At 38.4% G+C, this 129559-nt stretch overlaps 1 protein-coding gene across 1 annotated transcript; it reads left to right on the forward strand.

Annotated features, from left to right (window-relative positions):
• Positions 1-27855: 27855 nt before the first annotated feature.
• Positions 27856-105885, forward strand: LOC146004205 (heme A synthase COX15). The gene is made up of 10 exons (XM_083142873.1): positions 27856-27990; positions 28826-28845; positions 53654-53726; positions 65635-65761; positions 73042-73174; positions 81336-81522; positions 86230-86482; positions 91670-91824; positions 100485-100598; positions 104921-105885. Exons 1-10 carry the CDS (start codon positions 27856-27858, stop codon positions 105059-105061), a joined length of 1338 nt encoding a protein of 445 aa, XP_082998999.1. The 3' UTR covers positions 105062-105885.
• The last annotated feature ends 23674 nt before the right edge of the window (positions 105886-129559 follow it).

Consider the following 129559-nt stretch of genomic DNA (forward strand, 5'->3'; position numbering starts at 1 on the left):
TGGTTGTCAATCCTCATTTGCCATCCTTTTCTCTCTTTCCCTTGGACACGTCACTGGAGATAAATGAGTAAGCATTTGATCATATTGGGAGACAAAACATTAGATGTTGAGAACGGAAGTGTTTTCAATGTGCATTAACTGTTTCGAGATCCAGCTGTATTTGAGAAGAGTTCCTTTGTTTCGTGCCGATATATGACAAGACTGCGGAAGCTGTGACAGACAATTTTGAACACTTGCGAGGGCTCAGGCCTGAATATGAACAATTTGGTGGGTTTCGGCTTCTAAGAGCTGCAAACATGGGAGGACGAGGCACATTAATGGTGTTCAGGCTCGAATCAGAGATAAATATTCGAGAACTGTCTGCGTTCAGTTCGCAGTCCACAGTTTGAATCTTGCGTTGTCGAGTAGATTATCCATCCCGTGCATGTGTAACAGTTTCGTAAAAACATTCAAAGACGCCGTAGATGTTTTGATGCTTGATGAGAAGAAATGGACAAACACACATACTCAGGTGGTTCCGGCACACAATGTTAATGCATGGAAACAGAGAAGTCGAGTGGTAAAAATCGTTCCGACTACTTGTCTACCAAGAGAAAGTAAACTTTCCTTGCACCCCCCCCCCCCCGTTTTGGAACCCAATCGCCACAACTGGCATTAAACATACAATTGTGAGGTTCTATCTATACCCCTTAAAAAGATGGTGTTCAGCCTCCCCCGAAAGGAATTCCTGGATACGTGCCTGCTCACAACGTTAACCACACGACTGCCTCGAAGAGAACAAAGGGCTAAGAGACTAATGCATCAGTCACGTCATTGCTTGCCAACCATTTCGTAATGCAAGGCAAAATAAATTTCCATCGGGTCCGTAGGAACCAGGTGTGCCGCTTAAAGGGTAGTAATTGTTTTCAACAATTTCGGTATCTAGTGCTAGTGTCATTTTCAGCACTTCGCCTACCAAGAGCAGCAACTCAGAAGAAGCTGAAAAAATGAAATGAAAATGAAGGTCAATTCTACAATCTAGTGATAAAAGAATTCATAAAGGACAGTAAATAGTAATAATAATAATAATAATAATAATAATAATGCTTGTTTCTATTTCTTGACGTATAAATGTGATCCAAATTAATTAATAATTTCAGTTTTAATTACATATTTAATGAATAAAAAAAATACAAAATTCTGGTGTAAAACTATATGTATGAATGCATCTTCTTTCAGTCCAAAAATGTTTCTCTCTCGTTTGAGGGATGGTTCAAATATATTTATTTATTTATTTTTTTATTTTTTTATTTCTTTCCTACAGAAAGGATGTTTAAGAGGTGATGAACTGATGATGATTCGAATTGAGAATGGGCAGTGAAAACGTAGTCGAAAGAAGGTGAAGTTGCAAAAAAAAAGCCGTTAAGACCTAAAAAAAGGCTAAAAAAGGACCAATAAGCCAAAAAACGCCGAAAAAGGCAAAAAAAAACAAATAAAACCGACCTTTTTCTGGCCTACAATGACCCAAAATGAAAATATATTATGTTGGGCCTCGTCTTCGGACACTAGCAAAAGAAAAGGATTTTTCCTCAACTTCCGAGCCCTAGTTATTACATACACATCGTCGCAGGCACGGGTGGGCCGAGGGTGGACGTCTTTTGCTAATTTTTGGCTCTTGTTTCTATGCGTGGGGCATTCCACGAAAAGTGATCCTACTCCATGAACAAAATTAATTAATATGGAAATTATTATTGTTTTTACTTGCATTAATGTTTAGATGTTTTTGAATGCATATAATTTACACATTTCACCAAGAAAAGTTACGGACTAACATCTGCAGCCTATATGCTTCACAGAGAAAAGAAGTGAAAATTTGCTACATTTTTAAAGCGTCACACACATAACGCACTTTTGTTAATGCATTCAGCCATACTCAAGTTTTTCTCATTTGTTAGCAGACACTACAAAGAACTTCGTAATTATATGAAATCAGTTCATTACGAATATCTTAATCCAATCTCATGTCTAGAAGAACCTTAAATTTTGTGTGTAAAATGTCACACACGTAATCCTGGAATGTCCCAGTGGTGATTCAGTGAAAGCATGCAAAAGTGAAACAGGAAACAGGTCATGCACCACTGAACAATTTGTGATTGGTAACCTAGGGTCGGAGAAGCCATCTTACCGAGATACCTTTCCTCTTCGCTGGATTTGATGGGAGGCTTTGTTCTCTGGCCTGCGAGCTGAGTGGTGCATCACCTATTTCCTGTTTCATCTTGCACATTTTCACTGAATCACCCTGTGTATGTAATTTACATATATATCCAGATGCTTCAGGAGCAGTACACTGAAATCCCCCGTACAGGATTTTCTTCCAAGATCATACTCTCTCCCGATAGAAAGTTATGTGACGTAAATGGTGTGATTGAGGACTTCGCTACCTAAAGGCGCAAGTTAAATTTTATGTAAGAGGTAAGCTAGATTCTCTTCATTGTATTTATGTTCTCTAAAGGAATTCATCAGTAAAGATTTTAGGTAACACATACGTGGTGTCGCGAACCACCGATGAAATATCACAGCATGTAGAGGACAACAATATGAACGATTTCCAACGTCCTCCAGTTGGACACCAGATGGATAATTGACGTCAACACGAACAGATTATGACGTATTTCAAAACATATGTACAAGTCTCAACAACAACTTTACCAGTCTAACTATAGTTGTCTGATAATCTGAACATTATTTGAAATAATAAACATTTTAAAAATCTTAACAATTTACAAATATATAAAACCTTAAATACTCAAGTTCGTTACAAATGTTACTTGATAGCGTTTTGTTTGTTGAGGTCTAATTTCGAACCCTCAGGAAACAGGATTTTTATCCTGTATGCTTGCAGTCACGCATCACATTCATGGATTCCACTAGCATTTCCTTTCTGCAGAAAAATGACAAAATCTTATACTCGACTCGACGGGCAGACAGGAAAGGATCGGTATCAGGATATGAATATCTCAGAATAAAACTTAAGAAGTCTCTAATGCGAAGGTATAAAATACGATAAGCAACGACGCATGAATTAAGCGAAAGGATAAATCAATGTTATCAGCTTATCTGCTAACATGATCTCCCTTCGATAGTGTAGACCTACTAACGTCTTTAATATGTTATCTGATCGAAAAAAAATGTCAATAAGATTGCATCACTAGTGTATAGCTACATACACACAGGATAAAATATTGTTTCTCGAGGGGTGGTAGGGCCGAGACAAGACCTGAACTAGAAAAATGTTAAGAAAATATGTTTGTCTTGATGTCTTGTGCACGCTGTGTAGGTAGCCTACTTTACGGGAAATCCTTGTGCTGAAAGGGGAGTGGGGTTGAGTTGTAGGCTATGTCTATTTATAGACAGATAGGTTAATCGGGACTCCGGCCCTTACCCAGAATTTTTTTGAGGGGATCTAGAAATTTTCTCTGGATGGACACAGCATGTGCTGTAATGCTGTAAGCATAAAGAAACATACACACAAAGATATATAGATGGGGATGTAGAGAAATTACAGGAGACATATTGATACTTACTATACTATGTCATGTTTCGTTGATTTCTGCATCTTCGTAGACAATATTCGAGTACTCCATATTATAATGTTTTACTCATTTCGATGCTACGATCCCGAAAGAACGTTTTGTAATCTACTTATATGTGTACAACCACGTGACAAATATTCGCAGTTGATTGATTTGCTTTATTTTACTTCGCTTTTGTGTCACATTTGTCTAATTCCGAAAATGGGGATGAGTGATGACATGATGAAATTGACGAATGGACACTCACAAGCATCCATGTCCAGGCCGGGACTCGAATCCGGGATCCCTGACTTCGTAGCGCGATATGCTAACCACAAAATATTCGCAATTGACACTGACATTTATTTCTGTCAGAGAGTGAAAAAATGTAGTACGATACGGATAGACTACATGAAACCTGTGATTGTACATCTCTTACAAAACTTTTTTTAATGCAAACAAATTATATAGCCCACGATAAGCAGCATATATGTGTGTGCGATGCATGGACGTCCGCAGGATTTTCTCCAGGGAGCGGCAAGGAAGGTATTTTTTTCCATGGGGCGGGGCAAACAAGGCACATTTCCACAAAAATAGTGTTGTTCCCTAAAAAACATTTCTTAAATTTGAATTTATGGTGTTCATGCAATAATTAACACATATTATTGTGGGTAAAATAAAATTATGTGTGTGAAATACATAATTTTTGGTTGACTTTCATTTTCCAGGGGGGGGGGCTACGGCCCCCCTTCCGGACGCCCATGGTGCGTAGATGAGGGTTCATACCCATTTCGCAACATCAAAGACATGCGTTTTCATCATTTAATTTCCATGACTTTTCCAGGTTTTGAACACTTTTTTAAAAAACAAAATTCTCACTCCTAGCCTGGTTTTCCTGATTTTTCCAAGCACTCCAGGATTTTCACATCACCCCCACTCACGACCGGATCAAGAAAGTGTGGGGCGTTACCCCCACACCCCCTATACGCCTTCATGGCATAGTGCTATGCACAGGGGAGCACTTTACCTTTTTTACCAGGATTTTCAAGTCATTAGGAACCCTGTAAATCAATTATCTGAAGGGAACGGTTAAGATAAGTGACTGCACCCTCCCAGTGTCTATGCAAGCTGGCAAAATATTGTTTCCATGACATATTTTCGCTTTTAGAATCTTATTCGACAATAAAAATAAAATGCCAGTGGCAACCAAGAAGCTACTAAATGGTGTTGCACACATATATGATTAAAAAATACCGATTTCAACGTCTCATAGCATCGAATTTTGTTCACCTTTATGTCCTCTACATACTGTGAAAATTGTCGGTGTTGTACAGTCACACCCTATTTATTTATGTTCAAGACAATTACAAGTAGAAAATAAGAAAAGTTGCAGTAAAATAAATTCCGATTAACAGAATCTCGTAAATTATATTGTACTTAATTTCTTGAGTGTTGGAAAAATAATAGTCCGTTAAAAAAAAGTACTTCAGGCAATTTTTTTACAAGAAAATCTAAGAAACCGTTCAATGATCAAGGGTTCCTATTTGTCTGTCGAGTGTCAAATAACAGTTTTTGACTCATAAAAAATTCAAAGCAATGTACAGAATGCCCTACCAGTAAGAATCTTTCTTTATAGCAAGTAGTGTCCGAGCCGAGACTAAAATAGCAAGGACGTCGATTAAAAGGAATGGACCGTTCCGACTAAATCAGGACGTCTGGTAGTCTTGCATAAATGTTTATAAAACCAAAATTACCAAATATTGCAGACTGCAGGATTCTGGAGCCTGCCTCTCTCCAGAAACAACCCATTCATTTGTGCAAGGACAAAATCGATTTTTTTTGCAAAATTTGAAAAATTATCGACGTTATTTTCGTAGGTTCATATGAAAGTATTTCAGAGCTCAAGGGGGGGGTTATGGCCCCCCCCTTGGGCACGGGACTGTCGGGACTACACATACAGTTTATAGTGGAATTCGGAGGGGTTACGTACATAGGCGTGCGCACGGGAGGGCAATTGCCCACCCTAATCACGGACCATTTCGGATTTTTTCCACGAAGGGACAAGCAAGATATTTTTCCATGGGGCATATTACCCCGATAATAGTGCTGCCCCCCTGCGCCCCCCATTACATAATAATTAATGTGTTGATATTCGTTTTCGAAGAGGGAGGTGTGGTCATCCTTCCAGACTTTCCATGCCCCTACATTATTATACCTTCACCTAGAAATTTAGTGTAGAGGAATCTTATCGCTGTTATTATAGGAGAAAATGAAGTATTTTCAAGCCCATGAAAGTTCAAAGCAACTACGGGGGAAGGGGTCAATTGCCCCCTCGACTTCAAATTTTATACAAATGAAAATACATTTCGTAAAATTTTCTTGCTCGCTTCGCTCGCAATTTCTGCCTTATTACAGTCTTGTCAACTTCATAGCCGTAGCTAGGGGGCGGCGGGAGTTGTCCCTGGACGCTGAACAAACTGAATGAGAAAAATTGTAAAAGAGAATGCCATGCCCTCCCGTAGAAATTTTTGCGCCCAATGAAATCAATGCTGTTTTCAATTTGCAATTTGCTTTGCTCGCAATTTCTTTTCTATAATGCATTCTAAATTACCAGAGAGAACTAACAACAACTAAGTGCTTCAAACAGCTGCTGTTATGACAGTTTGGTTTCGAGGAAAAGGCGCGCGCACATTTCAGATACCATTTATATCATTTTTGCTGTTGGTTTTTATGGGGCAGATGAATTGAATATGTATCGTATTTAAATAATATGTTATTTATATATAATATATATACACATACACAAATACCCATCAATGCAATAAAACTAAATCAGTGAGATAAAATGAGGTTTTTTTCCCGACTGAACTTTCAAGGCTTTTGCCCCCCAATAATCAGATGGTCTGCGCGCGCCTGCTTGGTAGTCATCCCTCATTTTGCCCACTATCCCTACATTTGACATTTTTTTAGGAATACTGGGCCAAAGGGGGGGGGGTGTTATAACCCTCACCAACCCCCCTTGGGCACGCCACTGGATTCGCGGGTATCCAACCCGAGGCCAGTTCATTACAAAGCAACAGCGTTGCCACTGCCCCATCGAGAAGGTACGAAAGGGTAGGGGGTTAATAATTACGTTATTTACTTATTATTATTTAATATAAGGGTCTCGCGGGTATAATTCGCACAAGGCCTCTACACGCTAAAATTACATAAAATCTTTGAAATAAGCTGGGTGGTTTACAAAAGGTTGGGGTGGGAAGCAAGTCACCAATGTAATGACCAAGGACTGGTCTGCATGTAAACGAAATCGGTCAATGTTGTTTCCAGTATTCGAATTAAAGAAAATGCTGACGGGGGATATTTCAGAACTATCGACCAGTGGCGGCAACTGGGGTAGTTACCCACCTTTTTTGGGCCATCCCAAATAATAATAGAATACACATTCAGAGGGGGAATTCATTTCCTGGTTGGGAAGGAAAATATAAATGTAGAGCCGGGGATGAAAAAGTAGAAAGGGGAAATTTCCTGGCTTCCCCCCTTCAATTTGAACACTGGTTATTTCAAAATGATGTGTTACGCGTGATATGCTGTACCACCATATTTTTCAAAATTCTTTCGAGGCTCAATAAACAAAACTCACAGCAATTTTAGGACTTGTTTGGGATGTAATTTTGCGACTTGCTTGGGAAATAATTTTGCTATAAAACTTTTATGAAATGCGTAGTTAAAAAGCGAATGGTCAGAGATTTATCCACACACTCCCAACACCGTCCTAACGCCCCCCAAAATTTCGTCAAGACCCCTAAAATTTCCCCCAAACTCCCAATTATGGCCATTTTGGCTCGAAATCTACCTTTGCACCTCCTAAATTTGCACTTACACCCCCCAAATGGGAAATTCTGGATAAAAACCTGCGAGTGATGGGGCAAATATTACAAACTTTCTGATCACCGAAAGGCACATTGGAGGACAGGTTTGTTGCTGCACATGAGTCATTCTCGTATTGGTTTTTGAAGCAAGTGGTAAATATATTAAATATTTTCACCAACTACGTAGAAGGCGATTTTATTCGGTTTTCTTTTGTTTTCTTATCTTATCTGATACTGATAAAGACAATGGGATGAGTGGCATATGTTGCCAGGTTTCTAAAATAAATGTTTATTGTTTGCAGCGATAGGAAGAAAGGTGCCTTCCGATGGCATAGCCGTCGCTTTGTAATCAAGGGGTCTCGGGTTCGATACCCAATGTACATCGTTAGGTTCGTATCCCACTTTAAACTGTAGGTCTAGTCCGGACTAGCCTGTCTGTGCATAATGTGGACTTGAAAAACTAACGTTAATTTCAAAAGGAAGAAATGTTAGTGTTTAATGAATGGGTTTGTATTTTAAAATGAAATGTGGGTGGAGGACTTTGCTTGCCAGGCATACTCTTTCCAATATATCGTCTACTGTCCCTGCTATATACATATTATCACGGAGCTCCATTTCTGGCCAAACGTCTTTTCCACAAATAATACCCTCCCCCGTGGCAGAGTGGTTTGCACATCGCGCTACGGCGCCAGTGGTTCCGGGTTCGAATCCTGGCCTGGGCCTGGATGTTTATGAGTGTCCATTTATCAATTTCATCATATCATCACTCATCCCCATCTTAGCAAATTAGCCAAAAGTGGCACAAGAAGCGAAGTAAAATAAATCAAATCAATCTATCAATCAGTCACTTTCCCACAAATAATATTTACCATCATCGCCAGGCAGACACGTATCTAGAAATATATTTCCGAGGAGGGGTCTGAACCAAGTGCCTCAGAAATAAAATAATATAATAAATGTTTAAATTAAAATAAATATTAATTAAAATATATAAATGTATTAATATTGTATTTTTACTATTACATGAATACGTAAAAATGCGGTATAAGTATATATTTATTATCTAACTTGCGTGTACTTAAAATTGCCAAAATTTATACAAAAAATGAAATTAAAGTCAAATAGTTAAAGAATTGGATATTTAATAATTAATGATAAAAGATCCAAGTAACGAAAAGTAAAGGTCCTGAAAAGGCATGAGCTTAATCTCCGCCACAAATAAATAAGAGACAAATAAATAAATAAATTAGTAGTAGTGTGCATAAATCTATATGTTCCCAATATAATAAGCCTTGCCTTCCAAGTTCAGATAAAATAAATACACAATTATAGTATAACAAATGCTAAGAAGTACATTTTCATTATTTTATTTTAGTACTTGGTAAGTCTCTTTCGAGGGGTCCGAACTCCCTGGAACCCCCCTAAATACGTCCTTGATGATATGGTACAGGAGAATAGCTACGATAGCTAGATTGTATGTACACACACCACAATTCCCCAACAAAATGCACCAGTTGTAAAAATGTAACGTGCAATACGCCAGATTCTGCCCTGCCCACATATTTCAGTGCGTGCTTTTATAACGCAGAGAGAAGTTCCCTTGTTCCTCGGCCTGCCGTTTCAACGAAGGATAAAAGCTGCTCCCAGCTGCTTCAAGCATAAAGCGCAGGTCCGGCTACGTGACTGACGCTCACTGCTTTGTTTACAAACATTGAATACCCCACGACGTGACAACGCCGCAGCGGTCTGAAAGGCACCTTCAGCCTCAAGTATCAGCTGTTATGCAGTGTTGCCAAACGTACCCAGATTCGTGTTGTCAAACATAAAAATCAGGTGACGTAATTTACCAGGACATGAACGCAAGCGATCTGTGAGTGTTTCTGCGTAACGAGGAAGTAAAAAAAGCTTGTAAATTATAAATTTCATGTGATTGAACTGAATGTATTATAACGAAAGACAGGTGTTGAAGATGCACGTAGCCAGGGGGAGGCTTGAAAACCCCCTCCCTACAAATATCTAATTTAAATAGTGCATAGTGGTAATTAATGTTACTTCCTTAGCATGATTAAACACATTGTATAATAAGTTTTAATATACTGAGAAATTCATCTTCATAGCTTCTAAAGCCCTCCATACTTTTTCGCCTTTACATGGAGACTGCGACCCCCGAAATAAAATTCTGGCTACGGGCCTGGTTTTGAAGAATCCCGCACTTCTCGTATCGTAACAAATTATTTCCATGTCAACATTCCGATTCAACATATAAATTGTGGATAGTTTCATTTGTAACTATTAATTAATCAGAGAGAACTGTTATTGTTCATGGAAAACAAAGGTTCGATTCGGTCAGGTTTTACAGCTGTGCACTGATAGATGCCCATAGACAGATCTCTCCAGATTGCATTCACAGGCCCTTTCTTTTGATGGCTACGACGCCAGGGGTCCCGAGTTCGAATCCAGGCCTGGGTATGGATGTTTGTGAGTGTCCATTCGTCAATTTCATCATATCATCACTCATCCCCATCTTCGCAAAGTAGTCAAAAGTGGCACAAAATGCGAAGTAAAATAAAGCAAACCAACCACAACTTCCTTTTGATGGAAATTTGATTGCATGTAAACCAGAACTGACACTAGGGGGAGGGGGGCAATAGGTGCGCTCGCCCCAGGCCCTCTCGGCATAACATGACGCATTATTTTTTTTAAAATTATAATTGAGAAAATATATTTACAATGCAGGATTTACGTTTCGAGCTTAAAATAATGAAAATAAGTCAAGGTATCTGTACTATTTATTTATTTATTTATTTATAGAATAAAACAAGTATATGTTTGTGAAAAGATGTTGAACTTTTCCAGCGTCTTAGGTGAAACTGAAAGGTACTACACGAATTTCGGTTATGGGATTTGTTGTAGGGCTGTGTGTTCCAGACCCGCACCTTCATGGGGCAAGTTCTGGATTAAAAGATTGCTCGGAAATCGATGATGCTATGGTTCGATCATTAATTTTATTTTGGTTTGTGCAGGGGGCAATATATATATATTTTAATTGTTTAACTATACTACAACCACCAAGGACGTATTTAGGGGGGATCCAAGGGGTCTGGACACCTTCAGAAAGACTTAGTAAGTACAATAAATAACTAATGAAATAATAAAATATCTAAAAGTAAATATTGAAAATATACTTGTTGTTTAATGTAGGGTTATTCATTTCCGCCAAATTCATTGGAAGGCAAGGCATATACAGTATTGTGATAATACGACTTTGAATGACAATACCAAAGAAGGTTTATGCGAGATTTATTACTACTTTCAACGTAACATTCATAAAATATCACCACGAACTTTACTTTTCGTCAACTGGATCTAACATCCTTTTTTTATATTATAAATATTCAATTCTTTATCTATTTGACATTAATTTCCTTGCCAGGGCAGTTTCCTTTTTCAAATTTTGCTTAACTACACGTAAGCTAGAAAATGACATGTGCTGTTATATCACTATTCTTATATCGTCCTTTTACCTATTCATGGAATAAAAACATATTAACTAATTTGTATATTTTAATTAATACTATTTCAATTAATTTAATATAATTATAATTATTTTAGTTTAAACATTATTATTATTATTATTATTATTATTATTATTTTCAGACACTTGGTACTGATCACCCCCCCCCCCCCGAAACAGATTTCTAGATACGTGCCTAACTACCACTACTATTATTCCTATTATTATATTGTTGTTATCTCTATTATTATTATTATTATTATTATTATTCCTATTATTAGTAGTTTTGCATTTTGAATTTGTATTCTGGGTTATTTAACACCGCTTTTCTTCTTCTGCATGCTAATCGCCAGGGCCAGATTTGAAGCGTCTGCTCTCTCAGGCCACAGTAAAAGTTGTCCTCTCCATCCTGAGAGCACACATTAAACAATGTAATCTGATGGTGCTGAAAGATTGGGATTGCCGATATGCTACATTATTGGGATTAACACGAATTAAAAATTTTTGCAACAATATCCAGTTGTCCCCAACTGTTAACTAGGATAATTTCTCTGTTCCGTAAGTTTTAATTTATATGGATTTCTACTCAATCGCATTTACCTCATATCAGCAGCCTATTATGCATTCCCTGCCTCTTGCCACGTTGTCTAGGATATGAACGGCGTCTTTGCTTCCTAAACTATTTTCGACCTTTGTCTTCTCTCTTCTTCCTGGCTTCTCTATTTCTTGCTCTTTCGCTTCACTATATCTTTCTCTCTCTCCCTTTCGCTTCTTTGATTCCCTTCCTTTCTCTCATTGTTTACTGCTTTCACCTCTCTCTTTCCCTAACTTTTCTTCTTATGATGACAATGACATGCAAACATGATGTCAATAAATGTTCACAAACGATCATGCATTCATGTAGTTACACGCACAGACCAGGCCCGTAGCCAGGCAGGGGCCAGGGGGGAAGCCCCTGGCACTGAGGTCAGCCCCCTTGACATAAGGTAAAACGATTTTGTGTAATTTGTTTGCAGTGAAGAGTAAAAATGTAGACAGCAGATATTATTTTGCTCGCAACTTTGATGAAGGTTAATTCTGGGAGCATAAACAGCAGCTATTACATTCGTTCATCTTATTTATAAGAACAAGTCTAAGTAGCGGTAAGTATTTAGTATTCTCTAGACTTCAGAAACTTCCTTCACAAGGGAGCTTCTTTATCTATACCCTTTGTTGCCCCTGTTGCAACCTCCCATTTATACAGAAATCTGCTACTTTTGTGTCATCTGCAAATTCCCTCCGCATCTGCGTCAAAGGTTAACAGCTCCCAAGTTTTGGGAACGAAGGGGAGTTTTATTGTTTCGGGCGGGGAGTGGAATGTATGCTAGGCTAGGCACTATGATTGAATATTGTCCATCTTTTCTTGGGTGATATAAATATCTGCATCATCAAACGTTGTATGGAGTGTGTAGTAAAGGATGATTTCAGTATCAGACAATTAACACTTCAAGCGATATTTTAAAAGATATAGAGAAAATGTAGTATTTGTGTGATATTCCTAAACTTTCTTTATGTAACTTAATGAACCCCTCCCCACACACATAATTTACCTTCATTTAATACTGTTAAACTTTTGAAAAATTGACTTGATGTACAAAGCCCCCCTGATAACCCGTGAGCACCCCCCTGGAGATCAATTCTGGCTACGGGCCTGGCACAGACGCACACTTCTTTTGTTTTTATTCTCACCCCGCCAGACGTTTTAATGTAACTGCCCCTCAGGGGCCACGAAACACCGGAAGACAGTAATGGATTTTCGCTGCAGGTAGATTATAGTGACGTGTGAGGTCCAAAGCTGATGGTTTCGTGTAGTTGCACGTCTGCAACAATCAGTTTCATTTTATTATTGACTGTTCAATGTAAAGTCTTGGATCAGATGAGTAGTAGCGGAAGTACTTTCAAACACAACATAAAGTGCATGAATGATGTGAAAGAGCTTGATGATCTCCTTGTGATACAACATAATTCATTGACTTCCAGTTATTCTGATAGTGTACGGCTTGTTTCATGTATAGTCACCGGCAGTAAAAGTGGGACACCTAGACCCTTAAATACTGCCATCCAAATCATTAATTAATCATTAATATTAATTTGTTACAGAGTGAAGAATGTATTTCACAGTATCTATTTTATTAGTTATTTTGTACTATTCGTCTCCAGGATTTATAAAAAACAAACACATCTTTAATCATAACACAGAGAATTGCTATGCATACACCCATACGCTAAAATTACGCATTTTATATTCGTATATCTAGTCACTATACTAGCATAACTGGGGGACCCTATACTCGTGTAGTCTGCCCCGGGGTCCCCACGAGTTTCGTTACGCCCCTGCTGCCCCTACAATATTTTCTCCCCCCCCCCCCTCGCGTCACTTTACCCTAGCGCCGTCACTGCGTGTCCTTCTCTGTTAGGACCAAAAGGACGAATCAGATGAAAGAACAAACACAATAATTCATCAAATGTGGGTACAAGAGCAGAATTAGACTGTGTAATGATGATTGTTTTAGATTTCTCTATCTTAGAAGTCCTAAAGTACACGGCGGAAACATACAGATTATCCTTGTATGGCCGTATACAGAAATATGAGTGGGGTTCAATTTAACAACCCAAGAATGACACAATTTTAATAGTTTATGTAGTTTAATTCTAGGGGCAGGAACATCTTTTTTCATCATGTTTTCTTTTTAAAAATACCGAAGTTAAATTAAAAGTAAAAATTATATTGTTACACACACACTTACAATCCAGGCATACATGTGTGTGTGTGTGTGTGTGTAACAATATTATTTTTACATTTAACTTCGGTATTTTTAAAAAGAAAACCATCCTTTGTGTGTGTGTGTGTGATATTAATATAACTTTCATAACCTTTTCAATGAATGTGCTGCTTTGACCAGTTTTAAGATATTGTTTCTTTGATTATACAGTTAGTGCTGCAACTGACATAGTTTTTTTTTGTATTGCATTTGGGTAATTTGACGTCGCCTGTATACCTCTGTAGATTAAATACAACAAATTAATGAAATTGCTAAAAAAAATGCCCAATGAAATATTTATGGCTTGAACCTTAGACCTTGGCCTTCGTCGCACTATCTAGCCACTCTGCCACGGATGTCGGAGCAACTTCGGTCGATTGGACAATATAAGCAATAATAGCAGTCAAATGAAGATACGTAGTTTGACGTCAATGGCTGAACCGAGCCCCCAACTGAGTCTTTTGCGTAGTCAATTCGAGGATATATAATAATTGAACCCTTCCGAGAAGAAAAAGAATAACAGCATCTCTTCCGATCGGCATGGATTTGTTGAAATGCGTTCAATCAATGTCGACGCCAGGATCTGGAATGTAGGTTGCGGAAAGGTTGCTGTGCTGTGTTCATTACAAGAGGTGCGACGTGTATTTCATCAAAAGAACATAGCCATTTATGTATTTATTTAGCCACATTCACACTATTATTATTCATAGCACGAGCAGAACAGTAGAATTATATGCTATATTGCTGTCTTTATCACTTTAAAATAACCATAAATCAAATTAATTGGTGTGACTCAGTTGTTAGCATATGCAGATGATGTAGACTTATTAGGGGATGATAAAAATACAATTAAGAATAATGCTAAAATATTTTTCAAAACTGCTAAAGAGATAGGTTTGGAAGTTAACAAAGATAAAACTAAATATATGCTTACAGGTCGAAACCAAGTGTTAGGTAATAATCAAAATCTAATTATTGATAACAACTCGTTTGAACCAGTTTCCAAATTCAAATACTTAGGAGTAATATTAACAAATGAAAATTATATTAAAGAGGAAATAAAAAGTAGGCTCAATTCAGGAAATGCATGTTACTTCTCTCTTCATAAACTTCTGTCTTCTCGTTTAATATCTAAGAAACTAAAAGTTAAAATATACAAAACAGTAATTTTGTCTGTAGTATTGTATCCCATGGGTGTGAAACTTGGTCCCTTACATTGAAAGAGGAACATAAATTGAGAGTATTTGAAAATAAGATCCTTAGGAAAATATTTGGACCTAAAAGGGATGAGGAGACAGGTGAGTGGAGAAGGTTACATAATTTAGAACTACATAATTTGTATTCATGTCCAGATGTTATTTGAATAATTAAATCAAGAAGACTTAGGTGGGCAGGCCATGTGGCAAGAATGTGAGAGGAAAGAGGAGTTCACAGGATTCTTGTTGGGAAACCTGATGGTAAGAGACCTGTAGGAAGGCCAAGACGAAGATGGAGGGACAACGTTGAGATGGACCTATAGGAAATCGGTAACGATGGAAAAGAGTATTTAGATCTTGCTCAAGATAGGGACAGATGGAAGGCCTGTGTTGCTGCAGCCATGAATCTTTGGGTTTAAGAAGGCTAGACAGTTAGTTAGTTATAAATCAAATTAAATTATCTATGGTTTTGCAGTACGGTTACACCTAAAAGCTTCTACAATATTTATTTTTATATTAGGTATGACAATGACGAATATGGATCAATCCATACCAAGTGGTCCAGCACTGGTTGCTCGATCATTTTTTTTTTAAATATTTTTTTTGTTGTTGTAACCGCTATGTAAGGGTGGTTCAAAACACAATTATTTTTCTAAAACTTGACTTCGCGACAATTTTTGTTTCATGGCTTGTGGTATTTTTGGCCCTTGCAGACAGTTGCGAAAATTATGATAATTCAGATAAGAAAAATGATAGAAAGCTGAGGTAAAAACATTGTTTTCAGTATATTTCAAGCTACAATTTATGTTCTGTACCTTTTTTTGGCCATCTCTAAAGCAAATGGCTGAAATTCAGGGCCAAAACTGATATTTAATTTTGAACAAAAATCAAAGTTTAGTTTTTTTAAAAGTAGGGAAGTAATGTAATATCAGAGCTATAGTTTTTTTTAAAGTAGAAACATATACTCATATACATCCAGAGTTTTAGCAAAAAATACTCGAGCTCTGTTACTGCCTCTATAAGTTATAGCTCTGAAAATGTTAGTTTTCCAATTTTCCAAAATTTGGGCCCTGATACCTCTGATATTTGATATTTACAGCATAAAGAGTACTATATGAGAGGTACCTGTAAAGAAAAAAAAATCGAGATTAATATTCCATAGATAACAAAGTTACTAATAATATTTTACTTTTAATGAACTAATATGCAATTAAAATTATTGTATTTTTTAAATATTTATTAACTATACGAAAGGCATAGTGAACCTGTTAGTAGCTATTATCAATGAAACGGTGTATTTCTTGAGGATTTGGGGGCTGGCATAAAGTGCACATGCCCCACCCTTAAATTTTACGCCTATGACAGTGCCCGTTTTAGCAGGGTTCAAAAGATTCCGATATAAGTATATTTTCCCATAATATAATGGGAACACTTGTAGTTGGCCTGTGTGATAGAGCGGTCAGCGTTACAGAGCCAGAGGTTCTAGTTTCGAACCCTGATTAAGGAATGCATGTATCATTGTCCAGCATGTATTTCATACGTTCATCTTCAGTCCAAGATGTAGGAGAGCAAATAAACGGAACATAACAGAATATAAGAAGTAAAACCATGAAATGGTTTCATTGCTGACAGCGAAAAATATTGAGTGATTTTCGTTACGCATTCATATCCGAGAAGTGACTGGCTCAAAACTTATTGAACAAGATTTTCATTCTGCAATTTATTAATATTATTGAAATATTATTATTATTATTATTGAAAACCCGCGATTCTTTCTACAACTTGAATTTAGAATCATAAATAAAAGTAATAGAGATTGTGTTGCACAATACAGTGATGTAGGTTCAGCGCTTGAAATGGAAATTGCTAGCTGAGAGGATGTTTGGTCAAGGTTGGCCTATTGGGGAGGGGAGGGGTTTTTCGATGGTCTAACATGGTGACGGTGAGATACTTCGGGGGTATGTTTTGCGAAAATTTTGATAGCTTGGGCACAAGGACGTATTTTGGGGGTCCAGGGGGTCCGGAGCCCCCGAAAGACTTACCAAGTACAAAAATTAAATAATGAAAATATACTTGTTTAGCATTTATTGTATGGTTATAATTTCCTTTGAACTTATTGGAAGGCAAGGATTGTATTGGCACCACACGGCTTTGACGGACTTTACATTACTTGATTGATTGATTGATTTAGTTTATTTTACTTCGCGTTTTGTGCCTTTTGGCTAATTTGCGAAGAATGAGTGATGAAATTGGTGAATGGACATTCACAAACAACCAAGGGACCCTTGGCGTCGCAGCGCGATGTGCTAACCACTCGGCCACAGGGTCGGGCGGTTTACATTACTATTTATGGTAATATGCATAAAATATTAATCATGAACTTTACTTTCCTCCAACTGAACCTAACATACTTTTTTATTCAATGCATATTCAATTCTTCACCCATTGACATTAATTTTGTTTTTCCATGGCACTTGTTTTTTATACAAATTATGCCGATATTAACTACAGAAGCTAGATAATGAATACGTGCTGTTATATCTCTATTCTTATTCGGTCTTTTACCTATTCATGTAATAATAATAATATAATATTAATTAATGTATATATTTTAATTTGTCTTAATTAAATGTAATATAATTATTGTAATTTAAACAATGTTGTTATTATTATTTTTCCTGAGACGTTTGGGTCGGATGCCCCCCCACCGAAATTTATTTGTAGACGCGTGCCTGCTTAGGAATATCATATTGTTTACATAAACTGGTATAGGCCTATGTTGTAGATAAAGTTTTCGGAAGGGACCACAAGTTCAAAAGTTATTTAAATTCACTTCTATTAAGTTAAGATGTGCTGAATGTTCAATTTCTTTTCATAAGATAATTTTTGTACTCCCGCCCATCACTCTACCCCTTTATGAAAATGATCTGTCGGAGCTGTTATCGATATAATTTTACGCATTTTATGCATCAAGATGTTTATTATGAGTTTACGCTGAGCACATAGACTATTCTAGGTAATATCTGTATTTCCTCCGAATTATAAATGACAAGGGAAGAATCTGAAGAAACTAACTTGCAGAATATTGTCATCTCCTCACCTATAAACAATATGTGGCCAGGTCTTAAATCAATTTCATAACGTTCGTATTTACTTCTCAAGTTTACACGGTCTCCTCCAGTACGATACAATACTAGCAGTCAGACCGAGTCAGCAGTCAGCTTGCGTTATCGCCGTTGTAAAATGTGGCAACGTCCGAAAGGAAATCGTTACTTGGAGCATTCCATTTATGTGGGGTGGGGGAGGACAGAGTCGCTCAGTCCAGGCAAGGTTTTTTTAACTTTTGACCTTGAAAGCAGCTGAGACAACAATCGCATGTCAGCTGTGTCTTTCTGTGAGACACATTTAAATATTGCGTTTCCACGTCATACAGTGAAGAGGCTAATTTGTACAAGTAGACTGACAACAACAATTACTAATCACTTTAGCGTGTTTCTTCGAATCAAAAGAAAGTGTTCATATTGAAGGGGTAGACAGATAATTCTCCATACCATAGCCGTATATAGGGGGGGGGTATTTAATCGGTTCAACCCCACCTAATGGTTTGGTAAATATTCTGCACTAATTGTGTAATAAAATTTTAAAATTCCAAGATTTGTCCAAAGTGAAAAACTTTTGACAGAACTTTTAATATCACACGCGCTCACACACGAATGGGTATTTATTTTAAATAACAAAGTTAAAACAATATTGCTGTGGTTAATGCAATTAAAATTTTTATTGGTTATAATTTAAAGTTGTTTATTAATAATAAATAAATAGTAGTAATTAAACAATAACTATTAAAATTTTACCGTCCTTGCACTACAATAAGTTGATTGATTTGTTTCTTTTACTTTGCTTTTCTGCCACTTTTGGCTAATCGCGAAGATCGAGGATGAGCGATGATATATTGAATTTCATGAAGGAATAGTCACAGGTCACAGTCACAATGCTAACAAAGAACACCATGCCCAGGCCGGGGTTCGAACCCGGGATCTCCAGCGTCGTAGCGCTCTGTGCTAACCACTCTTTTTTTTTTTTTAAAAAAAAAGGAAATACTCCCTACATGGAGGTATCCCCCAACATTCACACTTTTTCTCACTTTTACGCTTGTCAATTCTTACATTTTCTCATTATCTGGACAAACACAAATACCCATGTCTTACCCGGGACTCGAACCCGGGACCCCTGGCGTTGTAGCGCGCTCTGCAAACCACTCCGCCACGGAGGTCGACATTCCGCCACCGAGGTCGACTACAATAAGTTAAACCTCAACCAATATTTCTGTGTGTATACGGCCATGCTCCGCTCCATACTCTACGTTTCTGTATATGTCCTATTTATATTTTTATTATTTAGTTTTCTGCATTTCTTTAGCTAGTCGCAACGGATGAGAATGAACTATGGTTAGATCAGAGGCGCAACCACAAATTTTTGTCTTGGGGGGCAAGTACCAGGATAAACATGCCAATAATAATAATAATAATAATGTTTAAATTAAATGATTATAGCTAATTGTATTTAAAATATTCAAATTATTTAATATTATATTTTCATTACATGAATAAGTAAAAGACGGTATATAATTTAGTCCCTGGCCATAAGACCCGCAGAAATTTTGAGGTGGGCGAGTTTTCTCTTTTGATCCTGTTAGGACATGCCTAAAGAAAGGAAAAGTCTTGGATAGACATTTGGCATACCGGGCCCAGGTTTTGTAGGGGCCCATAAATTCAAGATGGGTGCACCAACAAAATAAATCTATCATAACTCCTTTAATATTGGTTTTCGATAATTTTGCATACAGATATATTTTGTTTAGAATTAAAAACTGAACAAAAAATATTCTTACAGGTTTTTTTTTCATATCTTGCACTGTTATGTAGATATATCCAGTGAAAGAAATCCATACCCTTTTCTGGAAGGATTCTAAGCAATATTTTATATTGCCAGCTCCTGGCTATAAGACCCGCAGAAATTTTTGATGTGGACGAGTTTTCTCTTTCGATCCTGTTAGGAAATGCCTAAAGAAAGGAAAAAAATCTTGGGTAGACATCTGGCATACCAAGCCTAAGATTTCTAGGGGCCCATAAATTCAAAATGTCCACCGCTTCACCACGCACGAACAAATGAAATCAATCATAACTCCTTTAAAATTGTTTTTTGACGATTTTGCATAGATACATATTTTGTTCAGAATTAAAAACGGAACACAAAATATTCTTACAGTTTTTTCCATATCTTGCACTATTATGGATGTATATCCAGTGAAAGAATTCCGTACCCTTTTCTGCAAGTGGTTGCGCCACTGGGTTAGATGAAATTAATTTGTGAAGAGACGCCTGCCCCCGCGCCCAAGCAGGGATTAGAACCTGTATTCCTTGTCAGAGTTGAGGAACAGTGTGCGAATTACCAGGAGGGGGGAGGGCATTCCAGGGATTTCCCACCACAAAAGAATTACCCCGGCAAAAGAAAATTACTTTTAACCCCGCCAGATATGTTTTTATCCCCATCAAATAAAATGGAATTGTAAGTTTATATACCACTTTTTAACTCTGTAACAAACACAACTAAAAAAATCATTCGGTCAAGTCATCAAAGATTTCCCTGCCTAAAAGTATGCAGCCTTGTTCATTCTGTAACTGGCCAACCTCACCGAGCCCCACTAAGTTTCCATGGCATTATATGTACTGTACATGTATTATAGCGTTCACAAGAAACATGTAGGTAGGTTAGAACTTGGCAATTGAAATTTAGTCAAGTTTTCGATGTTGCTTTTTGAATAACTCTTTTATAAGTTTGGGTTTTCTTAGAATGTAATTTCTACTAATTGTTTCTAAAGTACGTGTAAATGTTATCAAAAGATTTAATGACCTATGTTAAAACCAATATTCTAAGGTACTTAGAACCGCAAGGCAATGGTTTAGTTTACTGACTAGTTTGCATACCGCCCCCCCCCAAAAAAAAACCTACCTCCAGAACCGCGGTGGGCGTCTGACTGCCACGTGGGAGACCCAGGTTCGATTCCCGGGTTGGGTGATCTAAGGTTGGAATTTTTACGGCCTTGTCTCCACATAAAAGCGGCTCTGGGGCCCACCCAGCCTGAAATTAACGGGTACCTGGGGGCAAGTCTGGGTGGGGGTAAAGGCGACCGGAGCGTGGTGCTGATCACATCACCTCCAAAATGGCCGAGATCGAGAATGTGTGGGGCCCACAGGCCCGTAGCTAGAATTGATCTCCAGGAGAGCTTACGGGTTATCAGGGGGGGCTTTGTAAACCAAGTCCATTTTTTTTAAAAAAAAGAACTATTAAATTAAGGTAAATTATGTGTGTGTATGGGGGGAGGTCATTAAGTTATAAAAAATATATAAATATACAAATACTACATTTTTCTACATCTTTTAAAACATCTCTTGAAGTGTTAATTGACTGATACTGAAATCATTCCTTACACGCCCCATACTACTTTATATGATTCAGATATTTATATGACACAAAAAAAATACACAATATTCAATCACAGTGTCTACAGTACATTCCATCCCCGGCCGAAGCAATGGAACTCCACTTCGTTCCCAAAACTTGGGAGCAGTTGACCATTGATGCAGATGCGAAGGAAATTTGCATGATGACAGTCACAGATTTCTGTTTAAACGGGAAATCTCAACAGAGAAGGTACAGATAAGGAAGCTCCCCTACGAAACAACTTACAAAGTCTTAGATAATCTTCTAAATACTTGCAGCTACTTAGACTTCAGCTCACAAACAAGATGTTCTGTGGATTTTTCCTTAAAGTTGTGCTGTCTACATTTTCGCTCTTCACTGCAAACAAATTATAAAATAATTTTTCCTAATGTCAAGGGGGCTGATTGCACTGCTGGGGGGGCTGACGGCAGTTGAAGGGGAACTCAGCCCCGCCGGCCCCTGCCTGGCTACGGGCCTGGGTGCCCATGGAATGTCTGCCAAAAAAGTACATATTTCACACATAATTTCATTTCAGTCACAGTAAATTATGTGAATTATATGGGCGTTGAAGGAACATGATAAGGTACCTGAACTCAATATGGCTTACCTAAGGTTTGCGATTGTTTCCAATCATGTACAAAGTCACAAAGGTAAAACTAATCGCAAAATTCAAAAGAGGGAATATTTCTGGACACTTGCTGAAAATTGGAGCCAAGATAACATGGGTGCAGGGAACATTTTGTTAAAATGTTACGTTTAGGCCATATTGGGTACATATTTTCTTCGTTCACATCAAAATATGCAACAGAAATTGTAAAAAAAAGTGCCACAATATTGTTTCTATAGGTAGATAAAATATTTATACACTTTGCACAAAAAAATAAGATCGTTTAAAAACCAATAAATGTCAGACATGTCATAATTTGTTACCAGAAGACCATGGTTTACACACCACACTCTGGGCAAATGAAATGTCCTTTATCATCCTTAATGAGTTCCACACGCTCTACGTGAACATAAAAATAACAAATGTCACATTTGCGTATGTCCTTTACGATATATTTCTATGTAGGCCATATTGAGTCCACCTTACATTGTATTCTTTTTTCCTTCGTTATAACAGAGAGTACTTACAAAGTCTAAACTAAGTACATTGTTGTAAACTACAAATTATGATCTTTCAAAATATGGACTAGAGATATAAACACATATCACTTGCAAGATGTATGCAATATTTAGGGTTACCAGACGTCCGGATTTTCCCGGACATGTCCTACATTTTGAGCGTCACATAATATTAATTAGGAAAATAAGTAACAGAAAAAAGTCATGCAAATTACAAGTCTATGGACTGCGCTTCTAAACTCAATAGTGAAATTTATTTTGATTCAGTCATTGCACAAAAATAATAAAGTTTGTACTGCTATTAAACAAACGGGAAAACGGAATCAATTAATGAACAAAGTCTTGGGACCACTTTCTGATAACGTCACCGTTCAATGCCTGAGAATTTTTTGCCTGATGGAACAAGGTGTTGCCCATTCTTATTCAATATTCAATATAATTTGATTGTAAAGCAGGGACATAGAGAACAAAGTTATTCAGGGTATCTGCCAATCAAGTCATGGAAGTCAAGAAAAAGTAAAAAGTCAACAAGTAGGTCAAGAAGTCACTAAAAAGGCAATAAATTATTCTTGTGGCCAAGAATTTTTGCTATTGATTGGTTGATTTAGTTTATTTTACTTCACTTTTTTCTGTTCCATTGGCTACGCGAAGATGAGGATGAATGATGGTAAGATAAGATGGATGAATGGATAGTCATAAACATATAGGGACAACCGACTCAAACCCCACATAAGATTATACTGGCTGTGAGTCCAGACGCCAAAGCCTCGCTTGTCTGCCAAACACAGTTCAGGATGCATTAATACGAAATAGCAGATCTAATTCTCTTCTAAAATTCAGCTTCAGTTTTCATCTTAACTGGCCCTTTGGTAGGGATTTTCATTAAATAAATATTTATTTTCTTTAATTACTAATTTCCAATTTTACCTAAGTAGGATCGAAAAGTCCAAAAAAAGTCAAGATTTCTGCATGTATTATTTTGGTAGACACCCTGTTATTGAACTAAAAACTACCCAAGATGAAACCATTTTAAATTACAGTAATTGCTGAATATTTGTTTGCCATTATATGTCATAATTCAAATGTTGAGAGAGTACTTTCATTACCATCAGCACAACAGACTCAAGAGATAATTATTTTTTCATAAACTCTGTAAAATGTTTGCTATTGATCCCTATAATTTCAACGGGTTTGACTGTCCACTCTAACATCAATATATAGTTTGACTAAACCTGAAATTTTGATAAAAATTGTCTCCTCTGACAAGTACCACTTAAATGAACTTGTAAGAGGTGTATTGATTAGCATGATTGAAAGTTTTGAAATGTCGCATTTAAACATTCATTGGGAAATATTTTTTTTTTAACTGCAAAGTGTCATTTTTCAACTACTTCCTAACGTGTTCTATAGAAATATGTATTATTTGTTGAGAATGTGTTGCGTCCTACATTTTGACTTAATGTCCTACATTTTGGGGCAGCATGTCCTACATTTCCCTTACAGCGATCTGGTAACCCTAGCAATATTAGATCACGTAGAACACAATCACGAGGTCCAGCTATTTCGCTTATTTGTCTTCAAGTTACTGCACTATATGTACAGCCAACAGGTCCAATCACGTGATTCGGACAGTCTAAATGAAATACTAACGTCATCTGTTGAATTCACTATGTAAGTACTTGGAGACAGCTAGGCCATATTGGGTTCAGGTACCTTCATTTGAGACCGAAACAGAGGTTTTTCCAGAAGACATCACTATTATGGGGAAAAATATGCCTTTGCCCCACCCCTTGTAAAAAATTAGCTTGCTTACCCCTCCCTGGAAAAACCCTGCGGACGTCCATGGTGGGGCCCTGTCCCCATTTACCCTAAATGTGCCTTCATGTGCTATCCACCTTTACCTTACCCGAAATGAAATCACAAATACGCCATTGAATGGGCACCCCCTACCCCACCACCAATGCAAAAAGTTTGATTACGTAATGCAAGTAACGCATTACTTTTTCTTTACCAAAATTACATGAGTAGTTGTAGCGGCACTTTCTTACTTCTACTTTACTAAGGTTACCAACCAAGGTAAGTTCAGAATTCGAAGATTTATTTGCAAGAATGAAATATGTAGATAAATCACCGAAATATGTAAAAATGTGTAATTATGTTAAAATAACATTTTTCGTAGATTGCGGAAATTCTGTCAAGGTCACTAATTAAACTGCTTCCCTGCAGTTTCCATTCACCTGTTCTATTCTCTAGATGTGAGGCTATTTTTTTCCAAAAATTATCCCTCAGCACTACATCTTTGCAGCTTTGATGAGAGGGATCGCATAATTCCTGTTGATCTGCAACCAGTTCTATGAGTTTTGAATCATCCTCTTTGCTGAAACTCATTCTTCCCAGTCCCAGAAATAAACACAAGTTGCTCAATCGAGGAACACAAAAAAACCTACTGGAACGCAAGCGATCGCTGCAGGCTGACCGCTCTCAGAGGACTCGTTGCAGCAGCCGCACGCGCTCTCTAGCGTTCGACTCACAAACGAACCTACTTCTGGCGAATTCCATTTGAAGTGTATGCATGTGTGCAGCCAGGCACGTATCCGAGGGGGCTCAGGGGGCTCGAGCCCGCACCCCCCAAAATTTTTCGGTTTACATTAGATAAAATCAGGTTTTTGTGTGTGTGAAATAAAATAATGTGACGAAAAGTTAGACAGAAATAATTCAAGACTAAAATTGGTAAACGCTGTAAGTGCCACAATAATTCAAACACCGTTTTCCACGTTAAACTGTGAAATGTGCCATGCTTTATAATGTGGTAAACGTGAAATGTGGCTGGTAGCCCTCTAAGTAGTTCAAAGGACGTGTAAAGAGGTCACTAGTGTGCACGTTCTTACGTGCTGATGTGCGGAACGATGAGATTTCCCAACAATTTCGCTTTTGGCACTTACAACGTTTACCACTTTTCGTCCTCAATTATCGAGGTAACACGGAGATTGTTCTACAACCCTGTTATTGATAATAGCATGTATCCAAGGTGGGGATCAAAAGAGTCGACCCCCCCCCCCCAGGAAATCTTTCAGTTTACACTAGATAAATTAGGTTTTTGGCTTCTTGAATAATGTGACGATAATTTAAAGAGATAAATAATTATCGATGCGAGATGGAGATTGTTCTATAACCCTGTTATTGATAATAGCAGCTATCCAAGGTAGGTATCAGCCCCCCCCCCTTATGAAATGTTTTAGATTACACTAGAAAAAATTAGGTTTTTGGCTTCTTGAATAATGTGACGATAATTTAAGGAGACTAATTATCGAGGCAACATGGATAATTTTCTATAACCCTTTTATTGATAATATTGCAAGTTAACTTTTCTTGCACTTTCGGTGTTGTCGCAGCGTGCGCGATCATTGTGTAAAGATTTCCATCTTTTGGAAGCTGCACAACAAAGCTAGTGCCACGAGTAGGACGATTCGTTGCATTATTTATTCTCTGGGAAGCGAGAGAGGGAACGTTCTTGAATAGGAGGTGGAGTCGAACTACTGGCAATATTAACGAAACGTTTTATCTGTGGAGCATTCTAGAATATAATGAGGATATAAACATGGACGTCCGCAGGATTTTTTCCAGGGAGGGGCAAGGAATGTATTTTTTTTCCCAGGGGGTGGCAAACAAGACACATTTTCCGAAATAATTGTGTTGTTCCCTCAGAAAACATTGCTTAAATTTGAATTTATCATATTCATGCAATAATTAACACATATTATTGCGGCTGAAATGGAATTATATGTCAAAAATATATAATTTTTGGTTGACTTTCATTTTCCAGGATGGGGCACGGACCCCCCTTGCCCCCCCCCCTTCCGGACGACCATGGATATAAATATGCGGCTTCAATTTCCAGGTTGATCAGTACAACAGAATCGGTTAGTAATTCGAAAATGAAGCGGACTAGGGATAGTGAGTGACACAATTTCCCGTAAAGTACCGAAGTCTACTTCTGCTGTAGTTCTAGTTCGGGTCCAAAGCTGAAGATATTGATGGCAGTGGAACACCCGTAGCCTCAGTGTAGTGCTAGTTCGGGACAAGAGCCGAAGAGATGGAAGTTCTCTAAAGTGAATATTTCAGCAGTACCGGATACTGGAGCGGTGTATTAAAAAATAAATAAGCTACACAGATCAACTGTAAATCAAAGTTTTGAGTAAGGATTTATTCATTCCCGGGCCAAATTTTGTGTATGCAGTCCGAGACTTTCATGGAATATGAATCACTTTTATTTAAGCCAACTGGGTTCGACACACACTCAAACATTTACCTACCACAAAGGGACAGCTGGAAATTTTATGAATGTCGAGAAGAGAAAGCAAGAAGATGTTTCATATGTAGACATTTTAGAGGAAATTGTAGGCTCTAGCAGGACCCGAACTAGGGTCTCTGGCATGCCATTGCTCTACTGGCATGCACAGGATTTTCGAAAAGGCGGGGGTATACTTTTTTCGGTAGCCAATCCTCATTTTGCCATCTTATTCTACCTTTGACGTTCTTTTTTTAGGAATACTGTGTCAAAGGGATGTTATGACCCCTACCAACACTACCTTGAGCACGCCATTGGAGATAAATGAGTCAGCATTTTATCATATTGGGAGAAGGAAACTTTAGATATGTTGTGAACGAATGGTTTTTACTGTTTATTAATTTTTTCGCGGTCTAGCTGTGTTCAAGAAGACTCCCTTTGTTTCGTGCCGATTTATAACAAGACTGCTGAAGCTGTGACAGAGACAATTTTCAAAACTTGCGAGTGCTTAGGGCGGAATATGAACAAGAATCGTGCATAACGTTGTTTAAGAAATTTAAAATATTAACCCTCCCTTCTCTGTACATATATGAAATGTCATTATATGCGAGAAAAAATATTGCGCTGCGAAGTTCAATAGAACACACATATAACACCCGAAATAAACAGCTCTTAAAGCCTTACTTCACCAGGCTAACATTAATTAGTTCAAGAAGAATTCAAACAGATGGCAATTAAAATATTCAACCATTTACCAAATGATATAAAAGCAGAAAGTATGACAAGTTTCAAAAATAAATTAAAGAAACTATTAGTTAATAAGGAATATTATAGCGTTAGTGAATATCTAGATTGTAAATTATAGAAAAATTGTAATTATATATATTTTTTTATATGAACTGTACTGAACCCTCCAAATACCAATGTATATGGTTTACATGGAGTAATAAAATTGAAATTGAAATTGAAATTTGGTGGGTTTCGGCTTCTCTAAAAGAGCTGCAAACATGGGAGGACAAGACACAGCAGTGGTGTTCAGCCTTGAATCAGAGATAAATATTCGAGAGATGTCTGCGTCCACTTCGCAGCCCAGGGTTTCAATCTCGCAGTCGAGTGGATTGTCCATCCCGTGCGTGTGTACAGTAACAGCTTCATAAAGACACTCAGACACCATTAGATGTTTTGATGTCTGATGAGAAGAAACCGACAAACATGTTCCGATAAAAATGGCAGCCTTAAACGGTGACTACGATTTAAGGGACAGTTCCTCCCCATTTTCTTGCCTCCGCACTATGGCCTCTTCTTGCTCAGCAGTCTACCAAGAGAAAGTAAACTTTCCTTGACCTCCCCCCCCCGTTTTGGCACTAAAAGACCACCACTGGCCTTAAATATACACTTGTAATGTTCTATCTGTACCCCTTAAAAATATGTTGTTCCGCCTCCCCCGAAAGAAATTTCTGGATACGTGCCTGGTGTGCAGCGTCTGCACGCAGTCATCGCATGCGGATGCGACCATCACCGTGGACTATCGCACAAACGTAACCGCACATTTAGCAGTTCTATAGAATTACTCATTACTGGCAGAATGTAGTCTGTGTTGTGCTGTGCAAGATATATTCTGTGGCAAATACCCGGCTTGGTCTCACTTATCACACAACATATTGAGCTTCGTTTACTGACATTAGTCAGAAACAATTCCTTTTGTTGTTAGGCTAATCTTAGCATAAATACACTGAAGTTTCTTTGCGCGTCACATAAAAGGTATTATTTATGCTAAGAGAACTAAATATAAGAAGCTTAACATAACAACAAGAATATCCTTCCTGACGTCAGTAGACTAAGGGGCTCAATACGGTGTGCGATAAATGAGACTACAACTCAAATCAAGTGCAAGTGCAAAACTAAAAGCAACCACCTGAAAAAACGACGGTACAAGGATGGCCATGGTCAACATGTTGACTTTTCAGAGAATTGTAGGTCTGCATTCATCTTGCAAGGTAATAGCCATATCGGTACTACTTTACTATACCCGAGACACCTGGGAATGATTTCTTTCGCACTTTTTTACATTGTTAACGTACTATTCTGCATTCCAGAACACTTATTTAGGTGAAATAATTTAATTTGTTAGGAAAGTAATGTATATTTCTTACATTTACGAGTACTTACTGTTCTTGTTTATTTCCACACACAACATGGCGATAGCTTACCGTTGATCGTTCCTTGAGCCAGAAAAACCATCGACGTTAGCCCAAAAATTCACGATAGCCCCAAGAACCATCACGGGGACGAGGTATGCCTACTAGTTAGGTTAGGCCTGTTAGGTTTGGTTCCATTAGCACTCCTTTCGTTCAATTAAGCATATACGGACAATACGAGAGCGTATTCTGCTCTTATGCAGGAAGCAAATGGCGGCAGCAGCAATAGCACGTCGGAAATAGATTTTCGTACAAAACCACATGCAATTGCATTAAAATGAATCAAAATTACATTCCCGAACATCAACAACGCTACAGAAAATGATTTGCGTAAGTACTTTCTCCTGTAAATTTGAAGAAATCTGTCTCAGGTATAGTAAAGTGTTACCAAAAGACTATATTTTCAGTGTTTTTAGATATCCACACCATCCAAAAAGGAGTTCTTTTGGCATTTTATTACATGAAAGTACAAAATTATTCTAATGAAATAACTCAGTATCTTCATTTGCTTTCAAATTCGGCATACTCACTAATTTTTGACCTCGTAATCACGAATCTGCACTAAAAATTTGGCGGTCACGTCTAGAAATTGCGAAATAAGTGGGTCCGTGAACAGAGTAAACACCATTGATTTATGAAGAATACATATATTTTTTCCAATGATTAAGAGTTTCAAAACTATGTTTACGATCACCCTTAATTTTTACTATGCTTGCCTAACCTAACCTAACCTTACGTGAATGGAATGGTTCGTGGGGTAAACATATTTTTCAACTTTACGCAAGACGCCATTTTGGTAACAGTTCGTTATATCGGAGACACATTAAAAACGGATATTATGTGTTTCGCATGGTTCGTACTTACCAATTGTGTAATGCGGAACGTGTGGCTACTTTACGTCCTTATTGCCTTTTGGTGGTAACCGATGGGAGTTAACAAGACGGTAACAGTTTCATACATCAGAGACACATTTCTTCAATTTTACACAAGAAACTACTTACGGAAATGAGTTTCTCCAAGCTTTACAACATTCATTGAGGTACAATACCGGACCACTCTCCAATTTCTAAAAAATTTCGCCTACTTACTAATTTCGATGTCCTGATGACGTATCTGTAGTTCATATTTGGCGGTCACTTGTTAAAACTGTACATTTACGTGTACAACTTGTAAAATAACCTTGCGATTTACCACGGTGATTGTTCATACACAGCAATTCGGAACCATCTTTCTTTCGCAATTAATTACCTAATGGTCTTCCTTTACGCACAACAATCTTGTTGACGACACACGAGGAATGCCTACGAGGTTAGGTTAGGCCTGTTAGGTTAGGTTATATTAGCATAAATACAAAGAAAAATTAATATTTTAGCTAAGAGAACTATACCTTATCTTGCCTGTTGATTTCTTCATGTTGGGAAAATGGCGTCTTCCGTGGAGCTATTGTTGTTATGGTAGGGTTACGTTACGTTAAGAAAACATAGTTTATTTCATTTTTTTCTCGATTTCCATACTTGACCGCCAATTATTACATGCAGATTCGTGATTAGGAGTTCACAATTAGTGAGTAGGCGAAATTTCATAGAAATTGGAGAGTGGTCCGGTATTGTAAACTCGTTCCTTTTCTTTCATTGTGGAATATATTTAACTAGGAAATCATGTATTTTTCAAGATAAATATCTCGCCGACACACAATTGCCATTGCTTTCATTTGCTTTCCCTACGACACCCGGATGCTGCGTACTTTTGATTACGTAAGCCCGTCAGTGTTTCAACTCCCCCCTTTTTTTTTACTATGCTTGCCTAACTTAACCAAACCTAACCTAACCTTATCAGAAATGGTTCGTGGGGCTATCCGTGAATGGAAACACTGCATGCCCACTACGGTAGTCAAGATTTGCCTGCCATATTCTGTGTTATGGAAGCGAAAAAAGGAGACAAAGAAATTACTCTCTATGTGAAAAATTGTTTTTTTTTCGTGTAAAAAGCATAATGGCACCTTGATCTATGTTCCGCAATACACAATTGATAAGTACGAACCATGCGAAACACAAAATATCCGATTTATGAAACTGTTACCAACAACACTGCAGGGCTCGTCTTTGTGTCCGCGTTGTGAATGCGTGTGCTTTGCTCATTTGCGTTTAGCGTGGTGATTGCTTCTTTGCGTTCGCGGTGCGTTGTGCGTGTGTATGGTGCGTGAAGAAGAACAGGTTCCAAAAACTTGTACATAGTTTAAAATACGTTTATCCCCAGTAATAATTTAGTGCATCGTTCAAAACGGTGCTTGCAGACAGCCGGCATCTCTTCGGGTAAGTACCTTTTTCTTTTTACACTTTCTGTTCACGATAGCCCCACTAACCATTCACGTTAGCCCCACAAACCATGCACAGGTAGCCCCACGAACCATTCACGATAGCCCCACAAAAACAGTCACGGGGAAGAGGTATGTCAATGAGGTTAGGTTCAATTAGCACTTATTTCACCCCTAAATATGTGCTTCATCATCAAAAAATTTCCTCAGTACGTTGAAATACGCATATCCAGACAATATTGGTTTTTATCGATTTCCTCCTCCAGGTAATTTTTCCTCGCTTTGGGATTTACGTTGTTGAATTCCTTATACAATAAGCTTTCCAACGATATATGACATGTATTCCTTTGGAAAAGGACGTAAAGTAGAGTCTCACCAAACATAGTTCAAGGTGCCATTATGCTTTTTACGCGAAAATAAACACAATTTTTCACATACAGAGTGATTTTTTTTAATATTTCTTTTTTTGCTTCTGTAACACACAATATGGTGGGCACATTTTGACTCACCTTGTGGGTATACATTTTTTCCAACCTTCTTCACCGAAAAATACCTACTATCGTGTGTCACGTGTGAAAATTTTACTTTATGCATGGGTAGTTGACGGATAGCCCCACGAACCATTATGCGCGGTAGCTGACGGATGGCCCCACGAACCATTTCTGATAAGGTTTGGTTAGGTTAGGCAAGCATAGTGAAAAAAAAGGGTTTGGAAACACTGACAGGGGCTTACGTCATCAAACGTACGCAGCATGCAGTTCACGTAGCGAAAGCAATGGCAATTGTGTGTCGGTGAGATATTTCTCGTGAAAAATACATGACTTCCCGGTCTAATATATTCCACGATGAAAGAAAATACCTCGACGAACATTGGAAAGCTTGGAGAAACTCATTTCCATAAGTAGTTTCTTCTGTAAAAATGAAGAAATGTGTCTCCGATATAACAAACTGTTAACGCCATTTTCTTTCATGCAAATGAACGCTCCATGCAATGGGTCTCAATTATTGCACAACACTTGAGCAATGTTGTGTAATGACTACCGTAGCAAGACCGTTGTGCAGGAAGGAAAATGTACGACATGAGACACACCTTCGTAGTAAATTTTCAGTAAATTCTTTATAATAATGCAATCGCACTGGAAATGGCATTCCACAGAACCAAGACATCCTTTTTCTTTAATTGGGATTGATTTTTCTTTCTTATTACTTTTACCAAACTAAGTTAAATATAGTAGATGTTAAGGTGTCTCCTTGCTTTGATTTGATTTAATTTCTGTCATTTAGCATTACTTTCCTGCCATTTTTGACTTATCTTAACAATGAGGATAAGTGATGATGTGTTGAAATTGATGAAGGGATGCTCACAAAGCACTCTGACTGGGATTTGAACCCAGGACCCCTGGCATCATGGCACATTGTGTCACGGATTTCAGCTCTCCTTGCTTTAAACTTTTTTTTTACTTGGAATGCTTCAAACATCTGATCCTGTATTTTGACTTTACATGTACAATTATCTAATGTGATCCGATCCACTAATTTATTAGGGATACCTAACTCCTTTAAGGTATTATACAGGGTGTCATTTTAATGGCACCCAAGGATCACGGAAACGTATAGAGGACATCAAAACAAACAACTTTTTACAGTAACATTTTTCTCGTTGGAGCGTAGTTTCGGTGCTACAGTCGTTCAAAAAAAGCCCGTTTTGCCACCTGAATGCTGGCAACCACACACAACATTTGATTGCATTTGTGACGTCATATCCCGTCATGAAGCGATGCGTTCCAGGGTTCCCAGGAACACACATATTCTCTGAAAAATGACATAGCTACAATCAGCCACATTATGTACCGAGAAAACACGTTCTGTAACCTAACAGGAAGTAAACAAACGATACGAAAAATGGTAGAAAGAAAATAGAATGGTAAATTTCTCGTATCGGACAAACGGCTGAAATTTGCTACTTCATTTAATTTGAATATTCGTACTTATGTATTCTGCATTGAGAAACATTGCTGAAGGTGGCATTTCGCTTATTTCACGGAAATAAGCTCTATTTGCGACATATCGAGTAAGTTTTCTTCGTTTCTTTTTGCCTTCAGTAACACGAAAAATGGCGGTAACAGTTTCACTACTGTACTCGGCATGCAGTATTTCCACCCCACTGCACCCAAAAATACCTACGTAACCCCACAAACCAATGATGCATAGCCCCACGAACCATTCATACATAGCCCCACGAACCATTTCCGGTAAGGTTAGGTTAGGTAGGGTCACTATAGGTTACAATAGTGAAAAATTGGTTTCGAAAAAAATATGCGTAGCCCCACACACCATTCTTGCATAGCCCCACGAACCATTGACACATAGCCCCACAAACCATTTGTGGAAACGTACCTTCTTCAGTTACAAAAACATGTGTTTGGAAACACTGACCGGGATTACGTCATCAGACACAGGTTACATCCACATGGAAGTAAATGGATGCAAGAGCTTTCGTGCATCGGTTACACATTTATATCGAAAAATAGATGATTTACCGGGAAAATTCAATGAACGATGCAAGGAAACACTTCCCCGAACTTCCACAAGTCTAAAGAAACTGCATTCGGTAAGTAATTTCTCCTGTAAATTTGAAGAAATCCGTTTGTCCGATACGAGAAATTTACCAAGAGAATTCAAGTGGAAGTGGTCATATCGAATTTTGTATCAGCTTGCATGTCAAATATTTGCAAATCTAGTTACCAAGTTGGCATCTACAATTTAGTCTATCCACTTCATCCTTCTGATACTAGTTGTCTGTGACACACTGAACAGATGACAAAATAGAAATAAAAGAACTAAAAATTCCGAAGGTAAGCAACACATAATATGATGTATATTCAGGGCATTATGAGGCAAGTGACAAAAATGGTTGAAAATACAGGGATATAAGTAGTAGTAAAACAAACTCTCCGACGACTGTGTTTATCTTCGCACCGGATACACATGTAATAGTTTACAACTCTGAACAGGGCAGTATATTTGCTACTGATTCATCATTAGATTGTTACTGTGGTAGTACGTGTTTTAGCCGTAATGTAACAACGTGAACCTCAGATACTTCCGTTATCAGCACAAAGTACCACAAGGCATCTGGACACAAACCTGTAGATATCAATCAACCTTGCAACGAGATTTGCAAATATAATTGACATGTAGCTGGGCATAAACAGCTACATGTAAGTTGTAAGTACAATAAAAGTTATTGTTGTTGATATTTGACATGTAGGCTGAGACAAAATCCGATATTGACTCTTCATTTTGAATACGTTTTTACCATTTCTCATATCGTTGGTTCACTTCCCCCTTCCCCTGAGATGACTGCTGATCTTCTGGCTGGTAGGCTATGATGTTCGGTTTACTGGATGAGTTTCTCGCTTCGTTTTACAGCTAATAATGTGGTTGGTAGTTTGTTATTTTTCACAAAATTTGTGTGTTCCTTGCAACCCTACCGTGCGCTGTTTCGCCGCAGGAAATGACGTCACAGATACCATCAAATGTTGTGTTGGGTTTCCAGCATCCAGGCAGCAAAACTGTCTTTTTTGAACGGCTGTAGCGTCGAATTGACGCACCAACGTGAAAAATGTTACTGAGAAAAGTTGTTTGTTTTGATGTCCTCTACACGAATCTGTGGTCCGTGGGCGCCATTAAAATTACACCCTGTATAATACCTTTGTATTCACTGAGTCATAAAATCTGTAAATAGTAACTGTAGTAGGTCAAATTTAGATTCATAATTTTTTTTACATATTGTTCTTAACACAAAAGTACTGTCAATTGTGGATCCTCCTTTTCTAAAACCACATTGGCAGTCTCTGGCAATCTCTCTTATTTTCATATTGCCTCCATCAGTGTACATATGTCCTCTCTTAGTTTTGTATCTTCACTTTTTATCAATTCAGCACTTATGCCATCCTTACCTGGTGATTTGATTTTTCTTTATTTTGTCAATTCTTTTTTGTATCTCATTGTTGGTTGCGAGATTACACTCCAACTCTGGTTCTTTGTATATAATTTCTTCTTCCTTCCCCCGCATATTATACTTCTTTTCCACCATTACATGAACGATTTGATTTTTTGTGACTCTCATATTTGCTTATGAAAAATATGTGTTTTTAATTACTAAATTATTGCCTGTGACTGTATCATTTTATTCCATTTTCAGACAGAAAATTTGTTTGCGTACTGTTCCAAAAATGTCAATGCAACTGTCATGTGAATTGTTTTGTATTCTTCAGTAAACAGGCATCCACCCAACTTCTGGCAGTGGCAACAATGCCCTTCATGCTGGTTCACTTTGTCCACATTACACACATCTGAGTAGAGAGAACTCCCTCTGCCCTTCCCTTCTAGAAATATAGGTGATGAATTGATAACACAATTGCAGAGAAATTCCCTGCTCATCACATTGGCTGCAGTGAACAAGGAATTTCTGATCGCAATGCCCAACAAAGACAGGAAGACTTATCTTATTTGACCCTCAGTTTGGCTACACCCAGCAATGCATTATTTGCATTCACTTCAAGAGCACCTGCAGGATTTTTTCTTTGGGGCAGAGCAAAATTTCATATCTTGACCTTCAGTCATAGAAACTTATGTTTTAGGTAACCATTTAATCCTTTATTATTATTATTTTACAAATCACGTTCAGTCTTGAGTCCAATATTTAAATACAAATTGGATTCACTGTGCTTCTTTCCCATAAACATGATGAACAGTTCTTTGTCTTTCTGTACTTTTTCATGATGCACGGTGAACACCTCCTTTCAGCATGTTTTAGGGGTTCGTCATTCCATGTCAATTCAGATTCAGATTTGGGAACCCATGCCCTCAGATTTTGATGAAACTTGTTATTCCATGGTGGTGAGAAACCACATATTTTTTTTTTTGTCTCTAACTTGTCTGGTTTAATTTTTATAGCACCTCAAACTTTCAGTGATGCATCCTTTCTCCCATTCCCATCCCAGAGCCTCTAAATGTGAGCTGCACTGTCTTAGAAAAATAATTCTATCTCCCTTATAAATTATTCAATATTTTTGAATCTTCAAAACATTGTTAACCAAACAATAAGGATTTCAGAAAAAAATATGCCAACATATCATATTCATATTTTATTACAGTAATAAAATAATAAAATTTTACTATGTAATTTTTTTGGACCGAAAACATGGTTTACTAAAATTTGAAATATCATTGAAAGGGAAAGGTGCAACACCAACACAAATATTTTTAAAATAAACTTAGGTATATAGTTTAACTTACCCAGAAATAAAATTGATGGCTTTTTCATTCCTTTTGAAAATATGAAAACTTATTTCTGAAAATTGCTACACCGGATTTTATATTTTTCAAATGAACTCAAAATCTAAGAATCTAGCTTGAAAATATCATTGAAACAAATTTTTAGAGCATAAAATTTTAAATAATATTTGCATAGATGCACAGACATTGGGGCAAGGGGGACCATGCCGCCTTCCCTGGAAAATCAATCTCAACTTAAAAGTATATATTTCACATACATAATTGTAATTCAGTCACATTTGTTTGTGTTTATTATGAAAATAATATTGCAGGAACATGATACCTTCATATTGATAGAGTGTTTCTTTAAGGGGCAGACACTATTACGAGGAGAATATGCCTCTATTACCCCCTCCTAACAAAGAAAATCCTGTATGAATTTGTTGTTCTTAATGATTATTTTACCTGAAAGAATACCCTTATAATATCTTATATTAGTTTATTTACATTCATTAGGAAAAAGGCACATTTTAAAAACATGGAATGAAATTAATTAATTAATGAGGAATGTACCTTGTATTATTATAAGTTGTAGATTTGATCGGTTTGGTGACTGGTGCCAACAATACTTACTGTCTGATTAAAAATCATGGATACTTGAGTTTGGACTCCAATTAAAAATTGGCCAGTAGACCTACTTAAAAACGAATTACATCAAAATTTAGCTTATTCAATTCTGTGTTAATGTATGGTAACCATTTTTTTCACAGTATGCCTTCTATTTTTTATTGGAATGAGAAAAAAAGTGCTGTTTTTTTTTATTTTTGTAAATTACCCCGCTCTATGGAATTGTATAAATAAATCAGAACATGATGAAATTGTAATACGGTGAAAACAGAAAGGTTTTAAACACAATTCTTAATTTTCAGATTGTAAAAGTTTGTCAAGAAACAGTTCTTATCAATTTTGTGAAACATTTTCTTGCTAGTGGGTAGTCCTACAAATAAAATATTGGCCTTGTTTTCAAGCTGTTTGCATCAGATTTTAAAATACAGTATCATTGTCAATTCACATTTCGAAACCGATTTTATTCAGATTTTTTTTATTCCAGTGAGTAAAGATATACATAGAATGTGGCAACGCAGTGCACAGCGATGTCTGTTGAACCATGGTAACTGCTGGCTGTCTGTGTGAGTCAGTGTTGCCACATTCCACATACATCTTTACTCCATTGATTAAAAACCTGTATCAAATAGTTCTTGCAATGTGAATTGTCAATGATACTCCATTTTAAAAACTGATGCAAAGGGTTTAAATAGAAGACCAAGGTCGTAAGACCAATCTTAAGAAAAAGTTGTTTCACAAATTGAGAAGAAGAGTTTTTTGACCAATTTTTGAATTGTGAAAATGAACAATTGTGTTTAAAACCTTTCTGCCTGCACCATATTAAATTTTCATCATGATTGGACCACCTTATTTGTAGAATTTCAAAGAGAGGGATAATTTGCAAAACTAAAAAAAGGACACTTCATTTCCTCATACTGATAAAAAGAATAGAAGACATACTGGAGAAAAAATTGGTTAACATAGATTAATGCAGAATTAAATGAGCTAAATTTTGATGTAAATAATTTTTATGTAGGTCTACTGGTTAATTTTTAATTGGAGTTCAAACTCTATCTCTATCAAAATCTATGATTTTTAATCTTTTTCTTTGTCATCCATATTCATTTCTTTGCATATGAATATTCCAAAAATCTATCACGTGACAGTTTGTGAATATTGTTTGTTGCTGTATACTCACATGGGATAATTTTATTCTCTTGTGTTTGTAGTCATATATTTGGTTACATTGCAGCATATTTTAATGTTGCTTATTATATGAATTATTCATGTTCTTAATATAATTTGTTCAGTTGCACCAATTTTTAACCCATGCTTGTTGATACCTGAGGGGAAGAACTAGTTCCACTTCCCTTCTCACACACACAGATATAAAGAGCGAGGGGGCTGGCTAACAACATTGTGAGGGCATCCTTATATACAATTTCAGTTATAAGTTTTAAACCAAGTTGTTTTAGATAGTCAATATGTTTTGAGCACATTTATAGATAGTCAATGTGTTTTGAGCACATTTATAGATAGTCAATGTCTTTTGAGCATATTTATAGATAGTCAATGTGTTTTGAGCACATTTAAAATATTTTTTTCATTTTGTGACCTATTTCAACCCAATTTTTCCTCAATTAAATCCCCTTGCAGATGAAATTCTGGTCCTGTTCATTCAAAGTTCTATGAGGTAGTCTACATGTATTGATACATGGCGGATAGTACTAGACGCGTGTAAAGTCTGCTCCGAAAATAATGTTCGTTTTTTATTAACATAGAGCATTATCACGCCACCAAATGTTCTTACGGCACGTATAAGTAGTCAACCCGTGGCTTGTAGTAGTATAGATTTCGCTCCATATCCCACAACATACTAAAATTCCACTTTTTACAAAAAAGTTCTCAGTTCTCAATTCTCGTGCTTGTGAGTGAATAGCGACGCGGAGACAGTGCTACCACAAGAGCCATGGCGAACAAGCACCTCGGGCAACGATTCAGCGCGCTGGAGGCGAAACTCAAGACCGTGGAGGACAAGGTGGAAGCGGCTCTTTGCGGCGGGGTGCAGTTGGATCCCGGGGCTAGGGTGGCTGATGCCCCTTCTGGACTTGAGGAGTTACGGAGGGAATTGCAGGACATCAGAGGCGAGCTGGTCATCTTCCGGGAAGACATGGAAACTATTCAATCCCAATTGACTCACCAGGAAGAGGAATTAGATAAGCTGCAACAATACAGCTGGAGGGAGTGCTTGCTGCTGCATGGAGTACCGGAAACTCCGGAGGAGGTCCCCACGGAAGTTGCTCTACAGATATTCTCCACAAAACTTGGCGTTGAAGTTTCTTCTGACTTCGTGAGCAGATGCCATCGCCTGGGAGCACCGAGGAAGAGAAGGTCGGCGGCCGACGTCGTCAGACAAGGTCATCGACCTTTGATTATAAAATTCATCTCGTATAAACATCGCGATGCTTTGTGGCGAGCGAAGAAGAACTTCAAGGGGAGACAATACCTACTAACGGAGTCGCTGACTCCAAAGAGGCAAAGGCTTCTCCAAGATGCCAAGGCAACGTTCGGCAACAACAAGTGCTACACGATCGATGGAGAGATTGTGGTAGTTACGCCGGAAGGGAAACATTTTATAGAAACTGAGCGTGAATTGAAATCCCTCACGTGCAAGCGGTCGTAATGTGAGCGTCGCCGAAGACGAAACTATGAGTGTGTTTTTAGTGTTCTATGTGAAACTTTTTCATATCTTTTTAACCATGTTAAAGAAACAGCCATTGAAAATTAACCTTTTGTATTCGTGTATGTGCGTGTGTGTGTGTGTTGTGTGTAGTGTTCATCTTTCATTATATGTAATTATGCTCGAGCTGCTCAGTTGGACACCCACAAGGATTTCTCTCAACGTAAGTACGCTGTTTCTTATCATTAATATACGTATCTGCTCTGTTCCTTCACTCACTGATATACGATGTCTCAAACTAAGCAGTTGGTAAACCTGCCCGCGCACGGCGCATCTGGAACTCGCCCCTTCCCTCGGACCCCTAGGAAAAGAGGTAACGGTTTCACAGGTTGCCCGTCGCCCCCGACACTTCCCAACCGAACCCCTCCCCTCCAGTGCCTCACAATCGCGTCAGTAAACATGAGGTCTATCTCGGGGAAAATAGACGAGTTCAGACACATTGTTCTCGAAAGCGAATATGATGTAGTAATCGTCACAGAAAGTTGGCTGAAGGACAACGATGACGCTTCCAGTTTCCACGTCGAAGGCTACACGGTACTTCGAAAGGATCGAGTCCACAAACGCGCCGGTGGCATTGTTGTTTACTGTCGTGCTGATATTCCTGGCCAGATGCTTGACTGCGAAAATGTTGCTCCCGGCGAGGACATAGAAATACTATATGCGTCATTGAAAGTAAATAACAAATCACTTGGCATAATTGCCGCATATAGACCCCCAAATATCCCCTATACTAGGTTGTCAGTTCTTGAAGATTACATTGCGCACGTGTTTCCTACTTTGGATAATTTAATTGTAGCCGGTGACATGAATAGCGATTATTTATCACCTAATAAACCAGAAACAGTTTTCCTCAAATCAATAGTAGATACTTTCGGCATGACGCAAGTCATTCGTAAACCCACTAGAATCACAGAACCTCTAAAACATTAGTGGACGTCATCATTGTAGATGATCCATCCATTGTACACTCCGCTGACGTAACTGTGCCGATCAGCAATTCAGACCATTGTTTGACTTACATCACGGTCCTTCTTGAGAAACCCGACAAACGTTTCAAAATAATTTCGTACAGAAACTACTCATCGTTCGATATGGAGAGTTTTGAAACGGACGCTAAACATTTTCACTGGGACAATATTAAGCACTTAGAGAGTATTGACAAAAAAGTAAACTTTCTTAATAATGGTATTAAGACTATTTTCGATAAGCATGCCCCTATACGTACTGCACGAATAGCCAAGAAAAAAGTACCGTGGGTAACCGACAATACCAAACTATTAATGAAACTTAGAGATAATGCTCTCAGAAAATATAAACTGACGAACAATCCGTCACATTGGGATTATTATAAAGAACTGCAGAATTTCACCACGTCGGTTATAAGACAGGAGAAGAAAGCCTACCTCTCGTTCCACATCAATAGGAACGTCCATGATTCAAAATTAATGTGGAAAGAGATAAAGAAATGTGGTATTTACGGAAAGGTGGAGCCGAGTGTCCGACACTTTTTAAATGATCCGCATCTGTTAAACACTCACTTTATTGACAGCGCCAGTCCCTCTAACCAAGAAACCGATCTCATCCTCGAAGAGTGCGAACGCTTCCTTACAACTACATTTACTGAAAACGGCGACACATTCTTCTTTCGACCTGTCAAAGAAGTAGAAATTGCACAACTCGTGTCCAAAATCCGTTCCAATTCCTGTGGCACAGACGGCATAAACCTAAAAATGATAAAGCTAATTCTTCCACACATTCTTTCACCTCTTACTCACTTGATAAATTTCTCGTTACATGAGAACACCTTTCCCCTTGCATGGAAGGAGGCTAGAATCCTGCCCTTGCCGAAGAAACGACACGTGACCGACATGAACGACTTACGACCAATTAGTATATTACCTGTCTTATCAAAAGTTATCGAGAAAGCAGTGTACAAGCAGATAGAAAGTTTTGTTACCAAAAATCAAATATTGCCTGCAGTACAGTCTGGTTTCCGACCTTCCCACAGCACCGCAACGGCGCTCATGAAAGTAACAGACGACATTTTACAAACACTAAACGAAAGTAAGGCTGCAGTCTTGGTGTTGCTTAACTTGTCCAAGGTGTTTAATCTTGTATCTCATCAGCTACTCCTTTCGAAAATGAGTTACTACGGTTTTTCGCCGGGAGCAATAAAATGGTTCCAGTCTTACCTTACTGGGCGAGTGCAATCGGTGACGCTTCCCTCAGGAGCTACATCGACTCCCTTTACGATACCCTCAGGGGTTGCGCAAGGAAGTATTCTAGGCCCTTTTCTATATTCCCTCTTTACTGCCGACCTACCCCTAAATGTACGACACAGTGTACCTCATTGTTATGCAGATGACACGCAGCTGATGATGCCAGTAGACCCCAAAAATTCAAAACCAGCAATTGGTCTCCTGAACCGTGACCTTGATGCTATTTATAAATGGTGTAAACGTAATGGTATTGTAATTAACCCCTGTAAATGCTGCTTTACATTAATTGGTTCTAGCGCTGCCTTAAATAAAATTCAAATAAATGGGTTATCAATTAATATTAATGATGAGAGGGTCCCACACTGCACAACTGTTAAGAACTTAGGTGTGATATTTAATGAGAAACTTGACTGGCAAAACCACGTAACGTCTGAGTTCAAAAGCTTATGGTATACTTAGATCACTCTATAAATCATCGCACTTACTTTCGACTGATGTTAAATTGCGCCTGGTGCAAGCTCTAGTTCTTCCAATTTTCGATTACTGTGACGTTTACGGTGCTAATTTAACAAAAAAGAATGCTAAAATTGCACAAAAAGTACAGAATTCTTGTATACGTTTTGCATTTAGCTTGAAACGAAGGGATCACATACTGCCTTACTTAAATGACGTTAATTGGCTGAATATGACACGACGCAGAAAACTACATCTGGCCTGCACAATATTCAAAATTCTGCAAACAAAAACACCCACATACTTATACGACAGACTCCAATTTAGACACGACATACACAACTACACGACTCGACACTCTAAGAAACTTAATCTGGACAGATTCTCAAAATCCATATTCCTGTCATCCTTCAAAGCTGCTTCTGCATATTGTTGGAATGCGCTGCCACCAGATGTTACCTCGTGTGCGACATATAACAGCTTTAAAAGGGCAGTAACAAAAGTACTTCTACATGAGCAAGGACAAATCATCAGTACACATGACTAGAGTCAGCATGCTTACGTTGAAATCAAATCAAAACAAAAAATGAGCAGATTCGAACCAAAGATGAACATTTTGATGTGTGTGAATGAGAAAAATTGTTTTTTATCTTTTTAGTGTGTTAATTACTGAAATATTTAGAAGTGAAAATGTAATGGAATTCGTATCTTATAGTAGTAATTGTATTTTGTCTGTTTTATTGTAGTAGATTTTGCGTGTTTTATTGTAGCAGATTTTGCGGGTTAAGTGGTAGAGCAGTCACAGGCTGAACTTCGCCCATGAATAAAGAAATTCTAATTCTAATTCTAATAAAAAATATTTTTTAGTAAAAAAAAAAATAATACGTAATTATCAAGGGAGTTAATACCAGCTGAGTTAATTAAATATGCTGGAAATTCATTAATATGTCAAATTCATAAATTAATTTGTTTAATTTGGAATAAAGAAGAAATCCCTCAAGAGTGGAAAGAATCCATAATTGTTCCTGTGTTTAAAAAAGATGGTAAAATGAACTGTAATAATTACCGTGGAATTTCTCTACTCTCAACAACATATAAAATATTATCTAACATTCTTTTAACAAGACTAACCCCATATGCTAATGAAATTATAGGTGATTATCAATGTGGATTTAAATGTAACAGATCAACTACAGATCAAATTTTTCACATCAGACAGACACTTGAAAAAAAGTGGGAATATAATCAAAATGTCCATCAGCTATTCATTGATTTCAAAAAAGCATATGATTCGGTCAAAAGAGATAAATTATATAATATATTAGTAGAGTTTGGAATACCTAAGAAGCTTGTTAGTATGATAAAAATATGCACCAGTGAAACTGAAAGTAAAATTCGTGTGGGTATTAATATGTCTGACAAATTTACAATTCATGATGGGTTAAAACAAGGAGATGCATTATCTCCATTGCTCTTTAATTTTGCCTTAGAATATGCTGTTAGGAAGGTAAAAGAAACTAAAGAAGGACTGAAATTAAATGGTGTGACTCAGTTGTTAGCATATGCAGATGATGTAGATTTACTGGGAGATGATGTGAATACAATTAAGAATAATGCTAAAATATTTTTCAAAACTGCTAAAGAGATAGGTTTGAAAGTTAACAAAGAGAAAACTAACTATATGCTTACAGGCCGAAACCAAGTGTTAGGTAATAATCAAAATCTAATTATTGATAACAACTCGTTTGAACCAGTTTCCAAATTCAAATACTTAGGAGTAATATTAACAAATGAAAATTATATTAAAGAGGAAATAAAAAGTAGGCTTAATTCAGGAAATGCATGTTACTTCTCTCTTCATAAACTTTTGTCTTCTCGTTTAATATCTAAGAAACTAAAAGTTAAAATATACAAAACAGTAATTTTGTCTGTAGTATTATATGGATGTGAAACTTGGTCCCTTACATTGAAAGAGGAACATAAATTGAGAGTATTTGAAAATAAGATCCTTAGGAAAATCTTTGGACCTAAAAGGGATGAGGAGACAGGTGAGTGGAGAAGGTTACATAATTTAGAACTACATAATTTGTATTCATGTCCAGATATTATTAGAATAATTAAATCAAGAAGACTTAGGTGGGCAGGCCATGTGGCACGAATGGGAGAGGAAAGAGGAGTTTACAGGATTCTTGTTGGGAAACCTGATGGTAAGAGACCTGTAGGAAGGCCAAGACGGAGATGGAGGGACAACGTTGAGATGGACCAAAGGGAAATCGGTAGAGATGGAAAAGAGTATATAGAACTTGCTCAGGATAGGGAAAGATGGAAGGCCTGTGTTGCTGCAGCCATGAACCTTCGTGTTTAAGAAGCCTAGGGAGTTAGTTAGTTAGTTTTTTAATTATCAAGGGATACTGTCGGTCAAGGGCCTTGGACATACTATTCCTAAACCATCCACTCACATACTAATATAAGTAATTATAAGGGTATACTTTCAATCAAAGAATCACTAATGCTCATGGGCATCCACAGGAGATTATTTTTGGCTGGGGGTAAACGAGGCCTATTCCCCCATAATAGTGACTTCCCCTTAAGGAAACACTCCGTCGATATGAAGTTATCATGTTCCTGCAATATTATTTTAATAATAAACACAAACAAATGTGACTGAATTAATATTATGTGTGTGAAATATATACTTTCAAGTTGACATTGATTTTCCAGGGAAGGGGCACCGCCCTTGCCCCAATGTTTGTGCATCTATGCAAATATTATTTAACATTTTATGCTCTAAAAATTTGTTTCAATGATATTTTGAAGCTATATTCTTAGATTTTGAGTTCATTTGAAAAATATAAAATCCAGTAGCAATTTTTAAAAATTTTCAGAAATGAAAAAAGTTGTCATATTTTCAGAAAGAATGAAAAAGCCATCAATTTTATTTCTGTGTAAGTTAAACTATATATCTAAGATCATTATAAAAATATTTGTGTTGGTGTTGCACCTTTCCCTTTCAATGATAATTCAAATTTTAGTAAACCATGTTTTCGGTCCAAAAAAATCACCTAATAAAATTTTATTAATTTATTACTGTACTAATGATATGTTGGCATATTTTTTTCTGGAATCCTTGTTGTTTGGTTAACAATGTTGTGAAGATTTAAAAATATTGAATAATTTATAAGGGAGATAGAATTATTTTTAAGACAGTGCAGCTCACACTTAAAGGCTCTAGGAATGGGAGAAAGGATGAATCACTGAACGTTTGGGGTGCTATAAAAATGAAACCAGACAAGTTAGAGACCAAATAATTTATGTGGTTTTTCACCACCATGGAAGGATTAAATGTGCCAAGTTTCATCAAACTCTGTACCATGGTCTGGTTGAACTGACATGGAGTGACCCGGAAACTAGATGACACCCACCCTACCCCTAATTTTCCACTTATTTAACAACTCTTTTATGTTAATGTTAATGATTAGGGCTTGGCATTTGATGATTTTGTACCTTCTTATGCTCGATATGTAAAAAATTGTATCATGAAATAATTGGTCAAAAAGTCAATTTACTTGGGCATTATATATTGCTTTTTGATTTTCAAGGGATGGGTATTTTTTTTCCGCAATTTTTTGGGCATCTGGCATACTTTTAACCCTGCATTGGTCGCGCACGGTCTCTAGTTCCGGGTGTATGGTTTTAACGTGGTTATTTACCAGTGATTGTTTTGTCAACACCCTCTATCTGTCTAGCTGAGTTTCTAACCTTCCTCCTTTACATCACAGTTTTCTTTTGAGTTATAACACCATTAAGCTTTGTTTCCATGATTATGAAAAACTAAATATGCTGACCAAGGCAGTAATTTATTTTATTAAAAACATAAACTAAAACGTAACGTTTCAACCTTCTAGCAAGGTCTTCATCAGAAGACTTTTGTACTTGATACAGAGTCTGTTTTTAATAAAATAAATTACTGCCTTGGTCAGCATATTTAGTTTTTCATTCTTTTGAGTGTTTGTACGGTCTTCGAGGTGCTAAGGAGACTTCGCTGAGGCCCTTGCTCTCTCAGTCCATGCTCGACAATAGGCATACCTAGTTCTTATTGAAAATCCGGTCTGCCATTCCATTCCCGACCAACGAAGAGAATCTTCTTATAATTGTATAAAATTTCCAATTTTATAGTTTTATGGAATCTCAGTTGTTTAACACTAGAATTGCGGAAGCGGTCATTTTGACCGCTGTTGCATTTCAAATTGCTATTAAGACATTAATATCTCTTCGAATGATCTGAAATTCCTTGACTTTTGTTCCTTTTACGTTGAGAATATATTTTTGATTTAAAAATTTTAAAAAATAAATTTATTATGTAGTTATTCATCGAAATACCTCCAACCAATTTTTCATTTTAAATCTCCACTTTTTGGTTAATTAAATCATACTGTATTGTATCTTAAACTGCAACTAACCTTTAGCTATAAATATTTAAGAAATTAGCAAATGGAAAAAAAAGGCGAAAGAAACCCCGTGGTGGCTAATTATTTACTTTTGTGTCGAAATGTTGGCGTTTCTTTATCCTAAACGCTTAATAAGTGCAACTTAGCTGCTTTTTAATGCAACTAACCTTAGCGGGAGCGATCAAAATTATCGCTGTGCATTACCCTCCATTTTTTATGCAAAGGTAAACAGAATTATACAAATCTCCTCTTGGGATAGCCTTCAAGCTATTGTCACCTGGTGTGTCATTTATGAGATTTATCACTAGGTGGCAGCAGCTTACAGATGAATGTTCAATCTCTTTGTTTGAACGAATAGGGAGTTGCAAAACTTTGCATGCACTGTCTGTGTTTGTCGTCTGTTCTTGATATTTGTTTCTCGCACACATAAGTGATTATTGTGCTCTAAAAATGGCTGAATGTGGACTATCAGCTGAAGATATATCAAAGTTTTTAGACTCAATTCAGGACATAGATGCTGACAATTCTGATGGAGGTGAAATTGAAGAGGATCCCGATTTTGTTCCACTAGAACAAGACATTGAATCGAACCATTCGTCAGAAGATGATGAAAACGAAGATTCACCTGTTTCTACAGTTCAATGGGAAGCAAGAAGAAAAACCACAGTGTCTCCAGGTGTCTACTTTTCTATCTGGAATGAAATACAGTGCTAAAGATGGAAGCGAATGGACTGTAATTGATGCCGATGTAAATGTTCCTGGTAGGCGTCCAGCACATAATGTTTTACAAGAAAAGCCCAGCACATAATGTTTTACAAGAAAAGCCTGGCCCGTCAGGATTTGATAAACAAAATATCCTTGAGGAAAGGTTTCAAGTGCATGGCGTCTTTTTGTGAATGAGAGGATGGTTTATCACATAAAATCCTGCACTGAAGAAGAAGCTCATCGTCAAACTGGAGGAAATGACTGGTCTGTAACATTACAGGAACTTGATTCATTTATCGCAATTTTGTATGCTCGCAGAACACATTGTGCATAAAGACTTGAATTGGACAGTTTGTTGGACAGTACCTGGGCACCACCATTTTTTCGTGAAACCATTGCTAAGGACAGATTTCATAAAAAGTGACAAGTTTGCGCATGTGTCCAAAATATGGAATTGTTTCGTTGAAAATTGTGGCAGAAATTACATACCAGGAGCATACATCACTGTAGATGAACAGCTATTTCCTATAAAAGTTAGGTGTAGATTTGTGCAATATATGGCAAATAAACCAGACAAGTTCGGCATTAAATTCTGGCTTGCAGTTGATGTCGATAGTAAGTACCTTATAAATGGTTTCTCTTATTTGGGTAAAGATGAAGATCGCCCAGCAGATCTGCCTGTTGCAGAATATGTTGTACTTCGCTTGATGGAACCCTTTGTTGGAAAAGGAAGAAATGTCACAGCAGATAATTTCTTTACGTCAAGGAAACTCAATGAAACCCTGAAAGCTAAGAATACTACCTTGGTAGGAACAATAAGACATTCAAGAAAAGAAGTGCCTCAGCAGGTAAAATCATCTCGTCTAGAACAGTATTGTACAGTTCTTCTGAGTAGTGCTGACAGCACACTCACTGTATACCAAGGAAAAAGAAACAAAAATGTTGTAATTCTCAGTTCCATGGATTCAAACATGTGTATTGGTGGTGGTGTAAAGAAACTCCCTGAAACTGTCAGCTTTTACAACAGCACAAAGTTTGGTGTAGATGTAGTCGATCAGGTGGCTCGTAAATTTTCCGTAAAAGCAGCATCGCGAAGATGGCCAGTTCATGTATTCTATAACACTTTGGACCTAGCTGCTCTCAATGCATATATTTTGTAAAAGAGTACAACTGGCGAAAATTTTGGTCGTCACTTGTTCCTGATGAAACTTTCTGAAGAACTCCGAGAAGGAAGCAACAGAATCCCACAACCTAATCTACAGATTGTCTCCTATGAACCTCCAGGAAAACGACAGCGTCGACAGTGCCAAACATCTAAATGCAGTAACAAGACAGGAGACTTATGTGAGCAGTGTGGAAAAGCAGTACGTGGAAAATGTGTAAAAATTGTTAAAAAATACTGCACCAATTGCATTGCAGATGATGCCAAATAAGTAAATGTATTCTTATTGCATGAAATAATTTTAATTTTTATTTGTATTCATGTTTGTGAAAACAAGAACGGGGTCTTGTATTCATTTCTGTGAAATTAAAGATGTGTACTGAAACAATTAAAAAAATATTAACAAAACTATAAATATAACCCACTTTTTCCATGGTGGTCAATTTGACAGCTGTCATGGTTCTAGTTATATAAAAAGCCTGCGGTTTTAGTGTTAAAGAAAAAATCTAATCGTAACAATTGAGGGTTTGGCATTTTAGACCATTAATTTAAAAACCCGGTCTCGTGCACGACCATCGACCTACGACCATCGACCTAACTTTTCTCGCGCGACCCACAAAGGGTTAATAGTTTCTTTAACATGGTATTCTTTGTAAAATTTGTAGATTTTATTTATTACCAAATATTTCTGCCTGTTATTGCTTGTCATATACAAACAACTTGTCCAGGAAACAAAGTAGACACATAACAACAGCTCCTACCCCTATTATACAAGTTTTGTTAGGTTAAAATTACTCTTCCTGACTGTGAATTAAATCCAGAAGACATTGCTTGCTGCAATTGTTTCACTGGAACTAGAGAGGAGCTGCTCCATATTAAAGTCACTACTAACAAACAACAGGATTCTTTTTTTTCTTTTTAAATGTCAGCAAAGTGTTGATTGTTCATTTTAATTCAGATTTATTGTGAAAAGCAGTTTCAATTTGGTCTTTCCAGTAATGATACAGAATAAAGTTATTATCCTCCTTCCCGAACAAGTTATAGTAAATTTAAGCATATTGCACTATCATCCATTAAATTACTCCTAAAATTAACTCATTATCTGATAAGGAATTAAAAATAGATATGTTTTTAAAAACCTTATTGACAATTTTTAAAATTTTGAGGCCTTTTTTTATTATTACAATTTTTCAGTCATAAATGTATTTTTTATTTTGCATGTTTTTCTTCTTGAAAGTGTTTATCTGCTTGCCTACTCTTAGATTTGATAATTCTGTTTAATAATATTTCTGGTGAAATATTCTATTGTTATTTTGTTGAACATGGCAATAATTGCTGTAACTTACAGAAAACAATATTGTTCTTAAAAAATATCAGTACAATATCACCATTCAAATTACATGGACAGTTTCCAGAAATCTCAAGGGAGGGCATGCGGGCACCTTTGATTCATTTACTACCCAACAGAGTTCTGTAAAACTCAATATGCTGACCAAGGCAGTAATTTATTTTATTATAAAACATAAACTAAACGTAACGTTCTGTGTGCAGACATTGACTGGAATTCATTCACAAGAGATTATGAGAAACTTATTATTCTCAAGGGTCTCCCCAATTGCACGGTGGTAGTGTTGTTGCCTTGTAATCAAGGGGTTCCAGGTTGGATACCCGGTGGAGGCATATAGTGGTTCGGATCCCACTTTAAACTGTAGGTTCAGTCCTCCCTATTAGCCTTACTGTGCATTAAGTGAACAAAACACCAAATGAGTCAAATCCAGTGAGGGCTCGTGACTTTTCACAGATGTGCTACAGGTAGATGTTGTTTCTTGCATTTACCATTACCCCCTCCCCCTTACACACTCACACACTCACTCACTCACTCACTCACTCACTCACACACACACACACACACACACACACACACACACACACACACACACTCACACACTCACACACTCACTCACTCACTCACTCACTCACTCACTCACTCACTCACCCACGCACCCACGCACCCACGCACCCACTCACTCACTCACTCACTCACTCACTCACTCACTCACTCACTCACTCTCTCTCTCTCTCTCTCTCTCTCTCTCTCTCTCTCTCTCTCTCTCTCTCTCTCTCTCTCTCTCTCTCTCTCTCTCTCTCTCTCTCTCTCTCTCTCTCTCTCTCTCTCTCTCTCTCTCTCTCTCTCTCTCTCTCTCTCTCTCTCTCTCTCTCTCTCTCTCTCTCTCTCTCTCTCTCTCTCTCTCTCTCTCTCTCTCTCTCTCTCTCTCTCTCTCTCTCTCTCTCTCTCTCTCACTTACTTACTTATATACACTGACTTGGAGCTGCTAGCGTATGCAGGGTTTTTCCCCCTGAGAGGTCTAGAATTGTAAAGGTCTGTATCACATAGCTGCTTTCTACGTACGGCCGGAATAAACTATAAAATATTTTGCAATCACAGATTTAAACCTTCATTTAAAAAGTTATTCAAAGACAAAAATTGTAATCGGAGATAATTTTAAAGGGTGTTTGCATTTAACACTGTTTTTGTTTCCGAGTTCTTTGCTGCTTTCATCTGAAACTCAAAATTTGGAGATGGGATGTTGCCCCATCAATTTCCTAGCCCCAACCTCTCGTACGCCACTGCTTGGAACAACAGAGCACAACTGGTCCTTTACAATGACTGCTCCATATGCTACATGCATGACCATGAACCGCCCGAAAAAAAATTGTCTGATTCTGTAAAGCTATCCGCAAACTTTCTTCTTATACTGAGATGACAACACTTACCATGCTGTGAATTTGGTAATATATGCCAGCAGACGGATTTCCCGAGCTGATTGGCTCAGACCCTACCTCCCCCCGTAGAACCAAGGGACATTTGGCGTGTCACGAGGTGGCAAAAACATGCTATGAAGCCAATAGCATGGTATTTGTTGTAGCTTAACAGCGTGAGGAAAATACATAGGGTGCTGCAAATTTTTGAGCCTTTTAATGTCAATGTTCTATTAAACTTCTTCAATCTATGAAATGTGTCCCTTTCTTTCTTTTCATTTTAGTAAATTGAGTAATGTGCTATAGCACAGTAGCACGTATCAAGCAGCCGCCACTGGTCAAATCAATTATTAATCTCAACTTGTAGTGTTTGTGATTGGTACAGTGAACAACAAAAATAATGACAAGTACAATTTCAAATACGTAATGTAAGTGTTATTAATCTTCTAAAAATAGCTGTTGCAAGTTATCTGGTAGGGTGGGGCAATTTTCACCACTATTTTTTTAATAAACTGAAATACCTTTGAGACCGATAGCTAATAGTAACATTTCTCAGTTCTGTTTATACATTGGAATGTCAAAGAGTACATTCTGACTGTTTTTTTTAAGGGTCTCATAGTAAATGTTCTGTACACTGTTTTATACCCTGCCCCAAATTACCCCATTGTTGGGGGAATGTGAGGTACTTCTCATTTTTTGTACTTTTCACCTCTGTAGTTCAGTCCCTGCACAAAATTACCCCATCTTGAGGGTATAGATCCAACAAGCTTTCTGAAACCTCGGAAAATATGCGAACAAACCAGCCTTCCCCACCCCCTTCTTTCATCCCGGTGTTTTCTCTGGTGCAGGTCGGGCAAGGACCTTCCCACTTCCGCTGACACAGTGTTGCTAATTTTACTCTCTTCAAGAATTCGAGGAGTGTTGTTGATGTGCGTAGACGTGTTTTTGAGTAAGTGTAAAATGTCGAAAGTTGTGTGCACAGCAGTGAATGAAATTTGCTACGACGATTCATCGACAAGTGTGAAGATGAGAAAAGAGACGGGTGGAATTATCCTCGCGATCAACCCCTAAGGAGAGCAGTATATATCTAACGGGACAGTCGGAGTCATTGCTTAAAAAATTGAAAAGAGAGAAAAAAGATATACAAACCCCTGACCAGAAATTGTCAACTCCTGGTATACGGAGACTTGCTTGACAGAATAAGATTGTCATTGACGACATGGACATGTATACTGCGAAGGAAAATCCATGAAATGTACGTAGTGAAAAGAGAAGTTCCTACAATATTGAAACTTTTAGCTATTGCTAAGGAAGAAATTAATTATCAGGGGGGGGGGGGCGAGAAACATTACGGAAAATTATGAAACAGATAGGCTTTAAATTTTAAAAATGTAGAAACTCTCGCTTAGCTGAACGAAGCAACATTGTGGTTTGGAGAGCAAGATATCTTCGTGTGACGAACAGATTCCGCAATGAAGGAATCTAACTTTATTGTTAAAAGTTAAATGTAAGGGTTTCAATATCTCAGTCTAGTTATTACAGGTAAACTTAAGGGTTACATGAGTTTATGAATTATTCTGTATGTTAATGTGGTGTATTTTTATATATTGTCATTTTTACAGAATGTTATGCTATTGCCAATTTTACAGTATTTCATTCTAGAGTAATGATGGTGTCAGTTTACAGTGGTCAGTTTTCAAAGTGGGAATTACTAGCTTTGGGGGTGCTTGGTCGCCTTTGCTGTTTGCATGGACCAATATGGAAATATTCCAGTAGGTGGGTGGATGCTTATGAAATTATCCTGGCTGATGAAAATTTTCTTAACTGGGGTGCACCCCCTCTATTTGAGTACTGCTGTGGTAAATGTAGATAGTAAAGTTTGTTTAATTACTATTTTCATTTCTTCAAGTTTTTCAGGTACTGCAATTGGGGACAGAAGTTCTCTACTTTTCATACATATGGAAAGTCAAAGTTCCAACTACTGAAAAAGGTAAGGCACTCCAAATTGCATTGTGGCTTTCTAGTGTTAAGATGATATGAATTGTGAAAGAAATAGACAGAAATGGAGCATTGTCATTGTGATGACCAGGGCTCTTGAAGTTGTTGACCTTAAAAATCTAAAAAAAATGACCAATGTAATGACCTTAAAATATTAAAAAATGATGTAAAAATAATATTCTCTTAACATGAAAGCTTGATTTTTTTTCATAAACTACAAGAGAGTATTTGAATAATTTGATAAAATCGTTGTTTACTGATTTAAACTACTGAAGCAAAAAAAAAAAAAAGGTAATTAAGCACTAGTGTACTTTTCTTTATTTTTACTTCAAGGTTTCATAAAATACACAGCAAGTTTAGTTTTCTGTGTGAGTCATTCACCTCCTTTCAGAGTGGGTCTTGCATGATACAGTAGTCGGTCAGCATTTGAAAAAGTTGTGTTTGGCTTACATCAGGTTAAATTTTTTTATATTGTTACTAATTTTACTTTAACACCATAGATTAATGCCATAATAATGGCCAGCAAGGAAACCTCAAAGTAGGTTTCACACATATTATTTTAAGTTTGGTGGAGGAAAAATAAGTTTATCCAATATATATATAGCCCCAATCCCACCACTGACTGACTCACTGACATAAATGTTCTCCATGAAGGAAGCCCCGGAGGCCAAAAATGCCCGATTACGACCCCCCATGAAATCGTCCCAAAAGGCCGAGAAAATTCAAAAATCGCACAATCGGCCCTTCCTTAAGGGTGAAAATGCCCTTTCTTCACGTCCTTAGCAACCGTTGCCACGGGCATTTTTTGCAGCACACATTGTTTCCTTCAATTCCTAATTGTCCAGATACATTATATTTCTCACAGATCAATAGCACACAGATGAATCAACTCCTGGTTTTGAAAAGGTGCCTGAAACAAGGGTGACATCTACATAAGAAGAAGATTCAGTCCAGATACAATTACGTATATACTGGTATACTCAATGCGAAAATATCTAAATCGTGCTTGTTTTAATTACATGTTTAAAGGCATGACAAACAATTCTTTATTTAGAGATTGCCATGATTGTTTATACGATAATTGAGATGTACTAGACTTTGTATTTGCGTCACAATTTATTACAGAGGTAAAATAAAAACAATGATCTTTCAATTACGTTTACAAATGTGAAAATGAGAAAATACGTAAATATTGCTTTTCGAAGTTAGTGTAGCTATTGAATTTGTTTACATAAAACATATATAACTGACTATCTTGAAGCTTATTATTAAGAAAATAGACAACAATATTTTGAATATTTGCCCGTACACACATAACATTACGTTCACAACTTTCCAAATTAGGGAACCACGTCAGCCAGAGGCCCTTTTTATGAGTGAAAATGCTCTTTTTATACGTCCCTATCAACCTCCGTTTCCAGGGGCTAGAAATCCGACATTTTTCACTCAAGGCTTTAACAACATCAACATAAAATAATTAAATTTGAAAATGACAAACAGTACCTTCTTTCAATAATTTTCGAATGCCAAACGAATTTACAAAATAAATAATTTCCTTATTTAAAATAACAAGAAATCTCTTCCAGATACTTCGATTCTTGTGAATGGCACTGATTAATGTACGAGCAGATGTTGCAATGCCGGATTACAAACGTACACGGTCAGATTCGAATGGGGCGACACATGGTGTCAAAAAAAGTAAACTAAACTGACACAGTACAAAACAATTGTCATCATTACTAAAACATTATTAACATTCTGATCTTTTTGGCCTGCCTTGGTTGAGTCTTTAGTGCCTTCCGACATTTTTATTATCCTTGAGAACATGGACGCTTATGATTCAAGTCCCAGTTAGAAAACATGCATCACACAAGAGTGACATCAACATAAAAAGATTCAGTTCAGATATTACATAAACATTTGTATACAACTTACTTCATTGGTATTCTAAATACGAAAATAGCTCTACCATGACTGTTTTCATGAAATGTTTATCGTGTTTGCAATATGTGGGCTGAATCTGCCAATTGAAAGTTACATATATATCCTGCGTTTTCATTTCTTCTTAATGTCTGTTGACAAAACAAATGAATAGAAAATGTCAATTGTACATGGATATCAGTTGGATTACAATATTACAGTTTTCCTGTATGATGGTTTGTGCTGCTTCGATGGATAATGTTCTGAAAGTTAGACAAGACTAGAAAAGGCTCCACTGTAAGTTACGATATATGTTTTATACGGTATTTTTTGTTAGTGTGTTGTTTTTGAAATGGATACATCAGATGTCTTTACATGCGTTGCAAGCGGCACAACACATCAAGGAGATTTGAGAATCTTCACAGAGGGAAGAAACGCCCAGTGCGTGGCAAACTCTGCATGTGCTATTGCCTGGTATGTTATTTCTAACAATTCATTTTCTACTGACATTATAGACGCCTTACTACATGAAGGTCATAACTTATATTGTCAAATTGTGGGTGATGATATATTCCTGGAACCAGAGCAGCTGCCGGCAGAGATTGTTGTTCTGTCTCAAAAGATAAACTTGGGAAGAGTAGAACCTGTGCTGGACGGGCGATTTCCACTGAGAGAGTCAAATATACCAGATAGCATACAGGAGTTGGCTGCAAACTTGATGACCGTGTGTGAAAATTCTCCAAACAATTGTGGTTATCTGTTCACAGGACAAACATACACTGTCTCATTTTGGTTTTTTGATGGATGTTTCTATGTATACAATTCGCATGCAGTGAATGAAAGGGGTGTACATGATATTCATTTCGAATATGACAATTTTGCGCGACTTTTTAAATGTGAAAATATTCAGTGCTTAGCGCGGGTTTTGCTAATAAATTCTGCTGTCGATGGCGTATTACGATTTTATGTTGTGCATCGCGTACTAGTTGAACTCCAACTTGGTGTTCGTTCAGAGGCGCAGGTAGAAAATGATTCCGACGTAAGGACAACAGAACCAATAGAGGTTGCCGGACAGTCAGAATTGTCAATTGGAAATACCGGTCGGAGTAGAAAGTCAGACGTTTATGTTGGAAAGGCCGGGCGCCCTCCAAAGTTAAAGAGAGGACGGCCAAAAACTTCATCTAATACTACAGCGGAACAACATCGCGAAGCAGTTAAACGATACGCTATATCCCATCCAGACATAAACAGAACTGCTGTTCAGCGTTACACGCAGAAACACCCAGAGATACACCAGGCAGTTGTTCAGCGTTACACGCAAAAACACCCTGAGGTACACCAGGCAGCTGTTCAGCGTTACATGCAGAAACACCCAGAGGTAAACCAGGCAGCTGTTCAGAGGTATGCTGCAGAGAACAAGGACAGAAATAGACAGACATCTCAGTCCTACGAGAAGCGAACAGTAAGGCATCTCCCAAATTCTCTAAGGCATTGCGAAGGTATTGCTTTTTACTCAAAAGAGCAGTTACATGTAATTCAGCCTTACCGCCTGAAAAATCCATCATTACTCTCTCAAAATTGTTACAAGTGTAGCTATTGTAGTGCTCCATTGTTTGAGGAGGAGAGAGGGAAAATCCAATGGTGTTGTGGTCAGGGAAGGTACAACGTTGTTAAATTTCCGCAACTTTCAGGTAATTTCTATGAACATCCTGATTTCATCAAAAGGCCTCGGATGTACAATGATTTGTTCGCCTTCAGTGCTCTGGTTATTCCACAAGGTTGGCACCATCTCAAGACTGGGCTTTCCTTCGTGAAAATATTAGGCAGGACTTACCATCGGGTCTTTGACCTTGCCTACAGAGGTCCGTACCCAAACCATAGCTCAATGTATGTAGACGACGGCGAGGAGAGGATTCGTTGGGCAACAAGGGAATTCCTTAATTCAAACGTGGTGAATGCAATATCTGAATATTTGCATGCTCGTAATCCTTTTATAAATATGTTAAAACGGCTAAGTGATGAACCATCGGATGAAGCTCATCTTGTTTTTGAAACAGCCACTAGAAAAACTCACGGTCCAGTGCTTGGTGACAGACCACAGAGCATGGAAATAGCAGCTGTAATTAGAACTGAGTCTGAGGTACTTAATCCTCGTACGATATGCATTTGGAAAATGGGAGAAGCCAAGCCTCGCACAATAGATTCCAACCACCCACTGTGTGAGTCCTTCCAGTACCCACTGCTGTATCCAGAAGGAACTCCTGGATGGTACATAAACCGATTGGATAATAAAGGTTGCAAACTATCACAGCTTAAATATGTTCGTAGCCTACTAATGTCGGAAAAGCGTTTCACACAATACGGTAGGTTGTCAGAGACTTGGCTCGTCGATATGTACGTAAGGATAGAGGAAGAGAGGTTACGCTTTCTTAATTATTCACAAAGGAATACTTCGAGCTCTAGTCTCAGAAGTGCCCCATTAGATGAGGTGGAATCAAGTGTTGTTACAGCCACCAAGAACCAAATGTTGGACTTAGAGATAGGGACATCTGATCAAAGAGAGCATGTAGTGAATACTATCCGCAGAGATGAAACCGTTCTAGGAGAGGGTGGTTTCATACCTGGTCGAATTTACCTCCCTAACACATTCACTGGTGGACCTAGATACATGAAGATGCGTTATTTAGATGCAATGGCATTAGTAGGACGACTTGGTGGCCCTACATATTTTCTGACATTTACAACTTACGGCCAGTGGCCAGAAATCAGGCTATCGACTCACAGAACATGCAAGAGTGAGCCCCAAGTGTGCTGTAGGGTGTTCCATATAAAACTGGAGGAGATACTACGTGACCTTAGGAGTGGTGCTTTTCTTGGGAAAGTAGTATACATTGTGTGGGTGGTAGAGTTCCAAATGAGGGGATTACCGCATGCGCACATATGTTTCAGAATCGAAGGGGGCGGTCCTAGGCAGTCTACGGATATTGACAGAGTGATACGGGCCGACATTCCAGGATCTGAGGAAGCTGGTGGTAGACTGAGAGAGCTTGTTATTCGTCACATTATTCATGGTCCGTGCTGCCCGCCAAATCGCACGAACGTGCCATGTTGGGATGCTGAGAAACAGCAATGCACAAAATGGTTCCCAAAGCCCCATACACAAGTCACATACATAGACGATAGAGGATTTGTTCATTACCGTAGGAATACTGAAAATACTGCCTTGCTTCAGCAAGGTGGCCGACAGGTAGAAATTAGCGATTCGTGGGTGGTGCCATACAACTCTTCCTTACTGCTGAAATATGAATGTCACATAAATCTTGAGATTGCTTCTGCACGAAGAGTTGTGAAGTATCTTTTCAAATATATAACGAAAGGAAGTTCATTGAGGCGTGTCGCTGTGGTGCCCGAAGATAAGGTTAATGAAGTTGAGCAGTACGTTACAAAGAGGTATATCGGAGCAAGTGACGCAGCTTGGCGGGTACTGGAGTTTAATATAACGGGCAGGGAACCTACTGTAGAAGTATTACCTGTACATCTAGAAGGAAAGCAGTTACTGATATTCCGACCAGGTGAGGAGGCTGAGGCTGTTCAGCGGTCTTCATCTAAGCTTACCATATATTTAAATCGACCGTCTTTGCCAGAGTTCGACAACCTAACGTACATTGATTTTCATGAAAAATATATTGTTCATACTAGGCGACCCAAAACTACAGCAGTCCCCATACACATGCATCCTGATGGGAAACATTTTATAACATTCAGACAACGGGGTACTGTGGTTGCTCGTCTTTTCTGGGTTGCTCCTAACAGAGGAGAATTGTATTATCTTCGTATATTGCTTTCTAGATTCGCTTGCCGTAGTTTTAGTGACCTGATTAGACGAGGAGGGGAGTGTTGCTCCACCTTTCAAGAAGCAGCCCGAGCACTGGGTCTTATCAATAACGAGGAGGAATATAGAGACGCAATGGCTGAAGCATCAGTATTTATGACTGCACGCAACTTGCGCTCTTTTTTCGTTTTGCTCTGCAATATTGGTGCTCCAGCTTCAGATTTGTGGGACGAATTTCAACACTGTCTCTCTGAAGATTTCCTGGAAAGCATTCGTAATAATACCCTCCGTGCATACAATTTGGCGCTCATCGAAATTGAACGTGGCATGCGCCGCCACGGGACTTGTTTGAGAGATCATGGTCTTCCAGACGTTGAAGACAATTCTACTGAGCTCGGAAGAGAGAGATTAATGTACAATTCATCTTCGCTAAGGACATTTGTAGAATATTGGAAAGCTAAATTATCGGAAGAACAACGCTGCGTGTTTAATTATGTGGACCATATGGCAAGTCAGACTAGTTCATCATCAAACTACAGTCGTTCACTTTTTATTGATGGCCCAGGAGGTTACGGAAAGACGCTATTGCTACAGGTTATAGCAGCACATATAAGGTCACAAAATGGCATTGTTCTCTGTGTGGCTAGCTCTGGCATTGCAGCATTGAACATGGAGGGAGGTATCACCGCTCACAGCATGTTTCGGATACCTTTAGATACCTAGGTGATGGAACGGGTTTTTGGGGTCTCACCAATGGTTCCCAACGTGCAGAGCTTATTCGGGAGTCCACAGTAATCATTTACGATGAGGCTCCCATGTCTCATAGATATGTAGTTGAATTACTGGATAGATCTCTCCGTGATCTGATGCAATTGCAGAGGCCATTTGGAAACAAAATCATAATTTTTGCAGGAGATTTTCGTCAAATTCCACCAGTCTTACCGAATGCCCGATCAGAAATTGATATTGTATCGGTATCATTACGGTCTTCGTATGTGTGGGATTTTTTACGTATATTTAGGCTGACTACACCACAAAGAACTCATGGCGAAGAGGAGTACTCTCAATTTCTGATACAAATTGGGAACGACAGTTTAAGTCATGGTGCCTGCGGTAAAGGTATTCCTATGTATAATATTCAAGTGGAAACCTGTTTGGAAAATCTAATTGAATTTGTTTTCCCCCTTGAAGTATTGGCAAACAAAGATAGATCATCCAATAGAGCTATTCTCTGCACACACAATTCCAATGTGGATGAGATAAATTCAATACTTATGCGTTCACTGGATGGAAACGTTCATGATATGTGCAGTTATGATTACATCGATGAGGATGATGCAGATGGCTTTGATGTAGACGTGGAGATGCTTCACCATGCACGTGGGAAAGGAGTTTAAGATCACATCCTCAGGTTGAAGGTGGGAGCTTTATGTGTAATTACGCGAAACCTAAATTTCGACGATAGACTAATGAACGGTACCAAAGTGTATATTGTGGCCATAAGTTGTCGGCTGATCACGGTGCGGCGACCAGGAGACAACCAACACTTCGGCATACCAAGAATAGTGTTTAGGTTTAGTATTGTGATTGGGAGCCCACTACAGATGTACAGGAGACAGTTTCCTCTGCAGTTGTGCTACGCTATGTCCATACACAAAAGTCAAGGTCAAACCCTAGATGTTGTAGGCGTGGATCTTCGTTCAGACTGTTTCGCACATGGACAACTGTATGTAGCGATGAGCCGTGTTAGATCACCTAGAAATGTTAGAATTCTAGTACCCTCAGAAAAAATCATAGACGGTGTTGCGCACGTAAAAAATATAGTGTACAGAAAACTTATTTGTGATTCTTCACAGTGGGAGAGTTAATGTATGTTACTCGGATACTCCATTAACAAAAATATACATATTGCTTACTTTTAATTAATAAAAAATAATTATCCATGAATGACCTTACAATTTGTTCATGATGTGCTACAACATAAGCAGTAATACAGTACATTGTTCTAAATCTCCAAGGTACAATGTGTTAAAAAACAAGGTCTGGAAACAGACTTCAAACAAGTTTGAAATGCATATAGGCAACAGTCCAAACATTTATATTTGCGAGAAGAGTCATTTTTACATTTTCCTCAAGATTAATATAAATGAATCAAGTATACGTAGTAAAACATACTTCAAAAGAGATGACATCTACATGAGTCAGTCCAAAGATTACATGAACAGTAACAACTTACTACTCAATATAAAAGTATCTCCATCATGGCTGTTTTAAAATTTTTACACATGTAATACTTTAGTTGTTCATTAACCTGGAGCATCCACGCACACATACATTAGAGAACGTACTTTTTTAAACAGTAAAAATGACTAAAGAAGTAAATATTGCTTTTTTATTTTATGTCGCTGTTGAATTCGTATGTATAAAACATCTAACTATTTACTTCGAAACAGATATTATTCACCCGCCTTACTATTATGAAAATAGACAATAATGTTTTGAATATTCGCAAGATTATTAGAGCCCTGCCACTTACAACGTTACGTTCTAAAAATTTCAAATAAACGATCGTACTCACTCGTTTTCATACTACATTAATACATGCTGACATATTCAACGGCATTAGGAGCATGGTGGAACTAAAGAAGTCGCGGAACGTCACATTGGCGAGCGCACAAGACTTGGCCAATAACCACGTTGAAAGTGTGCGAGGGGAATGACGGAAAACAATTATTTTTCAATGGACATTTCCACTCAATTTTTGTACAACAATATTAAAAACTACACCCTGGAAAAATTACCCCAATCCCACCACTCACTCAGTCACTGACATAAATGTCCTCCATGAAGGAAGCCCCGGCAGGCAAAAAAAAACCACCCGATTACGACCCCCCATGAAATTGTCCCAAATGACCGAGAAAATTCAAAAAATCGCTCAATTAGCCCTTCTTTAAGCGTGAAAATGCCCTTTTTCCACGTCCCTAGCAACCGTTTCCAAGGCTTTCCATTTTTGCTCACATTGCTTCCTTCAATTCTTATTTGTCTAGCTACATTATATTTGTCACAGATCACATACAGATGAATCAACACCTGGTTCAAGAAGGTGCCTTAAACAAGGGTGACATCTACATAAGGAGTTTCAGCCCAGACACAATTACTTACGTATATATTGGTAAACTCAATGCGAAAATATTATCTACATCGTGGTTGTTTTAACTAAATGTTTAGAGGTATAATAACAAACAATTATTTAGAGTTTTTGCCATGCTTGTTGTTGTCCATGGAAACGGACGTTGCTAGAGAACTTAAAGAACTTTATTTTCACCCCGAAAACTACTGTAAGGGAATTATGCTAGACTTTTCGTATTTCAAAATATGAGCGTCAGAATTTATTACGGAGGAGAGGTAGGAATTTGATGGGAACGACGGAAAACAATTATTTTTCTATTACGTTTACAAATGTGAAAATGTCAAAAGACGTAAATATTACATATAGAATTTAATGTCGCTATTGAATTCGTTTATGCAAAACATCCAACTAATTATCTTGAAACTGTTATTACTTACTCAGTTTATTATTAGGAAAATATACATTAATATATTGAATATTTGTACCTTATTAGAGCCCATTCAGACATAACGTTACTTTCTAAACTTTTCAAATTAGCGAACTTATACACTTGTTTGGCTTTACCAATAAAACATGGAGACATTTTACCCCATCTATAACATGATTACGCCTACAACGTGACCGAAGATCAAGCATGCGAGCGTACAAGACGTGGCCAAAGGCCATGTCGAAAGTACGCGAGTCCAATATATATAAAGCCCCAATCCCACCACTGACTCACTGACTCACTGACATAAATGTTCTCCATGAAGGAAGCCCCGGAGGCGAAAAATGCCCGATTACGACCTCCCATGAAATCGTCCCAAAAGGCCGAGAAAATTCAAAAATCGCTCAATCGGCCCTTCCTTAAGGGTGAAAATGCCCTTTTTCACGTCCTTAGCAACCGTTGCCACGGGCATTTCTTTCGCACACATTCTTTCCTTAAATTCTTAATTGTCTAGCTACATTATATTTCTCACAGATAAGTAACACACAGATGAATGAATTCCTGGTTTTGAAAAGGTGCCTCAAACAAGGGTGACATCTACACAAGAAGAAGTTTCAGCCCAGACACAATTACGTATATATTGTTGAAGTCAATGCGAAAATATCTGCATCGTGCTTGTTTCAACTAAATGTTTAGGGGGTATAATGACATGCAATTCCTTAGAGCTTGCCGTGCTTGTTGTTCACCATGGAAACGGACGTTGCTAGGGAACTTAAAGAAAGTTTATTTTCCCCCCCGAATGCTACTGTAAGGGAATTATGCTAGAGTTTTCGATTGATTGATTGATTGATTTGGTGTTTTAAGTCCACTTCGTGCACAGTATTAGAGTTTTCGAATTTTAAAATGTGAGCATTGAATTCGTTTACATAAAACATCTAACTAACTATCTTGAGACTGTTATTACTTACCCAGCTTATTATTAAGAAAAAAAAACAATAATATTTTGATTATTTGTACATATTACAGCGCAAACTCACATAAATTTACGTTCAAAACTTTCCATATAAGAGAACCACGTCGGCGAGCGCACGAGACGTGGCCAAAGGCCACGTCGAAAGTGTGCGAGTCACAATTAATTATTCTTTTATTCATTACCAAACATTTCAGTTAAAAATGATATTGAGGTTTTCCATTGATTTTCAATTAATGGTGAACTTGCTAAAAAGATCATGTCAGGAAATTTAATTATGTAAGTTATCCTAGAAAATGCATTTAAAATTCACCAAAAACAACATGGAAAAAAATAAACTGCAAAAATGAAGAATAATGCAACCAAAATGACAAAAAATCCTGAAAAATGACATAAAAGCCAAAACAGGCGAGAAATGCATAATAAAAATAATTTTGTGGTTCTAACTGAAGGGCAACAGAGAGATATCAGGTTTAGCATTGTTTTCAAGGCTCAGGAAAAAAGATGATTCTTTATTAACTTCCGAGTCATAGTGATGACCCTATTTAAATCGAATGGAGCCGACCTCCATGGCAGAGTGGTTAGCACAGCATGCTACAGGTGCCCCAGATTTGAAACCCAGCCAGGGCATGGGTGTTCTTTGTTAGTATCCCTTCATCAATTTCATCATACCATCACTCATCCTCATCTTTGCTATTGGCCAAAAGTGGCAGAAAAACAATGCTAAATAACAAGAAATCAAATTAACCCTTTCCTGATGGGACTTTGAATATCAAATTTTCCCCAGGAGTCAGTTTTTTTTGTTTTTCAAAAAAAAATCATACAAAATATGTTTTTCAATGTGTTATTATTTAACATTATTTTCTGAAATCTACAACACTTCCTCTTTCCTCACAAGAAGTTTGGAATATTGCTATATTAGGCAATAAATGATAGGCACTGTGGCATATGTCGGCACAAACACAAGAACGTGCAGGAGAGACACATACCATGTGTTGTTGCATTCCAAGGCTGTGCTTATCACCTAATGCCTAATATAGCAATATTCCAAAGCTTTTGTGAAGAGTGCAATATCTTACATTTTATGTAATTTTTATTCATATTTATGAATTTTTTCTGAAACAATTTTTTGAAAGTGAAAATAATTATAACATTGTAAAAGTTACTGAAAATATATTTAGAATAGGTAATATAAAAATAATTCATGAAAATAATGTAAGAACTTTCTATTAGGATTGAAAGCATCATAAGAAATTTCCATAATGTGGATATAAATTATTAAATGCTATTTTCAAGAGTGTAAACAAAAGCTCAAATTTATTTGACATGAGTGCAAGTAAAATTCAGCTAGTGGTTGAAATTTGAAAGAGGTGTGGTTACAACACTCGTGCACAAGAGTTGAGGTGCGATTATAGCCTGTCTTTCGTGCACAATGGAGCTCTCCTGGAAAGGGTTAAATCAAAATCAAAGAAGAAAGAGTTATTTCAATGCAAAAATGAACTGCCTGCACCAGGTTAATGGGTGGATAAAAAATAGACTGCTAATTATTACACTTGAACACCTTATTGGTAACATGTTCTGAACATATGTGTGGTATTCAGTAAATTTTGTTTTATTTCAGGCACAATGGAAATTTAGCACCATTGCACTGAATGTTGCAGATACTAAAGTTGCTTTGCGAAGGCGAAAAATTGTTGGTTTGTGGCTGACAGGCTGTGCGGGAATGACATTTGGAGCTGTTGTGCTTGGTAAGAAAAACGTGTATTGGAATTTTATAAATACTGAGTGCTGTTGTTTTCTGCAAGATTTATACATATGAGGGGACATCGATAAGTTTTTACCTGTTCAGGGATAATTTGTTTAATAGTGGAAAGATTGAAACAACGAACATACATGTAATTTGCCTGTTGTCCTCTATTCAGAGTTACCCTTCCACACAGTTCCTATCATGTTCGATGCATTTGTGCCAGCATTTTGCCCAGATCTCAAAACTAGTTTGGAAAAATTCCACAGAACATCAACCCTTTGGCGGTTGTTGTCAGTGACCGATGTTAATGCCTTGCAACTCCTTGGCTTGTCCACAATTTCAGTTTTCCCTCTTTGAACTTCTTTACCCAATGCCTAACATTGCTCACGTCGATCACTGCATCACCATACACCTTCCTCGGGCACGTATGGATGTCAACAGGTGAACAACCCTCTTTCGTCAGGAACTCAGTTACTGCTCCTTGTTTCAGCTTCTCCATGCTTCAGTTCCTACAATCTGAAAAACACAAATCACTCGGTGATAGAATAAGAACATGTGCATGACATGTATTGAGCATGTTGTTATAAGTTCATCTAATCAGTAGTTATCAACAAACAGGCAAGACCCATTGATGCTCCCTCGTACTATTCATTGGTTCATATCACTATGATGTTCAGTACACTTGGAGCTAATGTTTGAAATTCTGATGTATTTACATTTTCTTTTTCTATTATTATATATCCTTGCTGCCCACGTATTCACTTCTTATACATAGTGCATAGTCTTTGATGAGGGTGTGCAACACATGTAGTTCAATAGTTGATAGAAAATTTGATATAGGAATAAAATGAATAAATAAACTACATTGAACAAATATAACATGAAAGAATATGGACCCACCCAGTTTCTCATTATTATTACATGTTAAATCGTAGGAGCTGAAAAAGAACAATATCTGTTTACATGTTGGGTTTTTGTGGGTACTGAAAGAAAACTTTTTAAAACGGTAAGGTGTTTTTTCTAAAGTGCACATTTTACACTTTTTATTGCATATTTGCATGCATATTTTAGGTGTTTTAAATGCATATCTATCTGGACCCTACTTATCACCATTTATTTTGCAATATGCCAAAAGTAGCAGAAAAATACAGTAAAATAAATCATATAAATCAAATGTGCATCTCTTGATGTGCCTTTGTGTCACACTGCACTTGGTTTCATTTTAATTGATTTTTTAAGCAATTCCTTTCAAAGAGTGTGAGGTCACCTAAATATCAAATTGACGTTGAGGCAAAGGTTCATTGAGTGGAATGTACATGATGATTTACATTATTTTTTTTGCTAGTTTGAAAGAACAATCAAAATTACTGTCATACGCAACCAATACCAAAAACATTCTTTTGCATTACTGTTGAGGAAATGACATTGATATTGGAAATGCATTGGTTGTTTCAGCCAATTGGAAATTTCACTCTATCCCCAACTGAAATTTGTGTACTGATTTCAGTAGATCAAAAGGTGTTTTGAAACACCTACTATTTTTAGTCGTTTTCTACTGTTTTTAGTAACCCAACTGTGTGTACTGTTTTCAGTAGCTGAATTGTATCCATAAATGATAGCCATCCCATTGTACATATTGAAAAAGTACTTTGGACGTATTAGTATTTCATCCAAATAGGAACATTTATGGGATATTATGGCCGCTGTTGCAAGGTGTCTGTAAAATTCATGATGCACTGGAGGTATGTACTTTTAAGAGCTGCAACAGATCCTTCTTTTTCTCAGATGTAATCTTGCACCCTTGAGGGTACAAGAGTGGTGTAGTTCCCTTAAATCCACTTGGACGGCCAACTTTCGTCTTCGGCCAACTTTCGTCTTCTGGAGATCAACAATCACGGGATTCACTTTTTGGAAGTTATAGTATGCAGTAAACTTCAGTGGACTGTCTTTGCTTTGCATTTGAAACCAATGCACTTTTGTTCCTGCGTGTTTGTTATCTCATTCTGAAGTTCTGTACACGAAAGGAACTTAGAGCTGTCCATATGAGTAACTTGAAAATGTGGTCTTTTTTCTTGGCAGATGCAATCACTGCTAACCAATCTTCTGGAATGTACACATTAGGATGATACTACTTTGCTGTTTCGATAATAGCAAAATTACTGTCACACGAATTAAAACTGTGACTAGGAACAAAAAACTTCTGCTCAATGACTTTAAGTCGAGGGGAGGGACTTGTTGCAAAACATAGATAGCATTAGTGTCATTTTTATATTACGGTTCTGTCCCCCACAACTATCACTATAAAGGGTAATGTTCAGTGCTCGAAAAATTTTCTCCAGAGCTAGGCGCCAGCTCTGAAAATCAGGTGCCAAGAAACCACCTACTAGCAACTGTGCATACTACAGAGTGTTTCAAAAGTCACACAACCCAAACTTTGAAAATGTATATCATGAAAATCGTAAGAGATATTTACACCTGGTTTTCTGCACTAAACTGATCATGTAGGCTATCACTGGGTTAATAAATTTATGTTAGCATTTATCCAAATAAAAGCAATTACATTATTTGAAAAAAACATTGTTAATTTGCTGAAAACATCTGAGAATTGATTTTCAACAATAATTACCCACTCTTAACAATTTGTGGGATCATTTATTGGTGTTTGACTAGTCGTAAAACAGTTGCTTTGTGAGGTACAGCAGAAGCAGGGTATTTTTCTTTGAAAACTTCTTGCACATGAGTGTAAGAATTAGTAGTATCATAAAATACTCTTCAGCAAAGCACACGTGCTGCTCCAATGTATACGCCATGCTGAATCAATTAAAATAAACAGGCACAGTAGCTGTGAAAGTGAGCAAAGAGAATTCAGGATAACCAGGGGCAGTCTAGGATTCTCTCAAGAGCTCAATTTTGGCACAAAATCTTGATTTATTATTTTTCATGTAAATGTATGGCCAATACATGTTGCGTGCATCTGTTGACAATATTTCGACCTGCTAGTGTTGCCATCTGTGGAGATATGTCCCAAAAATGTAACTTTTTCACATAAATTTGTCAGTCAAAAATCCATCAAATGTTGCACATGACCAATATTGGTAGTAAATTGACATGGCATCAGACATCATCAGACATCTAATTATGACCCTTCGATAATTTCTTACATATTTTTCTCACTCAGAAGTGCATTTCTGGAAAAATGTTAACGCTGCCTTCTGCCAGTTATTAGTTTATCTAATTTTCTGTGTGGCGTAAACTGATAAATTTTTAGCATTGGAAATATCTCAATGGATGAGGCTTTATACATTTTCAAAATTTGGGTTGTGACTTGTGAGAGTTTTGAAACATTATGTATAAGAAGCTGAGCATCATGGTATTCAAGACATCGCTAAATCATTTGAGAAAGCAGGAAATGGGGAACAAAGAGTAAGAAATTGTTACTGATTCTATGGAATGTTCACAACCTTGATAAAAAAAAAAAAATGCTAACTTACGCTGTACTGCAATTTGAACTTAGAATCTTCAAAATTTCGTACTTATTACAGCAAAAGATCACAGTCTCCAGGCTGAAATTTTTAGTCACCATGGCAACCTGGCGACCGGGATTTTTCGAGCCCTGGTAATGTGTGTTACTGAGGTAGGTAGTGTAGTTTTTAAATGTGTCATAATGCACGAAACAATCTCTTGCGATCCTCTGGAAGCAACATCTTGACTACACACATACATGTAACCAACATTGTTGACTTCATCGTGGATGAACGTCCATAACTGTCTCTTATAGTAGGCCATCCCAGTTGACAAAACAGATGTTGGTAACGTCTTCCTTCTGCAGGTGGAACGTCAGAACAGCTTTTGTCCCATTGCTGTTTTCGTCTACTTCAACATCTTCACGCAGGGAAGAGCATGCTCGCTCTGCTCTACGCAAGTGTAGCTGGTGTTGAGCAGCCTTCTGTGCTTTGTCTGGACAATCTACCATGTCCTTCATCTGTGAAGCATTTGCATCACATGCTCGACAGGTATCTTTTTGAATGGGATGGAAGTGTAAGTTGCACTTTGTATTAAATATGTGACGGAACACAAACAAGGATACCGGAGGGGTTTCTTCACTGCAGCACTTTTTCTGATACAAGCCATACATTATTGACATGTTCATGTCTGGCGCCAAATACTTTCTGTTCAAATTATCCTTACGACCGTAGTGAAAGTGATAAGTTGGAAAGGAGTTAATAAATTTCAGAACATTTTACTTAACACTTTTAGGGGTTTCGTTATGAGGGATATGTTTTCCTCGACCATCGGGAGCAGGTAGGCCACTTTCTTGTTTCCGTGTTAACGCCAGATCAATAGTTCCATCTGCAATGCACTATGTTTCACGATAAAACTTCTTACAAATGCTCTGTCCTTTGCCACTGAAATCTTGTAATCTGTACACCCTACTGTTGTTACGTCGGGATACTCCAGCTTTCTTCCGATGTCTTCAAACAGGGGTTACGGTGATTGATCCCATAATGAAAGCATTTTTTAGCGACCATTCCAAAGAGTAAAACTGGCGATAAATGTCCAGTCGTCTTTCCCAGCGTATCAAAGTGTTACAGTTCTTTGAACAGCAGCATTTCTTATCTGTTATTTCCCTAGCTTTAACAAACTTTCCTCTTGAGGATGTATACACCACCCCACATTCTCTCAGTTTTTCCTAATAACTTTTTTATGACTACTAGGGTTTCTTTTCTGTTTTCGTCCACTGCGTATTTGAATTCCATCTGGAAGGCCAAAGATAAAGAGTAATTAGTACCGCTTCTCTGAACCAGTTAAGCAGAAAGTAAAGTGGAATAGCTGCATCCACACCCAATTATGCTCCTACGTCACATCAGAATAATGTCCTGACATCATGGTTTAGAGAACAGTCAGTTGTCTACATTATGACTACAACTCCTCCAAAAGAAAATATCTCCGAAATGTAACATACCATAGCTCTTATTACTCTTTGCTTCTTGTGTAGCTACTAACAGTGTTAGCAGCAGAGTAGACTATGGTCCCATATTCACTATTTACAAAAACTGCATACCTGAATTTTTCATCCCCGTGACGTTACAGCTTTAATTGCGAAGTAGGGGTACATTGGTGTGAACACAGCAATTCCGAACAGTAACATCGCCACACATGACTAAGTGCCAACCACATTTCATAGCCATTTTATAGATTTTTCTACCCACCAGCACCAAATTTTATATCACTGCAGCAAACAGACATACCTGAATCAGTACTAGAACTTTCTTCTTCCGGTTGATAGGTTTTATCGTCATCACTAGCACCAGAAATGTGGGAGTCTGACAAGCGTATATCCATCACAGCCTCCATCTTGACTCACAATAGTCATGTCTGCTGCACGATGGAAAGTGTTTGTTGTAGTGCCACACTTGTGGCAGCAAGTTGGAGATAGAGTATGGTCCTTGGTCATGTTTGGCATGCACAGAATATGTAATTCTCCACCCATTTCACTTCATAACTCAAAATGTCCCTTGGTGGCACTTAGTCACCTGTGGCACAGAGCCATCCAAATGGTGGGTGAAACATTTCAGAGATGGTAACACAGACCGAAAACAGCTTCCATGCGCAACAACACGGACTGGATTGATGAGCTTATCGAAAGTGACAGGGCTGGCCCCTGTGGCATAGTGGTTAGCACATCGCGCTACGATGCCTGGGGCTCAGGTTCGAATCCCATCCTGGGCATGGATGTTTGTGAGTGTCCATGGCATCACTCATCCCCATCTTTGCAAATTAGCCAAATGGGGCACAAAAAGCAAAGTAAAATAAAGCAAATCAATCAGTCAATAAAAACCAAAGTGACAGGAGCTTAACCATACCAGAAATTGAACATGATCTGAACATTGGACACAGTGCTATACAGGACATCATAAAAACTCTTGGTTATCACAAGATGTGTCCAAGATGGGTGCCAAGGTGAAGGATGAGGTCCATCGGTGGTTACGTCATGCCGAAACGGACTTCTACAAGAGTGGCATTTTCCAGCTGCCGTTACGATGGTGCAAATGTGCTGACCAATTTGGATGCTATGTGGAAAAGTAACAACAAGGTCCAAATTATGTATTACCATAGGTAGAATAAAAATAGTGGTCTCTGACTTTGAGTAATATTTCTTGGCTCATTACTTACAGTACATACCTTGTATTATTAAAGATATTTGTAGAAGAAAATGTGTATAACAAAACTAATCACAGGCTAACAACCTGACTGTGGATCCTTGTTTCTACAACATGTATTGATGCAAGTGGCTACTCGCTGGGGAATTCTGTGTAAATTATTGGCTCCGGGAATTCTGCGTGAATTTTTACCTGAATTACAACATTTATTAATCCTAATTCAATTTTAATTTATAAATATTTATAAATGTCCTGAAGCAAGTTTTTCACAGTCTAGCTTTTATTTTTATGGAGGAAGGAAAAGAAAACTGCGTGGAAAACAAAACAGAATTCTCTCAATCTGTTTACTTTGTTAGTATCCTTTGCATAACAATCCATCTGACAGACTGAAGATTATTGCAAGATAAGAAGTCTTGAACGTAAATTTGATTGAGTATATTTGAGTTCAAAATTTGTTATACAATTAGCAGTTTTTCGTAGGTTAGTATATCCCATAAGATTTGTGACTTGTTCTTGTAGATGCATTTCTGGTCTGAGTATGTGAAATGGCGAATGTAAATCTCGCAACTTATATAAAATATTTTAAATATATATACTGTTTAATTGAATTGGATTAGAATTTTTGGATACATTGGGATCACACAGACCCGTTATATTGTTAATATATTTGTGTGTGTATGTGGGTGGTGAGAGGCGATAATACGTAAGGTTGAAATAGAGAAAACATTTGCTTGTACCCTTGAATTTTTGAAAAGTTTACCTTGAAAACCAGGAATTATACTTGAATATTATCATGGTCCTAAAGTGGCTACTCCCTGATATAGGCTTTTATCTGAATGTTAGGGAAGTCTCAACTTTGCCTCTCCTGAGTGCAAACCCACCATCCCAACTTGACTTCTACTCATTTTGATGGGATCGCTAGAGGATTTTATTTATTGATGAAGATATCCTCCCCCCCCCCAAATATATATAATCAATGATTGCTTTCAATTACATGTTCCATTCTGACTCAAGACTATTAAATTTATTAGGAATTTAATGTTCCAAGTATTTGTCAGTGAACCATGAAGTTGTGTAGGACTTTTGATTATATTAACTGTTAATTAAATTATCATTGTAGGAGGTGTAACGAGATTGACAGAATCTGGCCTTTCCATGGTGCATTGGAAGCTATTTGGAGAACGACCACCAATGTCACAGCTTGACTGGGAAGAAGAATTTAAAAAGTATCAAGAATATCCAGAGTTCAAAATGTAAGTTGAGTATTTTAGAGTACCTGATTGTAAGTAGAAAGAAGGCCATTTTATATTGTACTTCAATTTGAAATTTCCAATTGATGTGTGTTATGTATTTTTATTATTTTGCATTACTTTCTTCCACTTTTGAATAATCATGGTAACGAGAAACAAACACCCATGCCCAAACGAAGACTCCAACCCAGAACTTTGTGGATGGGCCGATGACCTAATTCTGATGTAATTTCCTTGCCGTTACATTCAGTGGGTATTGAATGCTTTGTCACAAAAATGAGAATTTTTGTTGAAAAGCTGAAATTGAAGTGGAAAGAAGAAAGACCAACATTATAGAACACAGTGCTCATGGAATATGTTGAATTGAACTTGGAAGTGAAATTGTGGAAGTGAAAATGGGAAGATACTGAAACAAAGGAGAAGGGCAGTGGCATAAATGACAACCCCACAACCCCTGTGATGCAGAGGGGAGGGGGGACACGAGGTTTGTGAGGCAGTAAGAATGATAAATTAAGAAAGGGACTGATAATAGTTCAGAAAAGTTTTCCTTTCAGCATTAAAATATATTTTCAACCAAATATTTTATATTTTTGCCTACAACTGCAAACAGAAAATATCAAACACTAGAAAAGTAGAAAGTGAATTACCAGATTAGATGAACCTTCCTTAGCTGAATAGTTCAAGTCATTGATTACGTTGCTGAAGGGTAGACAACAGGCAAGAAAATGAGCTGGCAACACTGACTTTTGCCCCTACTTACCGCCTACATTTCAGCAAGGTTTGGTGAAACTGTGCTGCTCCCGTATGTTGTTAAATTTCTTATGTAGTTGTTATTGTTAATGAAGTGTGAAATGTTAAAAATAAGTCCAGATGATGCTGAATTTTGAAAAAGGAAGAAAAGGAATGAAATATCCTAAGATCCATTCCTTTTTTTAAACTTGGCAGCAGTAGTGATACTCCTGAAAATATCAACAGTGATGAGATGGGTGGTGGTGATTTACATGCATGTGGACAAACAGGGGACACTGGTAACAATGGATTGCTTAAAACAGAACTTGTAGATTCTTGCCAAGTAAGAGAAAATGACATTGACGCAGACTTCAAAACTGAGGCAAACACACATCCTTCTGAAAATGAGGAACATGATGATGTCATTACAAGAGGTGCATAGAGGGCTGCATAGTGTGCCTTTTACCTACCCACTGCCCGCTTGCCCGCGAGGACAGGTATACCTGCTTGCCTGCCCACGGCAACGAGTCGACTTGCGTCTTTACCCGGGTTCTTGGTCTTCAAGGCGCTCTGCGCTTACAAGGCACCTGGGCATTCATCAAGACCCGGGCGCCTGCAAAACCTGCTGGAAGGAAACAGCCCTCCGGCAACGTGTCGCTCCAGGAGTTTCATCACCACGTGGACGGCTGCAGCCAGTGTTGCCTACTTACGTAGCTACTAAATCCTACGAAGTCCTAGGAGGAGCTTCTTCTCCAAGGAGAATTTATATACTTAGCAATTTCAGTTCAGCGTAAGCAGTTTTTATCTTATTGCCAGGAAATGCACGCAGTATTAGAGCTTCATTTATCTAAATGAATGATAGAGCAAACAAAAATCTCCTCACTGAAAACTAATTGTTTTTCATTGCATGGTGCCTTAACCAGGCACGCAGTGGCGCAATCAGAGGGGGCAGGGTGCATTGCTCACAACCTTGGACGGAAATTAAGTCTAGCGGAGGGGTCAGGGTGGGGGTCAAACATTAAAGTACAAGAAAAAACAGGCTAGTAGAATTTAAGAGTAGCAGGGCTAAAGGGTACTCAAGATGGAATTAATTTTCATATTTTTCTTGCATTTTCATTCCAGACTGCCAAAGGCACCTGCAAAAGGGGGGGGGGGGGAATGGAGGGGTAATTGCAACCCCTTGATTTCAAATTTTACGAAAGTAGAAATATGTTATAAAATATTATACAGTCTCATCAAGTTCAATGCCGTAGCAAAGGCGTAGCGGGAGTCGGCCCTGAGCGCCGAACGATCTAAGTGAGAAAAGTTTTAAAACAGAGAATGCTATGGCGGCCCGTGATATTATTTGCTATTAGTGTTGGTTTGTTACGAGTTGGATGAATTGATTATGTAATACGTCGCTCCATGTGAAAAGAAAATATTGTAGATGGAAATTTTACATGCCATATGTATGTACGTTCGGAATGCATTTATCATGCACTTTCTTTCTTTCAAAAACAGTTTGTGTGCTTCTTTTCCATTATTAGCTAATATGAAATTGACGTGTTGAAAAAAATATTTCTAATCCTCTGTTTCAACACAAATACGTGAGAACGGACTTCTACCCTCTCTTTGCGTGCCCTTTTTGCGTGATTTATGAGGATAATAATGCCTTTCATGCTACTTTATTCCTATTAATGTGATTGTTGTTGTTGGCACGTTTATCCAAGTACTTGAAATCCCCCTCCCCAAACGAGGGTAACGGCAATGCCCCTGGCTGGCTACGGCCCTGGTGTTCGCAGTAGAACAGTGTGTTGTTCGACTCGCGACCTCGGCGTCGAACGTGACATGTTTCAGTCCTGCCCTATATCACTATATATACGTATATTGGTTGTTTACGACATATACTTATGGATCCTGTGCCACAAAAAACCTATTTCAATGTGTGTGTGTGGGGGGGGGGGGGGTAGCAACATTCGTAAATCTCATTTCATTGGTGATGTGGCTTACGAAGCTTTGAGTTCCCTTTTTTAAGTAGTGAAAATCTATTGCAGTTGGCAACACTGCAGAACGGTGTGGGCCAGGTGCAGTTTCTACTCGAAGCAACTACGTCATGCAGAGGGAGGGGTCTCCAGTTGATGGAAAGAACGAACTGAGACCTACTAGGTATCGTAAGACTGCGGGTACCCGGCGGGTCTACAATGCCTGCCAGGAACGATCTTGGCAGGTGGTCAGACAAGCTGCTCAAGCGAGGGTGTTGTGCAGGTTGCATGGCATTTCAGGAGCGATGTCTCGCGAACGGGTCTGCTCCAGGTCTTGTGCAGGCCTCTAGAGGTGCAACAAGCGAAAATCTTTACTTTGTGAATACCTATATTGGTTTGTATTTGCAAAATAAGATACTAGCAGATGATGCTAGAGCTTCAATTTTATCATCCAAACCAAGTAAACCACTTTATAGGAGCTGCTTGAACAGGTGGAAAAATTGAGCTGCCACATATGGAACTGAAACAATCAGTAATGAACACAGAAGACAACCTTGTGTTCACCACTAAATATGAAGGAAAGGCTTTGACATCTTACCCCTGTACAGAACACTGCACACTGCAAGAGTAGTTTTCATACTCTACAGAACACTGGTGGCAAAAAAAAGTAAAGTGCTCCCCTGTGCATAGCACCATGCCATGAAGGCGTATAGGGGGTGTGGGGGTAACGCCCCACACTTTCTTGATCCGGTCGTGAGTGGGGGTGATGTGATCAGCATCACGCCCCTGACCGCCTTTACCCCCCAGGTTTCCCCAGGTACCCATGTCATTCGACGCTGGGTGGGTGCCGGGGCCGCTTCCATCGTTAGAAAAGTTCCCGGATTTGAACCGGCCGGGGATCGAACCCGGGACCTTTAGCATGGTAGTCAGACGCGTTACCGACTGAGCTACCGTGGCCACTGATGTGATGCATCGTCTGATGTGTTTTCTTCTTTCCGTCGTCTGGTGGGATTGCTGGATGGTGATTGGGATATCTGCTGCGTTGTAGTTCCTGTTCTCTATGTGGGGAGGGCAGTCAAGCGGATGCACTGCATCTTTTCCTTTCGCGGTCTGGGATTTTTTGAAGAACAGGGTGCCAAGTCAGGTGTGTCTGTCGGTTGTCCAGGTTCAGTGCTGGTTTCTGTTGGGCGATGGCATGTTTTTTTTTGATAGTGTTTTCTATGATAGAGCCGGTTGGGTGAAGTATGGATGTGGAGGAGATGGAGTGGTTTATGGTGTGGAGGTGTTGTGAAAGGCCTGATCCTGGCACTTCTTTTTTGGTATCTTTTATGTGTTCATTGATCTGTTCTTGAACAGTGCCAATCTAGCTGATGTGGCATTGTAGACACCAGGGGATGCAAGTTTGGGTAGGTAGTAGTAGTATCCAAGATTAGTCAGTCCCTTCAATATTCTTCTTCTATACACTGAATCAAATGCCTTAGCAAAATCAATGAAATTTAGATATAGAGGACTAATCCATTGTAATGATTGTTTCATTATAATCCTGACATTATTTATTAGACCAGTACACGAACTCCCTGCTCTAAACCACCGCTGTTCATTCATTAATCTTCGTTCTAGTTCCTGATAGATTAAATTCTCATAAAGTTAAAAAAGGGAAGACAGGGTGGATTGGTTAGGCCAGTTAGAGATTTGTGAATAACAGCAATCTTCTGTATAGTAACTTGCTACAGTTTACTATCCAGAAAACATTCAAAATTGTTTGTGATCTGGAAAGGTACACATTAAGTAGACTGTTGTGGGTGAAGCTCATATTTTACTCAGCATCCTTTATAAACCTTGGAACCATAATTAACACATTCGGGTCTGGCCTCATAATACAGCATTGTTACCTCTGGTCTGCGGTTTTTGGTTGTTTTTAAAAAAATCATAGAAAAAATATTTTTAATTTGTTTTTATTAAACCACATATTTCTTAAATCTACAAAACTTCCTCTTTTCAATGAACAAAAATTTGTTAAATTTTATTTTCATTTTCAGACGTTTTTTAATATTTTTTTCAGCAATGTTTTGTGAAGAAGAATAATGTACAACATTGTAACAAATGTTAGTATAGAGATATTTTAAGTTCGTAATCTGGAAATTTCAATAATTAACTACATAAACTATCAATACATCTTTTGAATCTTGCATAAGAATACTTCTTATGTGCACATAACAAAAAATAATTACAAATTACAAGTAATTATCGTTCGTATGAAAAAGTGGCTGCAGGACAGGACCAGACGATGTATCAGTTGGTTCTGCGTCATCTGTAAAAATAAACTAAATAAATAAAATATATTTTCATTTTACATACACTATACAAAATAATAAATGGAAAAACTAAAAATACATCAGTGCATGTTGGAGAATCAAGGAAGAGGCAAGATGAATAGACCCCAAAAAATTACCTCTTCTTACTTCATTCATAAAATACTAGAGTTTGCAACACTGTTTACATTGTCGACAATAATTATTACGAATATAACCTACCTTCCAAATCTTCAAATTCATCTGCATCATCAAAATCGTCACTAACATCAAACTCTTGAGTCGGAATCCTCTATGCAGTCTGGATCTAACGATGCCATTCTAAACAATGCACAGTACATCAACCTGACAACAAGCAGTCACAGGTGCGAGATAAAAATAGCACATGAGTCACCTAGCGGTCGGAATTTCAACAGAGGGACTTGAATGAACACGCGCATGAGACGAAGAACGAGCATAGCCCGTCGTTCAATTGGCAAAGCGATTGCATACCGCAGGACGGGCTATGCCCGTCGTGAGACCCCAATGTGTTAAGTTTAGAATAATGGGATATATTGGTGGAAAAAAATACTTCCTCCATAGAAAGTAAGTAATGCAGAAAGATACTTTGTTTGCTAAGCTATAACGTCCAGGGTTGCTACGCATCTGGAAAACCTGGAAAAAGGGGAAATGCCAGGGAATTTGGCTTGTCAGGGAAATGTCAGGGAATTTTGCAGATCGTCTGTAATTTACGTGCGTTTTGGAGTCTTCAAGAGAAAAAGTTGCAAATTGAACAAGCAGTTCCCTTGCACTTCTGGATTCGGTTCCTGTGATTCCACTCCCAAAAAATATTCAGTTTAGAAACTCGTTTCTTTCGTTCTTATGAATCTCAGTCTTCTGCAAAATTATGGTTTCTTTGAATTTCTGTAATAAATTTTCACTTTTATAATAGTAGATGTTAGAAAGAATATCAAAGTAAAACTTGCAGTCCAGATATCTGATTGATAACTAAAGTACATTGACAATGTGATCATAATTATTGGAAAGGTTGGTGAAGTTGAAGTTATCGTCTATTATTTTAAAGATCTTAGTCTTGTTGGAATTTTCTATAGAATTCGTATATGTAACAAAAATTTCTCCAGATGCTGTGTATTTATAAATGCAAGCAAGAAAGCAGCATTTTCTTCGACACTATAAATCCACCTGAAAATGAATAATTGTGTGTGGTTTATGAAAGTTTCCTGTTGTTTTTATATATTGGATATTTGGTGAAATAACGTACCTCTGTTTCCTTAGCCTGAAGGTTAGATGCACGTGATTGTAGCACCCAATACATTTGATGCTGATTGTAATTTTCTATTACTCTTTAAATTTTCACGTGTTTTTGTGTGTGTAGAATGAAATTTGCTAAAAAAATAGTTGTGAAAGTGAATATTCATAATAATTAATGGATTATATATTTAATTGAAGAACACAAGCAAAAATCATGATTATAAACATGTCTGGAAAATTATTATTTTTGGAATGGAAAACCTGAAAATATCAGGGAATTTCATAATCAAAAAAATCGTAGCAACCCTGAACGTCCTTCATTTCCTCAATCAGAGAGAGAACCAAATCCATAAATCTAGGGGTGTAGTGCACACCGACAAAGGATGGCTAGTTTGGAGTTGCCAAGTGTCTTGCCACTCCCAACCCTGCCCCTAGAACAGGACAGGGAGACACAGGTGGATGTTCTTCCCTTGCTCCCTTGAGCATTTTTCGAGAGATGCTAAACATTCGGTTAGGTCCCTTTCTTTTTTAACATTCCTGTCTTCATCCCTCCCTCACATACATGCTGCTGGATGATGCAGTGACCATACCCAGAGGATGGTTGACTGCTGACACCCAACAGGAGGGAAAAGATGTGGCAACGTTTTTGACTGACACCCGTGCCACGTTTTGTGGTTTTGGTAGAAAAGAGGGGTGAGGTAAGGATGCGAAACCATGGCAAACTCTGTAGCAACACACACCATACTTTCCAGTGATTGGGTGATTTGCCTATTATAACACTGTAACTTGTCTTCCTTACGAAAGCCAACAGAGCAGGAATTGTGTGAAGGTCATGTTACTAGTTCTCAGGTTGTGTGTTGTACTTCACAGCATCACCCAATGTGGAGCCAGGTCCCAGAACAAGAGCTGTGTTCTCCTCGATGGCGCAGTGGTATCATCGTCGCCTTGTAATCCAGGGGTCCTGGATTCGATTTCCAATGGAGGCATATAGTGGTTCGGATTCCACTTTAAACTGTAGGTCCAGTCCCGATTAGCCTTACTGTGCATAAAGTGAACATAACACACCAAATCAACCCAATCATGGACGTCCCCAGATTTTTTACATTGAGGTGCAAGAAAGTGTTTTTTTTCAGGGGGTTAAATGAGGCATATTGCCCTTATTATAGTGTTGCCAAAAAAAAAAAAAAAAAAAAAAAACCACTTGAGTTCGAAATTATCACATTCCTGCATCCCCATTATAATAATTAATGTAAATTACTGTGACTGAAATCAAGTTACATGTGTGAAATATGTACTTTTAAGGTTGACATTCATTTTCCATGGGAGGACCTCCCCCCCCCCTCTTCTGGCTGTTCAGGCTCTATATACTTTCACCTAGAAATTTAGTGTAGAGGAATCTTATCGCCGTTATTAAACAATATTATACTCTTAACGAAAATAAAGTATTTTCAAGCCTATGAAAGTTCCAAGCAACTACGAGGGAGGGATATTTCCTACGTAATTGAACTATAATATGCCTGAAATTACACTAAGAGGATTTTCGGAGGGTCCGGGCACACACTATATGCCCTTGTTTCGTACCCATCAATATACCCATCAATACAGTAAAACAGTAGGTGGAATGAGGTTTTTTCTTTCCTGACTGAACTTCCAAGGTTTTGCCCACAGGTGGCAACTTCATGTAAATATTTGAAGGGGGAGGGCAGGATTGACAACAATAATTATTTTTTTACGTATAATGCTTATACTTCTTGAGGATTTTGGTGGGGGGCAGAAATTGCTTCTACAACAAGTCTTTGCCCCTCCCCCCTAATCAGAGGGTCTGTATGTATGGCGTTTGTGATCTACAAGTCAAATAGGTCCCTTGTTAGATCTTGTTATAAATTCCTTAAACTGCTGTCTTGTTGGCAGAAAGAACAAGGACATCACCCTAGAGCAGTTCAAGTGGATCTGGTGGACAGAATACCTGCACAGGATGTGGGGTCGAGCAATTGGAATGTTCTTCTTGCTGCCTGCAATAGGATTTTGGACAAGAGGCTGGCTGAATTCTGGCATGAGGAAAAGAGTTGTAGCTTTTGGTCTACTCCTTGGTTTCCAGGTAACCATTCATATTTCATGGAGAAGTACAGTGCCGTCCAAACATTTATGAACATCACGTTTTTCAGAACTTCCACGAGAAGTTTGATCGATTTTTAATAATCTTGGAAATAGACCTATCTGGTCTACCACCTGTTGCTGCCGAATATATAAAAATTTCACTTGAAACTATGAAGTTTGAAAAAGTTTTTGCAAAAAAACATGATTGATAAACTTTTGCACGGCACTGTAGTAGCTGTGTTTTTATCAAATCTACATAAATATTAGTCATTGGTATAAAATTTTATATCGGTATTTTATAATATCACTAAAAAATTCATACAGGTCTATCCCTAGAAAATATATGCTTAGAGTAATTGTTTATTCTGTGATAGTAATATGTTCCTCATGTGGTATGATTATTTTGGGTGAAGAGGGACATTTTAATTCCACAAATGAAGGGTTCGGGTGTAAAACATGGTAAGTGACATTTTGGTAATTTCTGAGTTCATTAAGAAGAAAGGTTATTAGAAGCTGTACTGTAGATAAATTGTATGACATGGCAATTTCACTCGAAAATTGAAGGACGGAACATTTTACTTTGTAACTCAAAAATTACCAAAATGTCACTTACCATGTTTTACACCCGAACCCTTCAAATGAGTTTTACATTATTTTCTTTCAATATTATTTTGTTGGTACGTAAATTGCTTTTAGTGAAAATCTGTAAATTCACTCTTCACAAAATTGGTACTATGGTAATTGCAAAAAAAATGTGCCACAAAAACAAGCCTTGTAATTACAAGAAAATTTAAAAAAATATTAGAAATTACTTATTATATAATAAGTAATAACTAGAATTCGTATTTTAGGTTTTTAACCATTTTTTTCCTTTGCAGGTAAATAAGAAGTAACAAGTCATGTCAGCGTTTCATTAAAAAATGCAACAACTGATGGAGTTTTATTGTACATAAAATAACCTATTTTGCTTATTAGAACCTATTGTAGTTATGTGTGCCTAAATCAAACTTTTTAAAAGGTTTTATGTAATTTCTAAGGATTTTTGTATCACACAGAGGTATTTGCTTGCTTTGGTACTGAAAAAATTCAATGATACATGTTTGAGACATACTTTCTGTCGATTTCTCTCCCTCCAAGTTAATGATATTTTTTCAAAGTTGTAAACAAAGCAAAATGTCTGGTGTCACTCATACCTGCATGGTCCAAGGTGCAAATTTCTGATCCGTGTGGTCTTGCACACTTTTGCGTCAGTGCAGTGCTTTGTGGCATTCACACCTTGCAAAGTAACATTTCAGCATTAAAATTTGCATCACTGACTATGTTTTCATTGAAAGATCATTTTCGGCATGTAAGATGATCCTCACAGACAAAAGACTGTGGATAACATTAGATTGTTATGTATTCAGTGAGGCCACTCTAGAACCATGATAAATTTCAACTATAATTTCTGGTTTTCAAGGCGAACGTTCCAAAAATTCAAGGGTACAAGCAGATGTTTTCTCTCTTAATGTGTTACCGTCTCTCACAACACACACACACAAATACATATATGGTATAAAGTGTCTGTGTGATTCCAATGTATCCAAAAATTGATATTTTGTTTTTTAACGATTGTACCTAATCAGTATTTTTCAGGAATTTTGAACCATTTTACATTTTTGGAACCTACTTCAGGCTTTTTCGAGCATAATTTAAGATTATCAGAACCAATTTTTTTTAATTTTAGAGCCTACTTCAAGAACCTAAAAGTACACTTTCTAGAACCTAAAAATCCGAGGTGTAGTAATAACCCATGGTGCAACATCCCATGAGGGCCAGGTGCTGCCTACCTACTGACTGCCGGCCTCAGTTCCACATGACTCAGCAGAGGTGGGGGATCATTTAACCAGTTACAAGGTGACATGTGGTCAGCACGACGAACCCCCAGTCATTGTTGGAAAGTTATTCTACTCATTTGTAGCTTCTCAATTTCCTCATGAGGGTGGGTAACCACAGGGCCCATACATTGGCCGAAATATCAGGGGAAAAGTTTTTACGCTTCCCCCAGGAGCCTCAAACCAATGTGCATCCTGCAGCCCGAGTCCAAAGCCTCAGACTGCACAGTCACAGTGCGGAACAGAAATTACTTTCTTTTTTTTTCTTCCTTTTTTCTCTTCAAGAAATTACTTTGTACTGAATGATAGAATTCAGAACAGTACTGTTAATTAGTTACAGTGGAACCATGATTGTATGTTCCTCGTTTTACATTTTCTTGCATTTTAAGTTCTTTCAACTTCGTCCCTTGAAAAACGTAAAATTGAGGTTTCACTGTATTTCTATAAATAGTCTGCAATTGAATGCAATTCTGCCATATTATTATTGATGTGTCTTTTAAATACTTGCAAGTATTTAAAAAAGGAAGGAAAGGAAAATAGTAAATTTGAAATATTGTAAGAGAAAAGAAACCGTGTCTAAAATTTTCCATTAAAATTAAGTACTCAAATTCCAGAGTGCAATAGACGTTGAAAGGGCAGGGCCTATCAAACAGCTTTTCATTGGGTGATGGGTGATCAGCACATGGGCTCCCATCTGAAGATGCACCCCAATAGTGGGTCAACACAGAAATTTTTGTAACCTCAGGATTATATATAGGGTGTTCGGGAAAAGGCACTTAAGTCACAAACTGCGATTTTCTCTTGCTTTCAGTTAAGCCACGCTGAATTAATTAAAGAAAATATTAGAGTATAATTTTATATTAGGCACCTGTAAAGGTTCTTAAAAATGATGATTCAATATGTGTATCATGCCTGCAATGTTTCCTAATTAAAGAATTGCTGTAAATAACTGCCTGCAGTAAAATTTCATTTTTTGACTAATTGAAAATTGACTTATAACCAAAGAGTAAGTTTGGAATTTAGGAGAGAATGGAATGTTTCAGAGCAACAAATTAGTACATAGAACCACTTAAAAAGAAATTCATCATGTGTAAGTAAAGAAGAGAAAAAATTGTTATTTTACATAATGCATCCATAACAAAATGATAGGAGACAGTCCTGAAATTACATCTTGAATCTTGATGGTAGTCAGAATTTTTGAACCTAGCTAGGTTATTCATTAAGATCCATTGTTGTAAATCCTTTTTGTCCCGCGGAATGACCTATGTAGATCTAAAAATTTCAACTATCATCAAGGTACATGTTGCTGTGACTTTTAATGTGCATTTTTTATTTCTTCATTGTGTGGGCCAAATTTGGGATAAAGAAAAAACTCGAATTAGGGGCCCTGTCCAATATTTCATATACAGAACTATATTGTAGTAAAAATCCTTTGAATACTTGTGTAGAAATGTTTTCCTTAGTTAACTGCTTGCCTTATTATCCTGAGTAAACTCAGGCAGGTACTAGGTTCACTTTTTACTAGGGATGGAACGATATGAAATTTTGGCCGATACCAATAAAGTACCGATATAAAATTTACCAATACCGATAACCGATATTCTACCAATCCGATATAAAATTAGAAATGGTCCTGGAAGAACCTGAAAGGTTCATTGACCTCCTTAAAAAATGTGTGTTTCAAAGTGACTGCAGTGCAAGAGAAATTGCATATTTAGACATTTACTTTTTAAAAAAGTAGGGCATGGAGATTATCCATAAAAATCACAACAAAAATGGCAGAATTTTGCACTAAACTATCAGATATTTATCGATATATCAGATCGGTAAAATAATCGGTAATTTTACCGATATGCCTATATCGCCTGATACCGATAGAGTACCGATTAATCGGTCCCATCCCTACTTTTTACATTATCACTTTTTCTTGTTCCATCTTTTTTATCCCGTACAAACTCGTGAGAGACTCTCTGCTACAAAGTACAGCAAATGCTCACCTGGAAGCAGCACCTTACACAGCTTGATGCTTGGAATATGTAGCAGAGTGAGAGATGCCAAAAATGCAAAGAAGATTGGCACTGAATCACATTAAAATTGGACTCAATCACATTACTACGGCCCAGATTGCAACGTCCCCCTCCATGCTTCAGAGCTTACTGCACTGTGCCTATGTAATATCTAATAATTTCAGAATCAGAACTGCAATTTGTAAGATTTTAAAAACATATGTCCAACATTTAAAGGCAAGATATTGTGTTTACTTTATCATGATGATATGCTTCATTAGCTCGAGTAATAAAATTTGTTCATTATATATACACAAATATACATAATGTTTATAAGTGAGTGAACTCAATTGTTTAAACTTTCATTTCATATATACAATATTTAGAGGCAGTAAAGTATAAACTTTTTATTAAAATAAGTTTTCTTATATTATGTTCATTTTTCATGCATTTGTGTGTAGCCTGAGTTAACTCAGGATAATAAAAGAAGTTTTATATGTATTATGTATTATATGTATTCTATGTTTTGAGCTATATTTCAGGCAAAATATGTATTCTTAGTAATGAGCTTACAATATAGAACATAGAAACGGGATTTAAAAAATTCCAAGATTTGGGACCGGATAATGGAAATTAATTTGTTAGGCAAGCGGTTAAAACTACCTTTCAAACCTATTTTAGCATATATTTTTTTAAAATTTCATTTGCTGCTTCTATTCTATAAGATTTTCTATGGCACTGATATGTTTAGGATAATGAGTAAGTGTGAACGCTTTCTATTTTATTATGTCTGTACTTTGTTTTAAAAAAGTGATATTTTTATTCCAGGGTTTGTTAGGGTGGTACATGGTGCAATCTGGCCTAGAAGATCGTTTCCATAAGGAAGGTGATGTTCCCCGTGTATCACAGTATCGTTTAGCTGCTCACCTTGGCTCAGCATTTGTGTTATACACTCTTTTCTTGTGGTCAGCCCTTGATCATCTTCTGCCACCACAGAGTGTCGAAGTTACCGCAGCAGCACGGAGGTTTAGAATGTTTGCACATTCCTGCAAAGGAATGATATTCTTAACTGCAATATCTGGTAAAGTTTTTTAAATACTAAATTTTGTTTATAAAATTTATTATGTAATGCTAGAGCTGTGGTTGCTCCGTCATTAGTGTGTCTGACTACCATGCGAGAGACCCAGGTTTGATCCCTGGTGGGGGAGAACCAGGATTTTTTCCACCTGTTCAAGTGGCTCTGGCACCCAACCAGCTTCGCATAAAGTTTCGCATAAAGTGGATACCTGGAGGTTAAAGGTGGCCAGGCACGAGGTGCTGATCACAGCATCCCCACCTTCAGCTGTGGGGCCCTATCTCCACACCCCCTATACGCCTTCATGGCAAGATGCAAAGCCCAGGGGAGCACTTTACTTTACTTTAATGCTATGCAAAAGTTGGAAGAATGAAAATACAAGAAAAATAAAACTGAAATTTTCACCAAAAGTGTTGATGTAAAATTACCAATTTTGATAACTGATAGTGCGCATATCTTGTGTATAAAATGACATTTTGTAAAATAAAGAGTTTGAATGTTTATTCACTCTCTGCATCTATACATATGACCAGGTGACCCTGAAAAGTTTAGATGTAGAAGAAACTGGGTATTTAAATATTCATGTAAGAATTTTAGTACTTAAATTGTGCTTTCATATCCATAAGAAAAATGACTGAATTGTAGAAATAATTTACAGTGATGCATATACTGTATAAGTAAAATACTTATTAATTTTACCAAAACACAACACAATACAATACAATTTACAGGGCGATTGAAAAGTGTGGATCCACCCATGTAATTTCTGCATATGTTATTGGACATCAATTTAAACATACCCAATATATAGGAGTCCAAGTACTGCATCCTTGCTGCATGTTACACACCTCATCCACCATCTTTGATTCAACTTAGTTTTTCAAATGGGAATAGGGACATGTGGCAATATCATGTGAAATTTTCTTCCAAATCAAATGGTAAACTCCATGTTAAAATATCTTGAATTGTTTTCAAGTTATTGCATGTGGCATGTTACATTATTTATTTATTTACTCGGAGTTTCAGATACAGTCTTATTTGCCCATTTTACACTGAAACAACATAAAGCAGAAACAAAAAATAACAAAAGATAAAAACAATAACAAGATGGGATAGATTTACATGTTCTTGGTCAGTAATATATAAAAATTACGTTCTGGAAGGAAAATATCTACATTCAGGGGAAGTTTGTTGTAGCTTTCTGGCAGCCTGTCAAACAAGGAGTGTTGTAGAAGGGATAGCCTTGTGGTTGGGTTGTGAAAGAGTTGAAGGTTGTGCGTTTGCTTTTGGGGTACAGTAAGTGTGAATTTACTGATAGGAGATCTGTTCTGATTTTGCCATTTATTATCTTCTATAAGGAGGTGTAAGGGCTGATTTTCCACGTAGTACACCCAACTATCAACCTCACTTCCACGTTAGTACACCCTGGACTGCATTTTGCAGACGAACGAGGCTCTGGCGACTGGCACTCTGGCCAGTATAATTTTGTGTGTGTTGTCCTGTTTTTTGTCCTTGTGTGTGCTGAGTGCTCCTTTACAGCCTCAGCTTTTAACGAAAGTCAGAACATTTTAAGATTTTACTTATGCAACGTTAGAGTTATTCTTTGTAAAGATAAGGGGCTGGACCCTGTATAATGTGATGGGTGCAAAATGGCCTAAGTGCTGACGCACCCAAAATTTTAAAATCAAATCAAATCAAACTGTCTTCTATAAAAATGTCATGTCAGCTTGATCACGACGAATGGATGAAGAGTGAATATTTAGAGCAGCCATGGTGTCTGATTTGGATAGATGTCAGAAAAAAGGTATTCTATGGTGAACATTGGCAAGAAAGAAACAGAACAGAATCTATTCTGGTAAGATTTGTTTTTGATGCCATTGCCCAAATTGGGGAGCAGTATTGAAGGACGGCGAGATGAAAGATTTAAAGAATAAGGCTAGAGATGATGGTCTTTGAACTTCACTAAATCTGTATAGAACCTGAAGAAGGCGCATGGCTTTTTTAGTGGTGGCTATAATATGATAATTAAAAGTGAGTTTTTCATCCATGATAATACCTAGGTCCATTTGAGTGGAAACTTTTTGAATTGAATTGTTTTCAATAGCATAAGCAGACACCACTTTGTTCTTTTTAAGGTAAAAAGTAAGGAAAGACCATTTCTGAGGGTGTAATTCTAGATTCCACTGACGACACCACTTAACAAGTTCTGTGAGAGCATTTTGAAGAATCGTCATGTTATGATGCGATGAGATCTCCTTGAAGAGTTTACAATCATCCACACAAATGTATATTGATAGGGAGAGAAGACAGTTTTTCAGTGAGGTCATTCATGTACAGAAGGAATAGGAGTGGACCTAAGAGGAACTCCAGACAAAACAGGAAGAAAGTTAGAAGAGGAACCTGAAAGAGCAACACGTTCACGCTCATGGAGTTAGTCATGCAGTAAAGAGAGAAAATTTCCATGGATGTTAAATCTGGATGATAATTTATGTAGAAGAAATGTATGGTTAATTTTGTCAAAGGCTTTCGAAATATCCAAATATATAGTGTCAAGTTGGGAGTTATTATCAATAACTCTGGCAGCATACGAAAGTAAGACTGAAAGATTTGTTAGGCAAGAGCTGCCTGGAAGAAAACCATGTTATCCTGTATTGATATACGGTGACGTAAACTGAAGTAGCCTGTTTTTGATAATTATTTCACAAATAATTGATAGTGGCGATAGAAGTGAGATTGGTGTATAGGATTTTACACATTTTTTTATCTCCAGTTTTGTGAATGGGCACAATGTTGGAACGTTTGAAGTTTTTCGGAAACACACCCTCAGAGAAACATTTGTTGAGTAAGGCAGACAGGAGAAGAGCCAAGGAGCCAGCAGTTTTACGCAGGAATATTATGGGGATTTCATCTGAACCTAGAAACCGGTGGAGGGGCAATAAAGCGAGATGGTATATTATTTCCTCAGGGAACGTTTTGATTGAAGATAGTGTGTGAGGACAGACAGAATTTAAGTGGGGGAGAGGGTCGGAAGCTGAGAGAGGGGAGAAGTTCTCATGAAAAAAGTATTGAAAAGTTCGGCTCTATCTTATCCATTATGAACAATTTCTTAGGTATATGTGGGCTTTGTTTTGTTGAATTTAGTAATGTGAAGAATCTCTTTGGGTTTGTAGTACATTCGGTTGTTATGTTATTTATATGTTCACTATATTTTTTTTTGAGTAGGCATTTTGAATGACGTCTGATGTCACAATAGGTACCGTGAGTGTGAACATTAAGGTGCTCCTTCCATAGGTACCAAGCCTGTGTACGCTTTTAGAAGGAACACTAGTCCAGTCAATATGCTCCAGTGTTATTTCGCTGTTGCCGAACTAACTGCTAGCGGAAGGAATTATTAAATAACTCTCAGAACACACACTATTGCACAACAGTGGAACATAAGGGCTGTATTGAATCCTCTCACAACTGTAGGAATAAACAATAAGCGAATAATTTTACACCGCCCTTGTTATGGAAATGCTGAACTCAAACTGACTCGGACTCCCCCCAATGCTTGAGAATGCCCATGACAATGAAGGGTCATTGTGAATATTGAGACGAATTTCACACTCATTGTTTTCTCAAGACAACAACTCAACTGTATCAACATGGTGGCAAGAAAAAGCAGACTGAAGGAAAATGAAAGGGTCATTGTGTGTTGAGAATGTTCTTTTCCAGTGTTTCTTCAAGAAACTATAACTCTGGCTGTAGGCGATGGAAATTTATGAAACTTGGACAGTCAGGTTCAAAATCTCTTGCCCCATCTTTATGATAAACTGTATGAATGTCGAGTTTTGTGAAAACTTCTTGCATGCAAGAACACAGCATGCCGCAGTTTCCTAACTGTTCAAGGTAAACTTCTTGCACGCAAGAACACTGCATGGTATAATATGTTACTATTGCCTAATAATTAGTCGTAGAGTCACATGTGTAAAAATAGAGCATGCAGTTTCATCTGGAGGGACTAAATTGACTTACTCTGTTGGGTTTTATGTAAGTTGAGTATTTTCTTTACAAATAGAGGTACAAAGATATTCCATTACTTTGTTTGAATCTGAAGCAAATTAAGTTTCCTTAGTGGCATACAATCATGATTTTTTTTTAAAAATTAATTTAAACTTTTTTTGATGTGTTCATTGCTTCGTCACCTGCTCAGTGGAACCTCAATTTAATATTTCTCAGGTGGTCAAGGTTAAAAAACATGAAAATGCCACAAAATTTTTATGACATGGGATTATGAGGATTGAATGTGTGATGCAGGAAAACGTAAAATCGGAGTTTCACTGTAATAATACAGTTGAACCTGAATTATGCATATGTCAAGGTGAAGAGAAAATAATACGTATACATAACTGAGAATTATTTACAAATCAGATTTAGATACCATGTCATATCATTATCAAAATACTGTAGATGTATCTATTTGGAGGAAGAAGATACAGTATAATAGAGGTTATTTCTGTCATAAAATGGTAAATTAACGAATCTAAAAGTTTAATTCTTAAATACATTACATTTGCCACTTCATTAGTGAACACTTTAATACCGAAATAAGTACTACAGTAAACAATATAGTTTTGGTGAACTAGAATTTTTCATACTGAACTTGAACATCTTTTCACTTTTAATGTTAACATGGAATCTCGCATAATATTATTGTTAGTGTAAGAAAATTCACAAATTATTCTATGTTCAAATGTAACTCAAAAAATGATTCAGTAGGCCTACGTAGGTAGAACTTAAACATTAAAGAGAAAGATTCATTTTGAACTTGACCCTGGTTTAAAGAAATCCGACATTTTGGTTTGTTTTCTTGCAACGCGAGACTGACGGCATATCCTGCTTCGTATTTGAAACTCGCCTTGTGTTTTTGTAAGTACAAGGAATGTGCACTTTTGTGACATTGTTGTAGCTTGATTATGTACAAATCAACTGTATGTTATGGAAATTAGTGCACATAACACCAAATTATGTATGGTAAATGCATTACCTACAAAGAAAGTTTAACATGTTTTTAAATTATATTTTGCCGGGACCTACAGTAATTTACGTATAAAACAGAATTATGCAGAACTGAATTACGTATAAAGCAGTCTGAACTGTATAGTACTTTTGTTTCAAATCCATGTTAGTAATTCTAATATTTCTGTATTTAAGGGGCATTTGTTGCTGGACTAGATGCTGGACTTGTATATAACTCCTTCCCTAAAATGGCTGACAGATGGGTTCCTGATGATATAATGGCCTACTCTCCTAAAGCCAGTAACATCACAGAAAATCCTACAACTGTTCAGTTTCAACATAGAGTACTGGTAAGATTTTGTTATGATTTTTTACTATTTTGTAATGTGGTTTCCTTTGGTCTTTTATTTAAACTAATATTATATGCTCTAAGCTGACTATAATTTATTTCATGTTTATAAATTTGGAAACAATGTTGGAAATTCTTATGAGTATGGTATAACGGGCATTCTAATGAGTTATATCGGTATTGTTTCTCTTGTTACTGTAACAAATTAAAGTGACTAGAATTTATTGATTTCGTTTTTGTTAATATATCAAATTAGGCAGATGTTGTTTTTGACCCCTCAGGTTTAGGCCATTTTTGGTGAGTGGGCGTGGATCTTATTTTTATGGGAACCTATTCAAGAGTACCGGATAAAACTACATTTTGACCAGTTTATTGACATTTTCAAATGTGCAAATCTTGGTAATGGATCAAGCTAGACAGATGCAAGAGGTATAATTTTGAAAACGAGAAGAATGAGTAATATGCATTATTGAGTATTTCAAGAACTTTTTGAGACCCTGTGTTTGAAGTTTGGTGAAACTAAGAATACCTTCCTAAACAATTTTGCCTTTTTCTTCTCAGCAGGTGATCAGACAACTTTTCATGAATATCAAGGCGAGGAGGGACAATTTCCCCTAGGTTTTTCCCGCTGAGACAGCTGTGGATCACTGTTGCCAACTTCGCTCTTTTGGAGCCAGATCTGGCTCTTTCGTGCACTCGTTTGACTGTAAACTGTGGCACCCGCCCTCTGCCCCACCATGATGCCACCACTGGCTCCGGCCCATAAAGACCAACCTTTGCCATGACCGTACATTTTGCACGTGACGTGATATTCATATATAGGCTGCATCACCCACCCCCTCTTTCCTCCTCAGGTATTTTTGTATATAGCGCTGTGGCTAAGGTGAAGATGACAATAATATTATCCGGGAATCCTTTATTTTCAATATCATGTGAACATCATTGGATGATTGATTTGGTGTTTTAAGTCCACTTTATGCACAGTAAGGCTAATCGGGACTGGACATACAGTTTAAAGTGAGATCCGAACCTCTATGTGCCTCCATTGGGAATCGAACCCGGGACCCCTTGATTACAGAGGCTGTTCAGCGTATATTTGACCAAACGCGATTCCTTCCCCCTGCACTCAGAATGAGGTGGCCGCGGTGGCTCAGTCGGTAACGCGTCTGACTACCATGCTAAAGGTCCCGGGTTCGATCCCCGGCCGGTTCAAATCCGGGATCTTTTCTAACGATGGAAGTGGCCCCGGCACCCACCCAGTGTCGAATAACATGGGTACCTGGGGAAACCTGGGGGGTAAAGGCGGTCAGGGGCATGGTGCTGATCACATCACCCCCACTCACGACCAGATCAAGAAAGTGTGGGGCGTTACCCCCACACCCCCTATACGCCTTCATGGCGTGGTGCTAAGCTACTTTACCTTTTTTTTTTCACTCAGAATGAACTCACCCAACCTTGGTCGGGCATGTTTGTCAGTGTAGTGTGTGAGCTGTAAAAGAGTGGTTGTGTTTTCTCACTGGGCCAAAAATCCCGCCAAAACTGAGCCGCTTTTTGGGAGGAGTGCGTTGTATAACTTTCCAAGTGTTTGAGTTTTCTCGCTTGGCCGAAAATGCTGCCAAAACAGTTGCTTTTGGGAAGGTTATGTTGTAGCCTTTTATGACGCAAAGTTCAGTGTGTCAATGATCAGGAAGTAGTGTAAGAGCAAGAATTGTGACGTTAGTTTGACTTTATTCAAGAATGTGATCGGCAAGTATAAGGATTGCATGGCCCCAGCGTTCGGTTCTCCAACAAAGGGCACGAGAACACGGCCGTGCACACAAGCCACCACCAGTATGCAGGCGAAACTTCGCAGAATGGGCATGCAAGAGAATCCACCGACCCAAAGACAGATGGCGAATCATCGAAATATGTCTTTGGAAACTGTTAACCGCACCTTGCACTTACATACTGGTGTTGGCTTGTGTACACGGGCGTGTTCTTGTCTCCTTTGTTGGAGAACCGAACGCAGGGGCCATGCAATCCTTATACTTGCAGATCACATTCTTGAATAAAGTCAAACTAACGTCACAATCCTTGCTCTTACACTACTTCCTGATCATTGACACACTGAAATTTGCGTCATAAAGGGCTACAACATAACTTTCCCAAAAGCAACTGTTTTGGCAGCATTTTCGGCCAAGCGAGAAAACTCAAACACTTGGAAAGTTATACAACGCACTCCTCCCAAAAAGCAGCTCAGTTTGGGCGGGATTTTTGGCCCAGTGAGAAAACACAACCACTCTTTTACAGCTCACACACTACACTGACAAACATGCCTGACCAAGGTTGGGTGAGTTCATTCTGAGTGCAGGGGGGAGGAATCGCGTTTGGTCAAATATACGCTGAACAACCTCTGTACAAGGCGATGATGCTACCACTGCGTCATCAGGGAGGCCAATTATTGAGATGGGTGATGCTGCTAAAACTAGGCGGCGAAAACTAAGAATAAATTGCCATCACTTTAAAGCTAACGGTAATAGCACTGCCCCCACCCCTCTGACACATAAAATTACCGTAGGAGGCACTTTATGCAGCCTTTGTTAATCTAGCTCCTTGAAAGTCATCTTTATCTCTATTAATGGTGAAATGTAGCTCTTTTATGCACATCAGGTTTGGCAACACTGCCAGGATGGCCGTACGAGGCAAGGAGAAATGCATTAGGTTTATGGGACCATTATTTTATTCGTTCTCTTGGGCATATCAAACATCCAATGACGTAGAAAAGTACATGGATGGAAAAAGGACACATTGTAGTAGTAGGAAAAGTCGAAACTCCCATTTGATTAGCCGTAACTTGAAGTCGATTTCCAATAATAAATACATGGGATTCTGTAAATAATTATTAATCATATTTTTCAAACATCGTGTCTAGCTTGCTAATCAACTTGAAAAACAGTTTCCACTTGCAACATGGAGAGAAATTCATACTCTCTTGCATACCAAACCCTTTTTTAAATAACTGTGCCCAAACCGACGATATTGAAATAAATGCACAACTAGTGCGTAATTGTCCCTCCTCGCCTTAAGGGGCCTCTCCGATGGCGCAGTGGTAGCGTCGTCATCTTGTAATCAAGGGGTCCCAGGTTCGATACCTGGTGGAGGCTCATAGTGGTTCGGATCCCACTTTAAACTGTGTGTCCAGTCCCGATTAGCCTTTGTGTGCATAAAGTGGACTTAAAACAACGATTCACTCAATCAGTGAAAGTCTTACATGTTAATTTGCTCTTAATGCCGTGACACCAGCAAAATACATTCCTACACCCTCACATCTGCCTGGTTTTACCAGATTTGCATATACAGTATTTCGGGTATGGATGAAACAAATTTGTCCTACACCATGCCCGTGCGGTCTAAGGTGTCATGCTTTGGGCTCCGGCTACGGGACACCTGAGGTTCGAGTCTCCTGGTGGACGCGTAACAACTTTTCTCCTAAGATTTCAGCCTGTTTATGGTTACCCACCATCGTGACGAATTTGGGGAGCTACGAATGAGTAGCGTAACCTGCTCATGAAAACCTACAACAACAAGTGGGGGTTCGTTGTGCTGACCACACATCACTCCGTAACTGGTTGGATGATCGCCCACTCTGAGTAGGATCAGGTGGGAGTGAGGCCGGCAGTCGGTAGGTAGGCCTGGGCTCTCAATGGGCTGTTGCACCATGGGTTATTTATGAAACAAATTTTGATATTACTCCACTGCAAATTAAACTAAGTGCAACATTTTACTTGGTCTATATTGAGAGGAGAGAGTGGAATAGGCCGTGGATATGAAGACACACTTATTTAGTAGAACGCACAAATGTTTCTGAGTGTTGAAGCTTATGATGTGTTGTTCATGTCTCTTGAGGGTTCCTTTAGAACCATCACTGGTAATGAGCTATGTACTCCAAATAAAACTAATGATAGTTCCTTTACATATCAAATCGTCGTGTTTAGTATTATAATTTGTCAAACACAGTAAATCAAGAATGATCCAACATGTATACTTCCAAAATACTAACCAACTACTCTAATTTTACTAACTACCTTGCCACTAATTGGCTATTCTATATCTTGCGATCTCGTCGTTTTTGTGGGTAAAGGACGGTACAATACGAAAAATTTATTAACTGAGATTTATTCAACAATACATCTTCTCACCCAACAAGGACGTGATAACCCTGCACTTCAATTTCGAAATAGTTTGAGTAAGTTTCTTGCTAATAAACCATGTTATATGGCAGTAACAATACATGCATAAACATATGTATTCATTCATTCATTGTTTTCTGCCTAATTGGCAGGTTTTTCACTGCAATTTCCAGCTTTCCGTATTCTCTGCCTTACTCTTCGTAATAGCATACGACCCAGTTAATTTAATATCATCCATAAGCTGATGTCTCTTTCTTCCACAGACTTTTCCTCCTTCAACCAATCCCTCCAAGGCATCCCTTAGCAGGTAGTTCCTTCTTAGACAGTGTCCTAACCAGTTTCATTTCCTCTTCTTGATGGTCTCCAGTATAGATCTTTTTTCACCAACTGTTTTCAGTATGGCTTCATTTCTTACCTTGTCCAACCATTTTACATGCTCCATTTTACATGCTCCATTTTTCGCCATGTCCACATATCAAAAGCTTCGAGTCGTTTTTCTTCATTTCTTCTCAACGTCCAGGTTTCTGCACCATATAGTGCTACACTCCACACAGAACATTTCACTAATCTCTTCCTTAGACCTATGTCCAAGGGTCCACAAAAAACATTTCTTCTATTGAAAGCTTCTTTTGCTATTGCGATTCTCATTTTCACTTCTTGGTTGCAGCTCATGCCACTGCTTATAGTGCAACCGAGGTACTTGAATCTATCCACTTGCTGGATTCTTTCACTGTTTGCTCTCACATTAATATTCCTTGGTTTCCATCCTATGGCCATTGCCTTTGTCTTGTTTACATTAATCTTCATCCCATACTGGTCACAGCTGCTGTTCAACTCTTCTAACATACTTTTTATGGTTATTTCATCCTCAGCGAATAATGCCATGTCATCAGCAAATCTTATGCAGTTTATTCTTCTTCCTCCCAATTTGACACCTCCTGTGCCCTGGAAACAATTTTTCACTATATCTTCTAAATAGATATTAAAGTAGGCGATAGACAGCATCCTTGTCGTACTCCTCTTCCAATTTCACAGCCTTCTGTCATCTCGTCTCCTGTTCTCACTTTAACTTGTTGATTCATGTATAAGTTGCTTAGAAGTCTTCTCTCTTTCCAATCTACACCAATTTTCTTCAGAATTTCTGAAAGTTTAACCCAATTCACTCTATCAAAGGCTTTCTCCAGGTCTACAGGTCTACAGTATTCTACAAATACTACAAACACCTCCTTTCCTTTCTCTAAATATCTTTCCCCAATGGTCCTCAGTAAACCAATTGCATCCCTTGTACCTCTTCCTTTCCTGAAACCAAACTGTTCTTCCTCTAACTCGCCACTGACCTGCGAGTATAGGCGTCTGTTCAGAATTCTTAGAAGAATTTTTGCCGAATGAGATATCAAGCAGATTGTCCTGTACTCAGAATATTTTCTGGCATTGCTTTTCTTCTGCAGAGGTACCAAAACAGTCTCCGTGAAATCTTGTGGCCAATCCCCTTTCTCATAGATTTCATTGCATAAGTGCAGTATTTCTCTTTTTCCATCTCCCAGGCATTTGATAAGTTCAACAGGAATTTCATCAGTGCCCGTTGCTTTCCCATTCCTCATTTCTTTAAGTGCTATAAGTATACAGACGTCAATTCAACAATATATTTAGTAACTTTACTATGTATTTTGTCCAGCAAAATATCCCATTTACTTAAACAATCACGATAACTAATATTCATCTTAAGGCTTTGTGCATTTTTAACTAAACACCCTTTTTTGTTTACCATACGATTTACATTGGTTACAAACAAATAAGATTATATGCTGTTGCTCGATCGCGAGGTCAAGTAATTTTACTTCATTGGTAAAAGCAAGGGGGAGGAACGAAGAATCATTATTGCATTCATCATTCAAGTATATCAATTTATTTACTATGTCCTTTATCACTAACCGCTTAAAGGGATCAACGTTGCGATTGCCTCGAGTTGATTTCTTGTATTTCATCACGCACACAATTTTAACCATGGAAAAATCTTCTCTAATCGCCACATTCACGTATGTGCAGTTTAATCTTGATCAAATGGTGTCAAAAGCAATCACAATTTTACTTGCACAAAATGAAGAAATTTAACATTCCGAGATTTTTGAGTTCAAAACGTAGTAGAGCTTGTTACGATGTAAGGAAAATTACATGTTTAAATGTTGAACTACATTCCATGCGTAACATGCCAAAAACACTGAAGCAGTGTGCTTCTCATAATTTACACAATCACACGTAATTGACGTCAGAAACGTTCTGTTATAGTTCAGAGTAAAAGTTTAACGTGATCTGTTGGGCAGCGAGACACCCAGTTTATCTTTTGTAGTAAGCTTAATGCATCTCGTCAAATACTCTCTTTTATCACACGAGTCAACACATACCTGTGAGGTGGTTGCGAAGTTGTGTGACGTTGCCACGTCTTAGCCTCAAGGACGGAACTGTCGTGTATAGGATTTCTGGCACTGTGCCCCTCTTTTCGGTGTCAAAATCAAGATGTCGCAGCAATGAAGCACCCTTCAAACATCCCTCTTTATCCAACGTCGTGGGTTCAGCCTGATCAGGAAAACTGCGATGTTCTAGGAGATATGGCAACATATTCATCAGCAACTGGATTCTTCCATCGTGATCCTAGTTTCCAGGCGTGTAGATAGAATGCACTTAAAACTCGTCGATCCTCTGATCCACAAAGAATTTCCACCTTCGCATAAATAATCGTAACTATAAGTTCAGCATGCTATCACTTTGTTTCCGACGTTTTCCATACATAACGATTACTAGTATTCAACAAGGCATTGTTCCTCGTTCGCAGCTTGCGATGCGGTGTCTGCTTGGCATTGTGCACCGTGTTGCTTGAGCGGTGAGTGGTGAACTTCTGTGTGTCGAAGCATACAATTTTTTTAACCGGCCAAGATGCACGGCAGGTGCTGCCTTCTGGTGTTTATCATAGTAACAACATCGGGAATACCTTAAAACGATGCAATGCGTTCAGGGGCGGATAAGCCGACTTGTGGCAATTTAAAATGGGTAAATATTATAATGATTTTTTTTTAACGTGAAAAGTCGGAGTGAAGCATTAGTTAGATTCTTTATTCCAACGAATCTGCAAACACTTAATAATAACCATTTAACAAAATTTTCAATGCAGTTTGGTTGAATTTTTGACTGAGACTTTTGAATAAACATTCAAGAAGGAAATATGGATGTGCAAAGGTTTGAGATCTTCAATATTCAGGAGTGTATGGGAGTAGCACAGTGCTTCCTGCATCTGGTTTTAGCCAAAAGCAGATAAATTCAAACTTCCTTGTAATGCCATCTAATATGAAGCTAGAACTCATATGTGGAGTGAACATTTTTGTAACACTTCTTATAAATCTTGTTTCTCAGAATACTTGGTGAAAGATGCCACCAAAACCAAGTGAGTTGGTGGAGTTAGAGAAGTCACTGTGTTTATTTACATACCTGAGATATTTTATTTTCAAAATAAATTAATTTCCAAGATTTATGTTTCATGGAGTAAAAAGATAAAGCATGAGATGCATAGAGTATGTGGTGGTAGGTTTGCACACATTCCAGATCTCGGCCATTCTGGAGTTGATGTAATCATCATCATGCTCCAGCAATCTTTACCCTTACCCCCTCTCTGCAGGCTACCTTAACTACCCATAGGTTGGGTGAACCCAGAGCTGCATGTTGTGGTGTATATGGCCTGCCAAGGTTCTGTCGAGTTTGTTTCCTGTCTAGGGTTAACTCAGCATTTTACTAAAAGTGCCTGTCCCCCGACTTCCGCCAACAGGACATTGGTAAGAAATATATAGTGCGGTCGGGGAAGAGGAAAGGTCAGTTTTTGGGGAACAGTTATGATAGACAGTTGATAGAGAATTGTGAGAGACAGTTTTGTAATAGTTGTGATGAACAGTTTTATTATAGACACAGTTTGTGATAGACGGTTACGATAGACAGTTTGGTGATGGACAATGCAGAAACGATTACAGTTTGGGAAACACGTGCGTATGTGTGTGTGAGCAACAGCCCTAGGCAGGACAACACCTCAGGCCTTACACCAGGTACGTGTTTCCAGGGGTTACATAATATAGTCAAATAAATTAATTGAAAGTTTCGGCTTAGTGTTGATGGCCATCCCAATTAGCACCGCCAAAAGAACATTGGCAGGCCATATACACCACAGAATATGCAGGGACATGGTTGGAAAATTTTCCACTGGAGATGGCACTCAGTTGCTCTACTGAATGGTCCATTATTTGCTTTTCATATTTGACATGGAACTACTACAATTGAGCAGCTAACATTTTTTTCTAATTTCTTACTGTTCTAGCTGTTTTAAAATCTTGAGGACTTGGAAATTTTAGAAACTTCTCTTACAGTGTACACATTTCTACCTATGTGCTAACATTTGTTCATGGTGTGCAGGCTGTTTCATCACATGAATGATATTTGTTGATTCTTAACGCAGGGCACATCTACGCTTTTTCTCATAACTGGACTCTGGTTGCTGTCTCGCAGAAGGAAGCTTCCACCTCGAGCATATGCAGCTACAACAGCAGTAGCGACAATGGCTTGGATTCAGGTAATTATTATTATTTTTTAGGGATGTGTCACTGAAATTTTGGCCGATATCGATAAAGTTCCAATATGAAATTCCAAATGGTCCTTGAAGAACCTGAAAGGATCATTGACCTCCTTATGAAATGCATGTTTCAAGGTGACCGCAGTGCGAAAGAAGTTGCATATTTAGACATTTACTTTTTTATTTAATAAACCCAAAGTTTCGAACATAAATTCTGTGATTTTTCTTTCACAGAAGAATAACGTTTGATCTTCTGGTGACGTAACAACGCAATAAAGAAAAATACGTTCCAAACTCAAAATTATGCAACACGCATAGTCCTTTCAATAATTATTTTCTCCTTGTCACATGAACAACAACAAAGTATAAAGCTGTGACTTGGTGAAATACTTTTCATGACAACCGTTTGGCAGAAAAAGTAAAGAAAATACTTTGATCATGCGGGGAATCGAACCTAGGATTTCAGCTTACGAAGCTGTCATTTTACCGACATGGACACAAGCCACGATGCGAAACAGTATGCTATTAGGGTTATTTCTCCTGAAGATTGCACTTTTACCTGTCCGGTTCCAAACTTTCAATGTCCCTTCTCTCTAATTACATTAATTTGAAAGCAATACGCTTCATGGTGTAGTGTGTCTATTCTGTGCATACATTGCTCGCAGACTATAAGTTAATGTTGCGTGTGTGTATTCATGAAGATGATCAAAGACGTGCTTTTGTGCAAGGTTAGTGTTTCCAACCCCTAATAATCTTTGTGCTCTAGCTTCTATCAACATAGCAGATTCTGATATGTGGCGACGAATCTTATAAATCAATGGCACATACATAATTATATTTTTAAACTAACTATTTGACGAAGATTGATTTTTCAGGAAAATATGAAGACATTTATCCATGTCATGAAGACATTGATTTTGGGAGCTTTATTATCCTACTTTCGTGTTCAAATTACAAGCTAGAAAAACAGTTTGCATGCGTAATAGAAAGTAACGAAAGTGATCCTGAAGTCACGTCATTCGGGCCGTGATAGATATTCTTATTGGCTTGGATTGTTTATTTTCTCCCGTCTGCATCTTGAATGTCAATTTGATTTATTTTTTGTTAGCTTCGCTTTTCTTCCACTTTTAGTTAATCGTGACAAAGAAGATAAATGATGATATGGGAAAATTGATGAAGGGACACTATCAAAGGACACCCATGCTCAGCTTGGAATTCGAACCCCGGTCCTCTTGGTGAACATTGACGTTGCTGTTACGTTAGCAAGGGAATGAAGTAATGGAACCACCATTCACTCCCCTCTGCTTTCAAATGAATATGACCTTTTCCCCAAGCGCACGCATTCAGGCAATTTTTATATTATTATTAGTTATGGGATACTGAGTATCTCAAACATATTTTCCTGAATTTTTTCCCACCATTCTCTTGTAAAATTGGACACTGCATTGCATTAATAATTAAAATTCAAGTCTTTCCTGTAACCGTCGTTTCTTTTCGCTTGGCATGTCAGAAAATTCCCGCATCTGGTGAAAAGCTTTAGTGGTAAGCAACAATGCCGAGTGTTGTTTTCCCGAACCTGTACTTTGGCTGTACTCCAATGCTCGATCGGCTCAGAAGCTGATCTTTAACTCAAACAAGTGTGCCTGTTTCTCTGAACAGAAGTGTACCAAGCTATTGTAAGGGTTAATATTTGCATTGTTAATAGTTTATCAGTTGGAACCCTAGTTACAAATTAAACTGTACAAAGCATATTTGGCAATTCAGTGTCAGAAACTGCAAAATTTTGTTTGCAAGAAATTGACACACAGTGGAACCTGATTTTATATTTCCTCACATTATACATCTAATCCTTCATGGTCAGGGGCATTCTGAAAGCATTGAGCAATAATTTTTCAAAAATAAGAATCATCACAAAATGCAGACTTTACTGAATGTGTCAAGGTAGTGTGACATCATTAGCTTCTGTCGTGTGAGTGCAGGCAGTTCTTTCAAAATGGCTCACAGTGATGTTTCATTTTGACAGCGTGCTGTGATTGAATTCCTTGTTAAAGAGGGAATTCCTGCTGCTGAAATTCACAATAGAAGATGGGTAAAACACTTTAAAGATGGAAAAACAAGCATCATACATTAGCCTTGGACAGGTTGCCCATGAACTGCCTCCATGGAATGCAACATGGAAAGAGTTGACATCATTAAAGAAGACAGATGGTTCACTGTGGATACAATTGTAGCAGTACCTGAGATAGGACACAGTGGAGTGCAAGAAATGATTACAAGGTTAGGTTATCAAAAATATGTTGTCACTGGGTCCCACATTTATTGATGGCAGACTACAAAGTGTAGCAAAATAACACCGTTCAAAAACTTCTTTGAAGATATCACAATTAAAGCAATGATTTTTTTATTGAGTATTGTGATCGGTGATGAAAGCTGGTTCCATCATTATGAACCGGAAACAAAGCGGCAGAGGATCAACATGATAATCCGTGCCCACAATCTGGTCAGTTCACCAGGGAGGATAATGGGGTGGGAACTTCCGCATCACCCTCCCTACAGTCCCGACATTGCATCCTCCAACTATCACCTGTTCGGTTTTGTGAAGGAACAGTTACGAGGCCAACGCTACCTGATGACGGACATACAGAAAGCAGTGTGTCAATGTCTGCGAGCACTGGAACGGAGTTCTACCGTAAGGTTATTTTCAAGCTTCCAGAAAGGTGGGGAAAATGTTTGCAAAGAAATGGAGACTGTTGAAAAGTAAAGAAAAGTCTGTTGATTATAATGTAGCATGTTTTTCTTGAATAAAACCAAAACTCGGTTTGCTCATTACTTTCAGTATGCCCCTCGTATTGTATTTCGTGAATTCTAAATTTTCCTCCCACATATTATATTCTTTATTCCCAACCGCTAAAGAACATATAATTTAGGTTTTACGAGGGTCACTATTTATATTTTGAGCCTTGGCAACACTGATTGAAGTTAGGCGTGATTTGACGTTTGCACGGAATCATCTGGCATTATTGACCATAACGTACTTCAAATGTTTTGTCAATAGCTTCATTTGTGTTGTTTATGTTGCCTTGGAGATTGCGCGGCAACAATAAAATGGAATTAACTCGTGAACATTTTCGTGCGATGATTTTTTTACGATTTTCGACGTGGATTATCAAGACAAGAGTGCATCGATGAACTTACTTCCACATTTGGCGATGAAGCCCCATCCTTTGCCACTGTGAAACGCTGGTATAACGAATTTAATCGTGGCCGCCATTCGCTCACCGACGAGATTCGCGAAGGTCGTCCAAAATCAGTTGTTGTTCAAGAAAACATTGATGCTGTGCAAAACCTAATACTGCAAGATCGTCATGTGACATACTGTGAGATTGAGGCAACCATAGGCATTAGTTCCACCAGCATATATAAAATATTACATGATCATTTAGCTGTGAGAAAGATATGTTCTCGTTGGATCCCACACAATTTGCCAAAAACTGAAAAAGACGCTCGCGTCAATTGGTGCAAACAAATGCTCAATAAATACAATCGTGGTGCTTCAAAAGACGTATATAAGATTGTAACAGGTGACGAATCATGGATATATGCATATGAGCTGGAACGTAAACAACAGTCGACTGTATGGGTGTTTCAAGGTGAACCCAATCCAACAAAAGTTGTTCACGCTCGAAGCACATCGAAACAAAGGGTCACCTGTTTTTTCGGGAAAACTGGTCATGTGGCAACTGTGCGTTTAGAGGAACGTAGAACGGTCAACTCTGAATGGTACACAACAATTTGTTTGCCAGAGTTCTTCAGTCAAATACGGAAAACAAACAAACGCCGTCGGATCATTCTTCATCAAGACAATGCCAGCTGTCACACATCTCGTCTAACAACCGACTTTATGAACAGTCAAAAAATCGAATTGATGGGTCATCTGCCGGACAGTCCTGATTTGGCACCCAATGACTTCTTCTTGTTCCCGAATGTCAAGAATAAATTGTGGGGACAACGATTTTCGTCGGCGGAAAATGCCGTTGATGCGTTCAAAAACCATATTATGGAGGTGTCTCAAGAAGATTGTAAAAACTGCTTTGACAAATGGTTCGAACGAATGCAAAAGTGTATTGACCATAAAGGAGAATACTTCGAAAAACAATAAAGCAGTTTTCAATGCCAAATTCCTGTTTTTTCATTGTTAGGCTCAAAATATAAATAGTGACCCTCGTACAGTACAAAGTACCAATATATTGAAGAGTTGGAAACTAGTCAAACACAACATTGCATGTCAATAACACTTCATATATTTACTTTATTTCTTTCAGGTTGCTCTTGGAATTGCTACTTTGCTGACGTATGTGCCAGTTTCTCTTGCTTCCAGTCACCAAGCCAGTTCCTTAGTTCTTCTGTCCACAGCTGTTTGGCTTACTCACGAGTTGAAACTAGTTAAGAAATTGCCTAAATGAGAAGTTCACTCTTGATAGATCCATTGGGCTCTGGTATTTAACCATTCCACTAACAACTAATTTTGTACAAAATTAATTGTAGTACTGTTTTGTACTTCATAATACTGGAAATGCAATTGTCATGCTAGAACAATGCTACTAAGAATTAAATGAGATGGTGCAGGTAATTCTCTGGAAAATGGGAACATTAAGAACTTTTAAAAAACTTGCTAATGTGATTTTTATACCATTTACATGACTAAAGTTTCCTGTTTACACAGGGAGATTTAGGTACATCAATAATGAGATACTTACTTTTAAGGAGAAACAAGGTGATTAAACATCTGAGGTAAAGTGGGTCATTATTAAATGTAGAACATGAAACTGTATGGATTGTTATGGTTAGATTGACATAGTAAATAAAAGGAAGTATACAGAAATGAAAACATTTATACAATGAGATGTGATGTACTTATCTGAGTACAAACAATTATGTTCTCAGTACCTTGGTTTGATTTTCTAGTCAGTTCTAGTCTTTTTCTGAATCTTTCTACATTTGTAATTGTGGAGAATAATGATATACTTCACACAGAGAGAACATCTAGTATTAACAACAATATAAACGCAGTGCAAATTAGCTGTTATTTATGTGTGACATTTGACACAAGTTCGCAGTCAAAAAGTTTTTCAAGGATTTCATTTTTTCATGCTTTGAATACTGTTATCTGAGTGAAAACCTTATCTGAATTTATATTGTACAATACATCCATTAGCTGTATGTAAAACACTATTGAAAAATTTGTCATGGAATCAAAGTTTAAATAAAATGTTTGTAAGTTTTTTGAGTGACTAGTATTTATTTTCACAAACTGTTGTTTTGTCTACAATATACATCATGTCCCAAAATAATTATTGGTGTTTCAAGTAGTCTGTGAATGTGTATATCGTACATGTACGATCAGAATGGCTGTGGAAGTTTTCTACCCTGTTGTGTGCTTTACAAGGGTGTTTTGAAAAACTTTGCATCCTATGCAATAACGTCAATAATATGCAAGATACATGAACTATATGTCTTCTTAAAGCTTGTCACCAGGGTGTCACTACTATTCCACGTAGTCACCATCATTGTCCACACACAAATGCCAACGTCGGACAACTTGTTGCATCCCATCAGCGAAGAAATCTGGCATCTTCTCCTGGCTCCAGCAATGCACATTTGCTTGCACCTCTGCATCACTGGTGTAACGGTGTCCCTTCAGTCGCTCTTTCAGCCTCAGAGAAAGGAAAAAGTCACAAGGTGCGAGATCTGGGCAGTACGGCAGGTGGAGTAAAATCTCGTGGAATTTGAGAAGCTGCAATGCATCTTGTGTTTGGTGACTTGCGTGTGGGAGAGCATTGTCATGTTCAAGAATTGTGCCCTTGCTAGGCCTAACTCGCAGTAATCGTGTGCGGAGTTTCTCCAATGTCTTCATGTACCGATCGGAGTTTACAGTGGTTCCGTACTCCAAAAATTGTGTGTGGACTATGCCGTCATAGTCTCAAAAGGTGGTCATTATCAACACTTTCCCTGTGCATCTGTGACTGTTATGGGTCGTCCACTGCGGATCTGATCATGCAGGCTCGTTGTGGATTGTCGCCTTTCAGATTCCTTGCCCACCTCCTGACAGTACACACATCTACACAGGCATCACCATAGACAGCACTCATTCATCGTTGAACGTCAACAGGTGCTCAACCCTCTGCTGTGAGGAATGCAATAACAGCACATTGTTTCAACCGCACATCCATGTACGTCGCCATTTTACTCACTATTGGGCACATTTGTGATGTTGCAGGTGAACGCTGATAGATGTCGCTACAGTCAGTGAATCAGCGATTATTCTCACACAATTTCGCGTGTGTGTGAGCAGTGTTGCCAGAGTTATTGCATAGGAGGCAAGACTTTTCAAAGCATTCTCTTAGAATACCAATTAGCAAAGCCAAAGGAATATAGTTTCCCATTCTTCTTTCTTTCTTCTTATCTAATCTAGAAAACCAGATAAAAGCAGTAAAGGGATTTCATGTGCTGACCAGAAACCAGTTAACTATTGCCTGCTTGGCAAGGCGTAGCCATGTTGTTCCATGGAGTTTAACTTTCCCGAGTTCATTCTTTGTATCAGGATTACATTATGCAGCAAAATCCTACCTGTGAAGTTCAAAGAACAAGACTTCCTGCTATTTTCGCACTTATGTGCATAGTAATTTACAATTAACTTTGTTCACTATCAATAGTACCTCCCCCAGTTAACTTTGTTCATTCTCGGTAGTACGTCCTACAAGTATTTACAAGAGTTAATTCATTCCCATCTGTAACAACGTTTTCATTGCACCTAGATAGTCCTATGATTATGTATTTTGTTCAAAGCAAAAGGAAAGCATTAGCTATATTTATAAAGTACACCTTCACAACAGTTGGCACAACACTTTCTTTAAGGGCATGAGGGACGGTTCTGCTAGGCTCTTCTCGCAGTAGCGGCTGCAAGCACTATTGCAAACTTAGCTCTTTTGGAGCCAGATCTGACTGTGAACTGGGTGCCATCACAGGCTCTGACCCACATGAACCAACTTTTACCATAAATATACGTTTTGTACATGATATTGTTATGTTGGCTGCACTGCCCCATGCCCTCTTACCTCCCCAGCTATTTTTTAATAGCGCTGACGTGAAGATGACATAATATTGTATCATAAATACTTTTGGAGAAACTAGTACTCACTTTATCCGCGAAACTGTTTTTTTTTTTGTTTGTTCTATTAATTTCAGTGGTCACTGCCACCATCCTCCTTGGAACTTGCTGTACTGTTGCTTGGTGTGCGTCTTTTGTTTGTAGTTTTCTGGCTGCCGCTAGGTGCGCTGTTGTTAACTACATCTGCATCCGTGTTGTCTGCTATTTCCTGTTTCCCGGTGTTAACTGTTGTAGTAGGGGAATCCAAGTGTGGTGTACCTGTCTGCTATCGACTACAACAGTTAACACCGGGAAATAGCAGACATACAGTTAACAACAGCGCACCGAGCGGCAGCCGGAGAACTACAAACAAAAGATGCATGCCAAGCAACAGTACAGCAAGTTCCAATGAGGATGGTGGCAGTGGCCACTGAAATTAATAGAACAAAGAAGAAAAAACAATTTTGTGTATAAAGTGAGTACTAGTTTCTCCATATTTATATACTACCGTGTCTTTTTCCCAATTATGAATAAATACTTTATTTTCGATTTCATACGACCATCGGTGGATTATTGAGGTGGGTGATGCTGCCAGATCTAGACGGTTAAAACTAAAAGTAAATTGTCATCACTTTAAAGTTAACGGTAATAGCAGAGCCTTCCTCCCACCTTTTGACACCTAATATTACCCTAGGAGGCAATTTATCGAACCTTCGAAACTTGAGCTCCTTTAAAGTCAGTTTTAACTCCATTTAAGGTGAAATTTAGCTATTTTATGTGCATCAGGTTTGGCAATACTGCTGCAGAAAGGAGTTGTGTGCCAGAGAAATATATTTCGCTTGTGGGAGTATTATTTTATTCGTTCTCTTGGGAATATCAAGCTTCCAATTGTGTAAATATATGTAGAGAAAGAGAGCAAGCTCAAGATTTTGTCACCGGTTGGAAAAGTTGAAATGTCGATTTGATTAGACGTAAGTTGAAGTTGCCTCTCCATAAGGAATATATGGGATCCTGTAAATACACGTGTGTCATATTTTTCACAGATAGTATCTTGCTTAATAATCAAATTGAAAAAAAACTGTTTCCACTTTCTCATGGGTAGAAATTCATGCTCTCTTTTGCCTCTGTCCCTTTTTTCAGTAGCAGTTCACATTTCAATGTTATTGATATAAATGTCCACCTGATGCGAAAGAAACTCCCTCATAGCCTTAAGTCTGTAATGAATTTGGGATTGCAGAAAGTAGATGAGAAGAAATTGTATTCAAGAATGTACTCGCCAGGAGTTCATTAGTTGAGGACAGGGGCAGCACCAGGGGAGCATGAGGGGGTGCTAGCACACCCCTAAATTTCCTTCTGCGTTCAACTGAAAACACTAACCCATAGAGTGTCATATTATGTCATATCATATTGACTGCCGAATGTTGGATACTGAAGTAAGACAGTTATCATCGTATGCAACAGACAAGCAGTGGTGTCATGTGCGGTTCACATATGGGTGTTCACAATAACATTTTTATACTCAATGGAGATTTACTCCTCTCCCTTGTAACTTCATCTTCAATTGAAAAAGTGAGAATAACAGTTCAACTTATTTTCAACAATTTCCCCCAAAAATCACGCTATATTTGAAGTAATACAAGATTTAGTATTCAATTAACACCCTTTTAATTACATAATTTACAATTAGTAATGGCTAGTGCAAACTAATTAGTATAACATGCAATCTCATGTATAACGCAAGACTACCATACTTCGCAATGTACTTTCTATTACACCGACCATATGTTAACCAACGACATTCATTCAGCATTAACAGCACGTGCATCGTTAGTGGGACAGAGGGGATGACGCATCCAGTCTAGAAAAAATGTATTTTGTGTATTGAGATATTTGGGTATTATACAGAATGTCCCCCTCTCACAATAACTCTGTTGCGTTGCTTATGATTGAAGTGTCAGTCAATATGACATTGCTCATATTCCTTCTTCCCTCGTGTTTCGTATTTTTACTCCTAGCATCATTTTGCCATGGTTCAGAAGATTGATTTTCGACCATTTAAAGCAATGGTTCCCAAACCTCTCCGCTTCATGGTGCCCTTAGTGTTTCAAGATTTTTCCGCGGCGCATAGAATGTAGCCCTCTCTAACAGTTGCAATGCTCATTTACTTGTAAGATTGCATGCCTTAAGTAAAAATTAAACATGTATTTCAAATTCAGAAACATTTCATATGTAAAAATGTACTAAATAAGCACATATTTGAAAAATTCATAGCATTGATTAACAATTCAGTGAAAATATTGGAACATTTTCAGCGCCCCTGTAAGTCAATCATAGTGCCCCAGGCTGCTGCAGCACACACTTTGGGAACCACTGATTCAAAGCGTATAATAACATCTGTTCATCGTCGTCATTAACATATTTACCTGCCGTCGCCTTGTAATCGAGGGGTCCCGGGTTCAATACCCGATGAAGGCACATAGTGATTCGGATCCCACTTAAAACTGTAGGTCCAGTACCGATTAGTCTTACTGTGCATAAAGTGGACTTAAAACACCAAATCAATCAATCAAACATATTTACCATCCTTGATCTTATGCACTGCACGAGACGAATCATTCCAGAAACAGTCTTTTGGAAGCGAGTCGCTTGTATATGGTGAAATGGTAACAATCGCCCAGGATGTGTCCTTTGCCCACCCATTCATTCGGGTGAATTAATCAATTACAAGAACTGTGCGATGAAAAAAGAATAACAATTCTTTTTTAGATATATGAGTGCAAACAAGACTACTTACTGATTTGCCAGAATAAGTGGCTAAAGAAAGTGCATGTTTAGTGTGTGTTCTTTAGTCACCTATTTAGCAAATCAGTAAGTAGTCTTGTTTGCAATAGATACTTTTGCACATGAACTCGCTCCTGAAGGATGACCGGCCGAAGCCTATAATTGAGCTGTAGATATTACACAGAAAATAAAATTCTCACTGTAGGTCAAGTAATTGAACGCTACACACCAACGCACAATACACTTAATAACAATATCAAGAGAAACAATTAAAATTAAATTCTACATTATGCAACTACGTATGTAGCGCAGACCATCTCTGGTGTCAAATGCAAGAAATATTGCCGCTTGCATCAGGGCTTGCACCATGATGTGTTCGCACAGCGCAGTGAACATTTTCGGGGTATAGTGGCCAACAGCCCCTTAGCTGCCAGTTTGATGCAACACGCACAGCAATTGTGTTTAACGCAATCCGTGGAACACTCTGGCGGCAGCCTCTATGAAGATCAGCGACAGTTTTTTCTCCCTTGTCAGCATTGTTGTTATGAATTTTCTCTTCTTTTTGTTTCTTCAAGTGGTATGTTTGTGGTTTTCGATAATTGCCTATAACTTAATGTGAGTTATGTTTTTTTTTCCCTTTGTTCTTCATTGGATTGTTGATAAATGGTTTATTTTCCAAATACTTGTTCTTCCTCACACTGGAGCAAAAAGTTTCAGCTGATTTCAATTTCATTTCAATCAGTAATTTATGTTAATCAGTGGTGACGATTAGGGTAGCAGTTCCGCCCCGCTTTTTGCTATTTTTGCTCCCGCACTATACTAAACTTTATCTACCAAGAAAAAGTAAACTGTCCTCGCCCCCCAAGTTTTGAAAGGTTGCATGCATGTCTAATGTTTTTCTTATTTTCAACATCACACCCCCTAAATTTCTTTCCGCACCCCCTCAGCACCCCTAGATGATTAATCCTGGTGCCGCTGCTGGTTGGGGAGGTGGCACTCTTCACTACAGTAGCACTTCAAGATTTGTTGGAGGTATTAGAACATCACACATTACATCATCACATTATCAGACTATTCAAACATACACTGCCCTCGACCCACTGCAGCAATACGGACGAGTACTATGAAAATGCTGATTCTGTGACAATGCGGTCTCTGCTCTCACCTACCATCTGCCATTCTTTATGGAGAATTTTGAACACCAAGCACTCAGTGGAAGCTCCACTGAAACCTGCAGTATGTGGACAATGCTTTTGTTATTTGACCACATGACAAAGTCAGTCAGTATATGTTTCTAGATCACGTGAACAGCAGACTGGGATGAGATAAGGGGAAACAAGCTTTGAACTATCAAGCTTGGTGCTTGACGTTCATTGTCCCATCCCTCGTGCCGAGAAGAAGTCACCTCAACATGGCTTTGAATTGGACACAGCCATCTCACACATAGTCATTTGCTGCAAGGACTGGACCCTCCATTGTGTTGTACTTGCATCGTTGTTCGACACATTCATCTCGAATGTACCAATTTTAATTACCTCAGACTGGGCTTTAACCTTCTCAAAGATTTGCCATCTATGTTGGAAGACGATAACAGTGTTTTAGCCAGTATTTTTAGCTTTTTTTACAAGAGCGTTCCTTTTCCACTGTTTCTGAGGTAGTTTTTAAATTATCCTTACCTTTTTTAATGTGTTGTGTTTCTCCTATGCAGGTCCATTAAAAACCTGCATTTGTAACCTTTTCCAAGGGACTATCTACACCCCTTTTTTAATTTTAAGGTAAGGGTTTTAGATAAGGGGATCTTCCCCAGATACACTGAAGGGTGCAAAATGGCCATGCAAAAATTTTAAATGAATCAATCAATCACCTACACAACCAACACCTGGACATCAAATTCACAATGCAGACAGAGAATAATGGCAGCTCCTGTTCCTGGATATAGTCATCAAGGTGAATGGAACATTCGGACTCTGAGTATACAGGAAACAGAATCTTACAGATCTGTGCGTCAGTGCCAAGAGTTTTCATCATCCAGCAAAGCAATAAACATTATTATCTACATACATTGTTGCACAGTGATCTCCATCATTGACATGGAGCACTTTCAAGATGAAATTGGTTGCCTGCATACAGCTCCATACAGAATGCATACTCAGGCAGTATTGTAAACAAAACACTTAGAGTTAGAGTTGTGCACAATAGGAACAAACAACCAAACTGGGACACTTCGAGAACCGGAAGCCTCCAGAATTCCAGACATGCCACACAATCAGAAGATTGCCATTCCATATACTGAAAACATGCTTGCAATTATCAGCCACTTTATCTCCAAACAAAATGTCATGACTTCAGAAATTGCCACTGAAAATCAAAAGCTGGCTACATAAAACCAAATGGATTCTATAGTTGTGTTTCACCTTAGTTACAAAACAGTTGCATTGTGGCTTCGATCAGCCATTATTGAGGCCAGTTCTTGTAAGCATACGGAATTCAAGCGGCTGGACGGGAAATACTAACACAGACATTCATGATTTAAAACAAACGTGCAGTTGATGCAGATGTAATGAACGCTATATGGTGGACGTTTCCTTACAACAAAAAATACAATTGACCACAAACATAGCTTCTGTGCCCAGCCAAACGTCAAATGAAACCCACATATAGGATTGAAGACACTTTGTGTTTACTGTATCATGTGCGCCTGTGGTAATGCCTGCATTGTACAAAGAGGCAGGACAATTGAACAATGCTACAAAGAACACCATCTACATTAAGAATTACCATCTGGATGAATCAGGGTTAGAACATTCCATTAAGGAGGCCATAGAGTTGACTTAACCACAACTCAGAAAGGCATAAAATCACTGAAATCTCATTATAAGGCAAGCAATAGCCAGACATAGACGAAATGATAATCTCAACTGGATACAGGACTCAAAGCTGGTCCAGCCTGGCTGGTGATGGTAGACTTAGAGCTTGATGGACATGGCACCCGATTGGTCTACCACATACAGCAGACCCACTCATGTCAAACCTTCATTCTTTATATTCAAACCATGTCAAAGCTAAGTTCTTAAAGGTTCATTCGCATAACCACTTTTTGCAAAATAATTTAACACAGTTATTTTTTGTGGTTTTTATTTTATATTACAGTATGTAACATTCTTATTCGTACACACGGATTTTCAAAGAAAATGCTTTAATATCTGAATGGAAATACACTCTTTTGAAATTGTTTCTTTACAATTCAATTACTAATATCATTAGGAACATAAAATCTTACCCAAATTCTGTATAACCAATGACAATAATAAATAAAATGAAACTGGAAGAGAAACATGCCATTTTTTGTACAACTTTTCTATTTGTACACTTGAATATATAAAAGAAAAAAGTATATTCAGAGCAAATTGACTGACAGTACTTTGACGCATATCCTTTGGCTTTAATTACTGCTTGACACCTGTTCTTCATAGAATTAACCAGTTTCCGACATGTTTCAGAGCTTATTTTATTCCACTCGGCTTGCACAACAGTTTTAAACTCTTGTTTGGACTTGACGCCTGCTTTATGGACTCGTCTCTTCAAAATTGCCCATAAATGCTCAGTGGGATTTAAGTCTGGACTTTGAGCTGGTGTTTGTAGTAGTTTGGGCACATTCCATATTAGCCAATTCATGTTGACTCGCACCTTATGCTCACTGTCATTGTCTTGTTGGAATCTGTAGATAGACGGCATGTCCATTTTTTGTGCACTCTGCTTTACATTGTACTTCAATATGTCCAAATAGAGATATGCATCCATAATACCATCAATAAACTGGATTGTACAGCCCCAAATCATTAATGACCCACCACTGTGTTTAACTGTTGGAACTGTGTTAATGTGATCATTATCTTTATTTGATTTTCTGCAGACCCTATTTATCCCATCTGACCCCTATATATTAATCTTGGACTCGTCTGAGCATATGACACTATCCCAAAATTCCTGGTCCTTGTGGGTGTGCTCTTTTGCGAATGAAAGTCTATTCCTGCGATTCACCTTATTTACATATGGCCTCTTTCGTTGTATTCTGCCATGATATCCATGCTTCCACAAGGCACGTCGGACAACATCTTGCCAGCAACGTTTTCTACTAATGGTTGTAACTGAGGAACTTTTAGTCGGGGGTTTTTTCGCACTATTTTTAAAATAAAGTGTTCAAAAAGTTGCAAACTGCACGAAATTGCCCGAATTGCGCTATATGCAAGGAAGATTGAAACTCTTACCTGTACAAATAACAATGTTGCATGAAACAGCATGTTTTTATCTTTTCACACAAATTATATGCTCTGTTTATACATTTTGAACATACATTTTTATTGACATTTGTTGGTGAAACCTTCATTAACATTAATTTCCAGGTATATGAAAATGATTATATTTACTAGTAGATATGACATTTTTTCCTCAGAAATTCTATGTGTACGAATAACAATGTTACATATTGTATCTGTGACATTTCATCCTGGTTTCCCAGAACTTTTTCAACCTATACCAAGATACACGCAACAACACAGATAAAATAAAATAAAAACCACTAAAAATAACCGTGTTAGATTATTTTGCATCTGTGTCAAAGCTAATTGTGACCAATGTATAGAAGAGTCATTAAGGTTCTAGAGAGTTCTGAGGGGTGCATATGCAGAATGTGCTTATTCAGTGTAATTATATAAGCGAATATCCGTAGTGGACATCACCATTATGTAGAAAAACAAAGATAGTGGTGGTGCTGCGCTAGGTTGCATATGTGTCGACATGTTCGCAGAGATGACAACGCCGAATCAACAATTGTCTAGTGTGAGCAAACAACCCCACGGTGTCTGCTATTGTCGCTGCGGTGACATTAATGCGTGCAACGAGATCCTCGGTCGACACGACAGGTTTTTCGTATATGAGGCGTTTCATCTCTCCCCATGGAAAGAAGCCCAGGGGAGTGATGTCCGGTGATCTTGCTGGCGAAGGGTGTTCCACAAAGAAATGTGGCATGCTCTATTCAAAAAACACCTGTCGAGGATCTCGTTGCACTCATTAATGTCGCCGCAGCGACAATGGCAGACACCGTGGGGTTGTTTGCTCCACTAGACAATCGTTGATTCGGCGTTGTCATCTCTGCGTGGAAGTTAATGGCAGACAGTTTGAACATCGTCTGTGATGTGGTTCCCTCGGCACCTCCACTCTGCACACAGTGAACGTGTCGACACATATGCAACCTAGCGCAGCAGCACCACCATCTTTGTTTTTCTACGTAATGGTGATGTCCACTATGGATATTCGCTATCTTTTTAGTTGTCAGTCTCCACATATCACTTTCCGTGGATAACACATCTCGCTAAACCCTTCCCTACCACCATGACTTCAACAGACCCATTCGTTTCCTTTGAGGAATCCCTTGCGTATCAACTTCACACATCTGCCATGTGCTTTTTTTAATAGAGCATGCCGCATTTCTTTGTGGAACGCCTTTCGCCGCGGTCATATGGTTGGCCGTTGTGCCACTATTTGCTTGTAAACATACTTTTCACACTTTTTCCCACTTCAATAACTCCGAATAGGTTCCGTTTTCGGCATTTTGTCACATGAACTTTTGTGTTTATTTTCAGTTGTAGAATCACCTCCTAAGCGTTGGAAACGAACTTTAGTAACACCCTGTATATATATATTAGGGCTGAGCCGATACCGATAGTACCGATACTTGTATAATTTCAGTTTAAAATAACAAAGGCTAGTTAGTGAGTCACAAAACTCATCACATCACATTCTATTAATGATATCAAATACTCCCAAATTGAACACCAAAATTGGTAAACGCTGTAAGTGCCACAATAATTCAAACACCGTTTTCCACGTTAAACTGTGAAATGTGCCATGCTTTATAATGTGGTAAACGTGAAATGTGGCAGGTAGCCCTCTAAGTAGTTCAAAGGGCATGTAAAGAGGTCACTAGTGTGCACGTTCTTACGGGTTGATGTGCGGAATGATGCGATTTCCCAACACTTTTACTTTACTTTTTACTTACTTTTTACCACTTCAATTGTGTGAAGTGTATGGTGACAGTATAATGAGTGAAGGAAAGGTGCGGCAATGGTGTCGCGCCTTCAAAGAAGGCCGTACAAATATCCACGATGAAGAGAGGAGTGGAAGACCGAGCATTCAGACTTACGTTTTGGTGCAGCTTGTGAATCAAAAAGTGCAAGAAAATCGTCGCTTCACCATTAGCTCTCTAGCCATCGAATTTCCAGAAGTTGCGCCATCCACATTGTTCCGCATTGTGACAGACACATTAGGATATCGGAAATTGTGTGCCAGATGGATCCCCAAAATGTTGACAGACGTTCAGAAAACGAAACGAGAGACATCGGCACGTGCCTTTTTGAATCGCTACGACCGAGAGGGTCGAGAGGATTTTTTACCCACATTGTTACAGGTGACGAAACATGGATTTCTTATGTCAATGTCGAGTGCAAACAACAATTGATGCAGTGGCGTCATTCAAATTCACCAAAGGCAAAAAAGTTCAAACAAGCTCCATCTGCACGAAAAATGATGGCAACTGTGTTCTGGGACAAACAGGGCGTGCTTTTGGTGGATTTCCTGGAACCGAGGAAAACAATCACATTGCAAGCATACTGTGAAACACTTTCCAAACTTAGACGTGCCATACAAATACGACGACGTGGAATGTTGCGTTCAAGAATTGCGCTTCTCCATGACAACGCCAGACTACACACTGCTGCCCTCACTGTTCATACGATTCAGAAGTTCGGATGGGAACTTTTTGATCACCACCCGTATAGTCCGGACCTTGCGCCAAGTGACTTTCACCTCTCCCTGCACCTAAAAAAGTGGCTTTCGTCTCAACGATTTGAAGAAACTGAGGTGTTGAAAACGACAGTGTTGAATTGGCTGAACTCCCAGGCGGCGAACTTTAATGCAGAGAGTATAAAAATGCTTGTGCCACGGTACAGAAAGCGCTTGGAAAATAATGGTAACTATATTGAAAAATGAATTGGATATGTACATGTTTGTAACCAATAATACAATGTTGCTAAATGTACTTTCTTGTTTCCTATAAAATATCGGCCCTTTCTTTTTAAATGCCCCTCGTACGTATATGCCCTGTTGTACATTATTTTATGTCATTTGCAATAAAAACAAGTCGCTGCAGTGTCAGCATCGGGTAGCAGTCACACAGAAGGGTAGAACACAAGAAGAAAATCCACAACCCTCCTTCTTACAGCGACACTCATCCCTTTCCCAGGAACTCCGGAATGAGCCTAGCATTATTATTGACCCATGATTTTGCGAACAAGAATTGACAAGGAATGACTTATTTTATTTCCACATAGCGCTGATCACTAGCAGGGCCGCCGATAGAGAACGCGAGGCCCTGTGCGAAGTATATCCGCGAGGCCTTCGTTTTATGTAATGTTAAAATATCGATAACATCAGTTTGTCGTAAAATTCTTCTCTAGCGCCAACCTGGTTATTAGAATTATGTAATTATTACCTATTGTTAAGCACGAGCGCTCGTTCGCAGTATCGCCGTTTAGCACTAATAAAATTTAAAATTAATTTGGCAACCAGCTTTTCTTAATGACTGCTGATTGAGACCTTGTTTTAGTGATACAAGCCCTAGAAAAAAATATGTTATCCTGTGTGTTCGCAGCCATGTCTTGTAAATTTACCCTTGTTGTTTATATGTATTTTTCTGCTAGAAAATGCACTAAATACGGAAAGGGGATCATGACAGAAACAGCCGGCTCCAGGGTATGGCAACTTCGGCGCTCACCCAAGACCCCGCGCTCCAGGGGACACCGCGCTAGATAAAAATAATAGTTTGCTTGAGTTTCTTTTACGAGTTTATAGGATGCTGGTGCTTCCAATTAACTAACTAATCTGATTCTGATATAGCCTGCATTTGTATCTTTTTGACAAACTTAAACATATCCAAAATTACTGAAATCATAAACAAAGTATAGCTAGTACATAAATATAGTGTTCCAAATATTTGTATCAAAAATATTTAACATAGTGTCAGTTTCCAGAAAGCCCCGCACTACATTGGCTAACTGGCTGAACTCCACCCTGGCCCGAATTTATCCTAAATACGTCGGTTCCTGTACGGTGTCTGGTTAAGTAACAGACGCACAAAGACGATATACGTATATGCAGGACCCTCTGGCCGAGTGGTTAGCACATTGCGCTGTGACGCCAAGGGTTCCGGGTTGGAATCCCGCTCGGGCTTGGTTGTTTGTGAATGTCCATTCATCAATTTCATCATTTCCTCACTCATCCCCATCTTCGCAAATTAGCCAAGAGTCACAAAACGCGAAGTGAAATAAACTAAATCAATCAATCAAAGATTATATACACTTAACACCCCCAGTACAAGGTCACTGCGGCATGGAACGTGAAAATGGCGATGACCAATCGTTGCCTGGCCAAGGGGGAACCACATTGACGTCACCCGCATGGTCGGCAGCTATCTTGATGTCCGTCATCTTGAAATCAACTTCAGAAATGTAAATGGGAAGGGGGTCGTGCGACATATCAAAATGTGCTAGAAATTCACCAGGAAAACAACTGTTACATTTGTTTTGACCTAACTTTAAATTTAAGGGCGATTCCCGCATGGGAGAGTGACACGTCCTTTCCTTTTTGCTTAAATGTTTATTGTTCAAATTATCGTTAGTATGTGGTATTTATTGTTTAGACCAATCACTGAAAATGTCCGGATATTGACTTACCGGTATGTACATATCTTGTAGTATTGGTTGGCATGGGAATTACGATTGTGTTTTGTCTTTACATAAAAGTTTAAAAGAGTGATGATGTGAATTGATCGTGTCAAGAGTAGCATATTTCCTTTTTCACTGATCTGAACGAAAATGCCACTAACACGTGTGGAACGGATTGCCATCATATTGATGGCAGGGGAGAGAAATACGCGTGACATTGCCGCAGACTTCAATAACCGCAATCCTGCAAGACAACCGGTGTCGCATGTGGCCGTCAGCCTGTTGCTGGCAAAGTTTCAAGATACTGGATCTGTGGACGTCAAGCCGCGACATGCACGTCCGAAAACAGCCACGGATGAGGGTACTGCTGTAGCGGTGTTGCCATAATTTGTAAAGTCCCCAACCCGTAGCACACGGAGACTGGCGCTGGAAAGCGGTGTCAGCAGGTGTTCAATTCAAAGGATTGTACGTGACCACCACTGGCATCCGTATAAGATACAGATGCAGCAGCACCTTAGTGAGGACGATCCAGACAGGCGTTTGCAGTTTTGGGAGTGGGCTATAGCACAACTGCAACGTGACCCTGCCGTCGGTAGCAAGATTCTGTTTAGTGATGAGGTTAATTTTTATGTGTTGGGGGAGGTGAATAAGCAAAATCTGCGGTACTGGTCACCCGAAAATCCACATTGGACAGATCCCAGCAAGGTGACGGGAGGCGGGAAGTTAATTGTAAGGTGTGGTACTTGGGGTTCCCGACTTGTTGGTCAATTTTTCATTGAGGGCAACTTAAATGCAGAGGGCTACTTGCTTCTGCTACGGGAGCAGATCTTACCATCCTTACTGTCCGAGGATGGGAGCTATCCTGAATGGTTCCAGCAAGATGGTGCTCCACTGCACTATGGGATGATAGTCCGTCAGTACCTGGATCAACAATTCCCTTACCACTGGATTGGTCCCCGGGGGACTGTGGAATGGCCTGCATGCTCACCTGACCTGTCACCATTGGACTTTTACCTCTGGGGACACCTGAAAGCCATGGTGTATGCTACGAAAATCAGGGATCTGGCTCATTTGCGCACACGCATTGTGGATGCCTGTACTCCAATAACTCCTGAGGTTCTTCAGAATGTGGTAAGGTCATGGGAGAGACGATTACACGTGTGTGTTGCGCAAGAGGGACGTCATATTGAGCATATGTTATAACTTTTGTGGTATTGTTAACTCTGCAACAATTTAAGTTAGGTGAAAACAAATGTCACAGTTGTTTTCCTGGTGAAATTCTAGCCCATTTTCATATGTCGCACGACCCCCTTCCGATTTAAATTTCTGAAGTTGATTTCAAGATGGCGGACATCAAGATGGCTGCCGACCATGCGGTGACGTCAATGTGGTTCCCCCTTGGCCAGGCAACGATTAGTCATCGCCATTTTCACGTTCCATGCCGCAGTGGCCTTGTACTGGGGGTGTTAAGTGACTTATTGTGCCACCCTGTATACAAATATTTAATGTCTACAATACACATATACGAAGGACTATACAAGAAACACGAAGGACTGTAATTCGGCTGTAGAATGTGCATCTACAGCGCACTTGAAACCGCACGCGTGTGTCACGGTTCCCGACACAAAGACTTGTTTTCGGCGACTCTTTCATGACGACTGTTGTGTACTACTATTTCTTGGCGACTCTTAACAACGCCCAAGCAAAGAGCCTGGCTCAGCACTCGGGGCGTTCCCGTATTCACTTGTGGGTGTAAGTTCCCTTATTCACTTGTGGGCAGTGGCGGCTCGTGGTCTGGCTCTATGGGTGTGCACTTAAGTCTATCGTCCCAGAAGTGTTATATCACCCGTGAAATACTCACACCCGTTTGTGCGTACATAATGAAGCTTCATATATTGGCAACCCAAGTTTTGATCACCTTTCACTGAAAATGGGGCTATGACAGAGTTAGTTATAAGTATTTGATGATTTTTTTAACACGGATTTTTTTACAAATTTCAAATATTTCGGAAATTATCTAGCCAATCACCAGAAGAGCAATGTTATTGTACAGTATATAAATGAGCATTCGATAACCTGACAAAATCACTCGAAACATAGAAATACTGATCTACAATATCAATACTATTCGCGATTAAAATTAACCGATATGCCATCTGCCGGGATTTTCAGGAAGTACTCTAAGTAGGATACGTTGTGTTGAAGTCGTTTAAAGCATGGTGAATATGCGAGAAAGTAAGGTCTACTGTTCAGGTTTTTTTTTTTTTTGTTTTTTTTTTGCTCTAAATAGTTTTATGGGTCAGAACAAATTAAAAGTTTTCATGTGTTTCCACTCCATGGAATCAACAAAATGAAATTTGTTAATAAATCGGGGAAAACGTAATTGACAGAAGATTGGTATGGGGGATATAACACTGTAATTCGGCAAGGAAATTACGAAGAATGCACGAGTCTGCTTACTTTATTTATCGAGAGATAAATATATATTTCCATGAAAGTAAAGTTTTAAATTGTACTTTATAAATAAAGCTTTTTTTTTTCGAAAAATCATGAAGCGTCTTAACCAATGCGTCCATGTATTACCGGTGTTACGTATGTGTGAAATTTGGAACAGGTGCAAGTCGATTAAGAGGGAAGATGAAAATAGTTTGAGAATGAATTAATGTCAAATGTAACCAGAACAAAAAAGTGGATATGCTAATGTTACTGTTTCATTCAGTACGATGTCCTTTTTCAGTGAGTATAGCCTGGTCATGAAATCGTAATATTATTATTAAACCAGCCTTTCTCTTTCGAGAAAGAACTGCAACGATATGTTCGCAATTTTCTCCTGTCCCAGCTTTTCAAGTACAGGTCAATTTCAATTCCTTTATTTTCAAATAATTTCCGAGAACCCCAGTTACATGACGTGCAGATGATACAGCACTGCTTTGGACAACCAGTGCGTATACATAGTTTCGTCTGCATTTTCCGTGTTATTTTTGCCTATCATAATTAAATGCTTCGTTCTCAGTACAGCTTCACGTTTGTTAGAGTACCTGGAATTCACATCGCATTCGCAATATTTAAAAATAATGCGTAATTTAAACGTTTTCTACCATACCAGTCATGACAACACGCTGCTCTTTTGTACTACTGCTGAATGTAAACAAAGATCTATCCTACTTAGAGCGGCCATATTGGAAGCGACACTAGCGCTCAGGTGGTAATTTTAATCGCGAATTGTGGATTTGCAAAACATTTAGTAAAAACTTTCTCCCCCGCTCTGCTGATATTAATGATCAAGGAGAATAATAACATTGGCGTACACCATATAATGAGCCGAATCATTACGTGATCCTCTCTTATTTTATATGTTTAATTAATTAATTTAATTGGATCGATCGGGTTTTAGTGTCATGTATTTTGGTAATGTTGTGGATATCTATGTATTCATGTATGTGCGTATTCTTGGCCGCTGGGTAGGTAGGTGTGTCTCTGGACAGCCGACAAGTAGAAAGTTCCCAGTAAGGGTTAAGTGATTAGCGGGGCCTATAAAAGGAAGGGAAGGGAGCATTCGGCCTCAGATGTTTGGCGGAGTACAGCAATGTAAGAGGTATCTTTTTCTCTGAGGGGAGCGGCTGGGCGAGCTTTCTTTCCTTACTATGTGAACCGACGGGGATGTTAACTTTCTATCTTTTAATACACACACTTGCTCTTTTCACATTATTCCAATAGTTTATTTCATGTGGGAAACCGGGTACACAACACACATACCTTCAGCCACCTTTTTTGGTACTGAGGGTTATATATATATTTTTTTACTCGTGGGGCCAGTGGCTACGCGAGTCTACACACTCTCTTCGGGAAAGGGGGACAATGGTACACCGAAATGTAATTTTGCGAATAACACTCAAGAATTAACTTATGTAAATATAATATGAATAAACCTATGTATATATATATATATATATATATATATATATATATATATATATATATATATATATATATATATATATATATATATATATATATTGATGAAGGAATTGGGAGCATAAAGGTAGAAACATTAATTTGCCTCAAACATCGCACTTGGCTCTGCACAGTCAGCAAGGCAACGGCCCTCGCCAGCGGTGAGTGCACCTCCACTGTAAATTTCCATCTGCATCCAGGGATACCCCAGGTGTACAGTGGAGGTGCAAAGTCCACCAACCTATGACTCAAATCCAATGTATAAAACCGCTGGAGACAGTAAATCGATCTCTCACTTCGCTCCAATATCACCACCAAACTGATCGACGAGAAGACGACGACGGCCTGCTGAGAGATCCCTACGTTACGAGGCGGCAACAAGCGAGAAGTCCATAAGCAGTCCGGATTAAGCCAGCCGAAGAATCTGCAGTTCATTTACAATTCAAGTCGCCGAATTGCCTGCCGTCTCTTATCGTCATCTTCGATCTCTCCAGCGGGCACCTATCACCTATCACCTGTCACCGTCGCCGACGCCAGAAGCCGAGGGCCAGACCTACAGCAAGGGGTGAGTAGCGTTCAACATCACAGGCTCCCAACAATCCTTCATCAGCTCCCTTAAGGGTAGAGGTGGTTAGCCAAGTCAAACTTAAGACCTATCGTATTTATCTGAGCTACGTCCCGGCGTGACTCGATCCCGTACCTTACCCGACGTCACGCTACATGGTGGAGATAGCCGGCTCCACTCCGTGGAATTGCAGAAAATTTAATTTTTTTTACGTCACTCGAATCCCCATAATTTAAAATCCCCGCCGCACACAGCAGCAACCCTAGAAATTCTTCTTTTTCGATAATACACTTCGTATTATAAACTCCCCACTCGTAAATTTTCTCTTCCGCTCACTATCTTTCATTTCTTGTGAATAAGTGCATAAAAAATTCCCCCTCCCTAAATTCGCATGAACGAATCCCAAATTATTCTTCACGAAGAGCTAGACCGTTCTCTTGACCAGATTCTCTCCTTAGCCTCCGCTATTAATTCCCCCGCTCCTTCCCCCAGAATAACCAGATCCAAGGCTCAACATCCCGATTATCCCCAGTTTGTAGGTGGTCTAGAAACACCCAAACGAAAAAAGAAACACCCAGAACCCCAAACCAGTACACCTAAAACTAACACCCCTACCACCATCAATCCTACCCCTACCACCATCAATCCATCCCCGTCAAGAATGTCCGTAAATATACCCCATGGCTTATACCCCTCCCCCTTCACAGGAAAAAACCCTCAAGAAGTTGAGCAGTTTTTTGAAAAGTTCGATAGTATTGCGGGCGCTTTGGCGTGGGAGGAAAATAAAAAACGCGATATGTTGCCATTGTTCCTCGCAGACATAGCGCTCACATTTTTTAACGATCTCAAGAAGCAGCCAAACTTCAACACCCTCACCTTTCCGCAAATCAAGAAAGAATTAATTTCATTATTTAAAGGCAGTCACTTAGCATGCCCATCCAAATTTTATTAGAGACAAAGCAGGAAATTAACCAGCCTATTCATGATTATGTAATTCGTAAGAAAAATCTCGTCCTTCAATTCTTCCCGCAAGCGACGAACCCTCAAATCCTTTCCTATGTTGTGTCGGGACTTCGATCTAAACACATCGCTGCGATAGGAGACAAAGAGTTCACCGACACAAGTTCTCTTATTGCACATCTGCAGAATCAAGAAAGGCAAGACATGCTGATTCAAGCTAGACGCAATGAGGAACAAAGTGAAGCGATGAAACTGATAGATGCCGCTAAGTACATGCACTCCATTTACGCAACAGCCTCCCCTCAGTTTCCCAGCTGTACGCAACCACAGGTCAGCAACACGCATCCTTTCCCCACACCTCAGCCTGCTTCGTCATTTGTGACGTATTCCCCCCTACCCCCCTCCCGCAGATCTCTCAAGCTCCTTACATCTTTCTTCCGCAGCAATCTTATCAAGCAACACCAGCTCTCCCGACCAACTCATGGCAGGTACAAACCACGCCCACAGCCCCTCCTTCCCTCCCCTCCATTCAATCTCCAAACACGCAGTCCGCTAGTTCTACCAGCGCTGCCGTTTCACAGTCTTGTAACGCAATTCTGCCATCTGGCGGTTCAACAGCGAATCAACTAGATACAGTCACAAATCAATTGCAAACCTTGACATTAGAAAATAAAGTTGAAGCGTTGTGTCACACTGTCCAGAACCTGGCGGATCAAATACAATCAAATAACAGTAATCAATTTCAGACCCGGCCTACTTTTTACGGCCAGGGGAATGGCAATCGCAGAGGTTCTACTCGCGGCATGAGACGTAATTTCAGATCTCGAGGTGGAAATAATAATTCAGTCGGAGGGGCGACAAAATTCACAGTTTTCGCAATGCCAGATTTGTTTCCGTTCAAATCACTCTACCAGGGACTGTTTTTATAACCCAAACAATGAAAACAAGGGCGATTTAAACTGAAAAACCGTGTGAATCGATGGGACGGATCCACACGCAAGACAAAATTTGACACAGTTCCTATCCTTGAAAAAACAACCTATTCTTCATTCAAGCTCATGTAAATAATACCCCCCTAGAAATTATGATTGACAACGCAAGCCAGATTAGTATTTGTCCTCAGCATTTAATTCCACCCAATGCAAAGAAAATTCAAATGCACAGCATTATTAAAGGCGTCACTGGTAACAGACTTCCTATCTCAGAAATTGTAATACTCCCCCTTCACATAGGAAGATATATGTACTCCCACTCCCACCCTTTTAGAGTTGTGCAATCCAAAGAATTACCTCCTCTCCTTGGCAATGACTTCTTGAAGACACAAAATTGTGACATTTCACTTAGTACTAACCTGTTAACTCTTAGACGCTTAGGCCATATTCCGAACTATAACCTTCCCACAAAATCACACACCTACACCATCCCTGATGTATTTTTTTCTAAACTACACCATACTAGCAACCAACACAGTTTAGTAACAATCCCAGAAAATGTAACCCTAAAACCTAGAACCCGAACATATGTTCCAGTTTCCATCACTCCCCCCTCCCCCACAATATCCTACTCACACCCTCTCAGGAAACACTCCTTACATACAATATCCTCATACCCCATGCTCTCCTTAACACTTCTTCCCCTCTGTTACTAATTCATAACCCCTCAGAGAAATCAGTCACACTCAAATCCAACACCCCACTTGGCCAAGCAACCCCATGTGACATTCTAGTAGACATGACAGACGCATCCAACACTGACATGACTACCACCACATACACATGCACGGAAGACAATACAGAAAACACAAGACTGAAGGAAAGTCAGCAAAAATTTGACCCATCTTGCATCAGTATTAACCCTGACTTATCAGAGGCAGACAAACTAAAAATCATACAGTTAGTATTTGATTATGCTGATGTTTTAGCCTGGAAAGGCGATAAACTCACCACAACCCCAATTTATGAGTACGACATTGACATTGGCGACAATCAAACTCCCTATATGAGACAATACCCCATCCCTTTGAATCTTAGAGAGCAAATGAAAATTGAGCTTAACAAGCTCTTACAAGATGGCATCATTCGCAGGTCAGAAGGTAGTCCATTCCGACACCCAGTTCTCTTAGTGCGCAAGCGAGACAATTCGTTCCGCGTGGTGTCTGACCTTCGGGCACTGAATAAAATTATTCAGCCCTCTTCTCTCCCAACACCTAACATTGATAACATTTTAGCAGGCAGGCAAGAAATATTACACAACCCTTGACCTTAAGTCGGCATTTTTTCAGGTAAAATTAACAGAAAGGTCAAAGAAAATGACCTCATTTGCAATTAGTAATTGTGGAAATTACGAGTATGAAGTACTGCCAATGGGATTGAAGACAAGTAGTCAGGTCATGAACAATGTAATGTCTATGGCTCTATCTGGCATAGATAGTTCCGAGATATCTGCATATACGGATGATATAATTTGCTACACAAACTCAGTTGACGCAATGCTACAAGTTTTACATAAAGTCTTTGCTAAATTACGTGCAGCCAATTTGAAACTAGGGCCAAATAAATGTAAATTTTGCTTTGAAGAAATTCCAGTCTTAGGCCATCTTGTGTCGCAAAAGGGATTTCAAATTTCTGATCACATCCTGCGTGCAATCAAAGAATTCCCTCCACCTAAATCTAAGAAGAATTTGAAATCCTTCCTAGGCATATGCAATTTCATCAGACGCTATGTACAAGGGTTTGCGGAACCCGCAGAATGTTTGTTCAAATTACTCAAAAAGAAAGTAAACTTTCATTGGCATGAAGAGCATCAGAAAAGCTTTGAGGCATTAAAAGACAAAATTATTTCCGCACCCATTCTTAGACCTTATGACCCAAAGCAAACTTCATGCGTATACATCGACGCGTCCTACCAGGATATGGGCGGTTGTCTTATGCAGAAAGATACTGATGGAATATTACATCCGATAGCCTTCTGCAGCAGACACCATGCAGCCAGCCAACCAGCGGCCATCTATTGCAGACACCATGCAGCCAGCCAACCAGCAGGCATCTATCGCAGACATCATGCAGTCAGCCAGCCAGGAGAACTCCTATTGCAGCAGACACCATGCAGCCAGCCAACCAGCGGCCATCTATTGCAGACACCATGCAGCCAGCCAGCCAGCAGACATTCTATTGCAGACATCATCATGCAGACACCATGCAGCCAGCCAACCAACAAACATCTATTGCAGACATCATCATGCCGACACCATGCAGCCAGCCAACCAACAAACATCTATTGCAGACATCATGTAGCCAGCCAACCAGCAGGCATCTATTGCAGACATCATGCAGCAAACTCATAAACATGTAGCCAGCATACCACCAGCGGTCAGCATTCCAGCTGAACATGCAGCCAGACCAGTGCGGTACCAGCTATACCGACAGCTCCAAAATTCTTTTTACTTACACATTATTATATACAGGGTTTTTATTTTTCTTTACTGTATGTACCTTCTATTACACTGAGGAACAAATTTAAACTTTTTGTTTTGCCGCTGGACGAAAATGGGCGATCTTTACTAAATCGGGTGCGTTGATTTCAAAAATCATAACTAAAATGCTCTATCACGTACCATTTCTGGCGTAAATCATTTTGAAAAATGTTCTCCGCACACTAAAAGAAGGGCAAAATATAGAATTTTGCTCCAAACCTTAATGTGATAATGTGAAGTTTAGGAATACATTGGGTTCATAGAATACCAAATATGATTGAAAATGATGTAGTTATGACATGCACTAAAATTTGCAGTTGCAGTAAAATAGTAAATATTAAAGTAAACAGTAAACGTAACGCACGTTCAAAATATATCTCTGTATTATTTCCGCTTGTAGCAGGTGTGTTGAACATCTGAGACTGTGTTCCCGCAGTGATTCGCTAGTAAACTGGGAGACCATCTGCCTCTATAACGTTTTTCCATTTCTGCGATTTGTTGGTGAAAGAGCTCGCCCTGCTCGTCACTCACTGCACCCAAATTAGAGAGGAAAATGTGTAAATGGGAACAGAGAAAGTGTATCTTAAGAGACATATTGCATCCCATTTCTTTGTTTGTTGCCAGCATACGTTCTACACGTTCAGAGTAATTGTGAGCCCTATGGTTGCCAAGGAAATTGCGACACACACCCTTGAACGCACCCCATGCTACTTTCTCACATTCACTTAACAATTCTTTAAAATTGGGATCGTTCACTACCTCCCAGATTTGAGGGCCAACAAAAATCTCTTCATTTATTTTAGCGTTGCTTACACCAGGAAATTTGCTTTGTAAGTACTCAAACCCTTTTCCTTCTTTGTTCATGGCGTTCACAAAGTTTTTCATTAACCCCAACTTGAAGTGCATTGGGGGGGGGGAGTAACACATTGTTGGCGTCGACAAAATGTTTTTTGTGACACCTTTTTCTCCAGGTGTGTAACTCTCTGTGAGGCCAGTGTTTAGTTTTGTAATGCATGTCCTTTGCTCTGCTGTCCCATAGACAGGCGAAACAACAGAATTTCGTGAAACCTGATTGCATCCCCAAAATAATTCCCAGTACCTTCAGATCAGCACAGATTTTCCACTGGTGTTTGTTGTAGCTAACACTTGTGATAATCAAAGGAATGTTTTCATATGTTTCCTTCATTTCACTTGCATGAGCAACTGGCACTGAAGGTTTCTCTTTTCCATTATGCAGGAGGACCGCCTTCAAGCTAGTTTTTAACGCATCGATGAAGAACTTCCATTCGTCTGATTTATAGT

Source organism: Lepisma saccharinum, chromosome 21 (genome assembly GCF_977018435.1).
Source record: "Lepisma saccharinum chromosome 21, izLepSacc3.1, whole genome shotgun sequence".
Classification (NCBI taxonomy): Eukaryota; Metazoa; Arthropoda; class Insecta; order Zygentoma; family Lepismatidae; genus Lepisma; species Lepisma saccharinum.

What these genes read in the sequence shown, in the direction of transcription:
- LOC146004205 (XM_083142873.1), top strand. Translation starts at nt 27,856, where the DNA reads ATGGGAGGACAAGACACAGCAGTGGTGTTCAGCCTTGAATCAGAGATA. An exon ending in AGTTCCAACTACTGAAAAAG is followed by an intron (nt 53,727 to 65,634) that starts GTAAGGCACTCC and finishes GTTTTATTTCAG; the next exon opens with GCACAATGGAAATTTAGCAC. An exon ending in CGACAATGGCTTGGATTCAG is followed by an intron (nt 100,599 to 104,920) that starts GTAATTATTATT and finishes TATTTCTTTCAG; the next exon opens with GTTGCTCTTGGAATTGCTAC.